Source organism: Haliotis rufescens, unplaced genomic scaffold, assembly GCF_023055435.1.
Source record: "Haliotis rufescens isolate VD_foot unplaced genomic scaffold, xgHalRufe1.0.p SCAF_63, whole genome shotgun sequence".
Classification (NCBI taxonomy): Eukaryota; Metazoa; Mollusca; class Gastropoda; order Lepetellida; family Haliotidae; genus Haliotis; species Haliotis rufescens.
Window position 1 is genome coordinate 1,227,196 of NW_025964354.1, and position 133,249 is coordinate 1,360,444.

The 133,249-nt window shown below is 41.4% G+C and overlaps 3 protein-coding genes and 1 long non-coding RNA gene across 6 annotated transcripts; 1 reads left to right on the forward strand and 3 right to left on the reverse strand.

Annotated features, from left to right (window-relative positions):
* Positions 1-5,394: 5,394 nt before the first annotated feature.
* LOC125375943 lies at positions 5,395-21,138 on the reverse strand. The gene is made up of 6 exons (XM_048387007.1): positions 21,011-21,138; positions 18,121-18,181; positions 17,572-17,868; positions 8,802-9,098; positions 8,143-8,439; positions 5,395-6,617 (listed from the first exon to the last, which is right to left on the reverse strand). The coding sequence occupies exons 1-6, from the start codon at positions 21,014-21,016 to the stop codon at positions 6,256-6,258; spliced, it is 1,320 nt and encodes a 439-aa protein (XP_048242964.1). The 5' UTR covers positions 21,017-21,138; the 3' UTR covers positions 5,395-6,255.
* A 3,087-nt stretch (positions 21,139-24,225) lies between these two features.
* Positions 24,226-27,599, reverse strand: LOC125375948. The gene is made up of 3 exons (XR_007218852.1): positions 27,472-27,599; positions 24,582-24,642; positions 24,226-24,329 (listed from the first exon to the last, which is right to left on the reverse strand). It is a non-coding gene; the product is annotated as an uncharacterized LOC125375948 (long non-coding RNA).
* Positions 27,600-40,412: 12,813 nt separating this feature from the next.
* Positions 40,413-56,073, forward strand: LOC125375937 (hemicentin-1-like). Its single transcript, XM_048386995.1, has 11 exons — positions 40,413-40,532; positions 42,031-42,137; positions 45,957-46,119; positions 46,338-46,474; positions 47,462-47,642; positions 49,291-49,427; positions 51,066-51,237; positions 53,467-53,603; positions 54,449-54,635; positions 54,760-54,896; positions 55,474-56,073. Exons 2-11 carry the CDS (start codon positions 42,074-42,076, stop codon positions 55,764-55,766), a joined length of 1,608 nt encoding a protein of 535 aa, XP_048242952.1. The 5' UTR covers positions 40,413-40,532; positions 42,031-42,073; the 3' UTR covers positions 55,767-56,073.
* A 7,393-nt stretch (positions 56,074-63,466) lies between these two features.
* Positions 63,467-102,450, reverse strand: LOC124112660 (hemicentin-1-like). 3 transcript variants are annotated; one of them, XM_048386990.1, is made up of 24 exons: positions 102,318-102,450; positions 101,368-101,531; positions 100,211-100,352; positions 88,123-88,374; positions 84,440-84,697; positions 84,057-84,314; positions 82,932-83,189; positions 80,947-81,204; positions 79,831-80,088; positions 78,691-78,948; positions 78,028-78,285; positions 77,365-77,622; positions 76,240-76,497; positions 75,577-75,834; positions 74,461-74,718; positions 73,327-73,584; positions 72,513-72,770; positions 71,852-72,109; positions 71,189-71,446; positions 70,064-70,321; positions 69,403-69,660; positions 68,635-68,668; positions 68,171-68,208; positions 63,467-67,139 (listed from the first exon to the last, which is right to left on the reverse strand). In XM_048386990.1, exons 1-24 carry the CDS (start codon positions 102,382-102,384, stop codon positions 67,081-67,083), a joined length of 5,142 nt encoding a protein of 1,713 aa, XP_048242947.1. In that variant the 5' UTR covers positions 102,385-102,450; the 3' UTR covers positions 63,467-67,080. The 3 variants fall into 3 exon arrangements, with proteins under 3 accessions (XP_048242947.1, XP_048242948.1, XP_048242949.1); XM_048386991.1 differs by lacking the exons at positions 80,947-81,204; positions 82,932-83,189; XM_048386992.1 differs by lacking the exons at positions 78,028-78,285; positions 78,691-78,948; positions 79,831-80,088; positions 80,947-81,204.
* Between the last annotated feature and the right edge of the window lie 30,799 nt (positions 102,451-133,249).

The window sequence follows — 133,249 nt, forward strand, 5'->3', positions numbered from 1 at the left end:
ATTCACAAAACGTAATGCACCGTCGGCGTAGTCCATCACACTTCAGGTTTTGGAGCCGCTGCTAACCCAGCAGTGAGCGTGGTCAAGTTTATACAACGTCCCTCAATCATAACCCTTCAATAAAGAAAAGTAATTAAAACGAGAAGAAAGTTGATAGTGCCCCTCGGTTCCCCTTCATGCGAACACCTACAACTAAAAGGGGCCTTAATGCAAAGTCACCATTCTTCCCATCGTGCTTACTTTAGATAAGTGTAATATTATTGTGAATGCTTGGCAAATCGGGCCTCAGTACAAATGGAAATAAAAGTGACCAAACTATTGTTAAATTAGTGCTAAGCTTAGGGGAAGAAGATATTAAAAGTAGGCAGATGTTGCAAGAGTGTAATCGGGCTGTCTTATGCGACATTATACCTATACGCCTTAGTTCACTGAGCCACCCGTATCTCCTTTACTGACGATAAGATAACGTCGTCTGTGTAGGTTCACATTGGAAGCATTTTGTGACTTTGTCACATCATGTTATCCTACTCCCCTCTGCATAAAAAAAACATTGTTCGCTCGTGTAAGGTCATAAAGAGATGTTTTGTTCATGTCATCTAAACAGCACCCAAACCATGCTCTCAAACTCAGGGATCGACCTTCCCTGAAACATGCGTCACACCCGTAACTGCCCTGAACTCCCTGATCTTTTCAAGTGGTTTATATGCGTGGTTTCCATGGTGAGGTTTCGGGTGAGAGTGACACGAAGCAGGTGTTGTTTCAATAACTGGTGGTGTTCAGGGATTGAGGGATTTTTCATGAATATATATGAAGATGAGCGTAACTTGTTTGTTCACATACAGTAAACAGTGTGGTTTGTCCACTTATTTTGTTGTGATAAAATGAGCTAGTATAATACCCTTGCAATATATTTCCTTTGTATTGTTGCTATAGGTTCTTGCAACGCTGCTACAATGATGTAATATCACTATCAGGGTCGTACATGTAATCATTGAATGTACAGTAAGCTTCCTGTGATATTTACAATGTTACGTAGTTGTTGTATGACATTGCATTGTTAGGTGTATCCATTTCACAATGATACTCGGGGAAGTATTTTGTCAACTGAAAATTAATCATTCATATGACAGGTGTGGTTATTATTGCGTGACACATGCAATATATCTTCAACACGTGTCGACGAATGTTTGTATCAATAAGCTCACAATTCATGAAAGAAACAAAACAGCAAATAGTTTGTCTTTGTATGAAATCGATTTTATATTACAGGCTGTTTCGTCAAAGGAGGGTAATGTCCGTACTAAGCCAAGAAAACCAAGACACGGAGTCACCCGATGTATTTTAGTCGCCTCTTACAACCAGCATAGTTTGTTTGTAAACTATATTTTATCCCTGAATCCTCAATGAATTAATCTTTATTGGGAAACCATAGTATCTTGGCACTTTTGGCACATGAGTGCAATAGATTAATACAACAAAAAATATTCATCTGGTCTAACTATTAATCAGGTGTGTTTTGAATCCAGTGATCGTGTGGACAAGTCACAATGTAAAGTCCCTAAAGTAGGTAAACACACACAAACACACTTCTCAATGGGCTGCTACATACTTCCTCAATTCCAAACACAAAACCAATTTATTTTGTTACAAATGAAATAAAGTTCGTAGTTGTATTAGTCTGAACTGACCAATTGACCTAACGGATAGAAACAACTTATACATGTATGCTTAACTCTAATCTGAAGGCACAAAGTAGAATATTTTCAAAACTGTAACTTTAACAGTTGCCGTCCTACTCATGCATGCACAAGTAGCGCTAGAACTGAACATTGATAACGTCAGATCAACATGAACCGTATATTTAACAGGAAGTACATCGTCAATGTTGACCTATTCAGTAGAGTACTACGATAACGTTCAGATAACACTATTCATCCGTGATATTAGTAACAACAGCACTTGCTTACGAGGAAAGTCAGCTCTATTTATTAAACAATTGTCATAGAATCAACGCAAAGGTGTGGCGAAAATTTATTCATATTGATGTGTCCTTTATCCTGCGTGTATAATAAATGTTTCGTTATCTCTATGTGTGAGCTACTATAGGGTGAACGAGGAAGTTCACCAAGCACGGTTTTAAAATTACTTGAACTCTTTCCCATGCCATTTACGTACTTCAACGATACTCATACACCCGAACATGTCATAAGTGAGAACATTATATCCACGTTAACTCAAAAGAGGGAGTGAGACATAAAACCAAAGAATATCAATTTATAATTATCTGATACAAAAAAGTAAATATGGCATTTGCAAAATCATCCACAATTTATTGATATCAACACATTTTTATGCTAAACATTTGAAGAAACAATATAGTAATGCATTTTGATACAGTTATTTTGATGAGGAAGTTTGCTTCGATTCACAATACAACATTATGTGTTTAAGAAATGATCAATTCAGTTCAGTGCATTTGATTATCTCGTTGTCCACATGTTTTTAACAAAGTGCATCATATCCTAAAAAAACAAAACATAATTCAGTTCCACACAACATTCAACGTCTAAAGAATACCTGGGTTGATCGGGGAAATAGCATCCGAATTTATGAAGCATAGTAGAAACGAGAATTCGTTTTTCAATTGATATTATGTTGCAGGAATAAAACCATCTAGCATGTTCACAATAATTGTTAACCCGTAAGCTGACGTGAACACAATGTTATATCATGCATGTGCATTAGAAGAAAAAAAATGTACAGAACAAAACACAAGTGATTATAAATGTAGTGATGGTATACAACATGTCTATAATAATATAAGAAATCCATATTGCACTCGAGGGTAGGGGGTGGCAAGCAATAAATTCAACCCTGGTATCCTCCTCAGCGAAGATACACGAGTACAAACCGCCTCATTGGATTAAACGTCATACTTGGCAAAGAATACACCCAATCCCTCCAGTAGAAATACACTCACCCAGCTGCCATTCCCAACCCCAGCATTAGATACTTCTGTTCTAATACGACTTATTTTTTTTATGATTCTATTATTTCAGTCTTAATTCTGTCTATGACTGCTTGAAGGATATATAATTATTTCAACGTTTTAAAAACAGAATATAACAACGTTCAATTATTGATTTCTTCACAACTGTCAAGTAACATTGCATTTCATGCTTGAAAATAACTTTACATGTTATCAGTCCTGATTTAAAACTTAATATTCCTGATAAATGATCACTTACAATGTTGACCAATCAACTTTATATTAATTGCATTTTTTTTACCTTTTATCTGCTATATGATGTAATTATGGGTCATATTATATGCAATATGTGCATGCGTCCGAAAAAAATATGAAATATAAACTTAGAAAAAGGTGCGGTGAGGTGAAATGTGGTTGAACAGAACAGTCCGTGATTTATCCCCTTAATGCTGAGCGCCAGGCAGGGTAACTGCATATTCCACCTTTTATAGATCGAACTACCGCCCTTACGGTCTCCGAGCAGACGCTATATCCACCAGACCACGGAGACGGTGTAATCTTCTAAACGTATATTTACCTTCTAATGTATCCATTAAAGTTAAAAGAAAAGTGCGATATAAAAAAGTGAATAACAAATAAATGAAAGAAGTGAAGTGCAGAGTCGCTTGTCTTGTTTCATTCAATATCTCATATATTTTTTTGTACGATAAGTTTAACGCCGCACTCAGCAACATTCCGGCAACAAGACAGCCGCCTACTTGTTATCGGACCCGTGAAGATTAGGGTTAAAATAGGTCTTCAGCAAAAGGCGACAATGCTTGTAGTAAGAGGCGACTAACGGGATCGTGTGGTCAGGCTCCCTGTCGAGGTTGATGCGTGTCATAGTATCACAATTGCGTAGATCGATGCTCATGGTATCAATCACTGGATTGTCTGGGCAGGCTGGCTTTTTTACAGACCACCGTCATATAGCTGGAATATTACTAATTGTGCAATTAAACAACAAACAAACACAACTTAGAAGTCTGGAACGGATAGTTCAGTGATCGACATAAGATTTGACAATCCACACCTTCGAGGTTAATAATCAACTTAGTCAACGAGCCTGACCACAGGATTCAAAAAGTAGCCTCCTTCCTCTAACATAGGTTGCTTGGAACCAAAGGGGTTTCAGTTTGCAAAAATAACTCCACTATTTAAACATTTACACACATGTACATGTGTACGTCTATACACAACAGAAAAAAACATATTTACATGGCAAAACCAATTTAGCAGGAAGCTATGAGCGGGATATGAGATGTTGTCGTACCTGGAGGAAATGCAGATCCATAGCTAAGATCACCTGCATCCTATCAGGCTGTTTTCGACCAACCTCCATAACTGGAACCTTAACTTGCACATATCGATTCTTTAAACCCGACAGCCTTTACACTTTAGATCAACAACTGACGGTGAAGATTGTAAATAGTATCCCCCATAAAATTCCAGGTGTGTTCTACCTACACTGATATTCCTTTTTTATTAGTTACCCTAAGAACAAACACATTTAGATATGATCCTAATTTAAATATTTAAAATAGCAAAGAACCTGCAGTCGATAACCAAAACAATTAGAATGCGCATGTTAGAGATAAGGTATGTGAAAGGCAGGGAAACATTAATCATCTCGAACAGAGAAAGCATTGGATTACAGCCTCTATATACACTGACGTCCACAATAAACTATACCATTACCTTGATTAACCATTGATGAACATCCTAAACATGCTGCATGCTCAAAAGACATAAACATATTAATATCAGTGGTGCTTTTTCGTGTTGCAAAAAAAACAAACAAAAAAAACGCCGAAACACTTCAAGTGACAGTGACCCAAGACACAGGTAGGGCAAATGTGACGAGCCACAATGTCCACCGACAGTTTGTAAAGTCTCTGCAAAGGCAGTATACTTTGGATTAAATAAAATACATATCAGCGCTTATGTCCACATCCTGCATCAATTCACGGCACAATACGTCGTCGCGGGTCTCCGTTGCCATTCACAAAGGAGAGAGCGCTCAAAGTCAGGATGCTAGACTAGCCTTAAGATGTGCCTGTCACTAAGATCACTGCAAATCTGCCCTCAATCAGAAAATAAGCATTGTCCCAAGTCCCAAAACTGCCAACGTCAGCGTTGGGGAAGACACTGTCGACTGCAACGATGTCCGAGACTCGTCGATGCAGATGTCGTCGGGGAATGAAACTGTTTCCGAGATGTACAACACGCAAGTGACGTCGTTGAGTGGGCTTGTTAACATGCACCCTTCCACTCATATGCGTGTGTGCTCTCTTCTCTCCATTGGTAAACAGCAATATGTTTTGAGTATTTCCTATTTTACGCAACATTCAGTAATATTACAGCAACACCACGGAGGTAAAATAATCAAGTATTGGTCAAGCCAACCCGATACAGAAAAAATGGACATCGTCCCACATCATCGAGGTACATAATAAGATAAGCCCAAGAAGCTGACCACCGACTCTATAGACAAGCTGTAGATTGCCGCGAGGCTATTCTACCGAGACTACACAAGGAGAGCTCCTGATATCAATATGTGGAAATAATAATGTCTCTCTTTAGGGGCGGTTTTGATACACATTATTTGTTCCGGAAAATAGAATGAAAAAACAAACAAACTTATTTTTGTCGTGAATTTTTTTTGAATTGTTTGGTTCCTCCTCACACAACAAGACCGTCTCGGTGATGTAGTGGATGGAGCGTCGGCCCGGAGGGCGGAAGGTCGTGGATCACCGGTCACGTCATACCGAATACCGATACCATGCCGCAGTTTACATGAATACCCACCTAAGACACAGCATACTGACTCCGAGCCGACCAATCCTGGTTTTTATGTGTTCAGCTCCGCATTTTATAGACAAAAAATCCTATCTCTAACACCTCTCCTACCTACAACGCATTATGGTGATTCCCAACAGGTAAATTATTGATGTTATGAAAACATTATTTTTTTTTTCTTCTTTCATATTTGGATCGGTATTGCTAATTGTACATTGAGCAACAATCGTACTCAGGGCTTTAGTATTTTAATGAGCGTGATGGTTACCGCTATTGGGTAGTTGCTGAATACATTGATAAGATAACATAGTGTGGGAAGAGTTTGAGAACCGTTTGTATGTTTATCAACCTGCTTACTGGTACGTTAAAACATAGATGAAGTGACACGGTTGAGTGAATGAATCAGTTAATTTCAATTTACGCCGGTTTTAGGCATGAACTTCACAAGACGAAACGAACACTTTAACCACTCTCCCGTTATTAACTAACGATAAGTCGAGTGATTCATCCTCCGTTCGCGAACTTGATCTGTTGACGACATCCCATGGACATGCATAACCTCCTGCATTTATTACACTTATGTTCTTTGATGCACTTGGAAGATCATTCAGCTCCACGGTAGGAAAAGGAGGGGAAGGAGGCTTAACTGATGGTTGTGGTTTAATTCGAGTTTCCTGTTTTCTTTTTACGAGAAACACGATGATGATGACGACGATGATAAGAAACACTATCCCACCCACAATGCAGGCAACCATAATTATAGTGGAGCTTGTGGCTGGTCCAACGTTTTCTGCAACGTTAAAAAGGCGTTTAAGTCATAGTTCGATACCCTTCCTTAAATAAAAATACATAAGTTGTATTTGAGAAAAAACAGACACAAAGCCAAACAGCATGGGCATACTATCGGCTTATGATGACTGTAACAGAATGTTGAATGAAAATCCCACGATTTGGCGACTGTTAAACGTCAGATTACAATGCCCTTAATCGCTTTCTACACTACGAGAATGTGTCTTGTGTACGGGGTATAAATCAACGCGACCCAGCCGCCGCCGCCATATGCAGGGATTGCGTCCACCTTATGCATGTTGCGTGTTTTGTATGGATTGAACTGGTAGCTCTATTATAGTATCAACAACGAATATATACACAATATGCGAGTACACGCACAACACTAGTGTTTACCGGAACACCAAAGTAGACATTGACAATATACTGATGTAAACAATGTACCCTTCGTGTTCTAATGATATGTCCCTGTCGTATAACCATTGATATTTTGACAGTGAAGATCCGGTTTCGAATTGCTCTTTAGCAACCCATTCGTGTTGTGAGTGGCCACTGGTAAGGCTCACTGACTTGGTTGTTGTGTGTCATCTTTTTCCAGTTGTGAGATCGATGTTGTCAATCACTTAACTGTTGGGTCCATATACGAGTATTTACAGACTGTCGCGATATAACTGGAATGTTTCAGGGAGGGCGTTCAACAACAAACAAACACGGTGGTACAGGAGAAACGGTTTCTTAATATGATAATAATAAATATGATTATCAATGATATAATTTATCGATTTATTTAGAAGACAGAACATGGCTTTAGATGCAATCTCTGCTAAACATGTTATTGCTGGCTTGAAATTTCTGTTTCTACTAAACATAACACGTACAGTACGTAAAGTTGTGTGTAATATCAATTTCCGCATTTTCCAAATTAAGTATACCCTTCAGTTTTTGAAGACCCGCTTCCAAAGATAAATACTTCAATTGTTTTGTTTGAAGAACATTGATAAGGAGACAAATTAGAAAGTGATTAATTTTCTCCTTGCCGCACGCCCGGATAACACGGGAAAAGATTTAATACAACACCATTTACAAACACACTTGATCTTATATTTGCATTCATATTTTGAACAAATTGGAAGAATTTACCCTGAATACTGTATTTTAGTACTTTATACCATAACCCAACTCCCCAAACACTATCGAAGGCTTTTGAAAAATCATTAAAAGCGGAGAATAATGTGTTCTTACTTTGTTTAAGAATTTGAGTAAGCATATCCAGTACAAATATGTTACCATTTGTCGAGTAACCCTTTCTAAGTCCGGCTTCTGCCGGGGTTAAGACATTATTTATCTCAAGGCAATTATGTTATCTGGTAATGAGAACAGTGGTGAAAAGTTTTCCAAAACAGCTTAGTATAGTAGTAGGTCTGTAAGCGTTAGGGGCAGATTTGGCACTCTTCCCCTAATCAGAACACATCTAGACGTAATAGCCATTCATATATCAGCCTCTTCCATAATCAAGAGATACTTACTCTCAAGGAGTGTCGTTATGCCATCGCAGGTCAGATTCCAGTGTTTGTGTTGACAGTTGAATATCAGCCTTACACCAACCAAGTGTGTTTCGGTCACATGAAATGTTTGTGCTGCACGATCAAAACCAGCCTTGGCATGACTGACATTCAGTAAGTGTTGGACGTTCCCTGTCTGTAGAGTGAAGTTGGATGCTACAGGACAGTTGTAGCCAATAATGTCCACTGAGAGTGTCAGCTCTTCATTCAGGGCAAGTTTGTCAGTGTCCTTGTCACTTGATATGCTGCAGGTTGGAGTCTCTGAAACAGATGTAGCTTCCTGTAAAATAGTGGAGAGAGAAATATAAGAAATGAATACGTTGTTATATTCTATTTTTGAGCTACATAAATTGTATTGGTGTGCAACGAAGACTATTTCACAATAGTTGTTTTTTTTATAAGAAGATATTGACTTTTATTAACAAGACACATGTCTTGAAATAAACTGATTTCATAGTATAGTATAAACAAATGGAAATGAGGACTGCAATGTTAACATGTTATACAATTGGCGTCACCAATTCATTACATTGCGCAATAACTGTAAGTGTGGTTCTGACCTGTACTAATTTAAGCCTACTAATCAGGTTCTTTCCTTCTTTGAAATAACGTAAAAGTCTCACTGAGTTCAGTCACACCATCACAGGTTAGATTCCATTGACTGTTGTGACAGCTGAATACCAGTCTTACAATCCCCAGGTGGGAGTCCGTCACATTCAGAGTTACTGAAGGTGTGTTGTGACTAACACTTGCTACAGAGTCAGCTTCCATCAGCAGTGTTGTCACATTCCCGGTCTGGAGTGAGAAGGTGAGGGCTGTGGAACAGTAGTAGTCTTGTATGTCCACTTTGAGTGTCAGCGTCTGATACTGGGCAAGTACATCAGTGTCCTCCTGACTGGTGATGCTGCATGTTGGTGTCTCTGAAACATTACATACCACCGTAAAATGGCAACATCAATTAAATATATCGAAGACGGTTCAAATATTACATTGACATATCTTCAAAACATATTATACAATGAATCATGGCTATTGCTATATGGAGATGATCAATGGTTTAAGGTAGAAATTGCTGAATTATCACCTTGGTGTGTGTGTATGGTTTGTGCATACATTGCATTATTAAATCATTTTCAAAGCAAATACCTCTACTACGATCTTTTGTTTGGTTTTTAAGGCGGCACTCAGCAATATTATAGCTATTTAACGGCAGTCAGTAAATAATCGTGTCTGGACCAGGCAGTCCAGTGATTGAAATCATGAGCATGAACTATGCAATTGTAATATGCTGCTATGCAATAAACCAAGTCAAAGAGCCTGACTATCCGATCCATCTATTCGCCATTTACTAGCTTAAGCTACTGGGAACCTATATTCTTACACGGACCAAACGGATGACCTCTACTAAGAATCAATATGTATATAAACATCAACACTGGTCAACCTCTTATACCCCAAAGGAACGGTAACATAACGTGCGTAATGATTTTGTGTCTGTATTTCCGGCCCGTCATGGTGCCTTGCACATGAATGAGATCCATCTTCTCATTCATACTCATGACATCTCAGACCATGAAGGACGCACTGCCAAACTGATTGTGCTCCACCACTGCAGCGTCCATGTAACGTTCACTGTGCGTCGATAAGCAGGTGTCTGGCCATCTTTGTACAGCAAATTGAAACGGACTCATCCGAAAATAGTACTTTTGACAACCTGTGATTATTACAGATTATTACAGATTGTGTCTAGCCCATTGTAGCCTAGAACTGTTGATACCCATAAACGTGTACCTGTTGTCTGATGTCAGCTGGCGGATAATGAAATGTCTGTTGGGTGTCTGTTCCGTGGATTGTCACCATGCAGCTACTGGTCATCCTGTCTTGTGGAGGTTTTGGGGAGAACTGATCGAGGACAACCGCTCACAGAATGTGTCTGTTGGAAGCGAATCCAAAGCCTAGATACAACCTTTTGGAATACCCAAAGGGCCATGCTACATATCGCATATCTGATCTGCCATCCTGCAGCCATGCGGTAGCTGGATGGCAAATTACTTGGATTAAACTTCGACCACGACCCATGATGATTTGGAGTGACAGTTGCATTATTGTCGAACGCAATTGATAGCCTCGTTTAGCAAGATGAACTGCACGTGCTGCATGCTTTCTCCTGGTAAAGTGACTTTCACCAATTTCTCATTCGCTTTGATTACACAATGGTACATAATTACGTAACATTTCCACAAAGACATAGGTATTTTCCATCTGTGTTCAACAGTGTTAGACTCAGGTTCTGTATTTGAATTTGTCGTTTTACAGTGGCTTGTTCTGTCAACACTCTTTACTAGTAATGTACTGTCGCAGAGTATTTTTTACGTTCGATGTGTAGGCTTTTTTAAATCAACGCAGTACAATGTCTAAACTTTTGACGGAATGTCTTCGTGAAGAACATTCCGAATGCTGCCACTGTCGATCGAGGATGGTGAATACTATTTATTTGTGTTTGTTTGGAAGGATCATAGCCAAAACGGATGTTCACTGATAAGCAGTTATATGTTGATTTATTGCTTGATATTACTTGGGCGTTTCCCCTTGCGTAATTACCGTGACTTAACTGACGAAACGCCAAGTGCAAATTTAGGGAGTAGATACCCACAATGCAGCGACAAACAGACATTTGATAACACTGGTACACAACTCATATATACCTTATGCAACACAACTATCATGCATGCACCGATTACATTTTCTTCACATTGATAAATGCAATATTACGTTTTTATTAAGGAAACGTTTCATTTTATTCCATCATTCTTGGTGTCAACAATTATAGTATGTCATATAGCGGGAGACATATGGAAGTTGACAGAAGTACAATTTTTTTTAGGAAGATTCATTGCCAGAATGCCCAACACTTGACACTATCGGGTTGTTTCATTATTTTGCTCTTGATTCCAACTGAATTTACAGTCATTTATACAAAATTTATACTGTTTCACGAATAACACATCGGTTTATAAGTAAACTACATAATTATGGCACTGTTTCTTTTGGACACATTTAACTCACCACGCCCACGCCCACGCCCACGCCCACGCCCACGCCCACGCCCACGCCCACCGGGGCGCTCTTCTTTTATAACTGCTGAATGTCGGGGAATCCCAATATTACAGTTGAGGGAATTCCCTTTCTGCTCACGTGTATCGTCACGCACGGAACATTTAGCCACATTCAAACATATATTTATTGTCCAAACTACCCTTTGAAATCAAAGGCCGAGAAGGAATGAAAAAGCAAACGTGCAGATTCGCTCGCCTGATTATTTTTTTCCACAACTTTTATGTCTTCTGGTTTCATTTCTAACTAGCATTTTTTTCCAAATGTGTCTTCCGTTCTCAAGGAACTAATATTTGAATCCGGCGGCCATGTCATTTGAAACAGCCGCTTTCTCCCGGACATATTTCTTCCGGTTCGTTGCAATCTGACTGTTACAGTTCTTCTCGCCTCCGGCCATAATTGACAGGTCCCATGAACATTGTTTTGATCTTACTCCCTGTTGATTGGCTACTGACTGCGTAGGCGTGTCAAGTTATGTGCATAAATTAAACGATCACCTGATTCATGTCATGTCACAGTTTGTTTTCATACACCTGGGTTGTATAGCAATCTCGTCATTGTTGTCTGTTTTGATATATACAACTGTTTTGGTTAACCTATTGGAGATAAAACATTTGTAACGTTGTCAAGTTTAAATATAAGCATTGACTGTGTATTTTGTACGGTTAATTGAGGTAGATTTTAACAATTTAAACATTATAACCCAACATGCATAAATACGGTAATGAAATTGATGGTTGGTACTTCTTTGTTCTTGTTTTATTTGCCTGTTAACGGGAGCGCCAAATCCGTTGTCAATGAACCGTGTCTGAACCCTAATTGGTCCTGGGAACACAAAGAGAAGTTTTCCTCCTAACTATTACATTTAATATTATTTAGGCGAGTGTAATTTGTGTTTTTACCATGGGTATGGAATTTGGATCTTACTTCACACTTATAAATCAATGCAGTTACACGAAACAGTAACAATAACCGGACAACAGACACAAATATGAGAGACAGTGTGGAGAAAGACGAATATTTACAGACCGCCGTCACATAGCTGGACTAGTTCTGTGTTTCACTAAGCCTGGACGTTACATTTTTGGTACTGTCCTTTGCTCACATGGGATAGGACATCTGCTATCAGGGCAGACTAATACTGATGCATTCAGGGAAGACCATAGTGCTCAGTTTAACCTATAGAGTTGAAATGATGTTTAACGTGGCGTTCAAGATTAATTCACTCATATAAAATATCTGTCCATGGAATAGCATAACATACACTACAACTGTAGAATCTGTGACCTTAGATATTATAAAAATCAACTTCGGATTCATTATTTAATATAAACACAACATTTCAGCTCTACGTCTTGATCATTCATCAGGTGAAGGATTGTATAAGACAACAAGTATAATTAGGAGTGAACTATGCCTGAGTATATGATACTGCAACACGCTTTTCACAACATATCAGCTAAGCCACAAGACAAACCCTCCCTACCATTTGCTATATATATAGATAAGAAACACTTCTTGGCATGCAACGTTTTTCCTGTTAGTATGGGGCGGTCGGGTAGCCTAGTGGTTAAAGCGTTCGCTCGTCACGCCGAAGACCCGGGTTCGATTCCCGACATGGGTACAATGTGTGAAGCCCATTTCTGGTGTTCCCCGCCGTGATATTGCTGGAATATTGCTAAAAGCGGCGTAAAACCATACTCACTCACTCACTCACTCCTGTTAGTATGTATCATGTTACATTATGACTTTAAGACACAGGAGTAATGGATATTCGACAGATACACTACATAAATGTTGATTAAGATGCATACACTATGTATATCATATCTACAGTTGTGTATAAAGCCACACATACGATTAGTAAACTGACGCCTTAAAAGGAGTTTAATGCACATTATGCACAGAAACGGCTTTGACTAGAGAACGTGAGAATTCAATCGACATCACTTAAACAAGGATCCACCCAATTGCTGGTCGTAAAAGGCGTCCGAATTGGGCAACCTGTTTCCCGTTGGCTGAGACCCTGTGTCGGCAGTGGAAGGGAGTTTGGTGGTTAAGGGCGACTCCAATTAGGCCCAAACGACTCGCCCGTCGTAGGCTCAGATGACCCCCAAGGCTCAAGTGACTCCCCCATTTATTTTGAAGAATATTTATGTTTTGACAGTAATTGTGCAACAGTCTGTGAATGTCGTACACAAATAATATGTTTTCGATGATACAGCACAGTATTGTCCATGATTGCAAGCCATTTTTCTTACATATTGTGAAATTACCAGATTTTTTGTATAATAAGATTTTATGTCATAAATTTTGATTGGAGTGTAAAGTCCCGCATTATGTAAGGAATTACACATGAGAACAGGTTCAACTTACTCTGACATACTTTTAAAATTCAAAAAGGATAACAATAATTATATATCATATATATCATATATATGGGGGTTAAAATTTCTGAAGCTGTTGCTAAGGAATCGAATACAGGTTAAATTGAGCTATCTGAACCTGACATGGGGAATAATCTGAGCAAGGTTGTGAAGTTGTATTAGCTTTATATTATCGGGTGTAAGTACAGGGAGTAATCTGAGTGTGATACAAAAATCAAACATGCAGAATAGCGAGAGTAATATGAGCCTAATAATTAAAAATTGGATGTAATAAACGGGGAGTAGTCTGAGCCTGATACCCCAAAATTAAAGAAAAATAGCGTGAGTTATCAGAGCCTGGTTGGAAGGTTGTAGGACAGGTGAAGTAGTCGGAGTCTCTCACTATAGTATCGGATATAAGTAGGGAGAGAAATCTGAGTCTGATGCTAAATAATGGGATATAGTATAGGCATAGTAGTCTTAGTCTGCAAGTAAAACATTTGGATGTAGGAAAACGGGAGTAGTTCGAGCCTGACATTCAAGAATCGGATATATAACAGTGGGAGTAGTTTGAGCCTGGTACTCAAGAATCGGATATAGAACAGTGGGAGTAGTTTGAGCCTGGTACTCAAGAATCGGATAAAGAAGAGGGGAAGTAGTTTGAGCCTGATACTCAGGAATCGGAAAAAGATTAGGGGGAGTAGTTTGACCCTGATACTCAAGAATCAGATATAGAATAGGGGGAGTAGTTTGAGCCTGGTACTCAAGAATCAGATATAGAACAGTGGGAGTAGTTTGAGCCTGATACTCAAGAATCAGATATACAATAGGGGGAGTAGTTTGAGCCTGATACTCAAGAATCAGATATAGAATAGGGGGAGTAGTTTGAGCCTGGTACTCAAGAATCAGATATAAAAACATGTGGGAGTAGTTTGACCCTGATACTCAAGAATCAGATATAGAATAGGGGGAGTAGTTTGAGCCTGGTACTCAAGAATCAGATATAGAACAGTGGGAGTAGTTTGAGCCTGGTACTCAAGAATCGGATATAGAAGAGGGGAAGTAGATTGAGCCTGATACTCAGGAATCGGAAAAAGATTAGGGGGAGTAGTTTGACCCTGATACTCAAGAATCAGATATAGAATAGGGGGAGTAGTTTGAGCCTGGTACTCAAGAATCAGATATAGAACAGTGGGAGTAGTTTGAGCCTGGTACTCAAGAATCGGATATAGAAGAGGGGAAGTAGTTTGAGCCTGATACTCAGGAATCGGAAAAAGATTAGGGGGAGTAGTTTGACCCTGATACTCAAGAATCAGATATAGAATAGGGGGAGTAGTTTGAGCCTGGTACTCAAGAATCAGATATAGAACAGTGGGAGTAGTTTTAGCCTGGTACTCAAGAATCGGATATAGAAGAGGGGAAGTAGTTTGAGCCTGATACTCAGGAATCGGAAAAAGATTAGGGGGAGTAGTTTGACCCTGATACTCAAGAATCAGATATAGAATAGGGGGAGTAGTTAGAGCCTGGTGCTCAAGAGTCGGACATAGAATAGGGGGAGTTGTTTGAACCTGATGCTCAGGAATCGGAAAAAGATTAGGGGGAGTAGTTTAACCCTGATACTCAAGAATCAGATATAGAATAGGGGGAGTAGTTTGAGCCTGGTGCCCAAGAGTCGGACATAGAATAGGGGGAGTTGTTTGAGCCTGGTGCTCAGGAATCGGAAAAAGATTAGGGGGAGTAGTTTAACCCTGTTACTCAAGAAACCGATACAGAGCAGGGGGAGTAGTTTGAACCTGGTACTCAAGAATCGGATATAGAATAGGGGAAGTTGTTTGAGCCTGATACTCAGGAATTGGATAAAGATTAGAGGGAGTAGTTTGACCCTGATACTCAAGATTCGGATATAGAATAGGGGGAGTAGTTTGAGCCTGGTACTCAAGAATCGGATATAGAATAGGAGGAGTAGTTTGAGCCTGATACTCAAGAATATCTGGTAGTAAAACATCTGATACATAAAATTGGAGATTGTTCTTAACCTGACATTTCAGAATAGAAAGTGAAGAAGAGGGGTTGAAAACCTTTATAATACAAAATATGTTTGATCTTTTCTGTAATCATTTTATTTCAAAACAAGCAACGTCATTTGGGCCCAGTAGGGAAGTTAGCTGAGCCTAGAGGGAGTGTTGTGAGCCTGACTTGGGGAGTCATGTGAGCCTAGGCCCATACGACTCTTGACTCAAATTTAGGGGAGCCGTTTGAGCCTACTATACAAGCAATAGTGCTCCTTAGTCCAACACACCACTTCGACCCTACATTTGCCAAGACGGGAGGTAGAATGAACCCGGTTCTATCAATCGGCTGGTCATGTCCCAATGACCTTAGTGGAAGGGACCATTTTCCAAAAACACTTACAACTATAAATACCGCTGACGAACCACCTTCAACAAGATGCAATTTTACGAAGGCTAATTGGTCTTTATTCCAAACATTATGTGCAGAAAAACTAAAAACTTAAAACCTTACAATTATATCACCTTACTGTCTTCTCCTCCCTGGCAGATAGTGGAGCCAGAGGTAGACCTCACTCTAACCCAGCTAAAAAAGTCAGAAACTAATATTTTCAAGTAACAAGTTACGGCCAAAATATACTTCTCACAGATCCATTTTTACAGGTGGGTCCAAGGATGGTCGCAGAGTTGTAAGTGCCACCATCATTGGATCCAGGTCTGTCTCATCAAGAATGCCAGATAATAGTTCATTTTTTACTGCTTAGGCCAAAACTATCCTTAGAGCTTTGACCTATTCCAAACATCAAAACCAATCTAAAAAACTCATCATCTTCTCTGATTCGTTGTCTTGCCTTCTGACACTTAAAAGTATCTTATCATATCACCCAATTATTCTAGACATTTTAGAACTACATAATATTTTTTCTACTGGCCAATGTGACATCGTCTTTTGCTGGTTACCAAGTCTTGTAGGTGTAACAGGTAACTCAAACGCCGATGCTGCAGCTACGGCACGGTGATTTCAAACCAACCACCAAGAGTTATATTCGGGATCTCATGCAAACGAGGTGGGACACCCAGGTAGGAAGCAATAGACATCACCAATTAAAACCCAAAATCGGTCATACCTTCTTGAGTTGATGAGGACGAACCTTCTAAGTGTATCCCTTGTGATGAAAGATTCACCGTCAAACATATATTGCTTGGCTGTGTGAACTTTGCAATCACAAGGGATTCACATTATCTAAGTGTAAATCTGAATTGTCAGCGTGCATCTCATCATCAACTACTTGAAAAAAATATATGTATAATCAATATTGAATATATATGTGAATAATTAAATGCTTGTTTTTGAATTTGGTGTGGGGTATTATCAACTGACATAACTGAAGGCTCTGTCCAGGGGGTAATCGTTGTAAAATTATTGTCTTCCTGTGTGACACATAATCCTATTATACTCGATGTAACTATCATCAATCAGTGTTTTGAGTGTTTTTGATATTGGCTACTTTTATGCTCAACCACCTGTAATTAAGGTGATGATGTAAATCCTGCTGAGGTATCATGCAGGAAGCTGAGGTACTGTAAGTCTCCTTGATCCCCAGCAAGGTGGCCTGTCTCTGGTTACTTGGGACCTATAGCCCGTGTTTTAAAACTGTATATATGATATTGCTATGCTCAAATATGTTTCATAAATTGTTTTTTAAATATAACTGTGCATAAAAGACTGAATTGTGAACATATTAACTTGGTCTCGTCACTATGTAACCTACTTTGTGTATCCCCATTCAAAAAACATTTATGATTATGAATCAATTTCAAACATAAGACCAAAAGATATTGTCTCATCATTTAGTGAATATCAGTTTAGGCCAATGTCAAGAATCCACAGATGTTCCACCTACTTGCGACTTGAAGACTACAAGAAGTATTTTCACTAGTTGCGCCCTCTGCACATGCCCATGTGCCTGCATGTGGTGGTTCTACATTAAGTATCCTGATAGACGTGTGAGTTGCGTTAATGAAGCTTGCTTTAAACCCATTCACAGTTGTGCAGCCAGAAAATGATGCTTCGCACGCTGGGGCTCTCAGTTTCCCAGGTCCCTCATATATTAGATTGGTAAAGGGTTTGGAAGTCGAGCAGTTCAACTGTGTAGAAGAACCAAGGAAGGAAATGTCAGGACAGAGGAACTGAAATGTACCTGTAGAGAACATATAGACACATCAGAAATCCAGTGAATCCATGTAGGTTTAAGGTTTATAGTCATGGCATATACATGTTCACAAGTAAATCAACTAATCATGCTTTTTATTCATTCACAAAAGACAGTCACGTAATTTTACACCAATATAATGTCAGAATTCAGTCATAATTGAGTGTTGATAGAACATTACACATGACGTCCTATAAGCAGTCTCTAATGAACAATTTGTTTTACTATTTCATAACTTACAGTTTGATAGATGCATAAACCATGCAACGAAAAGAACGTGGATGTCAAATATCGGCTTCAGCTGTAAAAACGAGGTACAAGATAAATTAATAAAAAAAAATATGTGTGTCATATATTTGCGATATCCGTACGATGTAAGTTATATCGTCAAATCCCACATCAGTTACATCTTAACAATCAACACGTATTTCTGGAACTATTAATCCTGTACTTCTGTTATTTTACATGTATAAAAACAAGGCTTATTTCCAGAATAATATATCCTTTATACATTAATAATTAATGGACGTTGTAAATCGATACATTTAATAAATTATTCTATTATTACAATTGCCCAGCGATTCTGTGTTGTATTCGAGGCCTGTTGTAAATTGATGTCCATTTACATATTTAAAGAACATTTTCAAAACCCATGTACGCATGTACGCTTATCAGATAGCTACGCGATAAATGGTAAGAACAATGAAGAATGAAGCGAGGTTTATTTCATGCCAAAACATTGTTCTATCGGTTCGAACATGCGCTCACCATTTGCTGACGTCGTACTAGCCTCAGTCCAAGACTAGCCCTGATTTGTTTTGAGAGGGGAGTGGTAAGTGAGTTGTTCCCCATATACGTAGCAGGGCAACGTCGATAAAAGCGATGGCTGAACCATGGCATCCGAAACCGGGAGAGATATGACAATCGGTATTGGGAGTAAAGGTACAGGTTATCGAAGTGAGGATTGTGAGAATATGCGGGAAATACCCACATGTTCATAAAATAGACTTGTCTGACGCTGCCGAGGTCGGATTCTATTGAGTCATCGTTATTTAAATAGCGGTTAATATTGTTAAAGCTTGTACATTTTATGTACATCCTTCAATAGGCTGTACATAATGTTGATATTTCATATAAGAATTAATCAACTCGTTTATCATATAATAAAACACCGTAGGGAAAATAAACAACTCTGAGCTAACATGATGGATTGATATGGATTCCTTAGCAGTTCTGCATACATACATGTAGCAATAATTTCAGATATGTTTGTATATTGTTTTTGGAATATTACACTGAATTGAAGGAAATAGTACAAATTGGATGGCTTTTCGTGAAAACTATCAAATCATACCAAAAACGTGACAATTCTCCATGAACTTTAAGTGTATTTTATTTCCCTGACTATGCTGAAGCCAAATGTCTGTCTTATATTATTAATTTCTCTGGCTAGAAAACAAGAAGAAGTGCATATATGAAGACGTACATTTTAGCTTTTGCTCCCTTCATTGGATCACAATAAAGGTTTAACTTAAAGCAGTAGGATCTTTACTTATCTGTTACGATACTTGCCCATGTGAGTCGACCATCAAGTGCATTTATGTATTGCATTTATGTTACGGCGAGTCAGCTTGTTTTGGGAGGAAAGACAAAAGTGATCCAGGTCTTACGTGTCTTCCACTTTGGTGAATCCCACGGACATGGGGTTTGTGCTGCCAAAACTAAAACCATAATTCAAGCCAACGCGTATAGGCTGTTACATGCCTAAAGGATGCAACTCCCCGCAACAAATTACGGCAACCAAGACGACTTGGCCCTACCGACCATCAAAACAGATGAGGGAGTCCTATTGTGGTCGATATAATTCTAGCCCACACCAATAGTCTAGCTGCACATAGGTTCCACTACCTTGTGGTAAATATGTCTCCAAACACGATTTCTCTGTAAAGTCGATAAATAATCTCAAAGTGATAGCGAAATAAACGACGTTAAACATTAGCAGCTGTGTTGATCATGGGGTGATGAGACGCAGCTTTCAACCGACTGCGCACATTTCATCCGTCAACAAGTATGTGCATTAACCATGCCTATTGCAAATTATAGGCTAGTGCTATGTAGTGTCTTACTATGATGACTACTGTTGGAATTTGTAGTCATTCTCTCACAGTAACACGGTGCATTCATTTTCCGCGAGTACTTTGCGTTTGGGGATTTTAACGGGATTAATGACTTGCATAAATGATTGAATTTGACTGCTATATGAACGGTTCTTAGTCACTCATCATCATCAGTAAATGTGCACGTCATGGTGTAATGTCTAAGTGCCACCTTTAAGAAATAACAATATGAACATGTTTACATCTGGTGCCATTCACATAATTTTCCTATTTTAACTTTAATCGAGACTGATTACGGTATGGGGTTGAAGTTTCTTGTATATTTACTTCTATTTAAATTGTCGATAATGATCCATCTTTACGTGATATTATCATAAACCATACAAACTATGTTTCAAGACAGATGACGCATCCGTAAACATCGACAAGCTTAATCAAATATGTGCACAGAAACGTTTCTTAACAAACACGTTATGTTGAGCTCATAAAACGGAAATAATCAAAACCCAAACATTGAAATATACACATTTACATTACCCAACCCAGACCACAGTCTTAGTGTTGAAATAGTCATGTCCGCTGGAGATCTCGTATCTGGGTCCTCGCACATTGGGCTGACATGCCGTGATATAACTTGAATACTGTTCAGCCACACTTTGATACTGGCTACTAAATGTCAGCCAGTGTTGTCAACTCCTATCGCATAACTATGTTTGTCGACATTTCCTCAAAAACGTTTATGCCCTTCTCATATCCATTAATGAATGTGCATATCTACAAACGTATGAGCAGTGTCCATATATATCAATTCGTCTTTTTCTAGTGGCATACATTATATAAATACATATGGAACTTATTATTTATACATGCCTGTTTCTTCTTCAGAAAGATTTCATCAAATTGCACGTATTCTCTAGTATCGACATTGCCATTCTCGTTTCATTCACAATTAACAGACCTTTCCCATACGGAAATACATACACCTATAATATGTATGTATATATTATACCCACCTTCATGGCTGTAAAGAACCGCTGATGATATCCACTACGGTCATGGGTTACAAAGTAACATCAAAACAGTCTTGCCTATCGTGTCACGTTCGAGGAAATCGCCATACCGTGTGCACCCCTCAACATCCTTTACCACGCACTGGTACAGCTATACTGAACAGAGGCATTTTACGCATGTACCGCAAGGGAGATAACTGTTCTATCACCAAAACTACCACGTGGTGTTGATAATTGTCAGTCACGCGATCGCCCGATATACCTTCCTAGACACATATGTAAACACAAGCGTGTTTCTCTTGTTGAATTGATTTGTTTGTCCTGTACATATAGTTATTTCGATTAGTGTGTCTAATTCTATTATTTTCATATTCATAAGAAATAAAATAAAGGCGAAAGGGTGAGCGTATCCTACCCCACCAGTGGCACCCATCACAAACACCAGATAAAAGTCAAACAAGGGAATTGAAACGGTCATAATTTTGATTACGATGAATAGAGTTTGCTCCACCCCCACATGTAGTGTAGCGCTGCTTATTGTACGTCGATGTGTTTTCTGTCGTTAAATTGCAACTGCAAGCCATGGAATAGTGAGTGTGGTTACTGGGTTGCACTACATGAATACCGAAACCGACGGAATCGACGGCTGGGGCCTATGGCTAAAGGAAATCGACAGTTGTCGTTTTGTTTGACTCCAGTATGTTGTTAAATGCCAAACTCGGAGCAACTGATGTATGTGTGGTTATGAAACTCTTTAAGGATTATTAATGAAGTGTCCAGAGACAGTCGACAATTCAACTTCCGCCTCGAACAATTGTATGACTTCTGTGTGGTGTGTGTACGTTTGGGAAAACCCCGCGGCATGAATGATGGTTGACATCATTTTGCCATATTGAGAAACTATTTCACCGAGAACCGTTTTGGATACACCATCTTGCTTGACAATAGTGAATGAACGATGCTACCAAGGATACGTTCGTTCACGTGGAAGGTAATTCTAACAGTGACGTGACGGCAGCCCATTATGACATAACTCAACACGTGTACTTTATCGCAGGATAAAGTACAGTCGGCGCCTTTGATCTTCTATCGAAGCATCTTGAAGTGTATTTTGAAGTCGGAAGCGTACAATCATGCTATTGGAGACGAAAGCATTCCTAAGTCTGCAGACCCTCATATACGTAAACCATGGTTTGACAATGATTTTAAACAAGCTAAAAAAAATAGGAAGAAAGCCGATACATATTTCCACTGTCATCCAAGTGTCTTCAAATTGAATAATGTTACAACCACTGGCTCTAAAGCGAGACGTACCTTTAAACAGAATAAACGTCAATACTGGAGGAACTATGTATCAAAAATTAATTCCCACACACCCAATTCCAAGGTGGAACATGATTCAAAAGATTACGGGCAAAGGATCCAAATCTGGAGTTCACCATCTCAAAGATGGTAATACAATTTTAAGTACAAATTCTGCAATTGCCAACAAACTTGGTGAAACTTTAGCAAACCATTTGCTGCTATGTTTATTCTTATTCCAAAGCCTGGACGGGATTATACAGATACAATTGCGTTTTTCACCCAGTCCAACTTGATTCCACCACACATCGTTACAGCTAAAATAGATCTAAATATTATATCACCTTACTGTCTTCTCCTCCCTGGCAGATAGTGGAGCCAGAGGTAGACCTCACTCTAACCCAGCTAAAAAAGTCAGAAACTAATATTTTCAAGTAACAAGTTACGGCCAAAATATACTTCTCACAGATCCATTTTTACAGGTGGGTCCAAGGATGGTCGCAGAGTTGTAAGTGCCACCATCATTGGATCCAGGTCTGTCTCATCAAGAATGCCAGATAATAGTTCATTTTTTACTGCTTAGGCCAAAACTATCCTAAGAGCTTTGACCTATTCCAAACATCAAAACCAATCTAAAAAACTCATCATCTTCTCTGATTCGTTGTCTTGCCTTCTGACACTTAAAAGTATCTTATCATATCACCCAATTATTCTAGACATTTAAGAACTACATAATAATTTTTCTACTGGCCAATGTGACATCGTCTTTTGCTGGTTACCAAGTCTTGTAGGTGTAACAGGTAACTCAAACGCCGATGCTGCAGCTACGGCACGGTGATTTCAAACCAACCACCAAGAGTTATATTCGGGATCTCATGCGAACGAGGTGGGACACCCAGGTAGGAAGCAATAGACATCACCAATTAAAACCCAAAATCGGTCATACCTTCTTGAGTTGATGAGGACGAACCTTCTAAGTGTATCCCTTGTGATGAAAGATTCACCGTCAAACATATATTGCTTGGCTGTGTGAACTTTGCAATCGCAAGGGATTCACATTATCTAAGTGTAAATCTGAATTGTCAGCGTGCATCTCATCATCAACTACTTGAAAAAAATATATGTATAATCAATATTGAATATATATGTGAATAATTAAATGCTTGTTTTTGAATTTGGTGTGGGGTATTATCAACTGACATAACTGAAGGCTGTGTCCAGGGGGTAATCGTTGTAAAATTATTGTCTTCCTGTGTGACACATAATCCTATTATACTCGATGTAACTATCATCAATCAGTGTTTTGAGTGTTTTTGATATTGGCTACTTTTATGCTCAACCACCTGTAATTAAGGTGATGATGTAAATCCTGCTGAGGTATCATGCAGGAAGCTGAGGTACTGTAAGTCTCCTTGATCCCCAGCAAGGTGGCCTGTCCCTGGTTACTTGGGACCTATAGCCCGTGTTTTAAAACTGTATATATGATATTGCTATGCTCAAATATGTTTCATAAATTGTTTTTTAAATATAACTGTGCATAAAAGACTGAATTGTGAACATATTAACTTGGTCTCGTCACTATGTAACCTACTTTGTGTATCCCCATTCAAAAAACATTTATGATTATGAATCAATTTCAAACATAAGACCAAAAGATATTGTCTCATCATTTAGTGAATATCAGTTTAGGCCAATGTCAAGAATCCACAGATGTTCCACCTACTTGCGACTTGAAGACTACAAGAAGTATTTTCACTAGTTGCGCCCTCTGCACATGCCCATGTGCCTGCATGTGGTGGTTCTACATTAAGTATCCTGATAGACGTGTGAGTTGCGTTAATGAAGCTTGCTTTAAACCCATTCACAGTTGTGCAGCCAGAAAATGATGCTTCGCACGCTGGGGCCCTCAGTTTCCCAGGTCCCTCATATATTAGATTGGTAAAGGGTTTGGAAGTCGAGCAGTTCAACTGTGTAGAAGAACCAAGGAAGGAAATGTCAGGACAGAGGAACTGAAATGTACCTGTAGAGAACATATAGACACATCAGAAATCCAGTGAATCCATGTAGGTTTAAGGTTTATAGTCATGGCATATACATGTTCACAAGTAAATCAACTAATCATGCTTTTTATTCATTCACAAAAGACAGTCACGTAATTTTACACCAATATAATGTCAGAATTCAGTCATAATTGAGTGTTGATAGAACATTACACATGACGTCCTATAAGCAGTCTCTAATGAACAATTTGTTTTACTATTTCATAACTTACAGTTTGATAGATGCATGAACCATGCGACGAAAAGAACGTGGATGTCAAATATCGGCTTCAGCTGTAAAAACGAGGTACAAGATAAATTAATAAAAAAAAATATGTGTGTCATATATTTGCGATATCCGTACGATGTAAGTTATATCGTCAAATCCCACATCAGTTACATCTTAACAATCAACACGTATTTCTGGAACTATTAATCCTGTACTTCTGTTATTTTACATGTATAAAAACAAGGCTTATTTCCAGAATGATATATCCTTTATACATTAATAATTAATGGACGTTGTAAATCGATACATTTAATAAATTATTCTATTATTACAATTGCCCAGCGATTCTGTGTTGTATTCGAGGCCTGTTGTAAATTGATGTCCATTTACATATTTAAAGAACATTTCCAAAACCCATGTACGCATGTACGCTTATCAGATAGCTACGCGATAAATGGTAAGAACAATGAAGAACGAAGCAAGGTTTATTTCATGCCAAAACATTGTTCTATCGGTTCGAACATGCGCTCACCATTTGCTGACGTCGTACTAGCCTCAGTCCAAGACTAGCCCTGATTTGTTTTGAGAGGGGAGTGGTAAGTGAGTTGTTCCCCATATACGTAGCAGGGCAACGTAGATAAAAGCGATGGCTGAACCATGGCATCCGAAACCGGGAGAGATATGACAATCGGTATTGGGAGTAAAGGTACAGGTTATCGAAGTGAGGATTGTGAGAATATGCGGGAAATACCCACATGTTCATAAAATAGACTTGTCTGACGCTGCCGAGGTCGGATTCTATTGAGTCATCGTTATTTAAATAGCGGTTAATATTGTTAAAGCTTGTACATTTTATGTACATCCTTCAATAGGCTGTACATAATGTTGATATTTCATATAAGAATTAATCAACTCGTTTATCATATAATAAAACACCGTAGGGAAAATAAACAACTCTGGGCTAACATGATGGATTGATATGGATTCCTTAGCAGTTCTGCATACATACATGTAGCAATAATTTCAGATATGTTTGTATATTGTTTTTGGAATATTACACTGAATTGAAGGAAATAGTACAAATTGGATGGCTTTTCGTGAAAACTATCAAATCATACCAAAAACGTGACAATTCTCCATGAACTTTAAGTGTATTTTATTTCCCTGACTATGCTGAAGCCAAATGTCTGTCTTATATTATTAATTTCTCTGGCTAGAAAACAAGAAGAAGTGCATATATGAAGACGTACATTTTAGCTTTTGCTCCCTTCATTGGATCACAATAAAGGTTTAACTTAAAGCAGTAGGATCTTTACTTATCTGTTACGATACTTGCCCATGTGAGTCGACCATCAAGTGCATTTATGTATTGCATTTATGTTACGGCGAGTCAGCTTGTTTTGGGAGGAAAGACAAAAGTGATCCAGGTCTTACGTGTCTTCCACTTTGGTGAATCCCACGGACATGGGGTTTGTGCTGCCAAAACTAAAACCATAATTCAAGCCAACGCGTATAGGCTGTTACATGCCTAAAGGATGCAACTCCCCGCAACAAATTACGGCAACCAAGACGACTTGGCCCTACCGACCATCAAAACAGATGAGGGAGTCCTATTGTGGTCGATATAATTCTAGCCCACACCAATAGTCTAGCTGCACATAGGTTCCACTACCTTGTGGTAAATATGTCTCCAAACACGATTTCTCTGTAAAGTCGATAAATAATCTCAAAGTGATAGCGAAATAAACGACGTTAAACATTAGCAGCTGTGTTGATCATGGGGTGATGAGACGCAGCTTTCAACCGACTGCGCACATTTCATCCGTCAACAAGTATGTGCATTAACCATGCCTATTGCAAATTATAGGCTAGTGCTATGTAGTGTCTTACTATGATGACTACTGTTGGAATTTGTAGTCATTCTCTCACAGTAACACGGTGCATTCATTTTCCGCGAGTACTTTGCGTTTGGGGATTTTAACGGGATTAATGACTTGCATAAATGATTGAATTTGACTGCTATATGAACGGTTCTTAGTCACTCATCATCATCAGTAAATGTGCACGTCATGGTGTAATGTCTAAGTGCCACCTTTAAGAAATAACAATATGAACATGTTTACATCTGGTGCCATTCACATAATTTTCCTATTTTAACTTTAATCGAGACTGATTACGGTATGGGGTTGAAGTTTCTTGTATATTTACTTCTATTTAAATTGTCGATAATGATCCATCTTTACGTGATATTATCATAAACCATACAAACTATGTTTCAAGACAGATGACGCATCCGTAAACATCGACAAGCTAAATCAAATATGTGCACAGAAACGTTTCTTAACAAACACGTTATGTTGAGCTCATAAAACGGAAATAATCAAAACCCAAACATTGAAATATACACATTTACATTACCCAACCCAGACCACAGTCTTAGTGTTGAAATAGTCATGTCCGCTGGAGATCTCGTATCTGGGTCCTCGCACATTGGGCTGACATGCCGTGATATAACTTGAATACTGTTCAGCCACACTTTGATACTGGCTACTGAATGTCAGCCAGTGTTGTCAACTCCTATCGCATAACTATGTTTGTCGACATTTCCTCAAAAACGTTTATGCCCTTCTCATATCCATTAATGAATGTGCATATCTACAAACGTATGAGCAGTGTCCATATATATCAATTCGTCTTTTTCTAGTGGCATACATTATATAAATACATATGGAACTTATTATTTATACATGCCTGTTTCTTCTTCAGAAAGATTTCATCAAATTGCACGTATTCTCTAGTATCGACATTGCCATTCTCGTTTCATTCACAATTAACAGACCTTTCCCATACGGAAATACATACACCTATAATATGTATGTATATATTATACCCACCTTCATGGCTGTAAAGAACCGCTGATGATATCTACTACGGTCATGGGTTACAAAGTAACATCAAAACAGTCTTGCCTATCGTGTCACGTTCGAGGAAATCGCCATACCGTGTGCACCCCTCAACATCCTTTACCACGCACTGGTACAGCTATACTGAACAGAGGCATTTTACGCATGTACCGCAAGGGAGATAACTGTTCTATCACCAAAACTACCACGTGGTGTTGATAATTGTCAGTCACGCGATCGCCCGATATACCTTCCTAGACACATTTGTAAACACAAGCGTGTTTCTCTTGTTGAATTGATTTGTTTGTCCTGTACATATAGTTATTTCGATTAGTGTGTCTAATTCTATTATTTTCATATTCATAAGAAATAAAATAAAGGCGAAAGGGTGAGCGTATCCTACCCCACCAGTGGCACCCATCACAAACACCAGATAAAAGTCAAACAAGGGAATTGAAACGGTCATAATTTTGATTACGATGAATAGAGTTTGCTCCACCCCCACATGTAGTGTAGCGCTGCTTATTGTACGTCGATGTGTTTTCTGTCGTTAAATTGCAACTGCAAGCCATGGAATAGTGAGTGTGGTTACTGGGTTGCACTACATGAATACCGAAACCGACGGAATCGACGCCTGGGGCCTATGGCTAAAGGAAATCGACAGTTGTCGTTTTGTTTGACTCCAGTATGTTGTTAAATGCCAAACTCGGAGCAACTGATGTATGTGTGGTTATGAAACTCTTTAAGGATTATTAATGAAGTGTCCAGAGACAGTCGACAATTCAACTTCCGCCTCGAACAATTGTATGACTTCTGTGTGGTGTGTGTACGTTTGGGAAAACCCCGCGGCATGAATGATGGTTGACATCATTTTGCCATATTGAGAAACTATTTCACCGAGAACCGTTTTGGATACACCATCTTGCTTGACAATAGTGAATGAACGATGCTACCAAGGATACGTTCGTTCACGTGGAAGGTAATTCTAACAGTGACGTGACGGCAGCCCATTATGACATAACTCAACACGTGTACTTTATCGCAGGATAAAGTACAGTCGGCGCCTTTGATCTTCTATCGAAGCATCTTAGAGTGTATTTTGAAGTCGGAAGCGTACAATCGGCTTTGCTTAAAGCAGCTAGTTCTTATGACTGTGGAATGAATTTTGCAGCTTTCACTTATGCGCTCTCTGTGCCCAGAAGGATATCCATCAGGATCTATTAAAACATTCTTCTGAGCTTGGGGCACCCACTATTTTCAGACGGTCAGAGGTTCGACCATACTATCATCAACAGGATAAGCAGTATCTGTTCCCCCAGCAGTTACGCCAGAAGAGCAGCATGTCCCCTGTGTTGCTGGTTGTTGAATCTGAACACATAACAATGTTCAATTTACAAATAACCCCTATATAATTACCCACATTGGAGACAATAACAATTTTCATGAAATTAAAATGGATAATTAGGTGATATATATTGATATGTAATTTACCATTTTTTTTAAAAATCGAGGAAAACTCGAGTCTTGACCAAACAATCAATTGATCGTGGACCAGACGATTTCGTAATTCAGAGCAGAAATCGGGTAGTAATGTAGGTAGCAATTCCGATGAACAGCAAAACGTCCTAAACACAAACTATCCCGATACGGTTTTACAAATGTATGTCAACATTGAAAGAAATGATATAATCGATATTCTACCATGAATTTGGAATTTACTCGATTCTAATTTGTCAATCAGAGGCTATTAAATCACAATAAACTCCGTCTGATTGAAACAGCTGGTTTAACGGCCGCATCACCGCGGAAGCTTATATTCATACAATAGTAATATGTTCAGTCATTGTCGGTAGGCATATTTAAATGATTATATCTACAATTACATGCTACAAAATGGACAGATACGGTTACTACAATATTCAAAGGATGTGTGGCAATACATTTCGTGCAGGAAACACGATAGAAATCTACAAGGGAATGTTTTTTCGTTTTGGAGACAACAGAGAGCTCGGAATTTTGGCGCTTTTCTATAGACGACTGTGACGTCATATATTTTGCGTCACAATGGGCCATATGACGTCATAATGTTAGCTTACCAAGTTGCCGTGCTAATATGCTTTCAATGCCTGTCATATGTTCGAGTGAAGTTTTATAGTGTAAACAAACTGCTTGAATATATGCAGCACCCTGTTTTGTTTGGTTCCAAATTCAATTTAAATATACAGGTAAATAAGCTCTACATTGAAAACACAGTATGTTTATCTCCTAATTATTGTTACTGGAAAAATAACACTTGTCCCGTTGTTATGTATTTGATAGTTAGGGATGTTCGTGTTAGATTCCCGTCACCGATATCATTATAGAACTAATCGAGATCATCTAATATCAGGAGATTTGGTGCATTTCTGAATGGACCTCGGCTTCTTTAACTCTACTTCTTGCTCTTCGACAGTCTAATCTTCAGGCACTGTATGACCATCTCCTTAAACTATGTGTCATCATGCGAGATCAGAATGGTCATATTCCACTTTGAGGTTGCAATGACACCAATACCAAAGAAAATTACTAGAAGATGTTTGAAATCAAATCAATCAAAACACACACTTTATTATATTTTCAGACTATCTTTCTCGTCTTCGGGCAATTAAGAATAGTTCTTGCAACGATCAACTCTTAATCGAAATTATAGATTATATAACCATCTTGCTACTGGCGAATACGACATCGTTTTTTGTTGGTTACCCAGTCAGTCAGTCCAGATTTGAAGAGGTAATAATGAGATCATGTAGTGACATTTCGAGTATATTTACTGAAGGGTAAAGATCATCCGTTCTGTGTCCCTTTTGAATAGAAAATAGCAGTCAAGCATGTTTTACTTAAATGGGTTGATTAAATGGATAAACAAGTGATAAATATTTCAAGTCATCATCTTGGTGGGATGTTAGCATTCATTTAGTTCATTGGTTTTTTAGAAGAAACAGAATTGTCTCATACATTTCGATGAACATGTTCTGTATATTTTATATTTTTTTTAAATTGGAAGAATAAATAAGCAACTGAGTTTGCTATTGATTGTATTCTTGTGGAGTTTTCAAGAAGTATATATTCGCCTATCTCTTTTTAATCGTAGAATATTTGTTGATTCTTTTTTCAGGCTAAATTTACCAACACTCCCCAGAAGTTGAAGGGGTGATGTAAATCCAGGTAGGGGTACCATGCAGGTAACAGCGGTATTGAAGGACACATTGTCCCCGGTATGGTGGCCTAACTTTGGTTGTTTGTGATCTACAGCCCTTTTTTAATAATGTATGGTTTTGTATTGTGATATATTTTAAGGGGTTACATACCTGTTTAAAATATATGTTTACTGTCATTTGTTGACAGGTTTAATAATATAAATGTATTTCTATTGGTGTATATGGCTGAAATACTGCTCACGTAACCAATGATCTTCTCACTCTCTTACTCACAAAACGCCAGGTAGCTTAGGTGACAGACCCAGGTCAGATCAGGTCATACGTTAAGTCAAAAGTAGCCTACATAAGATGATACTTTGACTCTACACCATCATCAAAAGTGTCTTTAGTGATGTTAAACACGCAGATTGAGAACTGATGCATCGAGATGCAAGAAGAGCCAAGGTGCATCGAAGTCGCCATGAACGCTTTTGCTGATCAATAAACATGAAATTGAGGATTCAGATGTAACCTGACAGTTAGTCAATCGTGATGGATTGAAACAGACAGATGTGCGCGTTGCACTGGCGAGTCGGAAGAAGCGCGATGACAAGATGCCCGAGTATTGCGTTAATCACTGTAGACACGGTTTCGCAGAAACATAAACTTTTACAAAATAAAAAAATATTAAGAAACAGCTTAGCGTTTGCAAAAGTGTACATTGGCAATGGCTGTCGCAAGATGAACTGATTACCACATCCAACGTGAATACTATCATTAAAGAAATGGGTACACAGAGATCTTTCCGTTTCCATGGAAAGAGATTGGTTCATACTAAAGCCTAGGGGGCCCTGCGGCTGGGGTTCTGGAACACCGCGGGATGGTCCCAGAAAGATAACAGTAACAGACAGTTAAGAGAATTTGTATTGTTATGTCAGAACTATGATGTGTTCGGTGAGTGTGAGACGTTTCTAGAACACAACTCTTCATTAAGTGTTGACGGCTACACTTGGTTTGGAAACAATCGCCCCATAAACAAAAAGAAATCAAAGCGTGGGTCCGGAGGAGTCGGGGCCTTTTTCAAAAATATCTGTTCATTATGATTTTATTGTTGACATTTTAGATTAAAACAAGGAAGATATTATGTGGTTCAAGTTAACGTCAAAGTATGATGACAATTTTAGTTTTGTTGTATCTGCCGCCCATATGTTACAGTTGTGTGAATGATTGTGATTTGTTTGTTTTTTGACAAATTATTAGAAAGCGTTTACATGTATCAAAATGTAGGGAAAGTATTCCTGTGTGGTGACTTAAATGCCCGTGTTGGAGCAGAATTGGACTTTTTGGAAGGTGTAGATTCAGTTCCAGAATGAGGAGTAATAGACTTTAGCTACAATTCCTTTCGCTCGTTATTTATTGATTTCATGACAGAATGAAATTTGTGTACTGTCAACGGTCGGCTTGGAGAGCAAGATTTTACCTATGTGCCAAACGTCAACAAACGATCCTCCATTCTAACATGGGACATTTCTTTTCCTGAAAGTCACCGCAGTGCTGTTCGTGACACCACGAATGAGAGATGTTTACACACACAGTCTAAGAAATATAGGCAGGATAGAATTCCAGAGTCGTTTTTACAATGTGATGAAAGTGTAAGCAAACTAAACCATAGCTAAAATAGAAGGTAAACTGTCTTCGCAAAATGACGTGAATGCATCTTATATTTACTTTGTAAGCTTTATGCACGTCGACGATGTGGCAGGTTGTTCGAGTTACAGAAGACCAGGCAGTGCTAAGAGTAAAGTGTGTGCTATGCTGTACTGGTCAGATCAGCTTCATTGTTTGTAGGACAGTTCTTGTGATGCCGAGCGCCAGTGGTTAAAGTGCAAGTCGTCAATAAGGAAACGAGAACTTAAGCATGACTTTATTTCTGCTAGGAAGTTATTTGACAAGACTTTATGTAAATTTAAGCGTAACTATCAGGTATCGGAGCAACAGCGTTTGCTTGATAAGCATGGTAACTCGGATTCTCGTGACTTTTGGAAAACGAAAGGCAAGATTGGTGTGTCTAATGACAGAACAAGTTCGATCTCATGGGAAGTTAACTGTGAGGGTGACATATGTTATGTAAGACAAGTAGTGTTGGAAACCTGGAAGTCAAGTTATGGCTCATTGTTTAATTTCGAGAACGCCGATCGATTCGATGAGGAACATTTCCACAACATCAACGAAAAACTAATTGGTAACTCTGCTGTCCCTGAACTTAACATTGATATAATCACTTTAGATTCTTCAATCACACGAGCTGAAGTTGAAACTGCAATTACCAGAGCAAAGCGTGGTAAATCTGCAGACCAGACTTGATACCGGCAGAGGCCCTGAAAAATAAAGATTCCGTAGGTATTTTACTTAAGCTGTTTACCTACTGTTTCGAGACGAAGTGTTGCCCTGATTTGTGGAAACATGGAATTATTCATCCTATATTGAAAGCTGAGACTGACCCAAGAGACCCTTCAGGCTATCATGGCATAACTCTGGTATCTATATCTTGTAATCTGTACTCCGATATTCTGAACAAACGTCTGTCCAAATGGCTGGAAGAACATGAAATACTTGCTGGCAAACAACATGGCTTCCGTAGGAAAAGAAGTGCACACGAACATTTATATACTGTGTATTCTGTGATTCAGAATCGGAATATTTCAAGACAGTCAACGTTTGTGTGCTACATTGACGTTATGAAAGCGTTCGACAATGTGAATAAAAACTGTTTGTGGTATGAACTTCAGAAACTTGGCATAAGGGGTACATTTTATGAAGCTATTTTATGCATGTATGATAGCACTATAAGTTAGGTTCGAATTGATGGTCTATTTACAGACGAGTTCCAAGTGACCGCTTGAGTCCGACAAGGATGTGTGTTATCACCAACTTTTTTCTCAGTTTTCATAAATGACTTGGCTCATGATATTAATAGTCTTCAATGTGGTGTTAATATTGACACTTGCATGTTAAGTCTTATCCTTTATGCTGATGACGTAGCTATCATAGCCCCCGATGAAGATGGCCTCCAACGCATGCTTGACTGCGTGGCTGTATGGTGCTCCAAAGGGCCTTTCTATTAGTTAACACAACCAAGACCAAGATTGTCCAGTGCCGACCGAAGCATGTCAAGAGGTTTCAGAGAGTGTTCAGTATTGGAGAAGATGTTATTGCTAATAATCACGCATACAAGTTTTTTGGACTCTGGTTTCAGGAAAACGTAGATCTAAACTATACAGCTAAAGAATTGGCAAAGTCTGCTAACAGAGCTCTGGAAATTATTATTAGCAAATTTAAACTGATTGGTGGTATGGCTTATGATGTCTTTCGTACTTTGTACAACAACCTTGCCCTTCCCATAGTTTCTCAAGGATCTGCCGTGTGGGGAATCAAATAGTTCAGATGTATAAACGTTGTTCAAACTCGAGCTTGCAGATTTTTCTTTGGAGTAGGATGTTAAACATCAAATGTGGCTGTTTGTGGCGAAATGGGCTGGCTATTACCATCAACTTTACAGCGGATCGATATTATCCGATTTTGGAGAAAAGTGTCTATCAGTCAATCAAGATTGTCCAGTACTGTGAGTGACTGGTCAATAATTGTTGTTTTAGTTAAGTGATGATTCTAACTATGACCTTTATCATGTGATAAGTGAGTGTAGTTGTAACGTACATGTAACTGAAATGTAGTTGAAAGAAGTCTAAACCTGTATAATCAGCGGGTTTCTACGAAATTTGTTTTGTTGTTTTAAAAATTGGTAGTTTACCAAGACTGTCACGCCGTCAACGTGTGGTTGACCATGTCGCTAGCCATTACAATACATATGACGCTACACTTTAACTAAATTACAGGTACTCTTTGCTAAATAGAGATTCACTCATTTATAAGATACCAATTTGCCAGACACTTTAAAAACGCTAAGTTTTACTATCAAGTCGTAAAATGGATAAGTCTTGATCATACTCCATTTTTCAGACACTCCATGATAATAAAATACTTATGATAGTTGTGTCCGACTAGAAATGCTTTTGTTATGAAAAAAACTAAATTCACATCTATTTTTAAGCACTACAAGTAGGATATATAATAAATTATACAAAAAACATGTGTTAAGTTGATCCTGACTGTATTTTTGTATGCATTGATTTAAACAGAACTTGTTTGTTATGTATTTTATTCGAAAAAAAACACCTGAAATATGTACATTATGTCATTGGAAATGCATTCACCTGGGTGCGCCCTTCGGTCTTGAACATATAATCAAGCCCTGTAGTAGCAAACTTGAAATAACTAGACTGCAGAACTAATGCTGAGATCAGATCAAACTTATTAAGATGATATACATGTATGTGGTAAAGACATATGAACATTCTCACGTTCTTCATTGTAATTATGCTTTTGTAATGAAAATATTTTTCACATCTATGTCTAAGCATTTGTGAAGTTGATTCTACTGTCATTATGTACGTAAACATTATGTGTCTTCCCTTTTGAGGGGCTACTGAGTATTACTGACTGTGCACTGGATGTGAAGCCGACGATGTCAGTTCAAGATGTGGAATTTGAAAGATATTTCGAAATTTAAAAGATATAAGGAAAATAGGAAATGTTTCGCCGATGTACACAAGTATACTGCGTCATGAGATGTGAAACATAGTAATAAGACTATCTGTGGTTTGCACTGGTGAAAATATGTTTTTTCAACTAGGAATGGATAGAGACATCTGGTCCAGATTATATTCCACAAACCTTCCTCTCATTTCCAACAGTCTGTTACGAATACACCCCAAAATGAACTGAACAGTATCTGTTCATGAAGCAGATTACTTCTGACTTTAATAGCTTGGTTCGTGGAATACTAAACTAAAGCCATTGCATGAGGAGGAAGGTTATTGCGTTTAAATGTGATCAAATTGTGAACATAATGGAAGGTAATAGGCCCTTGCAAGCCTGTTTCATATTTTAAGACAAAAACCTTTCCGCCTCAGATCCTTCACTTTGAACTAATTTTACTTGGAAAGAAACACTTGCCCCATTGTTATTCATTTGATAGTTATGAGGAAAGTGTCAGATAACCCTTATTGATAACATAATAACAATATTCGATATCATCTAACAGCAACCGGGCCTCTAAACTATTTAGTATTTATTGATATCATACATTAGCATTGTTCCTATTAAAGGAAACACTTGTCAGTATTATTGTGATTGGAGTTTTGGTTTCAGAGAGGTAAATATTTATGTCTTTATTGTGTATTAAGGGGCCTGGTTAAAAGCTGGGATACATTTGTGCAGGAAGGTCTGTATCACAAGTTCGAAATCCGTGTCCTGTTATCTTACCCGTTGGTATTGATATTCACTCAGATAAGACAGAAACGACATTTTCCTTGTTCCGCGTACCGGTATGTGGTTTATGCACAATGCACTGGAATTCCATCACATGTCATGTTGAAGTAAATATTCAAATGCAGGATATAATATCATAAAAAGGGTCATAGGTGGTTCAGTAGTAGTAGTGTTGAAAACGTGTGCGACCTGCTTTACTTGTAACTCTAAGCTGACACGTCGATGTATAATTGGGGTTTCTAAGGCAGGGTGAAGGACGCGGTGCTGACACATAGCATCATATAATAGAACGAGTATAGGATTCGAACCCATATAGGCACAGTTCAATTATATCGACATGCGGTATAGAAGGTGTAAACAGTTAAATACAATATCAGGGAAACTATTCAAGTAGTTCTGATATCAATAATAAATGCTACATAGAAAATAAAAACTTCTTACACAATTAAAAGATTTGTTGTAAAATAGTATAAACATACCAGTGCATTCAAGCATTCTTACATATTTATGTATGATTACTTAAATTACTTAATTATCTTAATGATGTTCCTTCATCAGATTACATTTTACATGCTTGCTGTGAAAAGGCGACTATGGTTGTCGTAAGAGGGGACTAACAGGATTGGCTGGTCAGGCTCACTGACTTGGTTACATGGATCGATGCTCATGATGTCAATCACTCGATTATGTACAAACCGCCGTCATATAGCTGGACTATTGCTGAATGCGGTGTTAAAGAACAAACCGACCAACCGACATATTACGTCGACATGAAACATGTAATTAAGAACTGGGGATCTGTACTACCAAGACTGTTTAGTTTCATGTTCACGTCAGTATACGACACCGAACTAACCCGTCTGTCGATTGATTCTGACATTATGGGAAGCAATGTCGTAAATAAGCACTGTGTCTTTTCAACTGCTGGAACCCGATATGCTCATTTGGTAACCTTCATATATCACACACATTATGAATCTGACAACGAGTTTGTGATTAGGTACATATTTACTTACGAAGTCGTTGATTTTATATCCGCACTTGGAAAAGTAGAAAATCTAAAAATTGTAATGCAGTATGTCACGAGTAGCACCATATGCTATTCCCAATGGCGCTTATTTTATGTGGCAGGATACACTGCTTACCACGACCGTCTAAAAATATAATTGAAATGTTACTCAAAGCGATCTTACACTCTTACAGATGTGTGGGTTCGATTCCCAGACGGGATTCAGCCAAAACAACTACGAGAATCCGTACTTTATTAAGAAAGTGTTATCCCAAATATAACATTTATCACATAGTTAGATCTTACACTCATCTGACTGAATGAAAAACGTCAACGTCAGAGAATAACCAGTGACATGCTGATAACATTACTCTAGAGTGCGGACATTATCCATGGTTTTTATACTTATTTGTGTCTACTTTTATAGTTTCTAACATTTCGGAGCACACGTGGTCATTTTGTTGAAGGTGTCTCAACTCACTTTTTAGAGTTACGTCCCAGGATCCGTTGGTCGCCTAATGGTCCGAATGACAGATTCGTACCGATTGCGATTTTTAACCAGTCAGCCCAGTAGCAATACACTTGGGTTTCACCAAAATGCATTTGGAATGATCACAACTCAATGAGAATAGTTTACTTTAGCTCGACGGGTGATTTGAAAAAAACTGGGTTCAGGGCCCCTTTCCACAGGGCCCCTTTCCTGACCGTCGCGACTGTGGTATGTTTGTGTTAAGGTGTGGAAGTTATGACAACACAGGTGCTTATCCAGCTGGATAACTGCAGACACCAAATATGAACTGGAAGTTTTTGAAACTTGGCATGTCTTTTTGTACTCATCATACGCACAATATCGACAATGTTGCAAACAAACATGATATTTCCAGAAAACACTGCGAAGTGTTTATTTACCAGTCAAACGAGTGGTGTGAGTTAGCCTGATTGATGGCGTCCATTGAATAGTTCCAAAAGTAACGGAAAACGTTTGTGATCTAGAACCAGCATTTAACAAGTAAGTAAAATCGCGACTGTGACTTGGGATAAAAGTCTCCTCCATTACATGTCCTATGTCAACTTTATGCGCAGACGGCGAATGTGGCGAACTCTGTGCAACGAATGTGAAGGCATCCTGTCACTGAACCACTAAGGTTTCATTTCCAGCTTTGTGTTGTCGATTACGATCCAATAAATATAAATGCGATGCCTACTTGCCAGAACACCTTTGTATACGATTCCCTAACAGTCTAGATACACGTTCCCCAAGGATGAATGTCTCATCTAACAACGGCTGCTGCACATTATTTGGCACTATAATAAATAAATATAATAGTCAAATGTATTGCATTAGGCACGTGTTCTTGAATCTAAGAAACAGTTTGTAAGCCAGCAGAAAGTCGGTATTTCCCGATAGGCGTCCAACACAACCTCATGATAGCGAGGCGAGGAGTCAGGAGTTGCCTCCCTTTCACTCTAGTCTCAAAGGAGTTCCATGAGTTTTCAGTTCCGTGCAGTCAGTATGATACACGCATACATAGGTGTCATTCTCAGCTGCAGTGAAGTGACATCTTCTCAGAGATATGTGTCAGAATACCGTATGAGGTCCATATGATAACAATGCAAAAAGATGAGCTGAGGTTTAATGGGTGTTAACGTCGCGTTAAAAATTAGTGCACTGATATAGCAACGTATGTGTGCGAGCCGGTGTGTGTGTGTTTGCGTGTGTGTGTTTGCGTGTGTGTGTTTGCGTGTGTGTGTGTGTGTGTGTGTGTGTGTGTGTGTGTGTGTGTGTGTGTGTGTGTGTGTGTGTGTGTGTGTGTGTGTGTGTGTGTGTGTGTGTGTGTGTGTGTGTGTGTGTGTGTGTGTGTGTGTGTGTGTTTGCCAGCTCACTGAGATATCATGCAATGGTTTAACATGGATAACCCTCTCGCACACACTATGTGGTACTCCTCATAAACTGATACTTTCACAGTGATAAAATCAAAGAAGTACTGAGGCGTAAATACGGTTTAACGCCGCTTTTAACGGTATTTCAGTTATATTGCGGCGGCGTGTCAGGTTAATGTGGGAGGAAAGCCCGAAGTCATGCAGGTCTCAGACGTGTACCACTTCGGTGAAACCCACGAGCACGGGTATGGTGCTGAGAAACCTAGAAGCATAATCTGGGCGAACCGGGATTCGTGCCAACAATCATAGTTTTCTGTCGTGCCCAAGGGACGCACAGCGAATCGCTGCGTCCTAGACGACTGGACCCTAGACGATTCGTGAAATATCGATTTTTTTGCCACCTTCCTTCATTTATTTTGAGACGCAGTGGCACTGCTCTGAACTTAACTGATATTTTTTCCAAGATTGACGTTAACAATATCATTAAGGTATTTCTCGTCCCACTATAAACAATGCCTTGAACAACAAATATCTATTGTACGTTTCTGAAGTATATTACTGAAATATGCGGGATTTCCAACAATCTGAGACAGCCGAACAAACCCAAAACTATACTAGACAAGTGAATGCCTGATTACAGAAGCCCAGGTTAAATGTCTAGTAATGTCCATATGTAATAACATAACTTTTCTTGGTAAACGCTTTTCACGCATTGACAATAGTTTTAGCAGTGCGGGCAACTGAATTAATAACAGAAATGAGAAACTAAATGTCACATGATGTTTACACTGAGATGCAATGTGAGTACTAAATGTCACATGATGTCAAACTGAGATTCAATGTGACTACTAAATGTCACATGATGTATACACTGAGATACAATGTGACTTCTTAATGTCACATGATGTATACAGTGATATACAATGTAAGTACCTAATGTCACATGATGTCAACACTGAGATTCAATGTGACTACTAAATGTCACATGTATATACACTGAGATGCAATGCGAGTACTAAATGTCACATGATGTCAACACTGAGATACAATGTGAGTATTAAATGTCACATGATGTTTACACTGAGATACAATGTGAGTATTTAATGTCACATGATGTCAACACTGATATACAATACTGATGTGTAGTGTAAAGTACTTTCTATTGCTCTGAACCAAGAGACATAAACACTCTGAGCCAACAGATAGCAACTCTCTGAGCCTAGTGTTAATAACACTTTAAACAACTTGACATAAACACTCTGAACCAATTGACATTTACACTTTGAGGCAATTGACACGGACAATTAGAACCATTTGACATTATCACTATGCGCCAATTGACAATAAACGCTGTGATCCAAATACTAGGACTGACCGACTCGCAGTCAGCATAATGTATATGAGTGTGGTATGGTGTCCCGTGGGCTGAATAAGTGACAAAGACGTGAAATAATATTGAACGTGACGATTTCTTCTCGCCACATATGGTATTCCGTGATGCACAGCTTCGTGTTAAGGACATAATAATGACTGATGCAGGGGTATATGTCTTCACCTGATTAATCACTCGTCTTCAATTGTTACAGTGCATACATAACGTAAGTAACATTTGTCCCATCTTCATTGATTAGAACTGTTCCACAGCAACTACGCTCGCCACAAGACCGCACACAGCAATAATTAAACTTGTGTCAATTGAGTCTGTGCCACATAATCAAGTGATTGATGTTATGAGCAACGATTGCAGTGTTAAGTTATTTTGACACGCTATAAACCGAGCCTAAATTGATCCATTAAGTTGCCACGTACGACAAGCAATCGTTCCACCCAAAAATCCCAAATGGGGAGGATTTACACTTCACGAAGGAGGCATCCGTGATATGGTATAATTCATTTTTCATGGCGTCATGCCGATTTTGTGAGACGTCGTTCTGTTCGTAACTAAGCTGAAGAACATAACATGTCACAAAAATATTAAAAAGCTGTTTTCTGGCTCATCAGTGGGAATGCCCAGGAATACGAAAAAGCTGCAACAATGGCAAAGATCAGTGACCGGCATCGTCGCAGGTTGTGGCACTGAAGTAAAACGAGAACACGACAAACAATATGGTGTTAGTTTCTTTGGTAATATGCAAATAGTACATCAAGTAGTCAATATCAAAAGGTGAAATGTGTTTACTCGTCTTGCTTCGTCCAGGTTATACGCCAGCAGACAACCAATGGGAGACAACTTCCAAGGGCGGTAATTCTGGATGAAACTAGTTCCGTCATTCCAGTGTCATGAAAACACTGATTTTGATTTTCACACAAGTGAAAATAAGGGGTTTTATTTTCATAACAGTGAAATTTTGATAACTTTTGAAGAAAAAAAGAGTTTTATCATTTTCATACAACTGCATATCTCACACTCATGTATATAATGAATGCAACTATTGCAAGATCTTACTTTGTCTTCTGTAATTATTAAATCTCATGTTTTTTGTACGTTTCCATTGCAATGTCTTATTTTTCCTTTCGACTGCATCTATGCAACTATCACAATTTTGTGTTATTTCTGATTGTATTGCATATGAACAACTATTGCAATGTATTGTTTTTCGTCAGTTATTGTTGCATGTCGACAACTATTGCAAATTCTAATTGTGTCTCCTGTTACGGTTTAGTTGATAGAACGTATGCCAGGAACGGTGGTTCCATACCCTGGTATTTGTTTGTATTCTGCCGGGGCATTAAGGAGATGTAACAGGAACTGGCTGGTTCAGAGTCTGAGAGGCTGAGATGTGCACCTTTACCATTAGCGTTAATACTTTCAGAATCATTACAATCTTTGATGCATATACGGCAGACCACATATGTGTGTACCATGTACATGTCCACGATCATGTTCGTCTACCTCATATGACTTTAATAATTGGGACCAGTCTGGCATATATGAAAAACATTTTAATCGTCTGCAGACTGGCGAACCTGTTACAATTACCAGTCAGATCTGACAGTTTGACATTTGAAAGGTGAAATGTTTGACGCCTACACATGCAAAAGCCCGCCATATTACTAAACGCCACTCGTACCCTACATGTACTTAACACTTCACAGATTACCAGCTGACGAGCAACCATTAGACTTGCAGCTCACAGCCATGTCGGACGCTGACATGAGACACCTCCTGCTATTGGTAATATGTTTGGGCCCCCTTGCTGTGTGTAAGTAGAGTTTCTTTTGAACGACGGTTTTATGTTGTATAATGTGTGCATGAATGATTCATCACAAGTGTTTTCTTAATATTCGAGGGGCACGGGTGGCCCAGTCGTCTAAGGCGCCGCGATTCGCTGTGCAGATTTTTGTCCCTTGGGCACGCCATATATCTATGAGTTGCGGATCGAATCCCGTTTCACCTCGATTACTTTTCTAGTTTTTTTTAGCACGTGGGTTTCACCGAAGTGGTAACGTCTGAGACATCACCTCGGGCTTTTCTACCAAATTAAGCTGACACGCCGCGATATAACTGGAATATTGTTAAAACCAGCGATAAAACCCAACTCAATCACTCACTCATTCTAAATACTCGAAATATCATCCTAGTTCCAGAAAATCCGAATTCACTGAAAATCGACTGGACATGCAAATGCTGAACAGAGCTTAAACATGACCACAAATGGCGACACACAAACGCTCGTGGTGCACAGCCACATATTCCGTTTTCCCCTCGCGATAAGCTAACATTATGTACAACGTATGTGAAACAATTTCCACAAGTTGTGCTGCCAGCAAACATGGTGTTGATGCCAGCAGAAATAATGTGAGATTATCACTGGGTTGACTCATGGCGAAAAGGTCACGTGTCCGGTTGTCTAAGTTGTATACTCTGGGTCATGATTTCCATATTATCATGTTACAAGCAATTGCATGGCTTAATGCGTTGATGTAATGATAATCGTATGTCTATTATTATTACAAAGTTTGCTAAGGATCAAGTACACATTATCGTACAATGAAACACTGCGTGAAGAATAAACCATGAAGGTCGCAGCCCCGAGCGGTTTATTCTCCCTGCAGTGTATTATTGTACGATCCACAAGTTGTATATTTTTATATCACTCTTTTTGAGGATGATGATACAATGTACAAGCTTTAAAAATAAGTTATCCTTATTTAAAAAAGATGACTCTCTCAATAGAATCAGACCTCGGTAATGTCGGACAAGTCCATTATATGCATAGGTGGGTCTTTCCCGCATATTCTCACAATCCTCACGTCGATTACCTGTACCTTCTCTCCCAATACCGATTGTCATATCTCCCCCGGTTTTGGATGCGATCGTTCGGCCATCGCTTTTATCTGCATTACCCAGGATCATCTATTGGGATCAACTCAAGAGACACAACCCTCTCAAAAATAACGTCGTCGTCAAGTTACGAGCGAATGTCCGAATCTCCATAAATGACGTCATGATAGAACAATGTTTTATCGTGAAGTAAACCACACTGCGTTGTTCATTGTACGTTTGCGATTTATCGCATAACTATCTTATGTTAGTTAATTCAACTTAGTAATAAGAACATCCTCGTAGACCCACTACACTCACTCATGTTGTTTGGACAGGGTTGGGTCAAATGTATAGGGCACTACATCGCCAGTAGTTGAGCTAAGAACATGCCAGTCATATTATATGATTGTGGCTTTGATTGTGGGCTTCATTCAGTATTATGCTGAAATGCTAATATTACTGTAATGCTGTCCGTCCGTACTTCCGTCCGCTCTACCATCCGTCCGTCCGATTCACCTTTGACACACATTTTCTCAAAAACTATTCAATTCACAGAAATTCAATTTACAGAATGATGTTACCAGTCACAATCTTAAATGAGTTCGAACATTGTCTTAAATTCCTTTTTGTACAGAGCTATAGACCTTTCTCCGTGATTTTCAGGAGTGAGTGAGTTTAACCTCGCTCAAAGCGGGGGATAATCATGACGCTGACCTCTGACCGCTGCCATACCATGGTTATTGTGTCACTCTCATTATCAGTGTTGTACATCCCCATCCACAGATTCATAAACGAGTTGTATTGAGCTAGAATCGAGCTGAAGCTGACTGTTTGTAGGCGGCACCACACTGGACATATTATAGCCCAGTAGCTATGTGTGACAACTGTCTTGACTGCTGTATATGTCAATATATACATGCTTAAAGTGATGCAGCAATCACTTGGGCAGGTGTGTTCCGGAAATGTCCGCCAGCTCCAAAAAGCCGTCCTCAACTCTGTGATTATACAGCTGGGGCACTTTAGACATGGTCAGAACAAAAACATCTGTGTCTACAGTGAATGTATGGTAAGAACACGTTAATTGCGTAGTCATCAAAGGTCTTGATCGGAACATATATCATCATGTGGATGTTCTGGGTCAGGTACAGGATGAGGTGAGAGATGAGGTCAGACTGAGGTCAGGGATGAGGTCAGGGATGTGGTGAGGTCAGACTGAGGTCAGGGATGAGGTCAGGGATGTGGTGAGGTCCTGGATGAGGTGTAGGATGAGGTCCTGGATGAGGTCAGGAATGCGGTGAGGTCCTGGATGAGGTCAGGGATGCGGTGAGGTCCTGGATGAGGTCAGGGATGCGGTGAGGTCCTGGATGAGGTCCTGGATGAGGTCAGGGATGCGGTGAGGTCCTGGATGAGGTACAGGATGAGGTTAGGGATGAGGTCAGGGATGCGGTGAGGTCCTGGATGAGGTACAAGATGAGGTCAGAGATGAGGTCCTGGATGAGGTCCTGGATGTGGTGAGGTCCTGGATTAGGTACAGGATGAGGTCAGGGATGAGGTCAGGGATGTGGTGAGGTCAGGGATGAGGTCAGGATTGCGGTGAGGTCAGGGATGCGGTCAGGGATGAGGTCAGGGATGTGGTGAAGTCCTGGATGAGGTCAGACTGAGGTCAGGGATGAGGTCAGGGATGTGATGAGGTCCTGGATGAGGTACAGGATGAGGTCAGGGATGAGGTGAGGTCAGGGATGCGGTGAGGTCATGGATGAGGTACAGGATGAGTTCAGGGATGTGGTGAAGTCCTGGATGAGGTACAGGATGAGGTCCTGGATGAGGTCAGGGATGTGGTGAGGTCAGGGATGAGGTCAGGGATGCGGTGAGGTCAGGGATGCGGTCAGGGATGAGGTCAGGGATGTGGTGAAGTCCTGGATGAGGTCAGACTGAGGTCAGGGATGAGGTCGGGGATGTGATGAGGTCCTGGATGAGGTACAGGATGAGGTCAGGGATGAGGTGAAGTCAGGGATGTGGTGAGGTCCTGGATGAGGTTCAGGATGAGGTCCTGGATGAGGTCAGGGATGCGGTGAGGTCATGGATGAGGTACAGGATAAGTTCAGGGATGTGGTAAAGTACTGGATGAGGTACAGGATAAGGTCCTTGATGAGGTCAGGGATGCGGTGAGGTCATGGATGAGGTACAGGATGAGTTCAGGGATGTGGTGAAGTCCTGGATGAGGTACAGGATGAGGTCCTGGATGAGGTCAGGGATGTGGTGAGGTCAGGGATGAGGTCAGGGATGCGGTGAGGTCAGGGATGCGGTCAGGGATGAGGTCAGGGATGTGGTGAAGTCCTGGATGAGGTCAGACTGAGGTCAGGGATGAAGTCAGGGATGAGGTCGGGGATGTGATGAGGTCCTGGATGAGGTACAGGATGAGGTAAGGGATGCGGTGAGGTCAGGGATGTGGTGAGGTCCTGGATGAGGTACAGGATGAGGTCCTGGATGAGGTCAGGGATGCGGTGAGGTACTGGATGAGGTACAGGATGAGTTCAGGGATGTGGTGAAGTCCTGGATGAGGTACAGGATGAGGTCCTGGATGAGGTCAGGGATGCAGTGAGGTCAGGGATGCATCCAGAGTTCATGACCGGGTTGAGATCTGAGATGGTTCTGGATGTGGCCAGGAATGAGCACCGGGCGTGAGGTCACTCATCCTGAGTTTAGAAAACAGACACATCACTTTCATTGCTTGATATTCATGTGACTTTTTCAGGTGCCCAAGAACTCGTTATTGGTCCACCAATGGATGAATTAATGGCGTACCACGTTTCGTTTCCAATGCAATGCGAAGTTCCTGGACTGCCAGACGGTATTGATGCCAAGTTAGAATGGCTGGACAGGAACAACAATGTTATTGGACGCGACTGGGACAAACGGTACAGAATATTCTGTTGTTTGGGTTTTTTTTTAATCTGATGGTTAAGTCGAACTAATCAGTAGTTCATCTACATGACTGGGACCTATAAATAACCGAGTCGGGACCAAAATGAATATAGCACGGGTACCCACTTGAGTAAGAATGATATGTTTACCACTTTGCAGGAATGTGGCTCCAATGTTTCCGAATCTTCATTATCTTTTCCTTTGCTTGTAGCATCCACACATCCTATTCAGGGCGAAGCTTAATATTATTCTTCAAAAATTGGAGAGATGAAGACGCAGGCACATATACGTGTAGAGGAAAGGTCTGGGATACGACTATGAATAAATCAAGACAGCTCTATTTCAATGGTAAGAGACTCGCACATGAAATAACTTTTGTCCTTATAGGTTAATATCTTTAAACCTCACTCACTCACTCACTCACTCACTCACTCACTCACTCACTCACTCACTCACTCAGGATATATTGCTTTCTATCATATGGTATTACTATGATATAGCTTTGCCAGCTACCTCCAACTGATGTACCCGCCTGAACTTGACATTGAAGAGACCAGTGAAACACCCCCGTCTGTTTCATATTGATAACTATGCATACATATTCACAAGACTGTATGACAAGAGCGATGACTTCACTTTCCCAGCAGACAACTTTCCCTCCATGTCGAGCCGTATTCCAGCAGCCATAACCTATGACGTGTACATTGCACAACGTTTGAGGACAATCGTCCATGCTCTTTCCACACAGGTTTCAAAGTAATACGACTGTTTCAAAAGCTGTTGTTTTTACTTGTACCATATGTTCCCGCGTTTTTTGGTGTTTTTTTCTGGGGAACAATTGCCTTGCCTTTGTATGTGTTCTTGACGGGTGCAGGATACACCCACCTTTTCGCTTAACCCTGCTATTGTCACTATTTGATTCTTAAACACATGCTCATGATAAAGTCGGAATCTTGCAATGAACTTTTTCTCGCTTTTATTTAAAACTATGGTATGTATATCATATCGTTCTAATCCCTTGTCATAATCGTTGCTTTATTCCCTATGTTATTACCAAACTACTGTATTCCAACCTGTTATTATTATTTTCATCATCATCATCATCATCATCATCATCATTATATTTATATTTATTATTATTATTATCATTATTATTATTAGTAGTATTACCTACACCATAACTGTGAAATGCCTGTCTTTTCTACAACAGAAACATCAATGACTTTTCCTTGTTGAAGCCGTGGTTGTTGTTGGTTTTTTTTATCTCCAGCGAATAGAACTCTATCACGCTCATACAAAGTTGCCAGAGTACGTCATGATTGAAATCTATTTCAGAAACCCCAGATATTGTCATCTCCACATCTGGAGATATAACGCGAGTCCAAGACACAGGTGAACAGATCCTCACTTGTGAGGCGCTGGGACTCTCAGACGATCAAGTTGCCAACTTAGAATGGCTTGACAACAACAACAAATCCATTGGACCTTTCAGTGAAAATGACCCCAAAAGCAGCAGGTGATTATTGTAGTCGACTGATTCACAATCATAGCCCCTTTTTATAACTAACTTATTTCACAAGCCTTTGCTGGTATGTAACCACTACATATATAAGTTACATCACAAGTATTTGTAAAATTGTAACGTTTGTAAAACATGCCTTACATTGCAATTATTTACCCAAGTATTACTCCCTTACAGTACTGTCATATGCTGGTACGTAATTTAAGTATGATTTACGTCCATCAATCATTTTGTCGAACATACGTTATTAATACTAGCATTGTTTTATTGTATAACGTGCCAATCATGTTCCAGTCCACAAATCAAAGATATGCATCCGTCATTTTTTGAGCTTGATATTCAGAATGCATTTCGTGTTTTGTTTGTTTTTGTTTTGCACCGCACTCAGCAGTATTGCAGATATGTGATGACGGTCTGTAAAAGGCTGATCCAGACAATACATTTACAGTCATCATGAGCATTGAGGCATACATTTGGGGTACGATGACATACCATCAAGTCAGCATGCCTGACCTTCCGATCCATTTAGTCGCCTCTTTAGACAAGCGCAGGTCGCTGGGGATTCATATTCTTTCTCGGATCCTTGCTGTTTTACAATTCGTTTCTTTTTCATCTCAGGAAATAGATGACACAAATAACAAATACATAAAAGATCAAAAGCTAATATGAAGGTCGAAATGAAATAACAATCAGATCATTTTAACTTACCATCCGTTTTGATCAATTATTAAGCAGCTCGACTGTTGATACGAACAGTCAGCGAGACCCGGCGGCCAGAGAAGTGGTTTACGCCGTACCACATCCCGGTATATGTATATGTACCTATATTCACAAATAAACTTCTTCTTCCTATTCAGCTTGACGTCTGACGTCTATGAAAGAGAGTGCTTCGATTATTTCGCATAACTTTGTATTTTACAGTGCGAAATAAAGTTATGTGTTTTCGAATGTTATTGACTTTTCTGGCACGACTTTGGTAAATGATCGATCACTCGGGTTTTCAAGTCACAATAATCACTGACGCAGCTGATGTGATGGACGCATCACTTAATGATTATATTTGAAGAACATTATTAATCAGTTTTAGAGATCGTGCTTTAGCGCTACATTATCCTCGCTGTGACGTCACATCTACTGAGCTGCAACGAACATTGAGATGCCACAATAAGCCACAATGCCACAATAGCTGTGTACGTATAAAACTAAACATTGCAAGGTTCGAAGATGAATGGGATCGTACACCACGATACAAAAGATCCAGGGATGTTCACGCACGTTCATCACTTAAAGTGCCGAACGGGGCGGTCGGGAAGCTTAGTGGTTAAAGCGTTCGCTCGTCACGCCGAAGACCCGGGTTCGATTCCCGACATGGGTACAATGTGCCAAGCCCATTTCTGGTGTCCCCTGCCGTGATAGTGCTGGAATATTGCTAAAAGCGGCGTAAAACCATACTCACTCACTCACTAAAGTGCCGAACACCCCGCGAGTGAAACCTGAAACGAGTTTTCCTTCACATGTTCCCATGCAAGTTGCAGACACGTATTGGGTTTAAAATTATATATACGGGTATCAGATACCTACAAATCACGTTATGATCTTCTGCGTGAATATATTCTACGAGTCTCCTTTTGACACCTTGCAGGGTCTACACAAGGAAACTTGGTCGACGACGCCAGCTGAAGTTTAATCAAGTGAAGCTTGAAGACCACGGAACATATACATGCAGAGGAAAAGTTGGTGGTGACACAATACTTAAGTCTTTTCATCTCAATGTTTATGGTGAGTGTCTAACTGACTTGTCAGATGTCGACCGCTTTCAAACCCTCGAGGACTTTTATGAATGTATTCCCTGGAGTATGTTTGTAGAATTGGAGCTTCAATTCAGGTTTCTGGGATTACCACTTATGTTAACATATACCATTATACACTACTTATAAAGAGGAATTTATACACTACTGCCAGTTACACCATTATACACCACTAGTACATACAGCATTGTACACTACTGGTAGATACAACATTATACACTACTAGTACATACAACATTATACACTACTAGTACATACAACCTTGTACACTACTGGTACATACAACATTATACACTACTAGTACATACAGCATTATACACTACTGGTAGATACAACATTATACACTACTAGTACATACAACATTATACACTACTAGTACATACAACATTATACACTACTAGTACATACAACCTTGTACACTACTGGTACATACAACATTATACACCACTGGTGCATACAACATTATACACTACTAGTACATACAACATTATACACCACTAGTACATACAACATTATACACCACTGGTACCTACACCATTATACACTACTAGCACATACAGCATTATACACTACTGTTACATACACCATTGTACACTACTGGTACATACAACATTAAATACTACTGATACATACACCATTATACACTACTGGTAAATACAACATTAAACACTACTGATACATACACCAGTATACACTTCTGATATATACACCATTATACACTACTGATACAAACGACGTTATACACTACTGGTACATACAGATTTTTAGACTACTGTTACATGCAATATTATACCCTCTTGTCATATGCAAGGACATTTTTCTGGTTTTTAAGATCACATTCTGGACTTTATTGAGAAAGATTCTAGTTTAAATTTTCAACAAGGTTTGAAGAGTGGTCTCCCTTTGACATCAGCAATGACCGTCAAATGCTTTGCTAGTAGTACCGATGAGGAAATCTCTGATGTAAGGCAAAATGTTCTATATAGATATCAGAAAATGTAAAGCATAATAAATTCGATATTTGACGCCTCGTACAGTATTTCCGCTAACCTAATATGACACCGCATCAGGCAACTAAAGACACCATAACTATAATACACTGCGAGGGAACAGTCCGAGAACCGAAGCTGACCACTAGCCCCGGTGGCTCAGTGGGTAACAGTGGATTACAAAACTAAACATGATCTGTGAGGTTGCAGGTTCGATTATGAAATATGTGATTTGTAACTAGTCCAATACCAACGTTAGATGCACAATACTAGGCTGTAAATATAAATCCAAGAGTTATAGATCCAAGCAGGTCTTTCAATTAAAATGTAAACCTCTCAACAGGTCTCCCTTGAAAGTAGTACTTCACAAAAGGTTACTTTGAGATGCATACAATACTATAGGCATGGCAGTAAAATTATAAACACCCTTATGCACTATGGTACATATATGATTAATAAGCACTATTTTATACCTACAAGATTATTTTTTTCCGCCATGTTGAAATCGTAATGTTTGTTCACCATTGTTTTCCTATTTGTCAATCTACCAATCCATACACCCATTTTAGTTGGTCTGGTATCAATCGTGTTTGGTGTAAGTATTCTTCCTATTGTTTCAGGGGTTGTCATACTTCCACAACAGACCGTTATAAGGCGGGAAAGGGACACAGGTCTAGCGTTGTATTGCCAAGTCACCGAACCGTCAGGCGGCAGAGATGTAACTGTAGACTGGCTGTACCCAAACGGCTATTCCATATCACGTTATGACCCAGATTATCCTCCAGCCAACAGGTGGAACATTTTATCTCATCCTTTCCGTCAACATATTTTCTTTTCACGCCCACCTTCTCCAAAATATGAAAATGTCTACCTCTTAATGATTCCAGTATTATTGTTTTTCAGGAGGCCTTCAAATTCACAATATCTCTATTCTATTTCTTAATTCTGACATTTCCATTTGTCTCAAATAAGTACCGACTACATATGGCTATTTAGGTTATTTAAGACCATAATTACAGGCGAGGAATTATCAAGTATGCGTCTGGGAGTGACTGATGGAACCTTCCGCAGGTTCAGTGGGTTGTCCAGTATATTTCCCTTTGTTATATTGTTAAAGAAAATGGAGAAGAATCATATGACATGTCATTTCAATCGTCGGTTGTTACGTCAAACAAGGGATCACATTATCAAAGCGTAAATCTGAAAGATCTCTTTTCCCGTGTCAGCGGGCATCTTATTATTAGCTATTTGAAAGAAATTGGTCTGTATAATAAATTTTAAATATGTATGTGAATAATTAAATGTTTGCTTTTTAACTTGGCGTGATGCTATTATCTACTGACTTTATTGAAGGCTGTGTCCAGGGGGTTAAAGTATCGTAAAATTATTGTCCCCCTGTGTGACACGTGATCCTAGCATAAACGATGTAACAATCATCAACCAGTGTTTTTAAGTCAACTCATTGCTGAGTACTTTTTATATGGGCTAGTATTGTTCACAACCGTCAGTAGCTAAAGTGATGACGTAAATCCTGTTGGGATATCATGCAGGAAGCAGGGGTACTGTAAGTCCCAATGATCCCCTGTGAGGTGGCCTAGCCTTGGTTACTGGTGGCCTATAGCCCGAGTTTTAAAACTGTATATATGTAATATTCTTTATACACAAATCAATGTAAACTAGCTTCCTAATAGAAATCCAAAGATAGAAAATAATGGTTGATCTAAATATATCCTTTCCACACTTTGCACAATGTATGAATACTCAATCTTCAGGGATACACGTGACTGATGACGTCACAATATTAGTAAAAAGTATATCGTATAAAAATAATAGTTCTATTTATGCATACATACTGATATCAGGGCTCAGCTGGTCATGTGTAAGACGTACAATGCGATGCTCCCCTAAGACAGACCAGAATCCTATGAATCATATCCTAGAATTACCCAGGTTGTGATTGTTTGTTCGTCAACACTATAATACTATGTTCGTGCTCGTGGCTTTCTTAACGTCTAGTACGTGCATCACTTCGGACTTTCCTCCCACATCAAACGGACACGCTGTTTAACAACCGAAGTGCTGGTAAAAGCGGCGCTAAACCGCAGTTACACATTAAACCTCAACATTGTGCATACGTGTGAGGGAGACAGTCGAGAAGGATTTCTTCATTGAAGGGTCTGGCAGCCAATTATAAACCAAAATCAACATGCATGACATATATACACCAAATAGGGTAATAAGTTTTAGGTTGATGAATATATACATTCAGAGTGGTCATGAAGCTTGTATCAGATGGTTCAAATGACGGACAACTTCCCTTTTTTTCATTTATAAACTGTGATATGATCAAGGGCATATGCAAGTCTTAAATAGGCGCAAGGGGCACTTCCTCGAAGACTATTATTAACATAATGGCCATGTCTGAGACTCACCTGGATTGACTTGGGACGGAAATACTAGGTTTCGTTATACTTGTGAACGGTGTTTCCTGCTTAAAGTTCAAGGAGTGTGCATAAACATTTTGCTCTTGGAATATGCAATTGTCTATCCACATCGTCATTTTATGGAGCGGAAAATATAAGATCAATAGTACAAACTTTGGTACTGGTATCAAAAATATAATTTAACATCCATAAAACGTATTGTGAATATCATGCAATATTCTCGCTTATAAAATGTGTCCAAGAAGGTGATTATCAACTATGTGGAACTATTCATTTATTCTCTTAATATCTGTCTCTGTCTCTGTCTCTCTCTCACGCTTTCTCTCGGTAGCTCTCTCTCTCAATCTCTCTCTCTCTATCACTCTCTCTCTCTCACGCTTTCTCTCGGTAGCTCTCTCTCTTACTCACTCTCTCTCGAATTCAGTCATGTCTGTCTGCCTGGCCCTCTTTCGCCGATCAACATGAACAGTACATCCTCATCACTAACTCTTAATTTCAACCCACATTTAACTGACGTGATATACTCGAAATGGCGTGAGAACGAATTCCGTCACCAACTTTCTTTCTTTGCCTGCAGATACTTCACACAGAAGACATTCTTGGGCAGCACACTGTTCTTTGACGAACTGAGAAAAGGAGACAAGAGTACATATACATGTCGTGCCATAATAGACGGAAATACCGTCCGCAGAGAAATACAACTCAAATTGTACGGTAAGTGTTTTAGGAAGACTCTCTTATTTCGTGATTTACAGTCGAATGTGGTTATCTCATAGTTGTAGCTTGACAGACAATGGAGAATATTTGATGGAATGAACACATTTCATTTCTGACCTGGTTGATTCTCTGACCACTGGTCAGTAGTGTGTACCATCTAGTAGTGTAGTAGTATTTGACCACTTTCGTGAAACTCACGAGAACGTGTATGGTGCTGACAAACCTGGAAACATTATCAGGGTGAATTTGGATTCGAACCCATCTTCTTAGATTTCTAATACGCCTAAGTGAGTGAGTGAGTTTGGTTTTACGCCGCTTTTAGCAATATTCCAGCAATATCACGGCGGGGGACACCACAAATGGGCTTCACACATTGTACCCATGTCGGGATTCGAACCCGGGTCTTCGGCGTGACGGGCGAACGCTTTAACCACTAGGCTACCCGACCGCTCCTAATACGCCTAAGAGACACAACTCTTGACTTAAGTAAGACGAGTTCTATGGATAAACAACTTCTTTATTACAATTAGTGCGACGTTTCGGTGTAGATCCTAACACCTTTATCAAGCATGTGATGGATAGTGCTAAACAACATAGGTATATATACTTATTAACATAAAAGTGTATACAGTAAATTGATTGATGGACGAAGAGAGCTGATTGAGACAATTCGAAGCCAGTGGATGACTAATCAACACAGAGTCAACAAGCAGAATGATAGAGATGATGGAAGCTGTTGTTGACTATGTGTGATATTGCCAACTAAGACATGCCAATCCGTTCTCAATTTCAGTTTCGCTGTTTGTTTTGTCTGACTTAACTTGTGTGCTGCTTTATTTCAGTTCCCCCTAAAATCGTTATTACTCCATCAGAAGATAGGATAAGGCGACAGAAGGACACTTCAGCATCTATGTATTGCAAAGTCGATGGACTTTCAGGCGACGAACTGCAAGATGCCAAGTTCGAATGGCTGGACAAAAATGACGATATCATTGGATCTTACATCAGAAACGATTCAAAACGCAACAGGTACGGCTTTCATGACGGTTATGAAGGGAAGGCCACGCCAGTCCTGAACATTTACCATACACTATCAATAAGAACACTTACACTGTGTATGATTAAATCTCTTTGCTCCATCCTCTGTGTGCAGGGTCTACACGTTAAAACTTCCCGATGCAACCCGCCTTCAGCTTGACCAGTTGACCAGTGGCGAGCGAGGGACATACACCTGTAGGTGTACAGTCGGGGGCAACATCATGATCAAAGACATTCAACTTATTATCTACGGTAAATGTTAAAGCGACAAATGAGTTGGTTGTGATTAACGCCGCTTTGAACATTGTTTCCGTTACATTATGGCATGTCAATTGAGAAGTCGTAAATCCAATAGTATAACTAGACTTACTATGAACGTAACGCTAAGACTGCTTCGTGAACCGGAGTCCTGAACACTCTAAGTACATCTGTGTAGTATGTGGCTGATTCTGTGCAGACAGTGTGGGCCAAAGGCAATTCGGTGATTTACGCTGTACAACACGTTGTGTCATATTCCTCATCCGATTTTGATATTGACCACATTGCCACATACAGCAATCTCATTATTAAGCTCTGTCTGTCTGTCTGTGTGTCTGTGTGTATGTGCGTGCGTGTGTTGTGGTTGGTTGGGGAGTCAGTGTTAGGGGCATCAAGTTTCATTCGTGGTGCACAAAGGATAATGGATGAAAAAGCGTCAGAATTTTGTTACTGGATTTTTGAATGATGGATGCAAATTTATTTTATGTGACCTCTGAGAACAGTCAGGTGTGTTGTTGAGCTGAGGTTTTAGATGTTGTGAGTTTTTTCTCGTTACTTGTGTTCAATACAGGTAAGCCAGATACACCAACGAATCTGCAAGCCGCCACCTTGGACTCGCGTTCCATTACCATCACATGGGACAAAGGCTTCAACGGCTCCTATAAACAACGTTTCAACATAGAATACAGACAACCTGGCGGTCAATGGATCACCCATCCATCCATGCCCAGGGAGGACCACGCCCTTCAACTGAAGCTGGATGGTCTAAAACCGGCAACAATGTACGACATTCGGCTAAATGCTGTGAATGAATATGGTTCCAGTAACTACACGTTCGTCAATGTGACAACTTTGACAATGTGACAACTTTGACGCCTTATAACATCGCCATCAGCACCACACATTAATCTTACATTCTGATGTTGCACCAACCCCTGCTGTCAGAACTTCACATACTATATTCATAGTAGTAACCTTGTTATTGTTGCTGCAGCTGTGAGTTAGTCTTGTGATTAAAATGTTACCTCATCACGAACAAGAGCAGATTTCGTGTCCCGGAAATGTGTTAAGCTAGGTTTTGACGTCCTCAGCCTTGCCAGTTTTGGAATAATATATGAAGCGGCGTTACACTCACTCACTCACTAATTTCCCACATACGTATTAGTAATAAAGTCATATGCACTTTGGTATACATATTCCTGTCTTCATTATAACTATTCCATAAGTAGCCAGCTGGCAGTAGGTACCATGTATATTGTTTGCTTCAATGTATTTGTCGCAAAATGTATCTTTCTCAAGTAAGCTGTTTACTTAAGTACCAGCAGTATTCTGAAACACAAATTGAAAGATTGGGGCACAGGCAGCCGAGTCGTCTAAGGCCCGGCAATTCAACATGCAGAGTTTGGATCCATGGGCACGCCAGTAACCCATGATTGGGGATTTGTATCCAGGTTCGCCCCGATTATGTAGCTAGGTTTGTCAGCACCGTATCCGTGGTCGTAGTCCTCATCCCAGACCTGCATCACTTTTGAGTTTCTTCCCACATAAAGCTGACAAGCAGTGATACAACTGGAATACTGTTCAAAGTTGTGGTAAACTAAACACACTCACTCTTTGTACGGATATTTGGGGAGCGTTTGAACCCAATACAAAAGAGTGGACGAGTCTTCAATTCTAAAGTTGATGGTAATGAGGCGAGGTTTTGGCAGACTTTTCCTCAGTTATCATACAAGCTTTACATGTTTGATATGCCACTTATATCAAGTTCTTTGATCAAACAAGTATGAGCCGTGTGCTGCCATGTTCTGTAGGCCCTGCACTGAAATGTTCTGTAGGCTGTATGTTGACATGTTCTGTAGGCCGTATGTTGACATGGTATGTAGGCCGTATGTTGACATGTTCTGTAGGCCGTATGTTGACATGGTATGTAGGCTGTATGTTGACATGTTATGTAGGCCGTATGTTGACATGGTCTGTAGGCCGTATGTTGACATGGTATGTAGGCCCTATACTGAAACGTTCTGTTGGCTGTATGTTGACATGGTCTGTAGGCCGTATGTTGACATGGTATGTAGGCTGTATGTTGACATGTTCTGTAGGCCGTATGTTGACATGGTATGTAGGCCCTATACTGAAACGTTCTGTTGGCTGTATGTTGACATGGTCTGTAGGCCGTATGTTGACATGGTCTGTAGGCCGTATGTTGACATCGTCTGTAGGCCGTATGTTGACATGGTCTGTAGGCCGTATGTTGACATCGTCTGTAGGCCGTATGTTGACATGGTCTGTAGGCCCTATACTGAAACGTTCTGTTGGCTGTATGTTGACATGGTCTGTAGGCCGTATGTTGACATGGTCTGTAGGCCGTATGTTGACATGGTATGTAGGCCCTACACTGAAATGTTCTGTAGGCTGTATGTTGACATGTTCTGTAGGCCGTATGTTGACATGGTGTGTAGGCCGTATGTTGACATGTTCTGTAGGCCCTGCACTGAAATGTTCTGTAGGCTGTATGTTGACATGTTCTGTAGGCCGTATGTTGACATGGTATGTAGGCTGTATGTTGACATGGTCTGTAGGCCGTATGTTGACATGGTCTGTAGGCCGTATGTTGACATGGTATGTAGGCCATACACTGAAATGTTCTGTAGGCTGTATGTTGACATGTTCTGTAGGCCGTATGTTGACATGGTGTGTAGGCCGTATGTTGACATGGTATGTAGGCCCTATACTGAAATGTTCTGTAGGCTCTATGTTGACATGTTCTGTAGGCCGTATGTTGATATGGTCTGTAGGCCGTATGTTGACATGGTATGTAGGCCCTATACTGAAATGTTCTGTAGGCTGTATGTTGACATGTTCTGTAGGCCGTATGTTGACATGGTCTGTGGGCCCTATACGGAAACGTTCTGTTGGCTGTATGTTGACATGGTCTGTAGGCCGTATGTTGACATGGTCTGTAGGCCGTATGTTGACATGGTATGAAGGTCCTATACTGAAACGTTCTGTTGGCCGTATGTTGACATGGTATGTAGGCCGTATGTTGACATGTTCTGTAGGCCATACACTGAAATGTTCTGTAGGCCGTATGTTGACATGGTCTGTAGGCCATACACTGAAATGTTCTGTAGGCCGTATGTTGACATGGTCTGTAGGCCATACACTGAAATGTTCTGTAGGCCGTATGTTGACATGGTCTGTAGGCCCTATACTGAAATGTTCTGTAGGCCGTATGTTGACATGTTCTGTTGGCCGTATGTTGACATGTTCTGTTGGCCGTATGTTGACATGGTCTGTAGGCCCTATGCTGAAATGTTCTGTTGGCCGTATGTTGACATGGTCTGAAGGCCCTACACTGAAATGTTCTGTAGGCCGTATGTTGACATGTCCTGTTCAGATCCACCTGATGTGATGGTCATGCTGTTCCGCGTTAGAATGTTAGCCCCTGATTTATCATCAATGCAGTATTCGGGCGGTGGGGTAGACTAGTGGTTGCAGCGTTCGCTCGTCACGCAGAAGACCCTGGTTCGATTCCCGACATGGGAATAATGTGTGAAGCACATTTCTGGTGTCCCCCGCGTGATATTGCTAGAATATTGCTAAAAGTGGAGTAAGATCATGAGTTGTTTCTACATGTTGCCGTTTATACAGCAGATATGTTGACAAATCTCTCCGTATTATACAATACTGAAACTATTATCTACTACCCCTAAGACAGCTGGTCCCCGTTCGACAAACCGACCTCAGCGCTGAGATGATCGTAATTCCTATACTTTAACATATGCTTATGATAGTGGTAGTGCCGAGATCGCTTTGTGGTCCTTTATTGTAATTTTGCTACTCTTCCTTAATACTGCTTCACAGTTGCTACAACTACTACAACGAATTCCCCCACGTCATCTTTAGCAGTTACTAGGTTCACAGTTTTGTTTTGTTTTGAGGACAAGTGTGTTGCTAACCAGGGCTGTATCTATGTATCCAAACTGTAAGTGATACACTCGACAAGAAATACAGTACATCGGTCGTTTGTTGTCTTTGTCTATTTAGCGTGGCGTGAAATGGATATCTTGTTTACTCCCATCACATTCAGGATATCACTGAGGAACATAAATTTTTTACATATCCATGGTGGTCAAGCTTAGGAACACATTTGTAGATTTTTTTCATATGTTTGCAGAAGACAATTGATCAGCAGGTGAGTTGTAGGTACAGGTTGTGAATTGATAAAAATAACCATAAGTTTGGGGATAGTTTTCTGAATACGATGCTAATGTACATGATAAAAACACGATCTCAGTATGTTTTTAGCAAGGATGTAAATGTTATTGATAATATGATGCAACTGTTGTATTAATGTGAAGTCCTGCTGGTTGTAGACACGCCATAACAACGGTTGTGGTGTTTGATTAAGAAACAAACGAGAGGTATATGTTTATCGTTCAATATAAACAAGGATATGCTTTAAGAATGTTTACCCGTATTTAAATAATGATGACTCCCAAAATACAATCCGATCAAAAATACAAGTCCTTTTCATGTTGGGTTAAGTTGGTGTTTCCTGGATATTCTCAACACAAAAAACAATTGACAGCCATTATCTGTACCTTTTCTCCCAGTACAGAATGTCGAAGCTCGCCCACGTTTGGGTGCGATCGTTCGGCCATTGCGTTTATCTCAACTAGCCTTTCAAAAATAGCGTCGTTCAATTTACGACGTCATCACGTTCCTGGCGTTTGTTCGAAACTCCAGAAATGACGTCATGATATAACAGTGTTTTATCGTTCTTCATTATTCTTTGTGATCTATCGTGTAGCTTTCTTATATTTCTTATGTTTTGAATTCGGTGCTGGAAAGTACCTGAGGGATGTAACGACAGATCAAAATACCGTGATGGATTAACCGATATGTTTCATCGATATCTGGAATATCAACTGCTAACATCGATACAAACTTATCGTAAGAACTTATACCAAGAGCAGCCTATGCCTGTTGTAAGAGGCGACTAAATGGGTCGGGTAGTCAGGCTTGGTGACTTGGGTGATATCAATGATGTCAATCACTGGCTTGTTTGAATCAGACGCGATTATTTACATGCCGCCTTTATATAACTGTAACATGAACCAGTGCGGCGTTTAACAACAAACACACGTATGTATTGGCACATTTTGAATCATTTAATTACTTGGCTTTCCAGACAACACTATGAGGCTCGCGAGCTGGCTGCACGTGATTGGTCTGTTATCCCTTTGTGATCTCACACACGGAGGTCGTGTACACACGTTGAGACTTACACACAAGGGTGCTAGAGACATGTCCATGTCTATCATGGACCCAAGGCTACAATGTGGTCGATCGTGTGTGAAGTTATCACACTGTCAAGGGATCCTGTACGATGGCCACGTCTGTCGACCGATACTCAAACACAAAGACGTCAGAGAAGACAAAGATTCTGAATATTGGACAGTCATGAACAAAGGTATTAATACTACCTTCATAGTTTATAATGTGCAATGAAAAACACTATTTTCTGACTCTGTTTTGACCTTGTCCGAAGTTTAAAGCTGAAGTGAAATCAGATAATCTCGTTTACAAAGTGTTCTACCATGAATTCTGAAACAAAGTGCTTCTGTTAGGTCAATCAGATGATTCAAATTACAGTAACTGACTTTGAATGCTATCATATTATGTTGACAGTTAAAACACGTAACGCTATTTGTGACTGTAGCTGCCCGTGCACTCCTTATAGTGGGACATTTAAAGCACGTAGCGCTATTTGTAACTGTAACATTGTTCTACCAGCTGCCTGTGCACCCCTTATAGTGAGACAGCCAAGATGTAATGGTCACATCACACAATTGTAACCCATAAACACATGTTTTATTGCAGAGGAAAAAGAGTTCAAGGGAAAGCGTGTACAGATACGCAGTTGTGAGTTCTGTTTTAGAATCAGGAAATATGCATAGTTAATGTAGTGATTGAGACTAATGTTTAAACACGTTTAAATATGATCCCATAACTGTCATTAAAAAGCGAAACGTTTGTGAAATGTTTAACACTTGCAACGTTTGTCATTTGGTGATGGGTAAGATAGCTGCTCAGTGTTTCTGGTAGAATATTATCTTCCCTGTTTCCTTTCAGTTACACGAACTATGAGGATAAGGAGAGTGCACCTTCCAAACATCAAAATTGGTGAGGCTTTGAAAAAATGTCACTGCGATTTATTATTCATGTTTATTAAATGGTAAATTCAATATTGCTGCAGATTAATATACACTTAATAATTTTATAACGCATATTATAAGGCAGTCATCAATTGCATCCGTCAGAAGACGTGTATTTAAGGGATTTTGTAAACTGAAGATGTGTGTATGTATTTATGTTTTGAGGTCCAGAATAATGTCAAAATTACATTGACGCACATACATGATACTCATATCCGCTCATTTGAACACTTGAGAATAAACATCCCTATCGTACATTTATACTGGGACACAATCATTCATATTCATACATGATCCAAGTGGGTGTTGCTGAATGAGACGGGGAAATGGCAAATGTTCTCAAATATCGGAAATGAGGTCAGGAGATGCCTTTGACCCTGTATTTCTGCTGTGAGTCTGCACTTGAAGAATCGTGTTTTTATTCCAGATCGAGGAAGGAAGTAGCAGCATTTACCCTGGTCACAGTATCAACACTTTCACGTCATCATAGTTCGACATTATTCTGAAGCAGGCTCTCTTAAGGTTATCCCTGTCTGACACTGCGTGTAGTTAGTAGATTGGAGTAGTGACACTGTTGAAGTTGTCACTCTAAATAAAAACAAAATCGTGTATTTCCCGAGCCTGAGCGACGGTTATACATGAATTCTTGTATGACTTTCCTCAAATGAGTATGACACACATGCTAGTGTAATACTTTCTTCATAACCTGCTATTTCTGAATCCGTTGGAGCTTCGCTTCAGAGGAAATGCAATGATCACGACCGCCGTCACCAGCGTCACAGACTCTGATAATACACTGATACGCGTGAAGTAATTGTGTTCATGTTTTTTTGAAAATGTTCAGTCTGATAAATTCAGCTAAATCTACTTTATTTTGGTTTTCAATTTCAGCAAATTCTGAAGTTTGAAAGTACAGTAGCTATCACGTACGACAAACTGTAAACCTTGAAATAAAGTCACTAGCTATAGATGGGTCGCAACCATTCTATTTACATTGAATACGACTATATGTGAGTGAGTGAGTGAGTGACACTATGCTGCTTTTGCATATATCCAAGCATATCGCGGTTGTCTGTAAATAACCAGGAGTGGATGGTGATACACTGCTTGCCAAGACATTCATGACGTCTGGGCATGGTGGCACACAATCAACCAGGTCTCACTTTATGCCCCAACGCTATTCACATTGTCCGGGTCTTTCCAACACACCCGTTGAGGACCGCCATCGGTGGTAATTGATTACAAATAGAATATTCCACAACTTGTAGCAATATGAAAATGTATTATATGTGTTTCTTATTGAGGCGTGTTTGGAAATTCATTATGGTTGAGAATTTGTTGTTTTAACGGTGTTTATTTTATAAGGTTAGGCCATGTACAGTAGTTGTCTTTTAAGGATTTTACATTCTTTTTTTATAGGCTGAGCATGTAAAGAAATAATTAAATTCACCTTCATTGAATTGTGAATTACAAAAAGTACACACTCTCTGTCCCCGTAGACATGTTTCTACAGTCATTAGGTGCTTGGGACATATTCCAACCCGCAATCCATTCGGTAACAAATTGATACAAACAATAATGTGTATCGCAAATGGTTGTACGTCAGTGGTAAATTGTAATCTTATTATTGATCTGGAAGCCGTTCCAAAAAGCAATCTCAGCTCAAAGATGATCGTAACTTCCATACTTTAACATAGGTTTATGAAAGTCAAATCAGCAGTCCTTGGCGAGCACTCAGATTTCCCTCTTCCAAAATAGTACGATCGAGATCACGAAAGCCGACCGTTTTGATTCATTATCATACATACCAGTCGTGATAGAATAACGCCAATATTGCGTTATTACGTTTAGATGTCCATGTCATTAAGAAACATTATTTTGGAGAGAACTAGCTGACAAGACTTCATCCGCAAAGCGGAGTTTTACACAAGTTTGCACATCGCTTTTTCGAATCATACCTCATTGAACAGATACAAATACACACTCACTCCTCAAAATTAAATTCGCAGAGAGAAATATATACTGGGGCTTGACATGAATCAGGTGATTGTTTAATTTATGCACAAAATTAAGTACTACTACAAACCTTGCAGCCAATAGGCAGAGTGTAGCACGTTTGCTGTTTCATTCCTTCTTTGCCTTCGGCATGGAAGGGTAGTTTGCACACTGAATACACATGGATTTCGCTAAAAAGTCCTGTGTATGATGACACAGGTGAGGAGAAGGGAATTGTCTCGACCGTAATTGGGATTCCCGACATTCCGTACTGGTGAAAGCAGTCCACTTCAGCAGGCGTGGCTTATTTGTTTACATGCATTGGGAAAAGGACGCAATAACACGTGATGAGTTTAGCTCATAAGAATGCAGGAATTATAATGAGCACAAGGGAATTTATTCATTACAAGTTATTACAAATCTAACAAACAGAAAGAGGCAGTTGCCGTACATGACCTGACTTGTTTTTCCACCAAAGTATGGTTTGTATTCAACATGGTCACCAATTCCACGAGGTCCTGATTTACGGACTGTTGTTACTCTGCAGTTTTAATGCCTTTGGTTTGGACTTCATCACTTCCGTTGGTTTGACGAAATGAACACACTCGGACCGTAACTGTTTGTCCTTATGACGTCTGTGAGAAAGTATGATTCTCGACTCAATGCCCTTCAGAGGTAAGGTCGTATACTCAACTGTCCGATTTATGCGACGAAATGAGAAACATGTACAGATAAAAATGATAACTGTATTTGGTGGAATTTATTCATTTTTGTGGATCAATTGCACTCCGCAAGAAAACGTTCATCTTTGTGTTTCATGTTCATTGATGTACACAAATATTGATGTCAGCATTTGAATCATTAGAAAATCATTCTGAAGAAGTGTTTTGGATTGGAGAGACAAAATGACATTGTGTTGCTCATTGAGATAATCGAATAACAGAGCTGGACAAATTGGGATTTGACAAATAGGACCACTTGAAATTGTGTCCTTCATATGTAGCGTGACACTTCCATTTCATGTAATTTCCGTTTTAAGGACAAACTCCTGAATGTATTAGGGGTTAGATAATACGAATAATGAGATGTTTTTAAAAGAATGCACTGTTAGTTAAGTCTTTGCAGAACCAAAAAGAGCATAGCATTTCTAGCGGACCACTTAGGAACAAGAACCACTGAAATGCACATGTGAAACTTATGAAAAGTTATTATACTCGATCACCATGCACGTGTGTTAAGTTGATATAACCGACATCTAAAACGTTATTATATAGACCATTTAATAGCTAGAAATCAACACACGTCTATATTCCATTACTGAATCCAACTGTCCTAACGGTCTGACTGTCCTCCCATTTATTCTATCGCCCTTCGTCCGACATATTCGTATTTCATTCATTTAGAATTAATTCAATACACTGCCCGTACGCGTATCATGACACAAGTTACCCCTTATACTACAATATATTACACATAACCTTCCATCACTTGATATACTCCATACACTGCCCGTACGCGTATCATGACACAAGTTACCCCTTATACTACAATTTATTATACAGAACCTGCCATCACTTGATATACTCCATACACTGCCCGTACGCGTATCATGACACAAGTTACCCCTTATACTACAATATGTTATACAGAACCTGCCATCACTTGATATACTCCATACACTGTCCGTACGCGTATCATGACACAAGTTACCCCTTATACTACAATATGTTATACAGAACCTGCCATCACTTGATATACTCCATACACTGCCCGTACGCGTATCATGACACAAGTTACCCCTTATACTACAATATGTTATACAGAACCTGCCATCACTTGATATACTCCATACACTGCCCGTACGCGTATCATGACACAAGTTACCCTTTATACTACAATATATTATACAGAACCTGCCATCACTTGATATACTCCATACACTGCCCGTACGCGTATTATGACACAAGTTACCCCTTATACTACAATTTATTATACAGCACCTGCCATCACTTGATATACTCAATACACTGCCCGTACACGTATCATGACACAAGTTACCCCTTATACTACAATATATTATACAGCACCTTCCATCACTTGATATACTCCATACACTGCCCGTACGCGTATCATGACACAAGCTACCCCTTATACTAGAATATATCATAAAGCACCTTCCATCACTTGATATACTCCATACACTGCCCGTACGCGTATCATGACACAAGTTACCCCTTATACTACAATATATTATACAGAACCTGCCATCACTTGATATACTCCATACACTGCCCGTACGCGTATCATGACACAAGTTACCCCTTATACTACAATTTATTATACAGAACCTGCCATCACTTGATATACTCCATACACAGCCCGTACACGTATCATGACACAAGTTACCCCATTATACTACAATAATAATACAGCACCTGCCATCATTTGATATACTCTATACACTGCCCGTACACGTATCATGACACAAGTTACCCCTTATACTACAATATATAATACAGCACCTTCCATCACTTGATATACTCCATACACTGCCCGTACACGTATCATGACACAAGTTACCCCTTATACTAGAATATATTATAAAGCACCCTCCATCACGTTATATACTCCTTACACTGCCCGTACACGTATCATGACACAAGTTACCCCTTATACTACAATATATAATACAGCACCTTCCATCACTTGATATACTCCATACACTGCCCGTACGCGTATCATGACACAAGTTACCCCTTATACTACAATATGTTATACAGAACCTGCCATCACTTGATATACTCCATACACTGCCCGTACGCGTATCATGACACAAGTTACCCCTTATACTACAATATGTTATACAGAACCTGCCATCACTTGATATACTCCATACACTGCCCGTACGCGTATCATGACACAAGTTACCCCTTATACTACAATTTATTATACAGAACCTGCCATCACTTGATATACTCCATACACTGCCCGTACGCGTATCATGACACAAGTTACCCTTATACTACAATATATAATACAGCACCTTCCATCACTTGATATACTCCATACACTGTCCGTACACGTATCATGACACAAGTTACCCCTTATACTTCAATTTATTATACAGCACCTTCCATCACTTGATATACTCCATACACTGCCCGTACGCGTATCATGACACAAGCTACCCCTTATACTACAATTTATTATACAGCACCTTCCATCACTTGATATACTCCATACAATTCCCGTACACGTATCATGACACAAGTTACCCCTTATACTACAATATATTATACAGAACCTGCCATCACTTGATATACTCCATACACTGCCCGTACACGTATCATGACACAAGTTACCCCCTTATACTACAATATATTATACAGCACCTTCCATCACTTGATATACTCCATACAATTCCCGTACACGTATCATGACACAAGTTACCCCTTATACTACAATATATCATAAAGCACCCTCCATCACGTTATATACTCCATACACTGTCCGTACACGTATCATGACACAAGCTACCCCTTATACTACAATATATAATACAGCACCCTCCATCACGTTATATACTCCATACACTGCCCGTACACGTATCATGACACAAGTTACCCCTTATACTAGAATATATCATAAAGCACCCTCCATCACGTTATATACTCCATACACTGCCCGTACACGTATCATGACACAAGCTACCCCTTATACTACAATATATCATAAAGCACCCTCCATCACGTTATATACTTTCAGTCAACAATACACATCATCACCAGCATGAGAGCCCTTAACACAATCTTAAAATATCAACAACGTACAGAAAATACACCAAAGACAAAGCAGTAAAGTACTTGGGATTTAAACTAGTTGTTCAGAATAGATGGCAAAGCAGGCATCTGTCTTCAGCTGATATTGATTGTAAATAACCAGGAAGAATCCATCAATGGACACTAATCCTCACAGCTCTGTTTGGTGACATCGCAGCTCTTGGTGTTCACGTCAACAGAATCTGGAGAAAAGTTAACGAAAGTATTAACACCATCAATATCATTTGTGTTTGAGTGAACATTTATTTTATGAACCAAGTTGGTTAGGTATGTGACAACTGCTCCATGTCCAAACGCCCTGCATCGCTGGAGAAATCAACATATGTCACGGCATATATGTATAGAAACATATTTATAAATGTTCCACACTTACATACACGTAGAGAAAACATTAATACTGTTTACGTTTTGGAATTGAGAAGGGTGAAGTATATTTTGTTCACACTGTCTTCAGCAGTGATACATTGTTAAAGTACTGACACAAACCTATTTTAAATATTCTCCTCCACCCTTTGTCTAACTATCGTTAAAGGTATCGTGACTTTGTTTTGTAATTTAATACCAGTGGTAACGAATATATGTACGGCCATGTTTTTGCTGGTATTAACGTTGCATGGAGCATGGCACATTTATATTTATGTATGGAATCACAGTTTTAATACTGCATACACAATGTCCACCTGAGAGATCTCTGATGTCAATGTTTCAATACTGAAAATATTTAAGTATTTAGTTGAAAAGAATGGTTTTAGAATATGTAAAATCATATGCAGGTGACAGGTCAGCGTTGGTTCCTGACTTTGACTCTTCAGCCTATTGAAAACAGCTTTCATATTTTGATTCTCGATGTGTTATGCTGACGCGTTTGGTTGTATGAAATAGACGTTCGATATCTCAGAGTTGGAAACTAGGGTTTTCTCCTATCTTCTATGTAATAAGGTTCTCTCTTCGCAAACGCAGTGCCGTGTCAGCCATCATGGAGTTATTGAGGCATAGAGAAGTTGGCGCAATTTTACAGACAGGACACACTCATTTAGATACATCCATCCTTCATCCTGCGTCCTACACGTATCAGTAGATTGATTTAATTTAATTCGCTGCTGAAAGTACTTATGTAGGTAAAAACATAGTTGAACATGTAAGAACTATGATTCAATGAAACACTGAAGTTGATGTATATGAACGACTGGGCAAGATTGAAACTTGTACTTACCATGCTCGAATGGACTGGGCCGAGGCATGAACGAATTCCTTGATGTTGGAAATAAATAAAAGGTTTTACTGGTTATCGAACAAACCTATGCGAAGCATCAGTGAAATTGAATACTTATACGTAGTTGTTTTGTTTTTTTCTTGTTGCACTGCACTCAGCAATATTCCAGCTATATGAGGGCGGTCTGTAAAAACATCGAGTCTGGACCAGACAATCCAGTGATTGAAATCATTAGCGTCGATCTACGCTATTGGAATACGATGACATGCATCAACAAGTCAGCGAGCCTGACCACCCGGTCCCGTTAGTCGCCTCTTACGACAAGCATAGTCGCCTCTTACGGCAAGAATGGATTGCTGAAGACCTATTCTACCCCGGATCTTCACAGGTTACTTAAGCAATTGGGATACAATGACATGCACTGACCCAGATTTCCAGAAGGACAACTGCTACGTTATACTTACATAGGTAGGTTTGTAGGTTCCTCTCCACCTACAACTTGACATAATAATAAAATATTGTCTTAATTACAATAGGAAAGGACGTTCGACAACAAGCAAATAAAATATAAAACAGTATGTAAACCTACAGTAATTTACAACAAGTAATATATAGTAATATATGATGAAATAAGGTCATACATGATAATCTTTATGGCGGGTGGGGGTAGAAGAAGGTAGGTCGGGGTACAGGGTGAGGCGTAGTTTTGGGGCTAGGATTAGGGGAAAAGCAGTTTCCATGTTGCCATTCCACAGACCAGAAATAAGTCACTATCAGTAGAAGTAAATTACTTAAAATTATTTTTTTTGGTAAATTTATCACAATGACTCCCTCCCTTCTTGGATTAACTGAGGCCATGAACATATTTGAAATTTAATTTCTTTATAAATCGACCTAACGACCTCAATTGTTAGACTGAAAATCCGTAACCCCAAAAATATCAGACCTAAACATTCTCAAATACATACCCAAATGTTTCGACATTACTATAATCTTAATTTGAACCAAATGAAAGTTTGTTATTGGTTCATTAATCCAGTTACTCTTATAGTTAATATATAGTGATTGGTCCTAATTTACAAATTACTCATTAAATAAAGTTCTGCAAACCAAGAGCAGTGTTCATTATGGCGATGGTTACACATAGGACATTGCAAATAAGCTTAACACGATTGAACATATCACAATTTCCCCGTCTATGCCTCGAAAAGAAGTAAACGATATATGCTTACATAGTATGGTCACGTTGACGGAGGCAGAGTCTGATCCTACTGTGTTTCTGACAGTACAGGTGTACGCCCCTCCCTGACTCCTACTGATGCTGCTTCTTGTCAGTACAGCTCTTCTACCGACAGATGACCCTCCATGTGACCAACTGTAGGTTGTTGCAGAAGGGTTGCCATGTGTTGTATATGAACTACAGTCCAGTCTTAAAGTAGCTGACTCAGTCACTTGGAACGTTGATGGGAGGCCAGATATTTCAGGTGAATCTACAAGCAAGAAGTGTTAACGACAGTGCTCAAGACCCATTTCGATTGACGGATGCAAAGATTTTCCTGTTTTTCAAATGCTTCCAATCTTTTAAGTAAAAAATACGTTTCTATTGAAACAAAGTGTTTGTGCTTGTATTGGTGTGTTTCGACATTACTATAATCTTAATTTGAACCAAATTAAAGTTTGTCATTGGTCCATTAATCCAGTTCCTCTTATAGTTAATATATAGTGATTGGTCCTAATTTACAAATTACTCATTAAATAATGTTGTGCAAACCAAGAGCAGTGTTCATTATGGCGATGGTTACACATGGGACATTGCAAATAAGCTTAACACGATTGAACATATCACAATTTCCCCGTCTATGCCTCGAAAAGAAGTAAACGAAATATGCTTACATAGTATGGTTACGTTGACGGAGGCAGAGTCTGATCCTACTGTGTTTCTGACAGTACAGGTGTACGCCCCTCCCTGACTCCTACTGATGCTGCTTCTTGTCAGTACAGCTCCTCTACCGACAGATGACCCTCCATGTGACCAACTGTAGGTTGCTGCTTGTGGGTTGCCCTGTCTTGTATATGAACTACAGTCCAGTCTTAAAGTAGCTGACTCATTCACTTGGTACGTGGATGGGAGGCCAGATATTTCAGGTGAATCTACAAGCAAGAAGATTCATCAATACTGGTCCATAACCAATTATATCTATGGATGCAAGGATGTCCAAGTCTTTCAAATGCATCAACTCTTTACTATGACATACTTTCCTACTGCTCCTTTCTGTTTATTTAACATATCTTCACGAATGTGAAAATTATCTCCGGGATTCCCTAAGTATAGGATATAAACCGCCTGTGCGGGCTATCTGTGAATATATTGCAGTCCGGCAAAGGAAAAGCCCGCAGGCCGTAGGCCCAACGGATGTCCCTGCACTGGAGTGCATTATTTTCATTGATAGCCATAGGAGAAGGTTTATATCTGACTTATAAACCGACAGATATGAAGATGCATTTTTGTTTAATTGACATTACTTTAATTCTGAAATTTCAATTGTAGCACTCGAAAGTTCTCAGTCAAAAGCGCACAGCTCGAGAATCCCGTGGGCAGAGGGATTTTCGGAGAAAAGAACAACCTGCTGTAACAATGGTAATGCATCACTGGAGGTTTATAAGATGTGTGTGTGTAGTTGCGCTGCTTCAGAGACTGGATACGTGAAAATGGCAGTTAAACATAAGTTTATATTAAGTTATAGGTGTTTTAGGTGTCTTAGGTTCGTTTACAAATCAACATGCGTTCAAATATTCAACAATTTCAAACAATAATTGTTATATGTTTTGTTAATACAGTTTCGATTAGAATATATAACGATTAATCACAACTTAGAAATTACTTAGTAATAAATGGTGTTCAAACCAAGAGCGTTGTTCATAATGATGATGCTTACACAGATAACATTACAAATACGTTTGGAACTATAACAATTTCCTCTGCCATGCCTGGAAAAGAAGTAAACAAAATTTGCTTACATCTTACGTCTACGTTGACGGAGGCAGAATCTGATCCTACTGTGTTTCTGGCAGTACAGGTGTACGCCCCTCCCTGACTCCTACTGATGCTGCTTCTTGTCAGTACAGCTCTTCTACTGACAGTTGACCCTCCATGTGACCAACTGTAGGTTGTTGCAGAAGGGTAGCCATGTGTTGTATATGAACTACAGTCCAGTCTTAAAGTAGCTGACTCAGTCACTTGGTATGTTGATGGGAGGCCAGATATGGCAGGTGAATCTTCAAGCAAGAGGCGTTAACAACAGAGTTCAAGAACCATTCCGATTTATGGATGCAAAGATGTTCCTGTTTTTCAAATGCGTCCAATCTTTATAGTGAAAAATACGTTTCTCTTGAGACAAAATGGGTTTGGGTTTGTATGGGTGTGTTTTGACATTACTATAATCTTAATTTGAACCAAATGAAAGTTTGTTATTGGTTCATTAATCCAGTTACTCTTATAGTTAATATATGGTGATTGGTCCTAATTTACAAATTACTCATTAAATAAAGTTCTGCAAACCAAGAGCAGTGTTCATTATGGCGATGGTTACACATAGGACATTGCAAATAAGCTTAACACGATTGAACATATCACAATTTCCCCGTCTATGCCTCGAAAAGAAGTACACAATATATGCTTACATAGTATGGTCACGTTGACGGAGGCAGAGTCTGATCCTACAGTGTTTCTGACAGTACAGGTGTACGCCCCTCCCTGACTCCTACTGATGCTGCTTCTTGTCAGTACAGCTCTTCTACCGACAGATGACCCCCCATGTGACCAACTGTAGGTTGTTGCAGAAGGGTTGCCATGTGTTGTATATGAACTACAGTCCAGTCTTAAAGTAGCTGACTCAGTCACTTGGAACGTTGATGGGAGGCCAGATATTTCAGGTGAATCTACAAGCAAGAAGTGTTAACGACAGTGCTCAAGACCCATTTCGATTGACGGATGCAAAGATTTTCCTGTTTTTCAAATGCTTCCAATCTTTTAAGTAAAAAATACGTTTCTATTGAAACAAAGTGTTTGTGCTTGTATTGGTGTGTTTCGACATTACTATAATCTTAATTTGAACCAAATTAAAGTTTGTCATTGGTCCATTAATCCAGTTCCTCTTATAGTTAATATATAGTGATTGGTCCTAATTTACAAATTACTCATTAAATAATGTTGTGCAAACCAAGAGCAGTGTTCATTATGGCGATGGTTACACATGGGACATTGCAAATAAGCTTAACACGATTGAACATATCACAATTTCCCCGTCTATGCCTCGAAAAGAAGTAAACGAAATATGCTTACATAGTATGGTTACGTTGACGGAGGCAGAGTCTGATCCTACTGTGTTTCTGACAGTACAGGTGTACGCCCCTCCCTGACTCCTACTGATGCTGCTTCTTGTCAGTACAGCTCCTCTACCGACAGATGACCCTCCATGTGACCAACTGTAGGTTGCTGCTTGTGGGTTGCCCTGTCTTGTATATGAACTACAGTCCAGTCTTAAAGTAGCTGACTCATTCACTTGGTACGTGGATGGGAGGCCAGATATTTCAGGTGAATCTACAAGCAAGAAGATTCATCAATACTGGTCCATAACCAATTATATCTATGGATGCAAGGACGTCCAAGTCTTTCAAATGCATCAACTCTTTACTATGACATACTTTCCTACTGCTCCTTTCTGTTTATTTAACATATCTTCACGAATGTGAAAATTATCTCCGGGATTCCCTAAGTATAGGATATAAACCGCCTGTGCGGGCTATCTGTGAATATATTGCAGTCCGGCAATGCTTCCAATCTTTTAAGTAAAAAATACGTTTCTATTGAAACAAAGTGTTTGTGCTTGTATTGGTGTGTTTCGACATTACTATAATCTTAATTTGAACCAAATTAAAGTTTGTCATTGGTCCATTAATCCAGTTCCTCTTATAGTTAATATATAGTGATTGGTCCTAATTTACAAATTACTCATTAAATAATGTTGTGCAAACCAAGAGCAGTGTTCATTATGGCGATGGTTACACATGGGACATTGCAAATAAGCTTAACACGATTGAACATATCACAATTTCCCCGTCTATGCCTCGAAAAGAAGTAAACGAAATATGCTTACATAGTATGGTTACGTTGACGGAGGCAGAGTCTGATCCTACTGTGTTTCTGACAGTACAGGTGTACGCCCCTCCCTGACTCCTACTGATGCTGCTTCTTGTCAGTACAGCTCCTCTACCGACAGATGACCCTCCATGTGACCAACTGTAGGTTGCTGCTTGTGGGTTGCCCTGTCTTGTATATGAACTACAGTCCAGTCTTAAAGTAGCTGACTCATTCACTTGGTACGTGGATGGGAGGCCAGATATTTCAGGTGAATCTACAAGCAAGAAGATTCATCAATACTGGTCCATAACCAATTATATCTATGGATGCAAGGATGTCCAAGTCTTTCAAATGCATCAACTCTTTACTATGACATACTTTCCTACTGCTCCTTTCTGTTTATTTAACATATCTTCACGAATGTGAAAATTATCTCCGGGATTCCCTAAGTATAGGATATAAACCGCCTGTGCGGGCTATCTGTGAATATATTGCAGTCCGGCAAAGGAAAAGTCCGCAGGCCGTAGGCCCAACGGATGTCCCTGCGCTGGAGCGCATTATTTTCACGGATAGCCATAGGAGAAGGTTTATATCTGACTTATAAACCGACAGATATGAAGATGCATTTTTGTTTAATTGACATTACTTTAATTCTGAAATTTCAATTGTAGCACTCGAAAGTTCTCAGTCAAAAGCGCACAGCTCGAGAATCCCGTGGGCAGAGGGATTTTCGGAGAAAAGAACAACCTGCTGTAACAATGGTAATGCATCACTGGAGGTTTATAAGATGTGTGTGTGTAGTTGCGCTGCTTCAGAGACTGGATACGTGAAAATGGCAGTTAAACATAAGTTTCTATTAAGTTATAGGTGTTTTAGGTGTCTTAGGTTCGTTTACAAATCAACATGCGTTCAAATATTCAACAAATTCAAACAATAACTGTTATATGTTTTGTTAATACAGTTTCGATTAGAATATATAACGATTAATCATAATTTAGAAATTACTTATTAATAAATGGTGTTCAAACCAAGAGCAGTGTTCATTATGGCGATGGTTACACTTAGGACATTGCAAATAAGCTTAACACGATTGAACATATCACAATTTCCTCGTCTTTGCCTCGAAAAGAAGTAAACGAAATATGCTTACATAGTATGGTCACGTTGACGGAGGCAGAGTCCGATCCTACTGTGTTTCTGACAGTACAGGTGTACGCCCCTCCCTGACTCCTACTGATGCTGCTTCTTGTCAGTACAGCTCCTCTACCGACAGTTGACCCTCCATGTGACCAAGTGTAGGATGTTGCAGAAGGATTGCCCTGTGTTGTATATGAACTACAGTCCAGCCTTAAAGTGGCTGACTCAGTCACTTGGTACGTGGATGGGAGGCCAGATATTTCAGGTGAATCTACAAGCAAGAAGATTCATCAATACTGGTTCAGAACCAATTATATCTATGGATGCAAGGATGTTCAAGTCTTTCAAATGCATCAACTCTTTACTATGACATACCGGTCCTTTCTGTTTAATTAACATACCTCACGAATGTGAAAATTATCTCCGGGATTCCCAAAGTATAAGATATAAACCGCCTCCGTGGGCTATCCGTGAAAATAATGCAGTCCGGCAAAGGAAAAGTCCGCAGGCCGTAGGCCCAACGGATGTTCCTGCGCTGGAGTGCATTATTTTCACGGATAGCCATAGGAGAAGGTTTATATCTGACTTATAAACCGAAGGATATGAAGATGCATTTTTGTTTAATTGACATTACTTTAATTCTGAAATTTCAATTGTAGCACTCGAAAGTTCTCAGTCAAAAGCGCACAGCTCGAGAATCCCGTGGGCAGAGGGATTTTCGGAGAAAAGAACAACCTGCTGTAACAATGGTAATGCATCACTGGAGGTTTATAAGATGTGTGTGTGTAGTTGCGCTGCTTCATAGACTAGATACGTGAAAATGGCAGTTAAACATAAGTTTCTATTAAGTTATAGGTGTTTTAGGTGTCTTAGGTTCGTTTACAAATCAACATGCGTTCAAATATTCAACAAATTCAAACAATAATTGTTATATGTTTTGTTAATACAGATTCGATTAGAATATATAACGATTAATCATAACTTAGAAATTACTTATTAATAAATGGTGTTCAAACCAAGAGCGTTGTTCATAATGATGATGCTTACACAGTTCACATTACAAATACGTTTGGAACTATAACAATTTCCTCTGCCATGCCTGGAAGAGAAGTAAACAAAATTTGCTTACATCTTACGTCTACGTTGACGGAGGCAGATTCTGATCCTACTGTGTTTCTGGCAGTACAGGTGTACGCCCCTCCCTGACTCCTACTGATGCTGCTTCTTGTCAGTACAGCTCTTCTACCGACAGATGACCCTCCATGTGACCAACTGTAGGTTGTTGCAGATGGGTTGCCATTTGTTGTGTGTGAACTACAGTCCAGTCTTAAAGTAGTTGACTCAGTCACTTGGTACGTGGATGGGAGGCCAGATATGTCAGGTGAATCTACAAGCAAGAAGTGTTAACAACAGTGCTCAAGACCATTTTTTGATTTACAGGTGCAAGATGTTCCTGTTTTTCAAATGCTTCCAATCTTTATAGTGAAAAATACGTTTCTACTGAGACAGAGTGTGTTTGGGCTTGTATGGGTGTGTTTCGACATTAACACAATCTTAATTTGAACCAAATGAAAGTTTGTTTTTGGTTCAATTATCCAGTTACTCTTATAGGTAATATATAATGATTGGTCCTAATTTACAAATTACTCATTAGATAATGTTGTGCAAACCAAGAGCAGTGTTCATTATGGCGATGGTTACCCATAGGACATTGCAAATAAGCTCAACACGATTGAACTTATCACAATTTCCTCGTCTATGCCTCGAAAAGAAGTAAACGAAATATGCTTACATAGTATGGTCACGTTGACGGAGGCAGAGTCTGATCCTACTGTGTTCCTGACAGTACAGGTGTACGCCCCTCCCTGACTCCTACTGATGCTGCTTCTTGTCAGTACAGCTCTTCTACCGACAGATGACCCTCCACGTGACCAACTGTAGGTTGTTGCAGAAGGGTTGCCATGTGTTGTATATGAACTACAGTCCAGTCTTAAAGTGGCTGACTCAGTCACTTGGTACGTGGATGGGAGGCCAGATATATCAGGTGAATCTACAAGCAAGAAGATGCATCAATACTGGTCCAGAACCAATTATATCTATGGATGCAAGGACGTCCAAGTCTTTCAAATGCATCAACTCTTTACTATGACATACTTTCCTACTGCTCCTTTCTGTTTAATTAACATATCTTCACGAATGTGAAAATTATCTACAGGATTCCCTAAGTATAGGATATAAAAGGCCTGTGCGGGCTATCTGTGAAAATAATGCAGTCCGGCAAAGGAAAAGCCCGCAGGCTGTAGGCCCAACGGATGTTCCTTGCGCTGGAGTGCATTATTTTCACGGATAGCCATACGAGAAAGTTTATATCGGACTTAAAAACCGACAGATATGAAGATGCATTTTTGTTTAATTGACATACTTTAATTCTGAAATTTCAATTGTAGCACTCGAAAGTTCTCAGTCAAAAGCGCACAGCTCGAGAATCCCGTGGGCAGAGGGATTTTCGGAGAAAAGAACAACCTGCTGTAACAATGGTAATGCATCACTGGAGGTTTATAAGATGTGTGTGTGTAGTTGCGCTGCTTCATAGACTGGATACGTGAAAATGGCAGTTAAACATAAGTTTCTATTAAGTTATAGGTGTTTTAGGTGTCTTAGGTTCGTTTACAAATCAACATGCGTTCAAATATTCAACAAATTCAAACAATAATTGTTATGTGTTTTGTTCATACAGTTTCGATTAGAATATATAACGATTAATCACAACTTAGAAATTACTTATTAATAAATGATGTTCAAACCAAGAGCGTTTTTCATAATGATGATGCTTACACAGATAACATTACAAATACGTTTGGAACTATAACAATTTCCTCTGACATGCCTGGAAAAGAAGTAAACAAAATTTGCTTACATCTTATGTCTACGTTGACGGAGGCAGAGTCTGATCCTACTGTGTTTCTGGCAGTACAGGTGTACGCCCCTCCCCGACTTCTACTGATGCTGCTTCTTGTCAGTACAGCTCCTCTACTGACAGTTGACCCTCCATGTGACCAACTGTAGGTTGTTGCAGATGGGTTGCCATTTGTTGTGTGTGAACTACAGTCCAGTCTTAAAGTAGCTGACTCAGTCACTTGGTACGTGGATGGGAGGCCAGATATGGCAGGTGAATCTACAAGCAAGAAGTGTTAACAACAGTGCCCAAGACCCATTTCGATTCACAGATGCAAAGATGTTCCTGTTTTTCAAATGCTTCCAATCTTTATAGTGAAAAATACGTTTCTACTGAGACAGAGTGTGTTTGGGCTTGTTTGGGTGTGTTTCGACATTAACACAATCGTTATTTGAACCAAATGAAAGTTTGTTTTTGGTTCAATTATCCAGTTACTCTTATAGGTAATATATAATGATTGGTCCTAATTTACAAATTACTCATTAGAAAATGTTGTGCAAACCAAGTGCAGTGTTCATTATGGCGATGGTTACACATGGGACATTGCAAATAAGCTTAACACGATTGAACATATCACAATTTCCTCTTCTATGCCTCGAAAAGAGGTAAACGAAATATGCTTACATAGTATTGTTACGTTGACGGAGGCGATGTCTGATCCTACTGTGTTACTGGCAGTACAGGTGTATTCCCCTCCCTGACTCCTACTGATGCTGATTCTTGTCAGTACAGCTCCTCTCCCGACAGATGACCCTCCATGTGACCAACTGTAGGTTGTTGCAGAAGGGTAGCCATGTGTTGTATATGAACTACAGTCCAGTGTTAAAGTAGCTGACTCAGTCACTTGGTATGTTGATGGGAGGCCAGATATGGCAGGTGAATCTTCAAGCAAGAGGCGTTAACAACAGAGTTCAAGAACCATTCCGATTTATGGATGCAAAGATGTTCCTGTTTTTCAAATGCGTCCAATCTTTATAGTGAAAAATACGTTTCTCTTGAGACAAAATGGGTTTGGGCTTGTATGGGTGTGTTTTTACATTACCATAATCTTAATTTGAACCAAATGAAAGTTTGTTATTGGTTCATTAATCCAGTTACTCTTATAGTTAATATATGGTGAAGGGTCCTAATTTAAAAATTACTTATTAAATAAAGTTCTGCAAACCAAGAGCAGTGTTCATTATTGCGATGATTACACATAGGACATTGCAAATAAGCTTAACACGATTTAACATATCACAATTTCCCCGTCTTTGCCTCGAAAAGAAGTAAACAATATATGCTTACATAGTATGGTCACGTTGACGGAGGCAGAGTCTGATCCTACTGTGTTTCTGACAATACAGGTGTACGCCCCTCCCTGACTCCTACTGATGCTGCTTCTTGTCAGTACAGCTCTTCTACCGACAGATGACCCTCCATGTGACCAACTGTAGGTTGCTGCTTGTGGGTTGCCCTGTGTTGTATATGAACTACAGTCCAGTCTTAAAGTAGCTGACTCAATCACTTGGTACGTGGATGGGAGGCCAGATATTTCAGGTGAATCTACAAGCAAGAAGATGCATCAATACTGGTCCATAACCAATTATATCTATGGATGCAAGGATGTCCAAGTCTTTCAAATGCATCAACTCTTTACTATGACATACTTTCCTACTGCTCCTTTATGTTTAATTAACATATCTTCACGAATGTGAAAATTATCTCCTGGATTCCCTAAGTATAGGATATAAACCGCCTCCGTGCGGGCTATCCGTGAAAATATTGCAGTCCGGCAAAGGAAAAGCCCGCAGGCCGTAGGTCCAACATATGTTCCTGCGCTGGAGTGCATTATTTTCACAGATAGCCATAGGAGAAGGTTTATATCTGACTTATAAACCGACAGATATGAAGATGCATTTTTGTTTAATTGACATTACTTTAATTCTGAAATTTCAATTGTAGCACTCGAAAGTTCTCAATCAAAAGTGCACAGCTCGAAAATCCCGTTGGCAGAGGGATTTTCGGAGAAAAGAACAACCTGCTGTAACAATGGTAATGCATCACTGGAGGTTTATAAGATGTGTGTGTGTGTGTAGTTGCGCTGCTTCAGAGACTGGATACGTGAAAATGGCAGTTAAACATAAGTTTCTATTAAGTTATAGGTGTTTTAGGTGTCTTAGGTTCGTTTACAAATCAACATGCGTTCAAATATTCAACAATTTCAAACAATAATTGTTATATGTTTTGTTAATACAGTTTCGATTAGAATATATAACGATTAATCACAACTTAGAAATTACTTATTAATAAATGGTGTTCAAACCAAGAGCAGTGTTCATTATGGCGATGGTTACACATAGGACATTGCAAATAAGCTTAACACGATTGAACATATCACAATTTCCTCGTCTATGCCTCGAAAAGAAGTAAACGAAATATGCTTACATAGTATGGTCACGTTGACGGAGGCAGAGTCCGATCCTACTGTGTTTCTGACAGTACAGGTGTACGCCCCTCCCTGACTCCTACTGATGCTGCTTCTTGTCAGTACAGCTCCTCTACCGACAGTTGACCCTCCATGTGACCAAGTGTAGGATGTTGCAGAAGGATTGCCCTGTGTTGTATATGAACTACAGTCCAGCCTTAAAGTGGCTGACTCAGTCACTTGGTACGTGGATGGGAGGCCAGATATTTCAGGTGAATCTACAAGCAAGAAGATTCATCAATACTGGTTCAGAACCAATTATATCTATGGATGCAAGGATGTTCAAGTCTTTCAAATGCATCAACTCTTTACTATGACATACCGGTCCTTTCTGTCTAATTAACATACCTCACGAATGTGAAAATTATCTCCTGGATTCCCTAAGTATAGGATATAAACCGCCTCCGTGGGCTATCCGTGAAAATAATGCAGTCCGGCAAAGGAAAAGTCCGCAAGCCGTAGGCCCAACATATGTTCCTGCGTTGGAGTGCCTTATTTTCATGGATAGCCATAGGAGAAGGTTTATATCTGACTTATAAACCGAAGGATATGAAGATGCATTTTTATTTAATTTACATTACTTTAATTCTGAAATTTCAATTGTAGCACTCGAAAGTTCTCAGTCAAAAGTGCACAGCTCGAGAATCCCGTGGGCAAAGGGATTTTCGGTGAAAAGAACAACCTGCTGTAACAATGGTAATGCATCACTGGAGGTTTATAAGATGTGTGTGTGTAGTTGCGCTGCTTCAGAGACTGGATACGTGAAAATGGCAGTTAAACATAAGTTTCTATTAAGTTATAGGTGTTTTAGGTGTCTTAGGTTCGTTTACAAATCAACATGCGTTCAAATATTCAACAATTTCAAACAATAATTGTTATATGTTTTGTTAATACAGTTTCGATTAGAATATATAACGATTAATCACAACTTAGAAATTACTTAGTAATAAATGGTGTTCAAACCAAGAGCGTTGTTCATAATGATGATGCTTACACAGATAACATTACAAATACGTTTGGAACTATAACAATTTCCTCTGCCATGCCTGGAAAAGAAGTAAACAAAATTTGCTTACATCTTACGTCTACGATGACGGAGGCAGAGTCTGATCCTACTGTGTTTCTGGCAGTACAGGTGTACGCCCCTCCCTGACTCCTACTGATGCTGCTTCTTGTCAGTACAGCTCTTCTACTGACAGTTGACCCTCCATGTGACCAACTGTAGGTTGTTGCAGAAGGGTAGCCATGTGTTGTATATGAACTACAGTCCAGTCTTAAAGTAGCTGACTCAGTCACTTGGTATGTTGATGGGAGGCCAGATATGGCAGGTGAATCTTCAAGCAAGAGGCGTTAACAACAGAGTTCAAGAACCATTCCGATTTATGGATGCAAAGATGTTCCTGTTTTTCAAATGCGTCCAATCTTTATAGTGAAAAATACGTTTCTCTTGAGACAAAATGGGTTTGGGTTTGTATGGGTGTGTTTTGACATTACTATAATCTTAATTTGAACCAAATGAAAGTTTGTTATTGGTTCATTAATCCAGTTACTCTTATAGTTAATATATGGTGATTGGTCCTAATTTACAAATTACTCATTAAATAAAGTTCTGCAAACCAAGAGCAGTGTTCATTATGGCGATGGTTACACATAGGACATTGCAAATAAGCTTAACACGATTGAACATATCACAATTTCCCCGTCTATGCCTCGAAAAGAAGTAAACGATATATGCTTACATAGTATGGTCACGTTGACGGAGGCACAGTCTGATCCTACTGTGTTTCTGACAGTACAGGTGTACGCCCCTCCCTGACTCCTACTGATGCTGCTTCTTGTCAGTACAGCTCTTCTACCGACAGATGACCCTCCATGTGACCAACTGTAGGTTGTTGCAGAAGGGTTGCCATGTGTTGTATATGAACTACAGTCCAGTCTTAAAGTAGCTGACTCAGTCACTTGGAACGTTGATGGAAGGCCAGATATTTCAGGTGAATCTACAAGCAAGAAGTGTTAACGACAGTGCTCAAGACCCATTTCGATTGACGGATGCAAAGATTTTCCTGTTTTTCAAATGCTTCCAATCTTTTAAGTAAAAAATACGTTTCTATTGAAACAAAGTGTTTGTGCTTGTATTGGTGTGTTTCGACATTACTATAATCTTAATTTGAACCAAATTAAAGTTTGTCATTGGTCCATTAATCCAGTTCCTCTTATAGTTAATATATGGTGATTGGTCCTAATTTACAAATTACTCATTAAATAAAGTTCTGCAAACCAAGAGCAGTGTTCATTATGGCGATGGTTACACATAGGACATTGCAAATAAGCTTAACACGATTGAACATATCACAATTTCCCCGTCTATGCCTCGAAAAGAAGTAAACGATATATGCTTACATAGTATGGTCACGTTGACGGAGGCACAGTCTGATCCTACTGTGTTTCTGACAGTACAGGTGTACGCCCCTCCCTGACTCCTACTGATGCTGCTTCTTGTCAGTACAGCTCTTCTACCGACAGATGACCCTCCATGTGACCAACTGTAGGTTGTTGCAGAAGGGTTGCCATGTGTTGTATATGAACTACAGTCCAGTCTTAAAGTAGCTGACTCAGTCACTTGGAACGTTGATGGAAGGCCAGATATTTCAGGTGAATCTACAAGCAAGAAGTGTTAACGACAGTGCTCAAGACCCATTTCGATTGACGGATGCAAAGATTTTCCTGTTTTTCAAATGCTTCCAATCTTTTAAGTAAAAAATACGTTTCTATTGAAACAAAGTGTTTGTGCTTGTATTGGTGTGTTTCGACATTACTATAATCTTAATTTGAACCAAATTAAAGTTTGTCATTGGTCCATTAATCCAGTTACTCTTATAGTTAATATATGGTGATTGGTCCTAATTTACAAATTACTCATTAAATAATGTTGTGCAAACCAAGAGCAGTGTTCATTATGGCGATGGTTACACATGGGACATTGCAAATAAGCTTAACACGATTGAACATATCACAATTTCCCCGTCTATGCCTCGAAAAGAAGTGAACGAAATATGCTTACATAGTATGGTTACGTTGACGGAGGCAGAGTCTGATCCTACTGTGTTTCTGACAGTACAGGTGTACGCCCCTCCCTGACTCCTACTGATGCTGCTTCTTGTCAGTACAGCTCCTCTACCGACAGATGACCCTCCATGTGACCAACTGTAGGTTGCTGCTTGTGGGTTGCCCTGTCTTGTATATGAACTACAGTCCAGTCTTAAAGTAGCTGACTCATTCACTTGGTACGTGGATGGGAGGCCAGATATTTCAGGTGAATCTACAAGCAAGAAGATTCATCAATACTGGTCCATAACCAATTATATCTATGGATGCAAGGATGTCCAAGTCTTTCAAATGCATCAACTCTTTACTATGACATACTTTCCTACTGCTCCTTTCTGTTTATTTAACATATCTTCACGAATGTGAAAATTATCTCCGGGATTCCCTAAGTATAGGATATAAACCGCCTGTGCGGGCTATCTGTGAATATATTGCAGTCCGGCAAAGGAAAAGCCCGCAGGCCGTAGGCCCAACGGATGTCCCTGCGCTGGAGTGCATTATTTTCACGGATAGCCATAGGAGAAGGTTTATATCTGACTTATAAACCGACAGATATGAAGATGCATTTTTGTTTAATTGACATTACTTTAATTCTGAAATTTCAATTGTAGCACTCGAAAGTTCTCAGTCAAAAGCGCACAGCTCGAGAATCCCGTGGGCAGAGGGATTTTCGGAGAAAAGAACAACCTGCTGTAACAATGGTAATGCATCACTGGAGGTTTATAAGATGTGTGTGTGTAGTTGCGCTGCTTCAGAGACTGGATACGTGAAAATGGCAGTTAAACATAAGTTTCTATTAAGTTATAGGTGTTTTAGGTGTCTTAGGTTCGTTTACAAATCAACATGCGTTCAAATATTCAACAATTTCAAACAATAATTGTTATATGTTTTGTTAATACAGTTTCGATTAGAATATATAACGATTAATCACAACTTAGAAATTACTTAGTAATAAATGGTGTTCAAACCAAGAGCGTTGTTCATAATGATGATGCTTACACAGATAACATTACAAATACGTTTGGAACTATAACAATTTCCTCTGCCATGCCTGGAAAAGAAGTAAACAAAATTTGCTTACATCTTACGTCTACGTTGACGGAGGCAGAGTCTGATCCTACTGTGTTTCTGGCAGTACAGGTGTACGCCCCTCCCTGACTCCTACTGATGCTGCTTCTTGTCAGTACAGCTCTTCTACTGACAGTTGACCCTCCATGTGACCAACTGTAGGTTGTTGCAGAAGGGTAGCCATGTGTTGTATATGAACTACAGTCCAGTCTTAAAGTAGCTGACTCAGTCACTTGGTATGTTGATGGGAGGCCAGATATGGCAGGTGAATCTACAAGCAAGAGGCGTTAATAACAGAGCTCAAGACCCATTCCGATTTATGGATGCAAAGATGTTCCTGTTTTTCAAATGCGTCCAATCTTTATAGTGAAAAATAGGTAAACAAAATATGCTTACATAGTATGGTTACGTTGACGGAGGCGATGTCTGATCCTACTGTGTTACTGGCGGTACAGGTGTATTCCCCTCTCTGACTCCTACTGATGCTGCTTCTTGTCAGTACAGCTCCTATACTGACAGATGACCCTCCATGTGACCAATTGTAGGTTGTTGCAGAAGGGTAGCCATGTGTTGTATATGAACTACAGTCCAGTCTTAAAGTAGTTGACTCATTCACTTGGTATGTTGATGGGAGGCCAGATATTTCAGGTGAATCTTCAAGCAAGAGGCGTTAACAACAGTGCTCAAGAACCATTCCGATTTATGGATGCAAAGATGTTCCTGTTTTTCAAATGATTCCATTTTCTACATTGAAAATACGTTTCTACTTATGATTGTGCTATCATGGGTGTGTTTCGACATTGACATAATCTTAATTTGAACCAAATGAAAGATTATTATTGGTATATTAATTCAATGTTGTGCAAAGAAATAGCAGTGTTCATAACGGTGACGGTTACACATAGGAAATCGCAAAAACGTTTTAAAAGATTAAACATATCACAATTTCTTCTACATAACCTGTCATATATAAAATAAGCTTCCTTAGATCCCAAGTTATTGGTGAGCACGAAATATCTTAACAGCTTCCCCAGCACATGTGCAGCAATAAATCACCGGACTTCATAAATCGTTTTCTTTAACAGAAAAAAAACACACATTTTTTCATGATGTGCATGCTACAGGCGACACATCAACGACCATGTGTTTGTGTAACAACTAATCTATACAATCCGGATGTTTGGCGATACCATTTATGCATGTAACCCTGAACAAGAGCATATACACCGTACCACCACCAGCGTCTGCACCCTACATTAAGCCACACGGCCACTCACATTGTACCACCACCAGTGTCTGCAGCCAACATTAGGTCACACTGCCACTAACATTGTACCACCATCAGTGTCTGCAGCCTACATTAAGTCACACTGCCATTCACATTGTACCACAACCAGTGTCTGCAGCCTACATTATGTCACACTACCACTAACATTGTACCACCATCAGTGTCTGCAGCCTTCATTACTCCACACTACCACTCACATTGTACCACAACCAGTGTCTGCACCCTACATTAAGTCACACTGCCACTAACATTGTACCACCATCAGTGTCTGCAGCCTGCATTAAGTCACACTGCCACTCACATTGTACCACAACCAGCGTCTGCAGCCAACATTAGGTCACACTGCCACTAACATTGTACCACCATCAGAGTCTGCAGCCTGCATTACTCCACATTACCACTCACATTGTACCACCACCAGCGTCTGCAGCCTACATTAAGTAAAACTGCAACTCACATTGTACCACCACCAGTGTCTGCAGCCTACATTATGTCACACTGCCACTAACATTGTACCACCATCAGTGTCTGCAGCCTGCATTACTCCACACTACCACTCACATTGTACCACAACCAGTGTCTGCACCCTACATTAAGTCACACTGCCACTCACATTGTACCACCACCAGTGTCTGCAGCCTACATTATGTCACACTGCCACTAACATTGTACCATAACAAGTGTCTGCAGCCTGCATTACTCCACACTACCACTCACATTGTACCACAACCAGTGTCTGCACCCTACATTAAGTCACACTGCCACTCACATTGTACCACCACCAGTGTCTACACCCTATATTTGGTCACACTGCCACTCACAATGTACCACAACCAGTGTCTGTAGCCTACATTAGGTCACCCTGCCATTAACATTCTACCACAACCAGTGTCTGCACCCTACATTAAGTCACAATGCAACTCACATTGTACCACAACCAGTGTCTGCACGCTACATTAAGTCACACTGCAACTCACATTGTACCACCACCAGTGTCTTCACGCTACATTAAGTCACACTGCCACTCACATTGTACCACCACCAGTGTCTACACCCTATATTTGGTCACACTGCCACTCACAATGTACCACAACCAGTGTCTGTAGCCTACATTAGGTCACCCTGCCACTAACATTCTACCACAACCAGTGTCTGCACCCTACATTAAGTCACACTGCAACTCACATTGTACCATATTCCAGTGTCTGCAAGCTACATTAATTCAAACTGCCACTCACATTGTACCACCACCAGTGTCTGCACCCTACATTAAGTCACACTGCCACTCACATTATACCACAACCAGTGTCTGCACGCTACATTAAGTCACACTGCCACTCACATTGTACCACCACCAGTGTCTGCACCCTACATTAAGTCACACTGCCACTCACATTGTACCACAACCAGTGTCTGCACCCTACATTAATTCAAACTGCAACTCACATTGTACCACAACCAGTGTCTGCACGCTACATTAAGTCACACTGCCACTCACATTGTACCAACACCAGTGTCTGCACCCTATATTTGGTCACACTGCCACTCACAATGTACCACAACCAGTGTCTGTAGCCTACATTAAATCACACTGCCACTAACATTCTACCACAACCAGTGTCTGCACCCAACATTAAGTCACACTGCCACTCACATTGTACCACAACCAGTGTCTGCACCCTATATTTGGTCACACTGCCACTCACAATGTACCACCCCCAGCGTCTGCGGTCTACATAAATCACACTGCCTCTCACATTGTACCACCATCAGTGTCTGCACCCTACATTAAGTCACACTGCTACTCACATTGTACCACAACCAGTGTCTGTAGCCTACATTAGGTCACCCTGCCACTAACATTCTACCACAACCAGTGTCTGCACCCTACGTTAAGTCACACTGCAACTCACAATGTACCACAACCAGTGTCTGCACGCTACTAGTGTCACACTGCCACTCACATTGTACCACCACCAGTGTCTATTCCCTATATTTGCTCACACTGCTACTCACATTGTACCACAACCAGTGTCTGCAGCCTACATTAGGTCACACTGCCCCTTACATTGTACCACCACCAGTGTCTGCATCCTACATTTGGTCACACTGCCACTCACATTGTACCACCCCCAGCGTCTGCGGCCTACATAAATCGCACTGCCACTCACATTGTACCACCACCAGTGTCTGCGTCCCTCATTTGGTCACACTGCCACTCACATTGTACCACCCCCAGCGTCTGCGGCCTGCATAAATCACACTGCCTCTCACATTGTACCACCACCAGTGTCTGCATCCTACATTTGGTCACACTGCCACTCACAATGTACCACCCCCAGCGTCTGCGGCCTACATAAATCACACTGCCCCTTACATTTTTCCACCACCAGTGTCTGCATCCTACATTTGGTCACACTGCCACTCACATTGGACCGCCCCCAGCGTCTGCGGCCTGCATAAGTCACAATGCAACTCACATTGTACCACCACCAGTGTCTGCAGGCTACATTAAGTCATACTGCTACTCACATTGTACCACCACCAGTGTCTGCAGGCTACATTAAGTCATACTGCTACTCACATTGTACCACCACCAGTGTCTGCAGGCTACATTAAGTCACACTGCCACTCCCATTGTACCACAACCAGTGTCTGCGACCTGCATAAGTCACACTGCCACTCCCATTGTACCACCACCAGTGTCTGCTGGCTACATTAAGTCATACTGCTACTCCCATCGTACCACCACCAGTGTCCGCAGGCTACATTAAGTCATACTGCTACTCACATTGTACCACCACATTGACAGTTGCTGAGTCAGCCCCCACTGTGTTCGTGGCAGTGCAGGTGTACTGTCCAGCTTGATTCTTGTTGATGTTGACTATGTCGAGTACAGCCCCTGTGCTAACAGTTAACCATCTGTTCGTCCACCTGTATGTAGGTGTTGTAGCTGACCGTGTGTAGGAACTACAGTCTAGCCGCAATCTACTTGACTTGTTCACTCGGTATGTGGAAGGTAGACCAGATATCGTAGGAGCAGCTATGACAATAAAATATGTGAGCATATTCAACTATTGATACTATGAATCAAACGTACTTTTTGAATAGTATACACGTGTCATCATAATAGTATACATATCAACAAAACCTTTAACCTAATCACTATAACCTTCTTTCGGACAGTCAACAGCAAGCAATACTAGTTTACGTGAAATGTTTATAGAGTTATCAAAGCTTTTGTCAAATGTTTATACTTTAGCATGGAAACATAATGACTTTCTTATTTCATCAACCGTCTTGTAAGGACACTCTGGTTCCATGCAGTGAATCATATATTTATACTACCCATACATATTTGGAGTGAATGAGTGTAGTTTTGCACTGCTTTTAGCAATATTCCAAAATTATCACAGCAGGGATTCCTGAAATTGGCTTCACACATTGCACCCACCTGAGGAATCGAACCGAGGGCCTCGGCGTGACGATCGAACTCCTCAACAACTTCGCTACCCCACGGCCCCACATATATCGACATACTGATATAGACGTAACACGAAGTGACATAGTTACATAGACGTAACACGAAGTGACATAGTGACATAGACGTAACACGAAGCGACATAGTTACATAGACGTAACACGAAGTGACATAGTGACATAGATGTAACACGAAGTGACATAGTGACATAGACGCAACACGAAGTGACATAGTGACATAGACGTGAGACGAAGTGACATAGTGACATAGATGTAACACGACGTGACATAGTGACATACACGTAACACGAAGTGACATAGTGACATAGACGTAACACGAAGTGACATAGTGACATAGACATAACACGAAGTGACATAGTGATATAGACGTAACACGAAGTGACATAGTGATATAGACGTAACACAAAGTGACGTAGTGACATAGACGTAGCACAAAGTGACGTAGTGACATAGACGTAACATCAAGTGACATAGTGACATAGACGTAACACAAAGTGACATAGTGATATAGACTTAACACAAAGTGACGTAGTGACATAGACGTAACATGAAGTGACATAGTGACATAGTCGTAACACGAAGTTACATAGTGACATAGACGTAACGCGAAGTGACATAGTGATATAGACGTAACACGAAGTTACATGATGACAAAGACGTAACATGAAGTGACATAGTGATATAGACGTAACGCAAAGTGACATAGTGCCATAAACGTAACACGAAGTGACATAGTGATATAGACATAACACGAAGTGACATAGTGCCATCAACGTAACACGAAGTAACATAGTGACGTAGATGTAACACGAAGTGACGTAGTGATATAGACGTAACACGAAGTGATATAGTGCCATAAACGTAACACGAAGTGACATAGTGTTTTAGACTTAAGACGAAGTGACATAGTGCCATCAACGTAACACGAACTAACATAGTGACGTAGATGTAACACGAAGTGACATAGTGATATAGACGTAACACGAAGTGACATAGTGATATAGACATAACACGAAGTGACATAGTGCCATCAACGTAACACGAAGTAACATAGTGACGTAGATGTAACACGAAGTGACATAGTGATATAGACGTAACGCAAAGTGACATAGTGCCATAAACGTAACACGAAGTGACATAGTGTTTTAGACTTAAGACGAAGTGACATAGTGCCATCAACGTAACACGAAGTAACATAGTGACGTAGATGTAACACGAAGTGACATAGTGATATAGACGTAACACGAAGTGATATAGTGATATAGACGTAACACGAAGTGACATAGTGATATAGACGTAACACGAAGTGACATAGTGACATAGACGTAACACGAAGTGACATAGTGACATACACGTACCACGAAGTGACATAGTGATATAGACGTTACACGAAGTGACATAGTGATATAGACGTAACACGAAGCGACATAGTGATATAGACGTAACACGAAGTGACATAGTGATATAAACGTAACACGAAGTGACGTAGTGATATAGACGTAACACGAAGTGACATAGTGACATAGATGTAATGCGAAGTGATATAATCACATAGACGTAACACGAAGTGTCGTAATGACATAGATGTAATACAAAGTGACATAGTGACATGGACGTAACACGAAGTGACATAGTGACATAGACGTAACATAAAGTGACATAGTGACATAGACGTAACATAAAGTGACATAGTGACATAGACGTAACACGAAGTGACATAGTGATATAGACTTAACACAAAGTGACGTAGTGACATAGACATAACATGAAGTGACATAGTGACATAGTCGTAACACGAAGTTACATAGTGACATAGACGTAACGCGAAGTGACATAGTGACATAGACGTAACACGAAGTTACATAGTGACAAAGACGTAACATGAAGTGACATAGTGATATAGACGTAACACAAAGTCACATAATGACATAGACGTGACACAAAGAGACATAGTGTTTTAGACGTAACAGGAAGTGACATAGTGATATAGACGTAGCACGAAGTGACATAGTGATATAGACGTAACACGAAGTGACATAGTGCCATAGACGTAACACAAAGTGACATAGTGATATAGACGTAACACGAAGTGACATAGTGATATAGACGTAACGCAAATTGACATAGTGCCATAAACGTAACACGAAGTGACATAGTGATATAGACATAACACCAAGTGACATAGTGCCATAGACGTAACACGTAATGACATAATGTCATAGGCGTAACACGAAGTGATATAGTGACATAGATGTAATGCGAAGTGCTATAATCACATAGACGTAACACGAAGAGTCGTAATGACATAGATTTAACACGAAGTGACACAGTGGCATGGACGTAACACGAAGTGACATAGTGACATAGACGTAACATGAAATGACGTGGTGACATAGACGTAACACGAAGTGACATAGTGATATAGATGTAACACGAAGTGACATAGTGTCATAGAGTTAACACGAAGTGACATAGTGTCATAGACGTAACATGAAATGACGTAGTGACACGGACGTAACACGAAGTGGCATAGTGACATAGACGTAACACGAAGTGACGTAGTGACATAGACGTAACACGAAGCGACATAGTGTCATAGGCGTAACACGATGTGACGTAGTGACATAAACGTAACACGAAGTGACATAGTGTTTTAGACTTAAGACGAAGTGACATAGTGCCATCAACGTAACACGAAGTAACATAGTGACGTAGATGTAACACGAAGTGACATAGTGATATAGACGTAACACGAAGTGACATAGTGATATAGACATAACACGAAGTGACATAGTGCCATCAACGTAACACGAAGTAACATAGTGACGTAGATGTAACACGAAGTGACATAGTGATATAGACGTAACGCAAAGTGACATAGTGCCATAAACGTAACACGAAGTGACATAGTGTTTTAGACTTAAGACGAAGTGACATAGTGCCATCAACGTAACACGAAGTAACATAGTGACGTAGATGTAACACGAAGTGACATAGTGATATAGACGTAACACGAAGTGATATAGTGATATAGACGTAACACGAAGTGACATAGTGATATAGACGTAACACGAAGTGACATAGTGACATAGACGTAACACGAAGTGACATAGTGACATACACGTACCACGAAGTGACATAGTGATATAGACGTTACACGAAGTGACATAGTGATATAGACGTAACACGAAGCGACATAGTGATATAGACGTAACACGAAGTGACATAGTGATATAAACGTAACACGAAGTGACGTAGTGATATAGACGTAACACGAAGTGACATAGTGACATAGATGTAATGCGAAGAGATATAATCACATAGACGTAACACGAAGTGTCGTAATGACATAGATGTAACACAAAGTGACATAGTGACATGGACGTAACACGAAGTGACGTACTGTCATAGACTTAACACGAAGTGACATAGTGACATAGACGTAACATGAAATGACGTAGTGACATAGACGTAAAACGAAGTGACATAGTGACATAGATGTAACAGGAAGCGACATAGTTATATAGACGTAACACGAAGTGACATAGTGACATAGATGTAACACGACGTGACATAGTGACATACACGTAACACGAAGTGACATAGTGACATAGACGTAACACAAAGTGACATAGTGACATAGACGTAACATAAAGTGACATAGTGACATAGACGTAACATAAAGTGACATAGTGACATAGACGTAACACGAAGTGACATAGTGATATAGACTTAACACAAAGTGACGTAGTGACATAGACATAACATGAAGTGACATAGTGACATAGTCGTAACACGAAGTTACATAGTGACATAGACGTAACGCGAAGTGACATAGTGACAAAGACGTAACATGAAGTGACATAGTGATATAGACGTAACACAAAGTCACATAATGACATAGACGTGACACAAAGAGACATAGTGTTTTAGACGTAACAGGAAGTGACATAGTGATATAGACGTAGCACGAAGTGACATAGTGATATAGACGTAACACGAAGTGACATAGTGCCATAGACGTAACACAAAGTGACATAGTGATATAGACGTAACACGAAGTGACATAGTGATATAGACGTAACGCAAAGTGACATAGTGCCATAAACGTAACACGAAGTGACATAGTGATATAGACATAACACCAAGTGACATAGTGCCATAGACGTAACACGTAGTGACATAATGTCATAGGCGTAACACGAAGTGATATAGTGACATAGATGTAATGCGAAGTGCTATAATCACATAGACGTAACACGAAGAGTCGTAATGACATAGATTTAACACGAAGTGACACAGTGGCATGGACGTAACACGAAGTGACATAGTGACATAGACGTAACATGAAATGACGTGGTGACATAGACGTAACACGAAGTGACATAGTGACATAGATGTAACACGAAGTGACATAGTGTCATAGAGTTAACACGAAGTGACATAGTGTCATAGACGTAACATGAAATGACGTAGTGACACGGACGTAACACGAAGTGGCATAGTGACATAGACGTAACACGAAGTGACGTAGTGACATAGACGTAACACGAAGCGACATAGTGTCATAGGTGTAACACGATGTGACGTAGTGACATAAACGTAACACGAAGTGACATAGACGTAACGTGACAGATGGTTATGGAGTTGTAACCCATTACCAGGTTCCACAGCTTCATGTCAAATGTGTAATATTCTAAATATGTTTTAGTCTGTTTGTGAAAGTACATACATCTCCATACAGCCCTGAAGCCGGAAGATCCTACTGACACATCTCTTGTAAATTCCACACGAAGTGACATAGTGTTTTAGACTTAAGACGAAGTGACATAGTGCCATCAACGTAACACGAAGTAACATAGTGACGTAGATGTAACACGAAGTGACATAGTGATATAGACGTAACACGAAGTGATATAGTGATATAGACGTAACACGAAGTGACATAGTGATATAGACGTAACACGAAGTGACATAGTGACATAGACGTAACACGAAGTGACATAGTGACATACACGTACCACGAAGTGACATAGTGACGTAGATGTAGCACGAAGTGACATAGTGATATAGACGTAACACGAATTGATATAGTGATATAGACGTAACACGAAGTGACATAGTGATATAGACGTAACACGAAGTGACGTAGTGATATAGACGTAACACGAAGTGACGTAGTGATATATACATAACACGAAGTGACATAGTGTCATAGACGTAACACGAAGTGATATAGTGTCTTAGACGTAACACGAAGTGACAAAGTGATATAGACGTAACACGAAGTGATATAATGACATGGATGTAACACGAAGTGACATAGTCATATAGACGTAACACGAAGTGATATAGTGACAAAGACGTAACACGAAGTGACATCGTGACATAGACGTAACACGAAGTGACATAGTGATATAGACGTAACACGAAGTGACGTAGTGATATAGACGTAACATTAAGTCACATAGTGACATAGAGGTTCCACAAAGTGACATAGTGATATAGACGTAACATGAAGTGACATAGTGATATAGACGTAACACGAATTGACGTAGTGATATAGACGTAATACGGAGTGACATAGTGTCATAGACGTAACACGAAGTGATATAGTGTTTTAGACGTAACACGAAGTGACATAGTGACATAGACGTAACACGAAGTGACATTGTGATATAGACGTAACACGAAGTGACATAGTGATATAGACGTAACACGAAGTGACATAGTGATATAGAGGTAACACAAAGTGACATAGTGATATAGACGTAGCACAAAGTGACGCAGTGATATAGACGTAACACGAAGTGACATAGTCATATAGACTGAACACGAAGTGACATAGTCATATAGACGTAACACGAAGTGACATAGTGATATAGACGTAACATGAAGTGACATAGTGACATAGATGTTGCACGAAGTGCCATATTTATAAAGACGTAACACGAAGTGGCATAGTGACATAGACGTAACACGAAGTGACATAGTGTCATAGGCGTAACACGATGTGACGTAGTGACATAAACGTTACACGAAGTGACATAGACGTAACGTGACAGATGGTTATGGAGTTGTAACCCATTACCAGGTTCCACACATAAGCATTTTCTATAAGAATGCTTCATGTCAAATGTGTAATATTCTAAATATGTTTTAGTCTGTGTGTGAAAGTACATACATCTCCATACAGCCCTGAAGTCTGAAGATCCTACTGACACATCTCTTGTAAATTCCACACGAAGTGACATAGTGTTTTAGACTTAACACGATGTGACATAGTGCCATAAATTTAACACGAAGTAACATAGTGACATAGATGTAACACGAAGTGACATAGTGATATAAACGTAACACGAAATGATATAGTGATATAGACGTAACACGAAGTGACATAGTGATATAGACGTAACACGAAGTGACATAGTGACATAGACGTAACACGAAGTGACATGGTGACATAGTCGTACCACGAAGTGACATAGTGATATAGACGTTACACGAAGTGACATAGTGATATAGACGTAACACGAAGCGACATAGTGATTTAGACGTAACACGAAGTGACATAGTGATATAAACGTAACATGAATTGACATAGTGATATAGACATTACACGAAGTGACATAGTAATATAGACGTAACACGAAGTGACATAGTGATTTAGACGTAACACGAAGTGACGTAGTAATATATACATAACACGAAGTGACATAGTGTCATAGACGTAACACGAAGTGATATAGTGTCTTAGACGTAACACGAAGTGACAAAGTGATATAGACGTAACACGAAGTGATATAATGACATGGATGTAACACGAAGTGACATAGTCATATAGACGTAACACGAAGTGATATAGTGACAAAGACGTAACACGAAGTGACATCGTGACATAGACGTTACACGAAGTGACATAGTGATATAGACGTAACACGAAGTGACGTAGTGATATAGACGGAACATAAAGTCACATAGTGACATAGAGGTTACACAAAGTGACATAGTGATATAGACGTAACATGAAGTGACATAGTGATATAGACGTAACACGAATTGACGTAGTGATATAGACGTAACACGAAGTGACATAATGTCATAGACGTAACACGAAGTGATATAGTGTTTTAGACGTAACATGAAGTGACATAGTGACATAGACGTAACAGGAAGTGACATTGTGATATAGGCGTAACACGAAGTGACATAGTGATATAGACGTAACACGAAGTGACATAGTGACATAGACGTAACACGAAGTGACATAGTGACATAGACGTACCACGAAGTGACATAGTGATATAGAGGTAACACGAAGCGACATAGTGATTTAGACGTAACACCAAGTGACATAGTGACATAGACGTAAGACGAAGTGATATAGTGACATAGACATTACACGAAGTGACATAGTGATATAGACGTAACACGAAGTGACATAGTGATTTAGACGTAACACGAAGAGACGTATTGATATATACATTACACGAAGTGACATAGTGATATAGACGTAAGACGAAGTGATATAGTGACATAGACGTAACACGAAGTGACATAGTGATATAGACGTAACACGAAGAGACGTATTGATATATACATTACACGAAGTGACATAGTGTCATAGACGTAACACGAAGTGATATAGTGTCTTAGACGTAACACGAAGTGACAAAGTGATATAGACGTAACACGAAGTGATATAATGACATGGATGTAACACAAAGTGACATAGTCATATAGACGTAACACGAAGTGATATAGTGACAAAGACGTAACACGAAGTGACATCGTGACATAGACGTAACACGAAGTGACATAGTGATATAGACGTAACACGAAGTGACGTAGTGATATAGACGTAACATAAAGTCACATAGTGACATAGAGGTTACACAAAGTGACATAGTGATATAGACGTAACATGAAGTGACATAGTGATATAGACGTAACATGAATTGACGTAGTGATATAGACGTAACACGAAGTGACATAGTGTCATAGACGTAACACGAAGTGATATAGTGTTTTAGACGTAACACGAAGTGACATAGTGACATAGACGTAACACGAAGTGACATTGTGATATAGGCATAACACGAAGTGACATAGTGATATACACGTAACACGAAGTGACGTAGTGATATAGAGGTAACACAAAGTGACATAGTGATATAGACGTAGCACGAAGTGACGCAGTGATATAGACGTAACACGAAGTGACATAGTCATATAGACTGAACACGAAGTGACGTAGTCATATAGACGTAACACGAAGTGACATAGTGTCATGGACGTAAGACGAAATGATATAGTGTCCTAGACGTAACATGAAGTGACATAGTGATATAGACGTTACACGAAGTGACGTAGTGATATAGACGTTACACGAAGTGACATAGTGACAAAGACGTAAAACGAAGTGACAAAGTGTCATAGATGTAACACGAAGTGATATAGTGTCTTAGACATAACACGAAGTGAGATAGTGCCATAAACGTAACACGAAATAACATAGTGACATAGACGTAACACGAAGTGACAAAGTGATATAGACGTAACACGAAGTGACATAGTGATATAGACGTAACACGAAGTGACATAGTGATATAGACGTAACATAAAGTTACATAGTGACATAGAGGTTACGCAAAGTGACATAGTGATATAGACGTAACATGAAGTTACATAGTGATATAGACGTAACACGAATTGACGTAGTGATATAGACGTAACACGAAGTGACATAGTGACATAGACGTAACACGAATTGACATAGTGATATAGACGTAACATGAAGTGACATAGTGATATATACGTAACACGAAGTGACGTAGTGATATAGACGTAACACGAAGTGACATAGTGTCATAGACGTAACATGAAGTGATATAGTGTCTTAGACGTAACACGAAGTGACGTAGTGATATAGACTGAACACGAATTGACGTAGTGACATAGACGTAACACGAAGTGATATAGTGATATAGACATAACACGAAGTGACATAGTGATATAGACGTAACATGAAGTGATATAGTGACATAGACGTAACACGAAGTGACATAGTGATATAGACGTAACATGAAGTGACATAGTGATATAGAGAAAACACGAAGTGACATAGTGATATAGACGTAACACAAAGTGACATAGTGATATAGACGTAAGACGAAGTGATATAGTGTCTTAGACGTAACACGAAGTGACATAGTGATATAGACGTTACACGAAGTGACGTAGTGATATAGACGTAACACGAAGTGACATAGTGACATAGACGTAACATGAAGTGACATAGTGTCATAGATGTAACACGAAGCGATATAGTGTCTTAGACGTAACACGAAGTGACTTAGTGCCATAAACGTAACACGAAATAACATAGTGACATAGACGTAACACAAAGTGACATAGTGATATAGACGTAACACGAAGTGACATAGTGATATAGACGTAACACGAAGAGATATTGTGATATAGACGTAAAACGAAGTGACATAGTGACATAGACGTAAGACGAAGTGATATAGTGATAAAGACGTAACACGAAGTGATATAGTGACATAGATGTACCACGAAGTGAGATAGTGATATAGACGTAACACGAAGTGACATAGTGATATAGACGTAACACGAAGTGACATAGTGATATAGGCGTAACACGAAGTGACGTAGTGATATAGACGTAACACAAAGTGACATAGTGATATAGACGTAAGACGAAGTGATATAGTGTCTTAGACGTAACACGAAGTGGCATAGTGATATAGACGTAACACGAAGTGACACAGTGATATAGACGTAACAAGAAGTGATATAGTGACATAGATGTAACACGAAGTGATATAATGAGATAGACATAACACGAAGTGACATAGTGATATAGACGTAACACGAAGTGACATAGTGATATAGACGTTAGATGAAGTGACAAATTGAAATAGACGTTACATGAAGTGAGATAGTGATATAGACGTAACATGAAGTGACATAGTGAAATAGATGTTACACGAAGTGCCATATTTATATAGACGTAACACGAAGTGACATAGTGATATAGACGTAACACGAAGTGACGTAGTGATATAGACGTAACACGAAGTGACATAGTGTCTTAGACATAACATGAAGTGATATAGTGTCTTAGACATAACACGAAGTGATATAGTGACATAGACGTAACACGAAGTGACATAGTGATATAGACGTAACATGACGTGATATAGTGACATAGACGTAACACGAAGTGACATAGTGATATAGACGTAACATGAAGTGACATAGTGATATAGAGGTAACACGAAGTGACATAGTGATATAGACGTAACATGAAGTGACATAGTGACATAGACGTTACATGAAGTGACATAGTGATATAGACGTAACACGAAGTGACGTAGTGATATAGACGTAACACGAAGTGACATAGTGTCATAGACATAAGGCGAAGTGATATAGTGTCTTAGACGTAACACGAAGTGACATAGTGATATAGACGTTACACGAAGTGATGTAGTGATATAGACGTTACACGAAGTGACATAGTGACATAGACGTAACACGAAGTGACAAAGTGTCATAGATGTAACACGAAGTGATATAGTGTCTTAGACGTAACACGAAGTTACATAGTGCCATAAACATAACACGAAATAACATAGTGACATAGACGTAACACGAAGTGACAAAGTGATATAGACGTAACACGAAGTGGCATAGTGATATAGACGTAAGACGAAGTGATATAGTGACATAGACGTAACACGAAGTGACATAGTGATATAGACGTAACACGAAGTGACGTAGTGATATAGACGTAACACGAAGTGACGTAGTGATATAGACGTAACACGAAGTGACATAGTGTCTTAGATGTAACACGAAGTGACATAGTGATATAGACGTTACACGAAGTGACGTAGTGATATAGACGTAACACGAAGTGACATAGTGATATAGACGTAACACGAAGTGACATAGTGTCATAGATGTAACGCGAAGTGATATAGTGTCTTAGACGTAACCCAAAGTGACATAGTGCCAAAAACGTAACACGAAATAACATAGTGACATAGACGTAACACCAAGTGACAAAGTGATATAGACGTAACACGAAGTGACATAGTGAAATAGACGTAACACAAAGAGATATTGTGATATAGACGTAACACAAAGTGACATAGTGATAAAGACGTAACACGAAGTGACGAAGTGACATAGATGTAACACGAAGAGACATAGTGAAAAAGACGTAACACGAAGTGACATAGTGACATAGATGTAACATGAAGTGACATAGTGTCATAGAGGTAACACGAAGTGACATAGTGACATAGACGTAACATATTTTATAGTCTGTGTGTGAAAGTACATACATCTCCATACAGCTCTGAAGCCGGAAGATCCTATCGACCTATCTGTTGTAAATTCCACACGGTAGTAGGTGGACGACGGGACGGTGTAGCCATTGTGTGAACCAGACAGAGATACCAGCAGCTTGTTGGAGACATCGTACACCTGCAAGGGAGTAATTTGAATGGAGTCATCATTGACTTTGCTGGCATTCACTACCAACATCAAGGGACGGATAAAATTGTGGAGATGTTCTCTGAATAATAATTATATTGTCCATGTTTGAGATATTGAAATGCATATTTTGTTCTTAAAACTGAACAGGCATTTCATGCGGTATACATATAGTCACATCATACGGTGAAGTGAATGTTCTGTTTCGAGGACGATCAACCCCAGGGTTATTTCTATAGGGCAATGAAACTGTTTTAGTTTCAAAAAATTAGTTTTGTATGTATTCTATCACATAAACTATTTCATGCCGTGTGCCATCGAAGCTGATAAAATTGTATGTTCAGAGCATCCAAATTATACGTCACAATCATGAATGATTTTGGCAGTACATGTTTAGGAAGAAATCTACGCATATTGACAGATATTTGTGCAGCTGACCTGACTACAGTCTTTGCAGGGTAAATATGATAATGTTAACTACATCTATATCAGCTATTTGTCTATCGAATGACTGTCACTTCACATGCCGCATACACCTGTGAAGATTCGGGTTAGAACATGTCTTCAGCAAACCATGCTTGTCATAAAAGGCGACAATGCTTGTCGTTCGAAGCGACCAAAGAGATTCGGTGGTCAGGCTCGCTCATTTGGTTCATGCATGTCATCGCATCCCTTTTGCGTGGATCGATGTTCATGATATCAATCACTGGATTGTCTGGTCCGGACAGTGTACATTAGATTATCAAATATCAGAGTCATGAGAGAAATGTGTTCACCTTTGCTAATTCTTTACTTAGAATTGTCATGTCATAGTTACTACTTTAAACTGTCCGTTAAAGTATACTGTCCTCGCGTACATACCTGGAAACCAGAAATGCATTAAGTTATGACCAAAGATGGTAAAAGCAGGAATGATAAACACATTTAAAGAGTCATACGAACATATCAGTTGCGTGGGCCATTGCAAGTTTTAAATCGTCATGAACATATCATAAGCTGTACTTACCTTCACATAGTCATAATTGAACTCTGTGTTGAACTTTTCAAATTTAAGTCCGATCAGCTTACTGGGGGTAATTACATATGTGCAGGACAGATAGTTGGCATATGTGTAATGGTAGTTTGGGGATGTAATCGTTCCTGACTGTCCCCTGTAGGTCCCACCACAACCTGAAATAAAAGTCAGTGCCAACATATTAATTTTGATATACCATTGGATATGTTTTGCTGAAACAACGAACGACTTGCGAAGGCATCATAAAGCGGATACACTGTGTAATATTACACGTGAATGTAGGTCAAAAGATTATTGGATCAAGAAAAACATGGCGTCTGACTCAACTCCCCTGTTTGTGGTTTCTCAACAGGGTGGTGAATTCTCGCCTACATAGTTTGAAGCATGGAGCGGGTGCTGTCAATAACCCGTTATATTTCTTTACCCATCCACACAAACCCAAGACCCCATCCAGCCCCAGAATATCAACATTGTCGGTTCCTATGGACACTGATCTTCAAAGTTCTTCAAAGTTCACCTCACCTCACCTCACCTCATCTCACCTCACCTCACCTCACCTCACCTCACCTCACCTCACCTTTTACTAATGTGGGGCGGTCTGGTAGCCTAGCGTTCGCTCGTCACGCCGAAGACCCGGGTTCGATTCCCGACATGGGTACAATGTGTGAAACCTATTTCTGGTGTCCCCCGCCGTGATATTGCTGGAATATTCACTCAATTTTACTGATGGTTTATGAAATTTACATACATGTAGAATGAAAATAGAACCAACTATGATAGATTACCAAAGACTTTTCATACCACTTAATCCAACTCGAAACTAAATAAAAAAACATGTATATAATAATTTTGAAACATGTCATCGATGCACACGAAGTTAGCATTAGTTCAATGTGTTAAAATAATACAAACATAAAGCAATTAAAGAGAAAATAATTCACCTCTTGTTTGATGAATCCTACCGATCAGAACATTACACACTATCACACATGCCAACCAGTTCACCATCCTGTTTGTAAGATATCCAGGCTTCAGAAACACATTAAGCCACAATTTGCCATGCTGACTAGAGTGAAAGGCTCTGTCCGACGGGATATTTTATATGGTGTGTTGAGTGTGATCTCTGGTGAAAGTACACTTGCTAACTTCCTATAACTGTCAAGTTTCAAGTGAGCATGAAAACGAATGTGTATTGGGAGCAAAATACCAAGTAGTGTGTTGAACCCTTCACCATTCCAGTGACAATAATAATAATAATAATAATAATAATAATAATAATAATAATAATAATAATAATAAAGCCAGGATCACCCGAACCCTCTTTGCTGATTTTTTAAATTTTAATCTGTAAATAATAATATAATGAATTTAATGAAACTCTCGAACACATTTTGAGTGGATGCCCAGCTTTGGCACAGACACAGTATCTTAAGCGACATGATGGGGTGGCTCGATCATTTTATTACTGTCTTTGCCATGCTTGTGGTTTTGACACAGAGGTCCATCCATGGTACGACCCGGAACATGAAGAGGGCGTCATGGAATATGATAAATAAAAAAGTCCTTTTTAAGGACAGCCTCAGATATACAGCCTCAGATATATCCAAGCCAGCAAACCTGATCTTGTCCTTTTTGATAAATCCAATGAAATCATTTATATCATTCAATTTTCTGTCCCTTTTGCTAGTAATGTGATTGACAAGATTGAGGAAAAACATGGCAAAGATGCAGACCTCTCTTTCAAAATGTCATGCTCACATCCCAAGTACCAAGTTGTCCGACTCCCCATTGTTCTCAGTGCCTTAGGTTTGGTACCTCCCAATCTGTTGACTGACACCGGGAGAGTACCCGGGTTTGCTACCAGGAATACAGCCCATCTGACAATCTGGGTAATGCAGAAGGCTGTAGCGTTCGGGAGTCTTCACATTCTCCGAAAGGTACTGCGTGGGTTTTACCAGGCAGCGCTTTCTGGGCTGCGTGTTGAGGGGGCAAGGGCCCTGATGATGTGCCTAACCAGCCTGACTGTGCCAGGGTCACCCAAACCCTCTTTGATGCATTTTTTATTTTAATCTGAAAAATAATTATAATAATATTGATAATAATAATAACGTCACGACTCGAGGTGAAAACTATAGCATTGCACAGTTTTCTTAAATAAGCCAAGGATGTGGGACATACTCTCAATGTCAATGTTTGTTGATGGTTCTGAACTGCTGGATGGTACAGCAATGTGTGTCAACCAAGCGAAGTGCCATATGAAATTGGCCCAAACTCAGTTTTTCAAGAAGAAACTTTCTGAACGACCACTGCATCGAGTTTTGGTTTAGTGTGTTGAGCTGAGCAACCCTGCACAGTTTTCGCTAGGATGAGTGAGTGAGTGAGGTTTTACGCCGCCTTTAGCAATATTCCAGCAATATCATGGCGGGGGACACCAGAAAGGGGCTTCACACATGGTACACATGTTTGGAATGGAACCCGGGTCTTGGGTGTGACGAGCGACCGCTTTAACCACTAGGCTACCCGACCGCCCCTCGCTTGGATGAAGTCAGCTGGCCTGTAAAGTGAAACAAAAGGCTTTCTGTTTGCTGCTCAGGACTAGGCACTTCCCACTCGAAACCATCAATGTGTGATTTTGCATCAAAATGTAAATATGAAATGTAGTCTTCACAATGAATATAATGAGACTGTCTAACACATTGTCAGTGGCACAAACACAGCATCCTAAGCGACATGATGGATTGACAAGATTGAGGAAAAACATGGCAAGTATGCGGACCTCGCTTTGGAAATGTCAGGCTTGTATCCCAAGCACCATGTTGTCCGACTCCCAATTGTTCTCGGTGCTTTAGGTTTGAGGACGTCTCAATCTGTTGACTGACATTGGGGGAGTTCCCGCTTTTTTTACCATGAATACAGCCCTTCTGACAATCTGTGTGATGCAGTTTTGGGAAGTCTTCATAATGTTCGAAAAGTTCTGGGTTGGTTAGACTAGGCAGCGCTTCCTGGGAGGAGTCCTTCTCACTGCGAGTAGAAGGGGTAAGGACCCTGAGCTGATGATGAGCCTAACCAGCCTGACTGTGACACGATCGTCCAAACCCTCTTTGCTGCATTTTGTATTTTAATCTGTAAATACTAGTAATGACGTTGATGGCAGTGATGATGATTGAATCCACGATCATAAGGATCTAGCACACTTATGGGCCACGCAACTCCTTAATTGCGTAAGTTACCTATAAAAGTGGCATTAAACGGTTACTTTTGACTGAGAGCTCGGTATCTGCTGTGGTATTGTTGTAAAAGGTTGCAAGATCGTACACTTTTCTACCGTCCACTGTGATTGGATGCAAACAACAATTTTCAGATCAGTGGGTTGTAGTCTTCTTCACTTGACAAATGGCTTCAGCACATTCCGCGAAGCGACTGTGACATTTAGAAACACGCCATGCTTATTATTTAGACGACATACATAACTGTACACAATGAATTAAATAACAGCTATGACATTGTGACAACTCGAGAACTTCAAACGTCCGACTCCACTGGTCAGTTCATTGACAATGAAGTGTGTACATCCGTAGATGTACAAGTATTTCAAGTGCTGAAAACGCAGAGCGATCAGAGAGGAGAAAGCTAATGAGGCTGACATTGCCTTATATCCGTCTTTGCATTGTACCATGCTTTCTGTGATGATAATTAAATAGTATTTTTGACACGAAACATAACGGATTACTTGTGGGCACTGCCTACGATTAGTTATTTCTGAGCTGTGCCAAATGAATGTAAGGTGTTCTTGAAACAATGGAAGTTTCAACCTTAGCAGGGGGCGACTTTAAATTGATTTAGAAAGACGCCGATGTACTTTTGACCTTAATTTGTGTAAACCTCCTGTCACTCTGTGCGAGGTTCGCTTTCAAGATCATGTTATTATGTTGCTGGTACCGTTGCAAAACTGAAAGAATAAAAGCTATGTTGAAATGTTATGCAAATATTTAGAATGTGAAATGCTTTCTTTTCAAATCAACTGTAATCTTGTGTGCGGGTGAGAGTGTTGAGCAAATACTTATCACATGCATAAGTCCGTCGACACATCACATCACTTTCCGTTGAGTGTGGGTATTAAATGTACTTTCATGTTTAATGTCCAGCTTCCCCTATTGACTTGTGCTATTATCTACAGGATTCAAGATTGGACTTTATCACATCCGCTGAGTCAATCAGAGTGGTTAACACGGATGTATTGCCTCATAGTATTACATTGATACAAACACATTATCTACTCTGCTCACAAAGGACCTCAGGGCTTCATAGGGAAGTGTGTTTCACTTAATGTTTGTTGACAAAACCTATAATATATTCCTCCTTTAAACAAAAATCTTCAACATGCAGCTCATTGCAAAATAATTGACCAATCACGATGTTGAAATGTATTTATTTGGTTTCATATGGAAATGCAAGAGCATGTTGTTCTTATAAGCGTCTCACTTGGAAACGTTGAACGTTTCACAACTCTTCATATAACGTTTTCAAGGAAAAAGATTCCATCTGAATGTAGTTTCTGGGGGATGGGGTTGGCAACTCAAGGCAATCATTGTGAATCTGCCAATATATCCAGATTAATTTGTGAGCGGGTATTACAGACCCTGGTATATCAGTAAGGCTGGGAAAAAGTCAATTGGCTTATTGGTTTAGTTTGCTATAATCGCTGCGTGCTGTATGTTTCTCTTCTTTCTTAGTATGCTGTCTAAACAAAGGACAGATGGGATATGGCTGTTTAATCATGTTTGGGTCTCATGCTAATGTAAATATTATTCTGGGCAAAGCACTTTTCAAGACGTCGTTATAACTCGAACTTGATTTTGATTGAGGTGCAGAGTTGCGTGAAGTGTGCAAAGATATTCAAGTTGTCGCAAATCTGAAAACCAGAGTCAATCCGATCCTTTACAATCATTGGTTTATAGTTGTTCAGGGCACACATCAATTGTTATATTTTGTAGTGCACCCTGGAACTTCCGCGATATAGCTGGTCTTCAAAAACCAATCCTTCTCTTAAGAGGCAACTGTGGTGGTTTTAGGAGACGAAAATGTTGTCATAAGAGGCGACAATAGTTGTTGTAAGAGGCGAATATGTTTGTCGTAAGTAGCGACTGTGCGTGCCGTAAGTGTGACTGTGCTTGTCTAAAGAAGCGACTATGCTTGTCGTAAGTGGCGACTATGCTGGACGTAATAGGTGCCTATGTTTGGCGTAAGTGGTGACTAACGGGAACGGGAGGTCAGGCTCACTGACTTGGTTGATGCATGCCATCGTATCCCAATTGAGTAGATCGATGCTTATGTTGTCAATCACTTGATTGTCTGGACCAGATTTGATAATTTACGTACCGCCGTCGTGTAGCTGGACTATTGTTGCGAGCGGCCCGAACTGCAAACTGAGGAATTATAACATTCCTCAACCAATTACTCAACCCAATTGTTGCCATATGCATACATCGATAGCATACAATGTTATTTCTATTTCCGATTACCACCAAGCACATACCAATGAATGGCTACACGAAACATAATTTGCATGTTTTAATGTAAAGAAACATCCTCCCCTCTCTTAAACATCCTCCCGTCTTAAATATCGATATCCGAGCGATCAAAAACTTAGACTCTATCTCTGTGATACAACACTGCGCATGGCCGTTGTGATTTCAACACTGTTATATCTATTGTCGCATAAGCAATCTGCCTGACATCAAGGGCATAATACAATGTGTCTCAGAGGGTAACTTAAACCCATAAATTTGTGTGAGTTTGGGAAAATACATTTATACGATACAAGGTATTGAGCAAAAATGTTGTGGAGAGAACACTTGGTGATTGTAGTCATCTCAATAAGTGGTACATAGGAAAAGGTCAGCTACCATCAATAACGCGTATGTCCCCCGTTTGAATCGATAGTGGCCTGACATCTCCTGCCCATGGAAGAGACGAGTATGGGAATCACATTCGGGGAATGGTAAACCACTCGGCCTGCAACGCAAAAGTCAACTGCTGCAACGTCTGGGGATGTGGTTGACGTCGGCGTAGCAGTGTATCCAATTCATCCCACAGGTTCTCTATTGGGTTCAAGTTCGGGGACCTGGAGGGTCAGGGGAGAACATTAACATTGTTGTTGTGTAGACAGGCTCTTGTGATCCGTGCTGTATGCGGTCGATAATTGTCCTGCTGGAATACGCCGTTACCGTTGGCTGCCATTTGGATGACGTGTGGTAGGGTAATTTCGTTGATGTATCGTGGAGCCATAAGATTGTCCTTGATATGGACCAAACCTCTCCTGCCATGATGGGACATAGGCGCCCACATCATAATGCTACCCCCACCAAACCTGTCCACTTTCTGTACGCAGTTGCCGGCGTAACGTTCTCCAAGACGTCTGTAGACACGTGCTTTTTCATCACTTAGACGGAGGGGAAATCTTGATTCGTCGCTGAACCAAACATCTCTATGGAAGGTGAAGACATACCCTGTGTTGACGATGCCAATGCAGTCGTTGTTGACAGCGTTGTCGACTCAATATGTCAATATGACGAACAGGACGCTCGTAGACCTGCTGCTTTTAAACGGTCTCGTACAGTCTGGTCGGAGATTCTGCACAGTCCGGGTATTTGGGATGCGGTTGAGGTGGCTGTGGTCGTCCTTTCACGTAGGTGGCGCAGTCGGATGTAGCGATCTTTGGAGGGGATGGTTACTCTTGGTCGTCCCGACTTTGGCCAATCACGTGTTGACCCATGCTGTTGAAAACGATCCCATAGCCTTGTGATGGTGCTGGGCGATACATTGAAAATCCTGGCTACAGCTGATCGGGATTCCCCTGCCTGCAAGCGCAGCCTGACGCTGTTTCTATGCACTTCTGTTAATCTTGGCATATTGTTGAACTGTCACTGTTCGATTGACGAAGATGCCAAGAAATCACAAACCCTGCACTTTCATACAATCCATAGTGCTGCTGCACATGTAGTGCGTGCATGCAGCTCCATGGCCATTTTGTTTATTCACTTGGTGCGTTTTTTCCGAATCGTACGTGTTTCCCAACTTATGGTTTGCATGTCCTTGTTGTGACCCATTTGATCCGGAAAATTTGTCACTGACACTATAGCACATAAAACCTCTTCATTTTGCACCTCTGGGTCCGCTAATTTTGCATTTTTGGCCCAAAATATACGTATTGGGTTTCAATATCTCCATTATACAAACATACCAAAATCGCTTCTGACAATTTACATACATCAGTCTCCTCTTGAGATCCCCCACGACGGAAGTGGGGGCCATTTTGAAACGTCGACTAGGTAGAATAGCATGGAATTGTTTATGCTTTGTTGACATCCCGATCAATGTCCGATTCTGAGTTGAAGCGAACTGTAACTGTCTACCTTCATCTAGAGCCAGCCCTTGGACGCTAATGCCTCTGAATAAGACGGCACCAACACAAGAGTCTGAAGGGCATGGTACAATGCGACCATGTTTTGCAACAAGAACAGTTGTCAGACGAAAATCATATGCCATAGCGTTCACGAACTTCATGGTCAGAAACGGTTCTTTCTGAACCAACATGATCTGTAATTTATACTGGTGTACCATTTTCTTTAAGAAAATGACTAAGAGGGTTTATTGTTGAGGGGTTCCTGTTTTCTATTGAAGGTATCAGCTGAACAGAGAATGACATGGTACTTGTAGAACATATTCCTCATGATGTGTAACAAGAATATATGATTTATAAGTTAATTATAACACGTTATTTCGAAATTTAATTATTGTTTTCTGACAGACCTGAAGAGGTGGGTCAAAAGATAAAGTTTACCTTGTTATGTGAAAGTGTATTTTGTGTTTGAACAGTGATTGTAACTGCGTTACATTGTTTCTGTTGCGGTTCGGTAGATGCTCATTGCATTGTGTTTGGACGGTGATCAGTCGTCAGGAAATTACTATATTTAGATATCAGTGCGTTGCATAAACTTCCGTCCTGTATACCGTGGACGGTGAAAGTATGTTATTGAAAAATGTTGAACTTTCCAGTATCTGGTTAGACTATATAAGGGGACAACTGCGTGTTTACGTGTTTATGTGTCTCTCACGCATTTAATCGCTTTGGAATAAGCTTCCATGTGAGGATCGCTCATCATCTCTGATTCCCTGACTCGCCCGTCTCAGGAGCTTGATCACTGTCGCCGCTGGGTGAATATATTATTATTATCACTGGAATTGCTGTCACCACTATAATTGTCGATTTGCTACAGACCAATGTCATTATATCATTTTACTGTCATTGAATATTGCTGTACTACTCTATTGTGTACTGTTGGCACTGATAGCCAAGTGCTCTAAGGCGCCGTGATTCACTGTGCAGAGTTGCATCCCTTGGGCACGCCAGAAACATATGACTTTGGGTTCGAATCCCGGTTAGCTCCGATTATATTTCTGGGTTTGTCAACACCATACCCATGCCCTTTGGTTCCACCGAGGCGGTAGACGTCTTAGACCTGCATCACTTCGGCCTCCCTTACTACAAAAGTGACATTATTACATTTGAAGACGTTGGTACTGATATTTGCTAATTATATATGTTATCATTTGGCAAATTAATCGTTTCTTCTCAATATACTTTATTATTTTGATACAAGAGAGAATAATTCGTCTGAAAAACCAGAAATCAAGTAGTTGCAGGTTGCCCATAACAGAGGGCGTAAGGGATGTCGAAAACCATTCGTGGTCAGGCTCTAGCGGGCTAGCTGATGGCATGAGCTGTGCTCTGGGTTGCCTGTTTCAGACTCCATAATTTACAAGCTGTCGCAAGAAAGCTGATGACTACTGCCTTAAATAACATTCATGCAGCCACACATTCGTCAATCTGAACCGTGTTTAATCCAAATTTGATTCAGTGTGTAAAACTGGCTGCGACAATACTGTCTCTCACACAAAATAATAATATGAGGAACGTATGTCACTTGCAGGGGGTGAACGCTGAGCTCGTAAAGTTCCGTACACCCGCTATGGCGTTGTCTGTTGAGTCAGTGGCGATACTTTTGAGAAATGTCCGCCTTTGGCCACATACATTCTCACAGGTTAGTACTATTTTACTAGACCAGTGCCATAAACATAACCTTATTTTCAAGCATTTGCTATCTACTGTTCAATTTTCGAGGTTTAAACTAGTATCAGTAAGTCGAAGTTTCTGGCAATGCCATCGAGCGGGACGAACACCTGAGGAGGATTCGTGGCTTTTTCGAGAGACTCTCTGATGCCCACTAAATTTTGTGAAAAGCGAAATGGGAGTGAGTGAGTTTTAACAGTATTCCAGTTACATCGCGGCGTGTCATCTAAATGTGGGAGGAAAGCCCAAAGTGATGCAAGTCTCAGACGTTTACTACTTGGGTGAAACCAAAAATGCTGACAAACCTAGAAACATAATCAGGGTGAACCGTGATTTGAACCCACAATCATAGGTTTCTGGTGTGCCCAAGGGATGCAACCCTGCACAGTAAATCGCAGCGCCTTAGGCGACTGGGCCATCCGTGCCCCCTGAAAAGCGAAATGGCACAGGCAGATGCAAAATGTTTAGATCGCATCAAAGGCCAATGTCAGGTACAGCTCCTTCAAGCTAAGGTGGAAGCTATTTCAAAGTTCCAAGTTTCCCAAAACGAAATGGAAGCTATTAGATTTCTGGGTATGGCTGGTTAGTACCATAATTATTTTGTGCCAACAATTGTCAGGCTGCTGTTGATAACATTGAGCAATTCTCGTGAATTTCCTGTTCTCTAAGCCATAAATAGTGACGGACATTTCACAGTGGCAGGAGACGCTGGTGACCTCGGTGCTGGAGCTGTCATGTTGCAGGTAGGTGCATCAGGGTTTGATCTTCCCGTTTCCTATTCACGACAAACATCAAGGAAATTTTGGCTCTATTGCTAGCCTTGCAACAATTGGAAGTCTATTTGGATTCTCTCTTGTTTCCTTTTCAAGTGTACACTTATCACAATCCAATTATTTTTTTCATAATAAGAATAATAAAAAAAAGATATTTTTTTCAGAAAATGAAGAACAAAAAACACGTCTTGTGCACATGAGCTTTTCTCTGCAGGATTTTGATGTAGACATAGTAAAGGCAAAGACAACATTATTGCTAATGCATTATAACGGCTTTGGTTGAATGTGATCGGTTTTGACTCCAAATATGATTGACATTTGTGTAAGCATTTCTCATAATTATTATGTATAATGTTTACCATATTTGCAGTTATTGTAATCTAATTGATTAATTCTCACTATGTTCAAACCTCTCTCAAAAGTGGGGGAGTGCTATATGGCAGTGTTATTTATTGATACACAATGTTGTAATTGTTTTAGGGCGATGAGGTAGCCTAGTGGTTAAAGCGTTCGCTCGTCAGGTCGAAGACGCAACTTCAGATAACATAAACAGTGTGACCGTTAGCTGAAGACAACTCGGTCATCCAGGCAGTGCAGTGACCTGTCAAAGAGCATCAACAAAGCGATCGTAGGTTGATGAGCCCAGGACTAATGATCTCCGTGCTGCTACTCCTTAGCCAAAACTCAGTGGTGTGAGAGTGAGAGACAGACACGGACCTGGTGACACCAGCACCCTACAGGACAGACACGGACCTGGTGACACCAGTACCCTACAGGACAGATACGGACCTGGTGACACCAGCACCCTACAGGACAGATACGGACCTAGTGACACCAGTACCCTACAGGACAGATACGGACCTGGTGACACCAGTAACCTACAGCGCAGACACGGACCTGGTGACACCAGCACCCTACAGGACAGACACGGACCTGGTGACACCAGTACCCTACAGGACAGATACGGACCTGTAACACCAGCACCCTACAGGACAGATACGGACCTGGTGACACCAGTACCCTACAGGACAGATACGGACCTGGTGACACCAGTAACCTACAGGGCAGACACGGACCTGGTGACACCAGCACCCTACATGAGAGACACGGACCTGGTGACACCAGTACCCTACAGGACAGACGAGGACAGGGTGACACCAGTACCCTTCAGGACAGATACGGACCTGGTAACACCAGTACCCTACAGGACAGATACGGACCTGGTGACACCAGTACCCTACAGGACAGATACGGACCTGGTGACACCAGTAACCTACAGGGCAGACACGGACCTGGTGACACCAGCACCCTACATGACAGACACGGACCTGGTGACACCAGTACCCTACAGGACAGACGAGGACAGGGTGACACCAGTACCCTACAGGACAGACACGGACCTGGTGACATCAGCACCCTACAGGACAAACACGGACCTGGTGACACCCTCACCCTTCAGGACAGACATGGACCTTGTGACACCAGCACCCTACAGGGCAGACACGGACGTAGTGACACCAGTACCCTACAGGACAGACACGGACCTGGTGACACCAGTACCCTTCAGGACAGACACGACCTGGTGACACCAGTACCCTACAGGACAGATACGGACCTGGTGACACCAGTACCCTACAGGACAGACACGGACCTGGTGACACCAGTACCCTACAGGACAGACACGGACCTGGTGACACCAGTACCCTTCAGGACAGACACGACCTGGTGACACCAGTACCCTACAGGACAGATACGGACCTGGTGACACCAGTAACCTACAGGACAGACACGGACCTGGTGACACCAGTACCCTACAGGACAGACACGGACCTGGTGACACCAGTACCCTTCAGGACAGACACAGACCTGGTGACACCAGTACCCTACAGGACAGATACGGACCGGGTGACACCAGTAACCTACAGGGCAGACACGGACCTTGTGACACCAGTACCCTACAGGGCAGACACGGACCTGGTGACACCAGTACCCTACAGGACAGACACGGACGTAGTGACACCAGCATCCTACAGGACAGACACGGACGTAGTGACAACAACACCCTACAAGACAGACGAGGACCTGGTGACACCAGCACCCTACAGGACAGACACGGACCTGGTGACACCGGTACCCTTCAGAACAGACACGGACCTGGTGACACCAGTACCCTACAGGACAGACACGGACGTAGTGACACCAGCATCCTACAGGACAGACACGGACCTAGTGACAACAACACCCTACAAGACAGACGAGGAACTGGTGACACCAGCACCCTACAGGACAGACACGGACCTGGTGACACCAGTACCCTACAGGACAGACACGGACCTGGTGACACCAGTACCCTAGAGGGCAGCCACGGACCTGGTGACACCAGCACCCTTCAGGACAGACACGGACGTAGTGACACCATCACCCTTCAGGACAGGCACGGACCTTGTGACATCAGCACCCTACAGGACAGACACGGACCTGGTGACACCACCATCCTACAGGACAGACACGGACCTAGTGACACCGGTACCCTACAGGACAGACACAGACCTAGTGACAGGAGCACCCTACAGGAAAAACACGGACCTGGTGACGCCAGCACCCTTCAGGACAGACACGGACGTAGTGAAACCATCATCCTGAAGGACAGACACGGAGCTGGTGACACCACCATCCTACAGAACAGACACGGACGTAGTGACACCAGCACCCTACAGGACAGACACAGACCTGCTGACACCGTCACCCTTCAAGACAGACACGACCTGGTGACACCAGTACCCTACAGGACAGACACGGACCTCGTTACACCAGCACCCTTCAGGACAGACACAGATCTGGTGACAACAACTACCTTCAGGACAGACACGGACGTAGTGACACCAGCACCCTACAGAACAGACACGGACGTAGTGACACCAGCACCGTACAGGACAGACACAGACCTGCTGACACCGTCACCCTGCAGGACAGACACAGACCTGCCGACACCGTCACCCTTCAAGACAGACACGGACGTAGTGACAGCAGCATTCTACAGGACAGACACGGACCTCGTTACACCAGCACCCTTCAGGACAGACACAGATCTGGTGACAACAACTACCTTCAGGACAGACACGGACGTAGTGACACCATTACCCTTCAGGACAGACACGACCTGGTGACAACAGTACCCTACATGACAGATACGGACCTGGTGACACCAGTAACCTACAGGACAGACACGGACCTGGTGACACCAGTAACCTACAGGGCACACACGGACCTGGTGACACCAGTACCCTACAGGACAGACACGGACGTAGTGACACCAGCACCCTACAGGACAGACACGGACCTAGTGAAAACAACACCCTACAAGACAGACGAGGACCTGGTGACACCAGCAGCCTACAGGTCAGACACGGACCTGGTGATACCAGTACCCTACAGGGCAGACACGAACCTGGTGACACCAGTACCCTTCAGAACAGACACGGACCTGGTGACACCAGTACCCTACAGGGCAGACACGGACGTAGTGACACCATCACCCTTCAGGACAGGCACGGACCTTGTGACATCAGCACCCTACAGGACAGACACGGACCTGGTGACACCACCGTCCTACAGGACAGACACGGACCTAGTGACACCGGTACCCTACAGGACAGACACGGACCTAGTGACAGCAGCACCTGCTGACACCGTCACCCTTCAAGACAGACACGGACGTAGTGACACCAGCATTCTACAGGACAGACACGGACCTGGTGACACCAGCACCCTTCAGGACAGACACAGATCTGGTGACAACAACTACATTCAGGACAGACACGGACGTAGTGAGACCAGCACCCTTCAGGACAGAGACGGACGTAGTGAGACCAGCACCCTACAGGACAGACACGGACATGGTGACAACAACACTCTTCAGGACAGACACGGACGTAGTGAGACCAGCACCCTTCAGGACAGACACGGACATGGTGACAACAACACTCTTCAGGACAGAGACGGACGTAGTGAGACCAGCACCCTTCAGGACAGACACGGACATGGTGACAACAACACTCTTCAGGACAGACACGGACGTAGTGAGACCAGCACCCTTCAGGACAGAGACGGACGTAGTGAGACCAGCACCCTTCAGGACAGACACGGACGTAGTGACACCAGCACCCTACAGGACAGACACAGGCCTGCTGACACCGTCACCCTTCAAGACAGACACGGACGTAGTGACACCAGCACCCTAGAGGACATACACGGACCTAGTGACAACAACACCCTACAAGACAGACGACGACCTGGTGACACCAGCACCCTACAAGACAGACACGGACCTGGTGACACCAGTACCCTTCAGAACAGACATGGACCTGGTGACACCAGTACCTACAGGACAGATACGGACCTGGTGACACCAGTAACCTTCAGGACAGACACGGACGTAGTAACACCAGCACCCTTCAGGACAGACACGGACCTAGTGACACCAGCACCGCTACAGGACAGAACGGACCTGCTAACACCGTCACCCTTTAAGACAGACACGGACCTAGTGACATCAGCACCCTACAGGACAGACACGGACCTGGTGACACCACCATCCTACAGGACAGACACGGACGTAGTGACACCAGTACCCTACAGGACAGACACGGACGTAGTGACAGCAGCACCCTACAGGAAAAACACGGACCTGGTGACGCCAGCACCCTTCAGGACAGACACGGACGTAGTGAAACCATCATCCTAACGGACAGACACGGAGCTGGTGACACCAGCATCCTACAGAACAGACACGGACGTAGTGACATCAGCATTCCACAAGACAGATACGGACCTGATGACACCAGCACCCTTCAGGACAGACACAGATCTGGTGACAACAACTACGTTCAGGACAGACACGGACGTAGTGACACCAGTACCCTTCAGGACAGACACGACCTGGTGACACCAGCACCCTACAGGACAGACAAGGACCTGGTGACACCAGTACCCTACAGGACAGACACGGACCTGGTGACACCAGTACCCTAGAGGGCAGCCACGGACCTGGTGACACCAGCACCCTTCAGGACAGACACGGACGTAGTGACACCATCACCCTTCAGGACAGGCACGGACCTTGTGACATCAGCACCCTTCAGGACAGACACGGACCTGGTGACACCACCATCCTACAGGACAGACACGGACCTAGTGACACCGGTACCCTACAGGACAGACACAGACCTAGTGACAGGAGCACCCTACAGGAAAAACACGGACCTGGTGACGCCAGCACCCTTCAGGACAGACACGGACGTAGTGAAACCATCATCCTGAAGGACAGACACGGAGCTGGTGACACCAGCATCCTACAGAACAGACACGGACGTAGTGACACCAGCACCCTACAGGACAGACACAGACCTGCTGACACCGTCACCCTTCAAGACAGACACGACCTGGTGACACCAGTACCCTACAGGATAGACACGGACCTCGTTACACCAGCACCCTTCAGGACAGACACAGATCTGGTGACAACAACTACCTTCAGGACAGACACGGACGTAGTGACACCAACACCCTACAGAACAGACACGGACGTAGTGACACCAGCACCGTACAGGACAGACACAGACCTGCTGACACCGTCACCCTGCAGGACAGACACAGACCTGCCGACACCGTCACCCTTCAAGACAGACACGGACGTAGTGACAGCAGCATTCTACAGGACAGACACGGACCTCGTTACACCAGCACCCTTCAGGACAGACACGGACCTAGTGAGACCAGCACCCCTACAGGACAGAACGCACCTGCTAACACCGTCACCCTTTAAGACAGACACGGACCTGGTGACACCAGCACCCTACAGGACAGTCGCGGACCTGGTGACACCAGCACCCTACAGGACAGACACGACGTAGTGACACCAGGATCCTTCAGGACAGACACGGACCTGCTGACACCAGCACCCTACAGGACAGACACGGACGTAGTGAGACCAACACCCTACAGGACAGACACGGACGTAGTGAGACCAGCACCCTACAGGGCAGACACGGACGTAGTGAGAACAGCACCCTATAGGGCAGACACGACGTAGTGAGACCAGAACCCTACAGGGCAGACACGGGCCTAGTGACCCAACACCCTTCAGGACAGACACGGACCTGGTGACACCATCACCCTACAGGACAGACACGGACCTGGTGACACCAGCACCCTTCAGGACAGACAAGGACGTAGTGACACCGTCACCCTTCAAGACAGACACGGACGTAGTGACACCAGCACGCTACAGGACAGACACAGACCTAGTGACACCAGCACCCTACAGGACAAACTAGGACCTGTTAACCCCAGCACCCTACAGGACAAACACGGGCCTGGTGACCCAACACCCTACAGGACAGACACAGATCTGGTGACAACAACTACCTTCAGGACAGACATGGACGTAGTGAGACCAGCACCCTTCAGGACAGAGATGGACGTAGTGAGACCAGCACCCTTCAGGACAGACACGGACATGGTGACAACAACACTCTTCAGGACAGACACGGACGTAGTGACACCAGCACCCTACAGGACAGACACAGGCCTGCTGACACCGTCACCCTTCAAGACAGACACGGACGTAGTGACACCAGGATCCTACAGGACCGACACGGACCTGGTGACACCAGCACCCTTCAAGACAGACACGGACCTAGTGACACCAGCATCCTACAGGACAGACACGGACCTGGTGACACCAGTACCCTACAGGACAAACTAGGACATGTTAACCCCAGCACCCTCCAGGACAGACACGGACCTGGTGACCCAGCACCCTTCAGGACAGACACGGACCTGGTGACAACAACACTCTTCAGGACAGACACGGACGTAGTGACAACAGCACCCTACAGGACAGACACAGACCTGCTGACACCGTCACCCTTCAAGACAGACACGGACGTAGTGACACCAGCATCCTACAGGACAGACACGGACCTGGTGACCCAACACCCTACAGGACAGACACAGACCTGCTGACACCGTCACCCTTCAAGACAGACACGGACCTGGTGACACCAGCACCCTACAGGACAGACACGGACGTAGTGACACCAGCACCCTTCAGGACAGACACGGACCTGCTGACACCAGCACCCTACAGGACAGACAGGACCTGCTGACACCATCACCCTACAGGACAGACACGGACGTAGTGAGACCAGCACCCTACAGGACAGACACGGACGTAGTGAGACCAGCACCCTACAGGGCAGACACGACGTAGTGAGACCAGCACCCTACAGGGCAGACACGACGTAGTGAGACCAGCACCCTACAGGGCAGACACGGGCCTAGTGACAACAACACCCTACAGGACAGACACGGACGTAGTGACACCAGCACCCTACAGGACAGACACAGGCATGGTGACCCAACACCCTACAGGACAGACACAGGCCTGCTGACACCGTCACCCTTCAAGACAGACACGGACGTAGTGACACCAGCACCCTAGAGGACAGACACGGACCTAGTGACAACAACACCCTACAAGACAGACGAGGACCTGGTGACACCAGCACCCTACAAGACAGACAGGGACCTGGTGACAGCAGTACCCTAGAGGGCAGCCACGGACCTGGTGACACCAGCACCCTTCAGGACAGACACGGACGTAGTGAGACCAGCACCCTTCAGGACAGACACGGACCTGGTGACAACAACACCCTACAAGACAGACGAGGACCTGGTGACACCAGCACCCTACAAGACAGACAGGGACCTGGTGACACCAGTACCCTAGGGGCAGCCACGGACCTGGTGACACCAGCACCCTTCAGGACTGACACGGACGTAGTGAGACCAGCACCCTACAGGGCAGACACGGGCCTAGTGACACCAGCACCCTTCAGGACAGACACGGACCTGGTGACACCATCACCCTACAGGACAGACACGGACCTGGTGACAACAGCACCCTTCAGGACAGACACGGACGTAGTGAGACCAGCACCCTTCAGGAGAGACACGGAACTGCTGACACCAGCACCCTTCAGGACAGACACAGACCTGGTGACAACAACACCCTTCAGGACAGACACGGACGTAGTGACACCAGCACGCTACAGGACAGACACAGACCTAGTGACACCAGCACCCTACAGAACAAACTAGGACCTGTTAACCCCAGCACCCTACAGGACAGACACGGGCCTGGTGACCCAACACCCTACAGGACAGACACAGATCTGGTGACAACAACTACCTTCAGGATAGACAAGGACGGAGTGAGACCAGCACCCTTCAGGACAGAGACGGACGTAGTGAGACCAGCACCCTTCAGGACAGACACGGACATGGTGACAACAACACTCTTCAGGACAGACACGGACGTAGTGACACCAGCACCCTAGAGGACAGACAGAGGCCTGCTGACACCGTCACCCTACAAGACAGACGAGGACCTGGTGACACCAGCACCCTACAAGACAGACAGGGACCTGGTGACACCAGTACCCTAGAGGGCAGCCACGGACCTGGTGACACCAGCACCCTTCAGGACAGACACGGACGTAGTGAGACCAGCACCCTTCAGGACAGACACGGACCTGGTGACACCAGCACCCTTCAGGACAGACACAGACCTGGTGCCAACAACGCCCTTCAGGACAGACACGGACGTAGTGACACCAGCACCCTTCAGGACAGACACGGACGTAGTGACACCGTCACCCTTCAAGACAGACACGGACGTAGTGACACCAGCACGCTACAGGACAGACACGGACCTAGCGACACCAGCACCCTACAGGACAAACTAGGACCTGTTAACCCCAGCACCCTCCAGGACAGACACGGACCTGGTGACCCAACACCCTACAGGACAGACACAGATCTGCTGACACCGTCACCCTTCAAGACAGACACGGACGTAGTGACACCAGCACCCTAGAGGACAGACACGGACCTAGTGACAACAACACCCTACAAGACAGACGAGGACCTGGTGACACCAGCACCCTACAAGACAGACAGGGACCTGGTGACAGCAGTACCCTAGAGGGCAGCCACGGACCTGGTGACACCAGCACCCTTCAGGACAGACACGGACGTAGTGAGACCAGCACCCTTCAGGACAGACACGGACCTGGTGACAACAACACCCTACAAGACAGACGAGGACCTGGTGACACCAGCACCCTACAAGACAGACAGGGACCTGGTGACACCAGTACCCTAGGGGCAGCCACGGACCTGGTGACACCAGCACCCTTCAGGACAGACACGGACGTAGTGAGACCAGCACCCTACAGGGCAGACACGGGCCTAGTGACACCAGCACCCTTCAGGACAGACACGGACCTGGTGACACCATCACCCTACAGGACAGACACGGACCTGGTGACACCAGCACCCTTCAGGACAGACAAGGACGTAGTGACACCGTCACCCTTCAAGACAGACACGGACGTAGTGACACCAGCACGCTACAGGACAGACACAGACCTAGTGACACCAGCACCCTACAGGACAAACTAGGACCTGTTAACCCCAGCACCCTACAGGACAAACACGGGCCTGGTGACCCAACACCCTACAGGACAGACACAGATCTGGTGACAACAACTACCTTCAGGACAGACATGGACGTAGTGAGACCAGCACCCTTCAGGACAGAGATGGACGTAGTGAGACCAGCACCCTTCAGGACAGACACGGACATGGTGACAACAACACTCTTCAGGACAGACACGGACGTAGTGACACCAGCACCCTACAGGACAGACACAGGCCTGCTGACACCGTCACCCTTCAAGACAGACACGGACGTAGTGACACCAGGATCCTACAGGACCGACACGGACCTGGTGACACCAGCACCCTTCAAGACAGACACGGACCTAGTGACACCAGCATCCTACAGGACAGACACGGACCTGGTGACACCAGTACCCTACAGGACAAACTAGGACATGTTAACCCCAGCACCCTCCAGGACAGACACGGACCTGGTGACCCAGCACCCTTCAGGACAGACACGGACCTGGTGACAACAACACTCTTCAGGACAGACACGGACGTAGTGACAACAGCACCCTACAGGACAGACACAGACCTGCTGACACCGTCACCCTTCAAGACAGACACGGACGTAGTGACACCAGCATCCTACAGGACAGACACGGACCTGGTGACCCAACACCCTACAGGACAGACACAGACCTGCTGACACCGTCACCCTTCAAGACAGACACGGACCTGGTGACACCAGCACCCTACAGGACAGACACGGACGTAGTGACACCAGCACCCTTCAGGACAGACACGGACCTGCTGACACCAGCACCCTACAGGACAGACAGGACCTGCTGACACCATCACCCTACAGGACAGACACGGACGTAGTGAGACCAGCACCCTACAGGACAGACACGGACGTAGTGAGACCAGCACCCTACAGGGCAGACACGACGTAGTGAGACCAGCACCCTACAGGGCAGACACGACGTAGTGAGACCAGCACCCTACAGGGCAGACACGGGCCTAGTGACAACAACACCCTACAGGACAGACACGGACGTAGTGACACCAGCACCCTACAGGACAGACACAGGCATGGTGACCCAACACCCTACAGGACAGACACAGGCCTGCTGACACCGTCACCCTTCAAGACAGACACGGACGTAGTGACACCAGCACCCTAGAGGACAGACACGGACCTAGTGACAACAACACCCTACAAGACAGACGAGGACCTGGTGACACCAGCACCCTACAAGACAGACAGGGACCTGGTGACAGCAGTACCCTAGAGGGCAGCCACGGACCTGGTGACACCAGCACCCTTCAGGACAGACACGGACGTAGTGAGACCAGCACCCTTCAGGACAGACACGGACCTGGTGACAACAACACCCTACAAGACAGACGAGGACCTGGTGACACCAGCACCCTACAAGACAGACAGGGACCTGGTGACACCAGTACCCTAGGGGCAGCCACGGACCTGGTGACACCAGCACCCTTCAGGACAGACACGGACGTAGTGAGACCAGCACCCTACAGGGCAGACACGGGCCTAGTGACACCAGCACCCTTCAGGACAGACACGGACCTGGTGACACCATCACCCTACAGGACAGACACGGACCTGGTGACAACAGCACCCTTCAGGACAGACACGGACGTAGTGAGACCAGCACCCTTCAGGAGAGACACGGAACTGCTGACACCAGCACCCTTCAGGACAGACACAGACCTGGTGACAACAACACCCTTCAGGACAGACACGGACGTAGTGACACCAGCACGCTACAGGACAGACACAGACCTAGTGACACCAGCACCCTACAGAACAAACTAGGACCTGTTAACCCCAGCACCCTACAGGACAGACACGGGCCTGGTGACCCAACACCCTACAGGACAGACACAGATCTGGTGACAACAACTACCTTCAGGATAGACAAGGACGGAGTGAGACCAGCACCCTTCAGGACAGAGACGGACGTAGTGAGACCAGCACCCTTCAGGACAGACACGGACATGGTGACAACAACACTCTTCAGGACAGACACGGACGTAGTGACACCAGCACCCTAGAGGACAGACAGAGGCCTGCTGACACCGTCACCCTACAAGACAGACGAGGACCTGGTGACACCAGCACCCTACAAGACAGACAGGGACCTGGTGACACCAGTACCCTAGAGGGCAGCCACGGACCTGGTGACACCAGCACCCTTCAGGACAGACACGGACGTAGTGAGACCAGCACCCTTCAGGACAGACACGGACCTGGTGACACCAGCACCCTTCAGGACAGACACAGACCTGGTGCCAACAACGCCCTTCAGGACAGACACGGACGTAGTGACACCAGCACCCTTCAGGACAGACACGGACGTAGTGACACCGTCACCCTTCAAGACAGACACGGACGTAGTGACACCAGCACGCTACAGGACAGACACGGACCTAGCGACACCAGCACCCTACAGGACAAACTAGGACCTGTTAACCCCAGCACCCTCCAGGACAGACACGGACCTGGTGACCCAACACCCTACAGGACAGACACAGATCTGCTGACACCGTCACCCTTCAAGACAGACACGGACGTAGTGACACCAGCACCCTAGAGGACAGACACGGACCTAGTGACAACAACACCCTACAAGACAGACGAGGACCTGGTGACACCAGCACCCTACAAGACAGACAGGGACCTGGTGACAGCAGTACCCTAGAGGGCAGCCACGGACCTGGTGACACCAGCACCCTTCAGGACAGACACGGACGTAGTGAGACCAGCACCCTTCAGGACAGACACGGACCTGGTGACAACAACACCCTACAAGACAGACGAGGACCTGGTGACACCAGCACCCTACAAGACAGACAGGGACCTGGTGACACCAGTACCCTAGGGGCAGCCACGGACCTGGTGACACCAGCACCCTTCAGGACAGACACGGACGTAGTGAGACCAGCACCCTACAGGGCAGACACGGGCCTAGTGACACCAGCACCCTTCAGGACAGACACGGACCTGGTGACACCATCACCCTACAGGACAGACACGGACCTGGTGACAACAGCACCCTTCAGGACAGACACGGACGTAGTGAGACCAGCACCCTTCAGGAGAGACACGGAACTGCTGACACCAGCACCCTTCAGGACAGACACAGACCTGGTGACAACAACACCCTTCAGGACAGACACGGACGTAGTGACACCAGCACGCTACAGGACAGACACAGACCTAGTGACACCAGCACCCTACAGAACAAACTAGGACCTGTTAACCCCAGCACCCTACAGGACAGACACGGGCCTGGTGACCCAACACCCTACAGGACAGACACAGATCTGGTGACAACAACTACCTTCAGGATAGACAAGGACGGAGTGAGACCAGCACCCTTCAGGACAGAGACGGACGTAGTGAGACCAGCACCCTTCAGGACAGACACGGACATGGTGACAACAACACTCTTCAGGACAGACACGGACGTAGTGACACCAGCACCCTAGAGGACAGACAGAGGCCTGCTGACACCGTCACCCTACAAGACAGACGAGGACCTGGTGACACCAGCACCCTACAAGACAGACAGGGACCTGGTGACACCAGTACCCTAGAGGGCAGCCACGGACCTGGTGACACCAGCACCCTTCAGGACAGACACGGACGTAGTGAGACCAGCACCCTTCAGGACAGACACGGACCTGGTGACACCAGCACCCTTCAGGACAGACACAGACCTGGTGCCAACAACGCCCTTCAGGACAGACACGGACGTAGTGACACCAGCACCCTTCAGGACAGACACGGACGTAGTGACACCGTCACCCTTCAAGACAGACACGGACGTAGTGACACCAGCACGCTACAGGACAGACACGGACCTAGCGACACCAGCACCCTACAGGACAAACTAGGACCTGTTAACCCCAGCACCCTCCAGGACAGACACGGACCTGGTGACCCAACACCCTACAGGACAGACACAGATCTGGTGACAACAACTACCTTCAGGACAGACAAGGACGTAGTGAGACCAGCACCCTTCAGGACAGAGACGGACGTAGTGAGACCAGCACCCTTCAGGACAGACACGGACCTGGTGACAACAACACTCTTCGGGACAGACACGGACGTAGTGACACCAGCACCCTACAGGACAGACACAGACCTGCTGACACCGTCACCCTTCAAGACAGACACGGACCTGGTGACACCAGCACCCTACAGGACAGACACGGACCTAGTGACACCCTCGCCCTTCAAGGCAGACACGGACCTAGTGACACCAGCACCCTACAGGACAGAGACGGAGCTTGAGATAAATCCAAATAGCAGGGACAGGAACATTCTCATCACCTTAGATCGGCGTCGCGTCGCCAAAACAAACATTTACATATATACCGTTCAACCACTCATTGACATCAATTGCTTGTTCAGGCGGTCGTTATGCGTAGTTGTATTCTTTTGCAATATCTGAGTGAGTAGGTTTAACGCCGCTTTGAGCGTGTCAGTTGTGATATTGATGTATAAAGGATATTAGCATTAGACCTGATAGAACTTGTAGAGATAATACCATGACACGTCATATGCTTATTTCAGGCAGGCTGCCTACAGTTGCTCACACAATTTAATTCATGTTATACTTCAAAGGACAAGGAAGTTCAAGGGCCTGTCTATGGTATGTGTATCACACGCCAGTAATTATTCTAAGTCGTCCGTCAATATGAAACATGAACGAGTCATTGTCAAGGGGGAACAACTCTATTGTTTATAATTTCATATTAGTAAATTATATACTTTTAGTACTGTAAATGTTTGTGTATATAGACTGCCATTTAGCCACGTCCAAGGTGAGAAGCGCAATATATAACGTTGGTGAAGCCTTCATAAAATACCTAAATATAATCTAACTTCTCTTTATGACAAGGCTTCCCTGTTTCCCTGATTCAAATACGTTCATAAATTTAAACGTTGTATTTCTATACTGATGGAGGTACTATGTGAAAATAACCATATGGAGCATGTTTCTTTCACGTTGTTTGTTTGGTTGGTTTCTTGTAAAACGCCGCACTCAGCAATAGTCCAGCTTTTTGGCGGCGGTCTGTAAATAATCGAGTCTGAACCAAACCATCCGGTGATTATTATCATGAGCATCGATCCACGCAATTGGGATCGATCTCATGTATCAACCAAGTCAGCGAATCAGAGCATCCGATCCCGTTAGTCGCCTCTAACGACAAGCACAGTCGCCTTTTACAGCAAGCATGGGTTGCTGAAGATCTATTCCACCCCGGATCTTCTTGGGTCTTCTTTCACGGAGTACCTTCATCATTTTAGAGTTACAACGTATGTTGTATTAGATGTATGAACGTACACGTAAACGGTGACTGGAAAATTATATACTTAATAATTGTAACAGAAATAGAAACAAGGAAAGTGTTGTGTATGAATATTTGATAGAATGTTACGTTTATCGGAAGTGTATAAACATAACAATGCCAAATTTACAAGGAACAAGGAAAACGCCACTTCTGTAATATGAATCATATCAACATTAACTGATAAAAGACAAGTAAATGTGACACAATTTGTGAACATGTTAAGTCTGTATAACTCGGTGAATTAAAATCGATAACAAACTTAGCTTTACTTCTGTGGTTGGATATAATGAAGTTAGAGTAAAGCTGTTAATATTATTTTAGGATGCAACCACAATCTCATACAGTTTACATCGTATATTAAACCAAGATGCAGTGTCAGTCAAACGATGTATACTCTTACACAACAGTTTCAACTGTTACACTCCACGAAACATGCCCCCATTGGCATTCCTTGTTAGAGTTGGTCCCCAGCAACCTTTGTTGTCGCACAAGGCGCCGTAATGGATGGCATATCAAGGTACTCAAGGTACTTAAATCACTGATTACCGGAATATTGATGAGTGTGTCGTCACAGAGCAAAGACACGAATACAGGTTACGTATAAAATACCATCGTCTAACCACATTCAGTTTAGAAATTTGAAAAAAGTTTCTCCACTTTGCGTTTGCTCACAGAAAACAAATAATTAACAAAATAATCGTGCAACATATTGATGACATTCAGCATAGCTCAGTGGGTGATTGAGGCAATGTGATACAAAAGAGCCGAGTGTCGGGCGGAACAGAGTTCATGTACACGGCCTAACAATCAAGACGCAATACTTTGAAACAATACAATGATGCTAAGTCAGCCACGTCGCGCATCGTGATCCGGGAGACAAACATGGGTTACTTGGGTCTCTTGTGACAAGGGATCACCACACGGAGACAAGCATGGGGTACTGGGTGCTCTTGTGAGTAGCAGTCACCACGGAGAGACAAACATGGGGTACTGGGTACTCTTGTAACCAGGAATCATCAATGAAAGACAAGCACAGGCTACTGGGTGCTCTTGTGACGAGGAATCACCACTGGGAGACAAACATGGGGTACTGGGTGCTCTTGTGAGTAGCAGTCACCACGGAGAGACAAGCATGGGGTACTGGGTGCTCTTGTAACCAGGAATCACCAATGAAAGACAAGCATAGGCTACTGGGTGCTCTTGTTACCAGGAATAATCACGGAGAGACAAGGATGGGGTACTGGGTGTTCTTGCCACCAGGAATCATCACGGAAAGACAAGCATGGGGTACTGGGTGTTCTTGCCACCAGGAATCATCAATGGGAAACAAGCATTGGGTACTGGGTGCTCTTGTGACCAGGAATCATCACGGAGAGACAAGCTTGGGGTACTTGATGAGGAATCACTATTACCGTTTCATAGTATTGTAAATACGATGTTGCTCTTTGTGGCCGTGTACTTCAGTTGCATGGTGTACAGTCAAGTCAGATAACCTTTCATCGTCTAAATCATCAAACTTCCGTGAAATGTAACGCTGAGTTAAATATTCACACACAACGTATTCCTTGTTTCTCTTTCTATTTCAATTGTTATGCATATAAACTTCCGCTAAATGTAACGTTCTATAGAATATTCAAACACGCGATATTTCCTTTAAACCAACATGATAAGATTATTTTGTAATGTCGATGCATTATAAAACATTATAAATATCCCCACAAATGTGCGAAGTTATGTTTTCTTACTCATTCTTTTGCTTCATTTCTGTACTAGAAGCATTAGCAAATGTAAATATAGTAACGAATCGCATTATGAGTAGCTTCGTGCTTATGTAATAGGTATGTAATATACAAACAGCGTTTCATAACCACCCATTGTGGCAACCTTATGTTATTACTGTGTCATCCCATGCTTAACATTATACAGAAGTGTCACAGTCCATGCACATGTAGCTCACAAGCGTAATTACAATCATCCATTATCAATAAGGAAGACTATCGCCAGTGACAAAATATGTATTCATCAACATTATTGAATTAACGACTTTCCTTGTCAGCAGATTTAAACCGATATACTCATCTGAACTGAGGTTCTGTGTTAATTATGATTTCGTTTTTAGTTTCAACAAAATTCAGCAAACGCGCTTTTGTGTGACTGGTTTGCTGGTCAATCACTTCATGTTCTGGTTTGTTTACATGCCGCCGCGTATGGCATGAGTAACGCTGCACGGTGTCAGTCAACAAACATATAGCTTTGTATGCAACTAGTGAGAGGTTGGTGCTACCAAACTTACACTTTCCGTGAACATCATTTTCACTGGAATTCTTCAATTCAATTGTTTTCCTGAAAACTAAAATCAAGGGAACATATGGTACAAATGAACATATCGAATTGCATCGGGAATCTTTTTGTCACTGATGTGTCAAATTTAGAAATGTCCTCAACACGTCTTCCGTGAAAAAATTGACAGCTTTCCTGAGGCCTTGAATGTTGTAACCTTCATCAAACAACTCTTGGACAGGTCCTATGACGCTCGTTGTAATCTTCGTAGGAAGAGCATGCTCTATTGACCTAAACAAATGTGCAATGTAGATATCAAAGGCTGTTGCTGCTGAAATACTTCTCGACATTAAGGGAAAGTTGACTGTTGGAAAGTTGAAGTCATCTCTCTCATATTGAGGAGAGTTTTTAGTCATTCTCAACTTTATGCATAGCTATGAAGATAAAATATGTTTATTGGGATATGTGGTTGTATAATGCATGATGTATTCATTGCAAGATATGATTTCCTTGACATATCTCCATGTAACTTACAAGTATGTTATATCACTCCCAGGGTCCTATATGTGAGAGGGGGCACGGGTGGCCCAGTCGTCTAAGGCGCCGCGATTCGCTGTGCAGAGTTGCGTCCCTTGGGCACGCCAGAAACCTATGATTGTGGGTTCGAATCCCGGTTCGCCCCGATTATGTTTCTAGGTTTGTCAGCACCATACCCGTGCTCGTGGGTTTCACCAAAGTTGTAAATTTCTGAGGCCTGCTTCACATTGGGCTTTCCTCCTACATTAAACTGACATGCCATGATATGACTGGAAAACTGTAAAGAGGGGTTAAGCCCAACTCACTCACTCACTATATGTTAGATTTGCAGTGTTACATATTTATGTTAAAGTCTACTGTTAGGTGTACCTATATCACAAGGGCACTCAGCGAAATCAATTGTCATTTAAATATTGATGTGAAGGGCTTGGTAATTGAGCATAGCATACGGAACATTAAACGTGATTTCATATGAATACAATAAATATGTATGTCTACACATGCTTCTGTCAACACGTTCTTTATGGAAAAAAGTAATTCTTATGTTTTATATAAAATTTTCTTCAGGCAGCCATTGTAGCAGTGTCTCGTCAACTCTCGATAGGCATCTGGGGTAATGCTGCTGAGTGATGGACATCCTAATCTAGTTTTTTTTAGCTTAAAACCCTCTCTCCACACACGAATATATCGTACATGAAATGTTATTATTATTTTATTGTGTGGATATTGTTTAACGCCGCACGATCCCAGGTGTCTGTTAATTGTCGAGGCCGGACAATGTATGCCAATAGTTATATAAAAAGCAATCAACCAAGGTCACAGAGAGGTATTGGATTCTTGTGTGGATTTTCAAAATAAATAAAGGATTTGCTTGATATTTTGCAATTTAAGAAAACAACCAAGTTCACTTCTGTCCAAACATTTTATTTTAATTTGCTTTTGTCACTAAACATGGAAATAATAGATATTATTACATTTATATTTGTCAACAATAAAATCAAATGTCTTCTAACGTTCACTGAGAAAACAATATATTTGAACGCTGAACTTAAGCTTCCGGTACATCTGATATCGGACAATACCCGAAACATCCCTTTCACTGATTTATCCATCTGAACCAAACATATAAGAGACCAGCCAACCCGCTTCGTTTGTTCCAAATTAAGATCTATGCATAAAGATCTAGACTGACAAATCTCTCCACAAGACTGTAGGGCAGGAGGGCTGACGTGCTTTTAACGCTATTTGATCAAGGTTACTACATTCAAGGCCTCATTCAAGATCCTGTGGAGAACATTTCCAAATTTGACTCATCAGTGAAACATTTAATGGACGATGCAATTTTCTAGTTTGACTTGTTCCATATATTCCCGTGTTTTTTCAGGTTAACAGTTGACTCGCCTTTGCATGTGTTTGCAACCGTGGGGCAGGATACTTTCACCTTTTTGCGAACACCTGGTATTCTCACTATTTAATAGTAATTTTCAAAAACATGTTCCCGATACAGTTGGAAGGACACAATCGAATTTAGTGGATATTTCTTATGAATATGGAAAGGGTTTTGTCGTTTCATTTAATGACTCTGCTTTCTTATAATTATTGAAACTGTTCTTTCTTTCGCTTTTTTTTGTAAGAGAAATTGTAATAAACCTGTCATCGAATCAATGTAAAGATGTGCTATTTACATGCATGTGTGGACGTGCGCCACACCCGGTTTTGACATTACTTGAATCCTTTCTCATAAAATGCGACCCACCAGTAGAAAAGGGACCTTAAGGGTGCTAGGATACAGGTGTGACGTCATAAAGGAAGACGTTTGACGACAACTTCCGAAAAAATGTCAATGTGTGCGGTCTGTAGAAGTATAATATGTATATATACAGGATATATATATGTATCTTATTTTCCTATCATTATACATAGAACTGAAATAATTACAAAGACGGGTCTAAGTGTGAAAATGGGACTTCGAAAATGAGCCCAAATGTTTATCGTCATGTATCTCTGTGTTTTGTGTTCCTAAGATAATGTAGTTTTAAAATATAATCAGAATCAAAATATAAAACGTTTTCACTCATAAGGTCCCTTATCTCATGGTTGGTCACATATGGGAGCAGTTTCCATTTACAGATGCTATCGATGGTCTTACAAAACCGAAAATACAGAAAACACACAGACGGAATCAGCAAAACATATATAAAGTAGCAACAATGTATTTGGTGCAAAGCAAGAATGTGCAATTGTAAAATAACCATTAGACCATCGATATATCTTAAAGCTGAACATTTGAACAAACAATATGACCACACACTGTTAAACAGTTAATAAACTTGTTTCATATGCTAATTATCAAAAACAAAATTGTCAAACCAGATAAAGACAATATCTACAATTAAGCATTTTTGCTCTAAGTTATAATTCATATTCAATGCATATCATTCTCGCTTTGTTTACATGTTTTGTTAACATATTGTATTAGATCAATATAAGATCATCATAATAATGTCACACACAACATATGCAATGATTTAGATGTTTTTTATGGTATGATCGAAGAACCGTCAAGGAAGGAAATAGCAGACGAATCCATGACGGTGCATTTTACAAAAGACATTCTTATTCAGATATCATTATGTGGCAGGTATAAGACCAAATATCATCCTACATTCACAAGGTATTCACCATATTGCGTAACCTGCAAAACGAATGGAACACAGGCTGTATTTTAGAGTTCAATAACCACAGGCATAACATATGTAATAGGCAAAGCAGCGTAATAGAAACATTGGTGATTATTCATGTATTCGGTGAGGATATTCAATAATGATATACAAAAATATAAAATACTTTACATTAAACATTGAAATACAAAAGTACGTCATGCAAATGACACAAACTACATTCTGTCCCAGTAATGAGCCTTATCCCTGGCGAATAAATACCGGTACAAATCATTTCCTTGAAACAAATGACCCCCTTTAAAACGAATCAAACCTTCCTACAGTAGAAATTAGCTCCTATTAATGATGACACTGAGGCAATTGCACGTGCATCTCGCTCCTTGGATGAGTTATTTTCACAGATATCAATGACATGTAAAGAGTATTCGTGTCCGATACATTATATAAAGCATTTAGAAGGCGACACCAACCAATCATACATCAATTATGTACTCGTCTAGATAAATTGTCTAACAAATACATTCTAAATGATTTATTCAGTATTTTGAATTAGCCAACTATTATATAATAAAAATGAAGGCATATATATTCCACTAAACATAAACCATAAACATATAAATAAATGGTGCAGACTTTGTACCGTTATGAACGAGCTATACAATTTTCTTTTCGATATCTGATAAATAAACTATGTCAATAATAAAGACATCACAATCAAAAACTGTCAATGTTAATGTCCTTGGCTATGACGCATACGGGATTTGAAGCACCGAACGTCTGCTCCAGAGACAAAGGTTCCATCCACTAGATCACGGACGCGGTCTAAACTTCGAAAGATATATTTCCTTCTGATGTAACAATTGCAGTGTAAAGTAATGTGCACAATGAAAAGTGATGAATAAATGAAAGACGTGAAGTGTACAGCCACGTGTCTTGTTCCCTTTAATATCCATCAAGTTATTTGATAAATTTAGATCAACGCCAATCATCGAGATGCAACTGCTATACCAGTGATTGATATTATGAACAACCATGCTCGACTTCAAGGTACAGTGTCAAGCAATCAACCCAGTGAACGATCCTCACTTCACGCTCCATTAAGTCGTCTTTTACAACCACCATCACTGACGGGGAACCAAATCAAAACCAGAGTGCCAATTTGGCCCCACATTGTAAAAGCAAAATAATTTCATTATACAATTGACACATTGATTTGCAACCTGCCTTAAGAACGAGGGATACATGCATCTACTTTTGTACACATCAGGAACACTATGATTCACCACCAGGACACAGCCAAGTGAGCCTGTCATTATGAGAGTGTTATTATATGTTACAAAATGTGCTTTAGTCTGGTAACCCAGCGTCTGTATGATCGACATTTACACTGTACACAATATGTTATTGTTTCTGGAGGAAAATGTAGATCCATAGAAACCAAAAAGCTGGATTGTGAGTGAGTGAGTGAGTGAGTAGCAATATTCAAGCAATATCATTGCCGGGGACACCAGAAATGGGCTTCACACATTGTACCCATGTGAGGAATCGAACCCTGGTCTTTG

Excerpts from the sequence above, each read along its gene's own strand:
- LOC125375937 (XM_048386995.1), top strand. The coding sequence starts at position 42,074 with ATGTCGGACGCTGACATGAGACACCTCCTGCTATTGGTAATATGTTTG. Across the intron at positions 42,138-45,956 it reads TTTGGGCCCCCTTGCTGTGT|GTGCCCAAGAACTCGTTATT; the intron begins GTAAGTAGAGTT and ends TGACTTTTTCAG. Across the intron at positions 46,475-47,461 it reads AAGACAGCTCTATTTCAATG|AAACCCCAGATATTGTCATC; the intron begins GTAAGAGACTCG and ends AATCTATTTCAG.
- LOC125375943 (XM_048387007.1), bottom strand. Across the intron at positions 9,099-17,571 it reads TTGTAGTCTTCAAGTCGCAA|AGACACCAACATGCAGCATC; the intron begins GTAGGTGGAACA and ends GTAATGTTTCAG. Across the intron at positions 6,618-8,142 it reads CATAACGACACTCCTTGAGA|AAAACGTTGGACCAGCCACA; the intron begins GTAAGTATCTCT and ends TTAACGTTGCAG.
- LOC124112660 (XM_048386990.1), bottom strand. The coding sequence starts at position 102,384 with ATGGTGAACTGGTTGGCATGTGTGATAGTGTGTAATGTTCTGATCGGT. Across the intron at positions 80,089-80,946 it reads CGTCATCGTAGACGTAAGAT|ATTCACCTGAAATATCTGGC; the intron begins GTAAGCAAATTT and ends TCTTGCTTGTAG. Across the intron at positions 70,322-71,188 it reads CGTCAACGTAGACGTAAGAT|ATTCACCTGAAATATCTGGC; the intron begins GTAAGCAAATTT and ends TCTTGCTTGTAG.